This window comes from Schistocerca piceifrons, chromosome 3 (genome assembly GCF_021461385.2).
Source record: "Schistocerca piceifrons isolate TAMUIC-IGC-003096 chromosome 3, iqSchPice1.1, whole genome shotgun sequence".
NCBI classification, from domain to species: Eukaryota; Metazoa; Arthropoda; class Insecta; order Orthoptera; family Acrididae; genus Schistocerca; species Schistocerca piceifrons.
The window spans coordinates 76,226,573-76,370,751 of record NC_060140.1 but is presented as its reverse complement, the minus strand read 5'-3'; positions in this window follow the sequence as shown (position 1 = coordinate 76,370,751).

The following is a 144,179-nucleotide window of genomic DNA, read 5'->3' as shown; positions in this document are numbered from 1 at the left end:
GGTTTAGGAAGGGGTTCAAGGCTAGGACAAATGCACTTCGAGGGGATGCTGGGGGAATACTGACAGACCCCAGTGCTATATTAAGTAAATGGGGGGCGTATTTTGAGCATATATTAAATGTACACCAGGAAGCAGGAAATGAGCAGGCATACGAAATACATACAGCAGAACCCCAGGTACCTGAGCCAACGTTAAAGGAAGCAAGAGATGCAATCAACAAATTGAAAAACCATAAAGCACCAGGATCAGATTGCATGACTGCAGAATTAGTTAAAAAGGAGGGACAGAAATTGGTGGAAGTAGTTCACAAGGTGATAACTAAAGTATGGAACTCAGAGATGATACCTGAAGAGTGGCAGGAGTCGATTCTGATCCCAACTTTTAAGAAGGGCGACAAAATGGATTGTAGTAATTATAGAGGAATATCGCTATTACCAGTATGTTCCAAAATTTTCTCGAATTTTCTGCTAAGCAGGTTTACACCATATGCAGATGAAATTGTAGGGGATTAGCAAGCTGGCTTTCGGAGGAACAGATCAACTATAAAACAAATATTCACCCTGCGTTAAATTTTGGAAAAGAAATGGGAATACAATAAACCAGTTCATAATCTTTTCATAGATTTTACAAAAGCATATGATTCAGTATTGCAATCAAAATTGTACAGAATTCTTTTGGAACTTGGAATAAATACCAAAGAAGTATGTTAGACTTATAGAAGCGAGTTTGAGAAACATGAAAGGTAGAGTACGCGTGGGGAAATTGGGGTCAGAAGAATTCGTAATATAGAGCGGACTTAAGCAGGGAGATGCCATGTCTCCGCTATTTTTTTATTTAGTCCTAGAATATATTGTACGAATGGCAGCAGATAATTTAGAGGGTGTGGAGTTAAATGGAAATATTAAGATATTAGGGTACGTAGATGATCTAAACATCATTAGCGATAGGAAAGAATCTGTAACAGCAAATGCGAATGCGTTAATCAGGGCTAGTGAAGATGTAGGTCTAAGGATAAGTGAATACAAAACAAAATACCTGGTTACAACTAGAATGCCAACAGCAGTAGATCAGGAAATGTTAAGAGTTGGAGACATGCAGTTTGAAAAAGTGAACACATTGAAGTATCTAGGCATGGACATCACTTCGAGAAATGAGATTGAATCCGAACTGAAGGAGAGATTACGGGCGGGAAATGCGTGCTACTTCTGACTGAATAGATTACTTTCATCATGGATATTGTCTAGGAATTTAAAGATTAGAATATGCAAAACTATTATTCTACCAGATATGCTGTATGGGTGTGAGACTTGGTCTCTCACTGTGCAAAATGAAAAGCCGTTTCGAGTATTTGAAAACAAAATCTTGAGGAAAATTTTCGGAGCAAAAAGGGATGACATTAGCAGAGAGTGGCGAAAACTGCATAACGAAGAGGTTCACGAACTGTATTCAAGCCCTGACATAATCAGTATTATTAAATCACGTAGTGATAAATTTTTGGCTACACTGCGACGAGAGAAAATTATGCCTCTAACAGTTATAAACATTATCTATTCGACGTATGAAAAAACAGTGAAAACTTATAAATATTAATTATTTATATAATATTCTATGATATAATTGGACATATCGATGTGTATCATACAAAGACAATGATAATTGTAATTTCCTTTTATGATCTGCGTTTGTCTTCCTTTGTTTTTACCTTTTGTTGGTTGGCTTTTCTAAGTTGCGGACACATATCAAACTGAGGTCTGTTAAGAAATTGTAATTATTTGTTAATTATTACTTGAACATAGAGTTCATTATTATTATAAATATGAGTGAATAATTATTTGTAACTTTAATTCCTCTCAGTAAGTATTATCTGTGTTAATTATTTCTTTCCGCTGCAACGAGCGCAGCCATTGATGATAGGATTTGTATTGCGTTTTTGTCTGTGTTTTCCTTAGAAACAAATCAAATGTTTGCTTGATGAGGTCTAAATACTGCACAATATTAAAGTATAGTTCATAGCGTTTAATAAACATTTTAAATATTTACTTATTTGCTCTAACAATAGAAAGTCTCTATCAATTGTCTGCCGCCATCTTAACAATTATCACAGCGGCAAATTCAAATTACGCAACTCTGCAGACATAAATGCTGAACGTAATACAAATGTGTAAAAATAAATGTGCACCGGTGGTCCCGAACTCATTTTAATGAAAATAATTCGAATCAGATTGGTTCTTTAAAAACAGTGCTCATAGCACGATCGTCATAACAAACTTTTCTAGCTGATGTATGGAGCCGAAATTAATTACGCACGAGTTGCGAAGAATATTGTTTCAGGTAACATACGTCAGTGTTGTGCGAGGCTGATATTCTGTGGTTTTAATGATCATTTTGCTGAAGATAACTGTTTCCATCATAATCCATAGTTGTATAGAATCTGTTGTATGAACTGTGATTTAGTGACACTTACACAACTTACAGACAACACTTTAACACGATGTTAACTTGGAGTTCTTTAGCAACTTGATCAAATTTTTAGCCGGGAGAAAATGTATTTAGTAATTACTCAATGTAATAAAATAAGATAATCTTTTCCATTTACAAATTAGTTAAATACCAAACCACTGAATAACACAGCGAACGCCACACTGGCGCCCAACGTGGGGCCACCAATGCACATTTATTCATTTTAATAATTGAAATTGTGATCTATTACAGGTACGGGGTACCAAAACAAACTATTAATCATTGTTTATTTATTTGTTTAATGAGCATTGACATCTTCCAACTAAACTGCTGTACGAATCTGTATCTGCACTGGTGCCAGACACACGAGTAACTTCATATAAGCAGTGCAGTCCACCACCCTCAAACAGGTAGGAACAGATGTTCGTTTTCTTTAATTACATAGCAGCACCCTAACAACATTCGCTACGTGTTCAATTTTAAATTAAAATCAGTACCTCCAGCCATAAGTAATAATAATTGAATACTCTGGCTGTGGGAATAATTTTTTAAGTGTTATTTGTGCATATATGTTAGATATAAGATTATTTTGTGTCATTTGGTGCTTGTCAGTGATTTATATATTTGTTGTGCTATATTGGTGATAGAATGGTTAAACAAAAGAAAAATAAACCGAATGAGCATACTGATGCAGAGATGACATCAGAGTCTCAGGTAGAACAATCTACCCATATTTCTGTCGAATTATTAGAAAATTTAATTATGAATAATAATTTAGTAACTGATGTCCCGAGTGATAGTAAAACTGAGGAGCTGCCAAAACAAACTGACACTCCTGCATTCAACCGGTTAGTAATTAACGACAATATTTGTTCTGAGCAAGGGGCAGAAGTTAGCAATGCTCAAGCTATGTCGATACAGCATTTTTTGGAAAGTTTACTATTAAAGAGCAGGAGCGTGAAAGACAACGTCAGCAGGAAGAGGAAAAACGTAGACAGCAAAAGCTTATAGAAACACAGCAACAGGAGCTCAGGGACCAAGGAAAGGAAAAGAAATTTATGGAAAATATAAACAATATTTTTCTGGAAAGAGATAAAGAAATTGTCCGTAGGATAAATCAAGTGTTGGTCGATCGTGATAATGCTATTACTACCCATTTTAAGCAGGAGATCGATGCAGTAAGAACCACTATTGAACCGTTAACAAACATTCCAGTTCAGGTCAATAGTCTTCAAACTGAAGTAGATAGACTAGAGAACCAATTCAAAGGCTTGGCTACCGCTGTGGAAACTATCGAGGAGGACATTCCCTCGGAAATCCGAAAGCAAGTCCGAACAGAAGTAGCCAGGGTGCTGAGCTCTGAAAATCAAAACTTTGAAAATCTGACAGTATGCAGTAATGACAACACTGGTACTGACAGGGGAAAGATCGCAGATAATCTGACGGTGAATTTTAATGCACTAGAAGGAAGACCAAATTTTGGCAGTCATCCGATATTACCAGAGCAATATGTGACAAATTAGTTAAATACCAAACTAGTTAAATACCAAACCACTGAATAACCCAGCGAACGTCACAGTAGGCTGCAATGGGCGAGTCACGTAGCTCGAATGGATGAGGGCAGGGCAGCGCGCAGAGTAATGGTAGGGCACTTAGAGGGAAAACGTCCTGTGGGGAGACCGAGGCGTAGATGGGAGGACAATGTGAAGGCTGATTTGAGGAGCCTAGGTATTGAAGGTGAATGGAAGGAAATAGCCCAAGACAGGGACAGATGGCGAAAATACATTGCTGCGGTAATGGACTCTCGATCCGGTATGACCACTGAGTGTGTTTTCGATATCGTCCAGTTCCTGGTTCATGTGTTGTGCATTACAAAGAAGTTTATTGTGAAAATGTCGAGAGTTTACATTCCAAGGAAGAGACGGGTGGCGTTTTACTTCCTTCCACATGCGTATCCCTCAATAGCATGCAATCATTCGATTATTTCAGAAGTGTTAATAATCAACAGGGTAGTAAACAACTGCTAAACGAAAAGGCAGACGAAGCACTTCAGAGATATTCGGTTCGTGCCTTACTTGGATGGCGGGTGAAGTACGAGTATTTCGGCCGTAAGATCAGAGCTGATTCGGCTGTCTCGGAAGACAGACTTGTTATCTGCCTTACTTACTACCGGTTAAGGACTTAATTAGCAATCTCTGTTTATTTGGATATGTATTTGAGAACAAATAAAAATGGCTCTGAGCACTATGGGACTTAACGTCTGAGGTCATCAGTCCCCTAGAACTTAGAACTACTTAAACCTAACTAACCTAAGGACATCACACATATCCATGCCCGAGGCAGGATTCGAACCTGCGACCGTAGCGGTCGCGCGGTTCCAGACTGTAGCGCCTAGAACCGATCGACCACTCCGGCCGGCTAATTGAGAACAATTTGATAGTAATTACGCAAATGGTCAGTTCATTGTTTTGATTATTTTTTATGAAAGTGTAAAGATTGGAGATTATTTGTGACTCATAAAGTAGAATATAATTGTGCATTTTCATGTATTCTGCTAGTAAAAAAGCGAGTGGCATCCCGTATAAACAAACTAAGTTTAGATTTAATTATTTATACAGTATCAGTTCCTCGCTAAGAGTTTATTACACGACCTACATGCTTGTTTTCTGCGCAGGGGACAAAAACTATAGAAGACTGCAGGTTGGTGAACATTAGTTAGAACTTATTTATTCCACTCAGGGAGATTTAAGTAAATAGGAACCTCGGGTGTACTGCAGTTTTAGTACAAATGAAGATTAGTGACACGCCATCCGTGGTAATACAGAGGAGGCACAGGGAGAGAAATTTTCGAAGGAAGGGTTTATCTCTCTTTCTCACTCTGTCTCTCACCCTTTTTCCCAACGTGCCGTGTCGGTTCCTTAGAAAGCCCGAAAATGTGGGTTTTCCCATTTTTTCGTGCCAGCAACGAGCCGTTGATTCCAATACGGTTATGCACAGCATATGGTTGAAATTTTTAAGATATGTTCGTAAGATCGACACATCGAACTACCTTGAAAATTTTCTTAATACCATTATCCGTTTTTGCGATACCGAGATTCAACGTCACCCTACTTCTACACGCAAAACATGCACCTAAAATCCGCTATGAGGCGAAATCTAAACAGTAAATAAGGAAAGCAAATTGCCCAAATTTTAATTGGATACCCTAAAAACATTTTTCTACAAGTACCATCTTCTCGTTTTCAGAAATCTTTATTTGTTCCTGGGGGGAACCTTACAAAACTCAATGAGTGTTTCTTACCATTTTTTCGTACCGAAACCAAACCGCTGATTCCAGGACGGCTAAGTACGGAAAATGGCTTACATTTTTACGGCGTAGTCCCAAGACCGCGATCTCTGAGGAAGTTGAACATTTTATTGATATCTTTATACATTTTCCAGATACGGAGATCCAAAATTACCTTACATGTACACGTAAAATAGGCATGTAAAATCAGTGTGAGGCGAAATCAAAATAATAAATAACCGCGGCAAATTGCTCTAATTTTAACGTTATATTCTTGAGGCATTATCTAGAAATGCCATATACCTCTTTTCACAAATCTTTATCCGTTACCGAGAAACAGCCCCAAAACATGGATTTTGGGTACCAAACCAAGCCACAGAGTCCAAGACGGCTATGCACAGCAAATGGGTGTAATTTTTATATTCCTAAAATGTCAGTCTCGAATAGCTTTGAGAATTTTCTATGTGTCTTCATCCGTTTACGAGATACAGAGTTTCCAAGTTACCCTACATTTAGCCGCGCGGAGTGGCCGAGCGGTTCTAGGCGCTACAGTCTGGAACAGCGCGACCGCTACGGTCGCAGGTTCGAGTCCTGCCTCGGGCATGGATGTGTGTGATGTTCTTAGGTTAGTTAAGTTTAAGTAGCTCTAAGTTCTAGGGGTTTGATGACCTCAGATGTCAAGTCCCATAGTGCTGATAGCCATTTTGTAAGTAGGCTGTTTAGGTTCTTATACTGGTAACCCCACTGCCACGTAGCGCTCTATGTAAAAATCACTGGCTGTGCTGTGTGCAGTCTGTGGCTGGGTGGCATTGTTGGAATCTGCTATTGTAGTGTTGGGCAGTTGGCTGTTAACAGCGCATAGCGTTGCGCAGTTGGAGGTGAGCCGCCAGCAGTGGTGGATGTGGGGTGAGAGATGGCGGAGTTTTGAGAGCGGACGATCTGCACGTGTGTCCATCAGAAAGAGTAAATTTGTAATATTGGATATCATGGACTGATATAAATATTATGACTTTTGAGCACTATTAAGGTAAATACATTGTTTGTTCTCTATCAAAATCTTTCTTTTGCTGACTATGCCTATCAGTAGTTAGTGCCTTCAGTAGTTAGAATCTTTTATTTAGCTGGCAGTTGTGGCGCTCGCTGTATTGCAGTAGTTCGAGTAACAAAGATTTTTGTGACGTAAGTGATTTGTGAAACGTATAGGTTAATTTAGTCAGGGCCATTCTCCTGTAGGGATTATTGAAAGTCAGATTTCGTTCGCCATAAATATTGTGTCAGTTTAGTGTTGATCAGAATAAGTAAAGAGAGAAATGTCTGAGTACGTTCAGTTCTGCTCAGCTGTTTGAAAACCAAATAACGTAAGGGGTTTACCAGCACAGTCATCCATTAATTTTTCGAAGGGGGACGTTTCATATGGCGACCCTGCCAATTTCAATATGAACCATTTTGAACAGAGCCAGTGGGAGAGAAATAAAAAGGAAGTGCAAGTGGGTGAGAGGTGATAATGAGAGACGGAGTATATGATAGCAACAAAATGGAAGGGAGGGATAGTGACAGTGAGAAAAGATAGCAGCAATGGGAAGGAATGAACGAGATAGTAGCAGTGAGAGAGGGCTAGAGGGAGACAGTGGAAGTGAGAGGAGACAGTAGTGGTAACAGCACAGAACCAAAGACACTGTCGCTGTGGCACAGGAGACAGTCGCACAGACACACGAAGAGATAGTGACAATGAGATGGTTTGGATGAGAGAGTGAGAATGTGCAAGTGGGCGAGGGTGGTTGTGAGTGACTTACAGCGCTGGACTAGTGGTTTGAGCGAGTTACAGTTAAAGGAGCTTGTGTGAGACAAACGAATTGCATGTTGAAAAGAGCGTGAATATTTTCGCATGCCAGATGTTTGGAAATATTTTTGAAGATGGTGAGGAAGGTAGAATGAAGCAGTTGGAAACCCACTTTTGAGTACCTTTTAAACAGGCGCATATTCGCTTTTTTTGTGCTGTGACAGGAGCATTTTTCCGCTGGTCTCGTATTTGATTTGACCATTCTTTCTTCGAGCAACATGACCAGCCCACTACCAATTCAAGGTATACACATTTTACGTTATATCACTGACCTCCACATCTGATGTCTACTGGTTTTTTCAGTATTTATGTAGCCCATAGTTGATCTTTCCATTCCTCTTTGGTTTTCTGAGGGTTATCTACCAATGAAACCTTTTAGAGTCGTTGTCTTGCGCCATAAGTTATTACTGCAATTGGAAATTAGCGAAAAACTGTTTTCTGCAGCTGAGCCGACATTTTAGACTTGAAAACTGAAGACTTTCTTTCTTTCTTTCACTTGCCCCATTTCCCGCGGGTAGGCAGGGTCGGCATGTTTATCGGAATTGGCAGTGTTAGTTTAAGGAGTGGCCGGATGCCCTTCCTGCCGCCACCCTGTACCCCCCTGGGATGGAGTAAGTGTATCCCAACTGTCTGTGACTAGTGTAATCCATGGAATAGTGCGAAAGTGTTCAAACGTCTGCAAGCCGTGTAACTGAGGCGGGATGCGGGGACCAGCCCGGTATTCACCTAGGGGGATGTTGAAAACCGCCTGAAAACCACGTCCAGGCTGGCCGGCACACCGGCCGTCGTCGTTAATTCGCCGAGCGAGCCGGGGCCGGCGCCCCTACACAAGCCCAGGAAGCAGCGCAATAGCGTTCTCGGCTAACCTGGCGGGATACTTGAAAACTGAATACTATCTTCAGTAAACTTGGCAGCCAATTTAATACGGAGAATAGCCGTGGAATGATGAGAGGTACATTTCTTTTCCTTCGGTCTTATTCGCCACCGTGCAATCCAGATAGCAGCGAGTATTTTCGCGGCAGCCAGTGAAGAACGCGCCGGGCGGCCAGTGTGCGGCGCCGCCTGGAGCGGCTGCTATTAACGGCCGCCGCTCGAACATAACAAATGACTGTGGCAACAGGTTTGGATGTCGTGTCTGCCGTGTAATTCTCCAGCCACTGCCGGCCTGTAATGGCATATGCAAGGTTGACAGCGCCAGAACCAGTTTTTGTGTTGTCGTTACGCCTCGGATCCCGGCTTACTGTACGCCGTAATACGGCCTCTTAAGATAATTCCCGACAGTAAATCTCTGCATTGGCCGCTGCGTGAAGCAATTTGCAGCCGTCTGCCGAGAAGAATGCGCGTATTTGACATCGTGGCAGTGTGGACGCTGATGGCTTTAGGACAGCGTTAAAACACAACCTTCTCATGTCGTGACGGCGTTTCATGAAGTATTACGTAAGGAGTAGTAATAATCGACCAAAATGCTTTACCTGCGCCTGGTTCTTGCCAGAGAAACATGGTGTATGTCGTACGAACGCTGTAGCAACAGCACTAGACACGCTCATAAAATCATTTCCTTTGTAAGCTCACCGTGTAAGGTGGTCATGTCATTTTGGTTTTTGTGTGTTACCGATGTGCACGTCAGAGAGAGAGCAAGTTACATTACTGTTAAACAATCTTTGGTCTTGCTGCGCCACAGTCTTTGCCTCTGTGTAGTCTCATACTTTCTTAGTTGAAGTGTGGTAGGTGACGTATGTATTCTGTTGTGCTGTGTCAACTTGTGATTGTGTCTGTTAGATAAAGAAAGATTGATCGTAAAGGACAGCAAGGATGAATAAGTCGTATATATTATAAAACGAAGAAAATATAAATTTTGAATAATGTTATTATTTTTTGAAGAGAAGAAGTTCGAGGTAAGACTGCAACACTGCGGCGTAGTTTGTCAGAATAAATATTGTCAGCTTGTTAACCGGCTCAGAGCTAAGAGAAAGACCACCCCACTTTCCTGAGTCATGCATTAACATATTAATTCATTAATCCCTTTGATTGGCATAGAAATTCTCTGTTAATACTGTATCCATTTTAAATCATTGTTCACTTTGTTAAAAATAGTATTGTTCAGACCTGTGTTATGTGTGAAGTATAAGCGAAGTTTTACTCTGTCTCTCTGAATACATACTTCAGCCTGGACTACCATTTCGTACGAATAGTTACTCTCAACACCCCACTGATTAACGAAGGTTTATCATCGGGCATTACCACATTGCAACATATGGTATGCAAGAGTTTGAATATTGTTTGGAAAATTTGGTTTAGAAATAGAAATCTAACTTAGACGCTGCCTACTTGCTGTTTGCTGTTGTGCTTTCAAGAAATCTGCAACAATGTTATCAAGACAAATTTTGATTAGGGCCAAAGAACTGTTGCGCATTTAATATAAAGATAAGTTGTTTTCTGACCAATTACAGTTCAATTGAAATTAGGTTCTGTTAGTCAAAGTTTAGCATATGAGTTTAAGTTCTACAGCACTTTGTCGGTATATAGTTGTGGCAATACGTAGACTTTTATTGAGTAGGAGGTAAAGTAGGGCTAAATTCCATACAGAAACAAAATGTTGTGGAAAAGTTACAACCGGATAAAAAATTACTCCTTTCAGTGGCACGCACAAATGCATCGTTTAACCTTTAGAGACGATGCAGCAATCGAATTGCACTGTTCTACGTTAGCATAAGACAGTAGCGATCAGTGAGGCATTGATGTTTCGAGGGGACATCGTACTTAAAAATGTGTAAATGTAAGGGCGTGTCGGAGTCGCAAACAGGGAGACTTGTGTTTGACCGTGCCCAGGGCCATACGCTATATGAAGTTGCTGGATTTGTTGGTGTCACGCGGCGGATTGTTCAACATGTCTAGAAGCTACGAAACAAGATTCAAAATTGCAGTCAGTGAAAGAAGCCGACTGAGAAAGACCGGAGACGCGTTTCACGGCTTGCTAATGAAAATCGCTTCGAAACCCGACAGCAATTGCTGCAGGCAGTGAATGAAGGTCCATCCCAACCTGTTTGCGAGAGAACGTTGCACTGGAACTGCATGCAGTCAACATTTGGTCAATTGCACACACAGTCAAATGGTTCAAATGGTTCAAAAATGGCTCTGAGCACTATGGGACTATGGGACTATGGGAATACGTGTGGTCACCAGTGCCCTAGAACTTAGAACTCAAAAAATGGTTCGAATGGCTCTGAGCATTATGGGACTTAACTTCTGAGGTCATCAGTCCCCTAAGAACTATTTCAAACTGACTAACCTAAGCACATCACACACATCGATTCCCGAGGCAGGATTCGAACCTACGACCGTAGCGGTCGCGCGGTTCCCGACTGCAGCGCCTAGAACCGCTCGACCATAGCGGCCAGCGGCACACAGTCACGAATGACGGCGGCAGCAAAATTCATCGGTGTAGAAGAATATGTGACTCGTATTGGGAACACTCCACTACCCTAATTACATCTCGCCTGGCATGCAGAATCACCTGACCTGAGCCCTATAGAAAATCTGTGATCTCTGTTGGAGCACCGAGTAAAACGCTAACGTCAGCATCCTCGCAACTTGATGGAATTGCATGATCAAATCCTCAGCGAATAGCTTCATCTGGATGCGAAGAACCTGGACAACCATGTGGAATCACTTCTAACTGAATCCAGGTGGTCATCAAGCTCAGGGGCGCAATTATACGGCATTAAATGAGATTCGTCCTGATGTCTCTATCGCAGACCAATTTTTTGTCCGGTGAACATACGTTTACTAGACTATGGTGGCCACTTTCCTATGTATGAATACATCCCGTTAATGCGATATTCTGTTCTCCACGTTAGCCGATGGACAAGTCCTAGCGCAAGTAGCAGAACACAGGTATAATTTATCAAAAAGTTAAATTACATTATAAATCTCAATGTAGAGCGAAAGTAATGTTGGGAGAAATTAATAATATTTTCTAAGTAATAGCAGTTACGAATTCGAATAAGAAAATCTATGGCATTGTTGTCTGGGAGGCACCAAATCATTCTTCAGCCGGCTAGCCACAACCGGTTTCCCTCCTCGAAAATCCAGAACATTACAATCACTGATTTACACATGACGGTGACGCAGGTAGGTGACGCGGTGACTGATGTATATAAGCAGAGCAGAGGCGAACGGGGAATCATTCTAGCTTCGATAAGAGCTGAAAATAGGGAACTGGACTGTCAAACGACTTTTGCAAAGCGTAGGGTGTCAATGGCCCAGGAACCGAGAATCTCGGGAACGGCGAAGTTCGTTGCACGGTCGTCGGGTGTTGAAATGCGCATCATGCTTCCTGCAAAAGTCGTCATTACACGGACGGTGCATTCGAGTGTTGGCGTTTTGCATGCCGAGTATCTCACATGACCTGGAAGAAGCAAGTTAGGGTGTTTTTCTGAACTTGTATAACAATATCAAGCGTGGCTGATACTCTGAAAGTGCGTTTGGACGCTGGCGATGTCACATGGAGGCCATATCTTTGCAGTACGGGCGAGTAGAGAGCTTTCAGTCGAAGCCCATATTTGCTGGGATTTGGGCTGTATCCAACGTCCTATGAATATTTTTCAAAGCGCCATTAAATTGATGTTTCAAGAACTTATCGTTTATTACTACGATTTGTTGTGATAAAATAACGGCAAAAGGAATATTCGTGCTTAAAGAATTTTCGAATAGTGACTTGTGTGTTGTGAAAGTGTGTCCTTTAAGACAAAGGCACATTGAACAGCCATCAAAAGTTCATTGTTCTTCGTACGTTTCGCTGCAATTATAAGCCAGCTAGTAATGTTTCTGCAATTAGAACATTCTGCAGTTAGTAACATACAGACATCGTATGATGATACAGAAGTTCAGAGTAGTGTATAGAATAGAGACACAGAATTACGAAGTGATACAAGCTGTTCTGCAGACTTTTGTATTACTAGATTCAAATTCTCGCTTCACATTGTCTAATAGGTTGTGACACTTCCAATTTAATATACTCGTATGTTATATAACATATTCTATTTAACATACATTCTATAATATTTGATGGTACGTGAATGTGAGTGCTCTCTCTTTCCAGGAATGTGTTTGTTCGATTGCGTTTATCTACAAGAGGGCTTGCACTAATTGCAATCGGATATTTTACACTTTCTTGTCCGGGCTTGTGTTTCACGTGTTTTAAAGAATCTGCAACTGAATAGAAACAGCGATGAAAGACGAATTAATTTACGGTTTCACTCAAATGTGAGACTGATGGAATGATTTTTATTTTATGTGGCAGACTATTCTAAATTTCCATTACACTATTTGTAATGGAGCTCTTGTAAGTGTCCACCGCGGTAGCTTCACGGACAGCACGGCGGAATGCTAAGTGAAGGTGCTCAGGTTCGATTCCCGGGCATATCGAGGATTTTCTCCGCTCAGGGACTGTGTGTTGTGTTGTCCGTTCTTTCGTCATACTTGACACTGATATTAAGATGGTAGAATGGGCACAGATGGAAAACCAATAAACTGGACAGTAAAGTTTTTGCTGACGTGTACTACAGACAGAAGAACATGACTAGCATATGGACAATGGAGAAAATGAACGTTTTACCACAGGTAACATAGGAATCTTACGTCCTCCCATTTCGTAAACAAGCTGGGTGGTTTGACAGCCAGGTACAGCCGTCAACTGCCGCTGGAGCGGGCTGCGATCGTGTGTACCACGTTCAGATACGCATACCGTGTGGACTGTGCCGCATCGTTTCTGAGCGTTGAGCAGCACGGTGAATTCGGCTCGCTCAACGTTGGCCTTCGAATGCACGGTCCCTGTGAAGACAATTTGAGAAATGTTGACTGGAGGCCCATTGGACATATAGTAGCATGTTACAACTGACATAAATGCAATCACAAGTAGTAAGAGCGCTATAATCTTCGAACGCCATGCACTCCGCCTAGCATTTAGAATCCGCTTACCCTTCCCCATCCACATCCTCTACCATCGTATCAAATTTTCGTCCCTCCTATTCCATCTTGCACATCTCCGCAAACTCGACACTACCCACCCCTTATTTGCCCATCTGTACACTTGCTACTGGTACTCCGCCGCGCCTCTGTCACCACATTCCCTCAACGCTTCACCTCCACACCCTCCACTTCCTCTCTCGACCTAACATTAATCGCCTTCCCTTGCCTGACAATGAAGTGCGCCCTGATATGTACCTCTCCCACCACATCTAAACGCAACCAGGATGTGACATCAAACACGTTTCAGCCGCCTAATTTCCAAACGTTTATGTTGTTTGTTTAGCACTTTCGGCGATTTACTACGCCATCTTCGGGCCCCTGTCTACTGACAACAGTGGTAACAGTATGACATAGGGGGATGCTGCAAGTCTTATATACAGTGGTACTGTGGTGTCACCGCCAGACATCACACTTGTTAGGTGGTAGCCTTTAAATCGGCCGCAGTCCATTACTATACATCGGACCCGCGTGTCGCCACTGTCAGTGATTGCAGACCGAGCGCCACCACACTGCAGGTCTAGAGAGACGTCCTAGCACTCGCCCCAGTTGTACAGCAGACTTTGCTAGCGATGCTACACTGACAAAATACGCTCTCATTTGCCGAGACGATAGTTAGCATAGCCTTCAGCTACGTCATTTGCTACGACCTAGCAAGGCGCCATTACCAGTTTATATTGAGATTATTATTGATGTATCAACAAGAGCGATGTTCTCCAATTATGGATTAAAGTTAAGTATTACATCAACTACGTACTTTATTTGCTACTATTAATTCCCTTAACTGTTCCAGACCTCACTCCAGTTTGCGTGAGCTTAAACGCGTGCCTTTCGGCTACCCGTCACTGTGGATTAGCTGTCTGGCCAGTCCACAACAGGTAGTATCTAATAACATAACAATACCAAGCAGTACATGAACTTATATAAAGTTACAGATAAATTAAGGAATAAAATAAGAGAACACACAGCATTAACTTAAACTAGTGAGCAAAGCATATATGTCGTATGATGGTATAAAAGAAATTGCTGAACGGAAGTTATGCATAGAAAATTACGGTGTAAAGTTAATGCAATCCCCTTTAAACAACTGGAGTAAAACAACATGGTCATATACTGATGACAACAGATTGAAGGTAAAACATTTGCTTCTTCGACTCTTATAACTGCCATCTGGTTTCTGTGCAAATAGTGAGTAGCCTTTCGCTCTCTGTATTTTACCCCTGCCACCTTCAGAATCTGATAAAGCGTATTCCAGTCAACACTGTCAAAAGCTTTATCTAAGTCTACAAATACTAGGAAAGTAGGTTTGCCTTTCCTTAACTTATCTTCTAAGATAAATCGTAGGGTCAGTGTCGTCTCGCGTGTTCCAACATTTCTACGGGATCCAAACTGATCTTCCCCGATGTCGGCTTCTATCAGTTTTTCCATTCCTCTGTAAAGAATTCGTCTTAGTATTTTGCAACTGTGACTTATTAAACTGATGGTTCGGTAATTTTCACACCTGTCAATACCTGCTTCCTTTGGGATTGAAATTATTATTTTCTTCTTGATGTTCTTTCGCGTGTCTCATACATTTTGCTCACATGATAGTACAGTTTCTTCATGACTGGCTCTCCCAAGGTTATCAGTCGTTCTAATGTAATGTTCTCTACTCCCCGGGCCTTGTATCTCCCACTTAATCTTCATCTAAGTCCGCTTCCATTTCCCTAATATTGCCCTCAAGTACATCGCCCTTATGTAGACCCTCTACAATGTCGAATACTATGTACTATGTACTATGTAATGCAGAAATTGAAAATTAAAGGAAAACATGATTCCCTATGGGACGCGACCCCCATAACCCTTGCATTGCTATTCTGTTATCTTTCCGCTGCCAACTGCTGCATGAAAACTAGGCTAACATAAATCGTTGATGTAGCACCCGAATCCCACAAAATTTGCTATTTTTTTAAGGGTTTCGTACCTCAATCGGCAAAACCGGGACCGGTATAGGATTACTTTGTTGTCCGTCTGTCCATCTGTTTTCCTTTCGGTCCGACTGTTCAAAAGGCTTTTTCTCAGGAACGGGTAGACGTAAAAATTTGAAATATACGTCACATACTAAGGTCTATGGCTGTTTTCGGTATAATAACGTTAAAAATGTGTTTCATTTGACACTCGCATCATCAAAACCCACAGACTAGACTTGGAATCATGGAATTTGACATGACGAAAGATTTCACAATGCAAGCGAAGGGAAAAATCAGATAATAGCTCGTGATTATACGACACGAAAAAAAAGAAAACATTACTCCTGTCATTTGTCATCCGACTTCAAACTCGATGTTAAATCATTCCCGAACTGCTCGGAATCCCTCGTAGCGATGTCTTTCCAGTTACCATTGTCGACAACAGGCAAAAATCCTCGGTAACCGGAACGGAAGAGCTGTCCATGCAGGGCGATTTTCCACCACGTACAAACTCTGAGGATTGATCGACGAAGGGATTTGTAACAAAAAAGGTGTAATGAACTTGTGTCCGGAAATGCAAGGTTTCCATGCTAGAGATCATTTACTTGCTCATACTTTGCTACAGAGACTGCAGTCTAATACGCGCTGTACCTATGCAGGCATAGTTACAGTATGCATTGAAAATGGTTCCCATGTGCCTCAAAGCGTGCGTGTACGCGCTGTAGCATGTTCTGTCTTACAAGTTCACGTCAGCCAGGCTGCAACCGAACAGTGTCAAAGGCAGTATGAATACGCTGCTCCAGTGTCTCCACATCTGGAATGGGCTCTGCGTACACAATACTCTCGAGGTGACCCCATAACCAGAAATCGCACTGTTTGAAATCCGGTAAACGAGCAGGCCATGCAGTCAACCGGGGAAGACACGACTGAGATGCTTCCGGACGTTAATGGTGACGTGGTCTGGATCACCAACACGTAGCAGCCACATAACCCTTCGAATCATCATCAATGGCACTTCTTCCAGCAGTGGAGGAAAAGTCACACGCAAGAAACTCCGGATAGTTCTGGCCTGTTAGGCGACGTGGAAGGAAGAAAGTTCCCAAAATGTGGTCGTCAATAATCCCGGCCTACTCATTCCGCCTGCACCGCTGCTGATGATTCGCACCGTACCGTGGTGGTTCTGCATACTCTCCCACAGATGACTGTTACGAAAGTTAAAGACACTACTCCGCATTAATGTGGCCCCACCTGTGAATGAGATGGATGACACAAATCCCGGAATAGAGGTTGTCTGGTGAAGAAACCAGTGACAAAACTGCTCCCGATGTGGAAAGTCTGTTGCTAGTAAGCCCTGCACCCTCTGTAAGTGATAAGGGTAGTTAACAGTTGTCATGGATAAAGTTCCACACGGTCGTCTGGCCTACCCTTTACTGGCGGGCCAACTGTCTGGTACTGACACGGCCGTCGCCTTCCACAGTGTCAATCACATTTTCCTGCAAGGCTGGTGTCTCAACATTTTGGGGGCGTCCTTCGTGATTTCCTGCTTCCTGAAACGACCCTGTCACAGACAAACGGCGAAACACTTTTGCAAAACATTAAATATTGTGGTTGTTGCTGGCAGGGATAGGTCTCTTGATACAGCCTTGTTGACAGCCGCCCATTGCCATTTGCCTTTCTGTAAGTGAAGACCATGTCTGCAAGCACTCGATTCGAATACCGAACCATTCTGCACAATGCTGTATCACATCCACTACAAGGTGGGACAGCAAGAGAAGTGAAGCGGACACAACATTACCAATTATTGTGGCAGGAGAGGGCGCTAGAGCATGTATGAGGAACAGTACGACCCTCTAGGAGGAAACCATGCATACTGTAAGTGTGGCTGCATGGTGTAGCGTGTATTAGATCTCATTCTCTGTAACGAAGTATGATTTAATAAATGGTCTCTAGCATGGAAACCATGCACTTCCGGACATAAGTTCTTTGGACCATTTTTGTTCTATACCTCTTATCGATCAATCCCTAGAGTTTATACACAGTGAAAAAAAATTACCCTCTACATCACAATTATTCGTTTATTCCTGTTTCTCCATCTGTACTGCGAGTAGTTACTAGTGAAATACAATATGACTGATTTGATTGTGTTACCAAATTATATTATATGTAATTTATGAATGAAAGTGCGGATAATGCTGAGAAGCGTCAATATTATCTAACTCCCAGTTTAATACGTAATGTTTACAAATACTAACACGAAGTATTTAGTGAATAATGAAAAACCTGTTCGAAGCTGACCTCTGGGAAGATTATTTTGGGTTCCAGAGAAATGTAGGAACACACGAAGAGATACGTACCCATAAGATTTATATTAGAAAACAACCTTACGGTTATGTCATTTCTAGGTCCAGAAGAAAGTTTAGAAATGTTGACTGTACTAATTCCCGTGAAATTCTGATGACAGCATGGGTAAAATACAGGAAGCGAAAGGTTATTTGTAACTTTTGCATGAACATAACTGCAGTTATAAGAGTGTGTTGGTATTAAGGCAAGCGGTGGTGGAAAAGGGATTGAGACAGGGTTTAAGCCTATCCCAGATGTTATTCAATTTGTACATCGGGGAAGTAGCTAGGAAATCTAAAGGAAATTTTAGGGATGAAAGTAAAGTTCAGGGACCTAGTGAGAAGAAACAACAATTTTGAGGTTTGACACTGTAGTTCTGTCGGAGGCAGCAAAGGACTTCAGTCGGACGGAATAGTCAGTGTCTTGAAGGAAGGGTGTGAGATAAATATTAACAAAACCAAGACAAGGGTAATGTAATGTAGTCGAATTAAATAAGGCGTTGCTGGAGAAATTCAATTAAGAAAGGAGCCACTAAATGTTGCAGTTGAGTTTTGATATTTTGGCAGCAAAATAACTGGTGATGATCGAAGTAGAGAGTAGGCAACAGCCCCGGCCAAGATAGAGCAACAACAGGGAAGTAACTGATTTCGTGACATTTTACGAGTTCCTAACAGGGAGAGAATTATACTCGTATAGTTTCATCTGTGTGCTATGGTAGCTGAGTTTTCGAATTTTTGCTTGGTAATTTAATATTTAACAGACACAGTTATCGTGTTTTCTTTTGTGTCGGGAAGGAAAGCGATTTTATGACAATTTACAAGTTCCTGTGTAGGAGCATATTGTTCAGTCGCACCTGTGTGCTTTGGTAGTTTAGTTTTTGAATCGCTGCATGTTAAGCTAATACATTAGATACACAGTTCTTGCGTTTTCATTATTGTCTGAAGTAGAGTTTCGTAGCGCCTGTCGATAGTCGATTGTTTGTCTGTGTAATGTATTTTCCACTGTATGGACAGCGACTGTGCTGAGTTTGTGATGATTCATTCTCAGCTCCAGGCTGTAATGGCTTCGGTTACACAGCTTGAGGCTGTAGTGGATAGGCATCAGTGTTGCGGGCTGCCCTTGGGGTTCCAATGGAAGTCCAGCACGACCTACGAATCCGCTGATCAGTCTGCACTAGTTGCCATCCCAGTTAAGGCTCGCATTGAGGTTGACCCCTCACCTGTGGTTGAGTGGGAGATCACTTTTGGGCGTGCCAGGTGGCGAAAGACTTCCCAGGGGGCTGCAGGTAAGGCCTCCCTGGTTAGCCTGGCAAACAGGTTCCTAGTGCTATGTATGGCGGACATTGTCGCTCAGAGAGATGCAGTCGTTTGTCCAGTTTCAGAGGAAAACTACCAGCCTGCAAGATCCCTGCAGTCGTAGACTGTGGGATTATTGGTAACTGGGGACATCATTGTAGGAGAGCTATGGAGCCCCTTAGGGACATGGCTGCCAAGTAGGGGATGAAAACCAATGTACACTACATGTGCATACCGAGTGGAGTCATTCCACATGTGAAACGAGTAATTCCAGATGCCATGATGGGCACAGGGCATAGCTAACTGTCGGTGGTGGCTCACGTCGGTAGGAATAATGTGTGTCGCTTTGGATCAGAAGAGATTCTTTCTGGTTTCGAGCATCTATCAGAAATGTAAAGGCTGCCAGTCTTGCTTGCGTGATGAAAGCAGGGCTGACCGTTAGCGGCATAGTCGACAGGACCGATTGTGGACCTCTGGAAGAGAGCCGAGTGGAGGGTCTGAATCAGAGGTTCAGGCGGTTCTGCGGCCGTGCCGGCTGCAGATACCTCGCCTTCGCCGTACAGTGGTGGGGCTTCGGTTTCCGCTAAGCAGTTCAGGAGTGCATTACATGCAGGAGCGTCTACCCGGGTAGTGGAGGCTATGTGACGTGGACTGGGCGGTTGTTTTTAGGTTGGAGGGTCTCAGAGAAAAACAGAAAATTCTTCAATCTCATAAGGTGCAGGTCGAACACAGAAGAAACGTAGATCTGGGAACCATCGGTATAACAGTTGTAAATTATTGTAGCTGTGCTGGGAAAGAACCAGAGCTCTAATAGAAAGCACCGATGTTCAACTCATTATAGGTACTGAAAGGTGGCTGAAGCCGGAGGTAAGTTCAGACGAAATTTTTCCGAGGGACTAAAGGTGTTCGGCAATACTGTTGGCGATAGCATCTTTGTTGCTGTTAGAAGCAATTTCTCTTGTAGCAAAATTGAATTAGGTGATTCCAATGCGTTAGTATTTGTAGAGGTCATTCTTGGCAACTGGAATAAAACAGTAATTAGATGTTTTTCCGACGTCCCAACTCAGATGGTACAGTTGCTGAAAGGTTCAAAGAAAACTTGAGTCTAATTTCTAACACGTACTCAACTCATGCAAGTATATTTGGTCGTGACTTGAATTTACTCTCCATATGTTGGCGAAGACACACGTTTAAATTCGGAGGTACGCATCAAAGATCATCCGAAATTGTTCAAATGGTTCAAATGGCTCTGAGCACTATGGGCCTTAACTTCTGAGGTCATCAGTCCTCTAGAACTTAGTACTACTTAAACCTAACTAACCTAAGGACATCACAAATATCCATGCCCGAGGCAGGATTCGAACCTGCGACCGTAGCAGCAGCGCGGTTCCGGACTGAAGCGTCTAGAACCACTCGGCCACAACGGCCGGCCAGAAACATTCCAAAAGAATAATAGATAGTTGCAATTCACAAGTTGGGATGAACACAGATCCCGGAGAGAAACGTCCTAGATAAAGTTTGCTTTTAAAAACCAATATCCTAGAAGCTAAACACTGACTCAGAGATATGCTCCATTCCCACGGAACCCATCCAACCACTCGAATATGCAACGAAATATTTGGATGATCGTATTTGAAATCAATATTCAAGACACCAGCAAACTTAACTATCTTTCTCCTGAATTAGTTTCTCATCTTCTCGCTACATAAATCCAAACTTCGTAAATTGTCTACCATCTGCAAAACGACACCAATATTTGCAGAAGCAGCTGCAGCGCAGTGTCCGCCTGGTTCCGGTTTAATTTATTAACGCTCCCAGAAAGACTAAGCAATCAAACTAAAGTTTATTAAATGATATTATGTTTTATTTTTTATGCTCCATGGGAAATCATGACCTGTATTTATTACGTTTTCCCTTCACCCTAACTTATGTGTGCGTGAATGTGACTGAATGAGTGTTTTTACATCTGGTTTCGGGTTTCTTTTGTGGGTGACGCTGAGCTGGTTGTCGTCTGCTAGGAACACGTGATGTTTGCTCCTCGTTTGGAGGGTAGCACAGGATGACCAACTTAGGACCCCAGTACCTGGACAGAGAGGTTTACCACTATTGGTCTGAGGTTGGTTTGTCCGTCAGGTTGGTGGCGGAAGCCTACCCCTCTGGTAGCTTCTGTTGCACCGGTAGTTAGATGAAGCCCGGTAGAGAAAGGACACTTTGCAGCTAGTGGTTGGTGAGCATAGTTCGTAGCTGCTAGGGAAGGTTTCTGCTGATAGAAAGTAGGAAGAATTAGAACTTCCCTACGTTAAACTCATGAAATATTTAAGTACTTCAGCTTAACTGAAGCGTGTGTAGTTATGTATTCTCGGAATGTGGCGTAATTATTTTGTTAAAAAATCGGCGAAGATGGTGGGTGAAATTAAAAGTGTGGAAGTTGTTTTGTTCCTTTCGGACACCATGGTGTGGAATTTCTAGCAGTGAATATGTTTAGGAAAAGCTAGTCAGTGTAACTTCGGGTAAACGTGAGAATAATAGTGTTTTAGAGCGAGTGTGATTTTTTTGTTCTTCTTTTCTATGTTTTCGTGGAAGATGCTATTGTCTCTTTGTGTTCGTCTCGTACATCGTGTTTTGTAACCGATGATCCTTCTGGTCTACTACTGCATTGCAATAGGTTTTCCATATTACCAGTTTAATTGTTTCGTGTGTTATAATTTCAGCAAAATATCAGCCTTCCCTTCGTGCGCACAGAGTAAATGTTTGTAACGGTTTGTTTCTGAACGGACCACGAGTAAGTTGAAACGATTTTTTTTTTGGGGGGGGGGGGGGTTCTGCCTTGCCGAGTTAATTTTATTTCGTGGTGGCAAAATCATTCTGGTCTTGCACCATTAAAGTTTCTTACATTTGTGTTCGGTTTAATGTCTGATTTCTGAATTGCTTAATCAAGTTTACCACGTGATGAAGTTCGACCGTTCGTAAGCGGCATTCGCGGTTTCCATGTCGTATATCTACTCTATAAAACCTTGCGAATCGGATAAACTTCTTTCCAAGCTACTCCATGAGCATAATGGTGATAGGTGTATCTCTGAACTATTTCTGTCGTGGGTATGCAGATGGAATGATTGAATTATTGTGTTTCACTTCCCTCTTGTGTGTTTTTTCCTTTTTCATTGCGCTATCCTACAATTCTTGCGAATTATTTTGTCAATTCTCTTTGTTCAGGCACCAGTCATGTGTATTCATAGGATGTGCATCAAATTCAGTCACGAAATAAATGTGCTACGTAAAAGATAAATTCATCGTCCTTTCTTTATCTCTCTCACTGATGCCACTTTTCAAATTAATATTCTATTCCTTGATTTTGTTAAGTTAATCTGCCTGCTTGTGATAGACGGAAATGGGAGGCAAAATCAAAGTGAACGGTGTACTGTCTCAAAATTCAGAAACTGACATTTAATTAAACAAGCTCATTGACATACAATGCTGTTCGTCTTGTTAAATTCTTTAAAAAAATTTGCTTTCTTATAATTAAATTCTTAATTTAATTAAACTGATAATTTCCAGTTCGGTCTTTTCTTAATTGTTAGGAAGGGCTTGGGCTGGTGGCTACCCTCTAGTTTTTAAATTTATAATTGTCCTTGTGAGGTGGCTTAACCAGAAATTGCCCACAAGGGTTACATCTCCATTATTCTTGCTATGTAATGTATGTCGTGCTTTGGCTAGGATCCGTTTACAGTTCTACATACATACTTCACATACTTTATGTTACCCATACAGAAAGAAAAGTTCACCTTATCCTACACCCAGAAAGTATGTTTTCAAGCACAACACGAACTTATATTCCTAACGTTTCGGACATGTTACATAATACTACGTTGCAAGATTCTACCTCATCTCAAAATTCTCGGGATATTGTACGGCTTAAGGTATATGGCAAGGAGAGTTTGGATGAGACAATCTTTGTTATGCAAGGTAAGTAGTATATGGCGCAGTCACATTAACGTGACCACCACCTATGTTCGACGTCACCGGGCAATAACCTTTCACATGAGGCGGGTGGCAGCACTAGCAGTATGACGGGGGGGGGGGGGGGGGGGGTATATAAAGGAAGTCGGAAGGACGCGGGTAACAGTGTAGTCGTTGTAAGGACGAAACGCAACTGTTTACCTGACGTCCAAAGGGGCATGATCAAGTTGGAAGGTTTTCCGAAATGGCTGAATTTTGTAAACTGTTGGTTGAAGTATACTGTGCATGGCAAAATGGCGCTATCCAAAACCTGCGAAGAGATAACTGGTGCAGTACGGACATAGGAAAATACGCGTGCAACTGTTGAGCCACTGACTGCTCAGGAGAACAAAAGACTGGCAGCAATGTCTGCTACAGGACCGTTCAACAAGTGCTGCGGCGTGAGAGCCTCTGCAACAGGTGCCTGGTCCAAGCATCCGTGATGACTGCTGTTCACGGGTGCCTAATGCTGGAATTTGCGCGCCAGTACCGCAACAGTTCGTCCAGCGAGTCACGACAGGTAGCTTATGAGATGAAGCATGTTTTATGCTCCATCGGGAAAGTGGCCGTTTATGTGTACGGTGTGAAACGTCTGAAAGCAAATACCCTGTAACCTCGAGGGAACATTGCGGGCTTGGGAATGTTTCCGTGGCATGCCGTAGGTGATCTCGGGTTTCTGGGAGGAACAACAATAAATATAAGCATGCAACTATCCTTGGGGACCATGTCCTCCCGTGCATCAGTTTGTTTTTCCTCTGCGCGATGGCATCGGCCAGCAGGTCACAACGTGTCTCATAGCTGACGGTGTACCTGCGTGGTTCGAAGAGCGTCAGAATGGGTCTACCATACTCCCTGGATTAAAACCCGATCGAGAATCCATGATACCACCTCGATCGGACTTTTCGCTCCCTGGTGACTCAACTGAGAAACCTAGCGCGTCTGGCCACGACACTGCAGTCGACATCCCTGTCGGTATCTTGCGAAACCTCATTGATTCTCTTCCTTCACATTGCGCGCCGCAAACGGTAGTAATTCAGGGCTCTTGTCAGGTGGTCACATTGATGTATTTGGACGGTGTAAGTCGATCTACACAAACTACAGTGTTACAAAACATAGGTAAAATACATACACCAATTTCAATCTTTTTTCCAGGAATGTGAGTGCACTTGAATCGTAAACGCCAGGCAGGCACGATTCCCAAACGAAATACACCAATTGTGTATGTTCCAAAACCAAACACAAACTCGCTCCGTATCGGGGAATGTGGCGGCTAACACTAAGGCTGTTTCCACAGTGGCACCCACAAAGGTCGTCAGACGCCGCCGCCAAAGGTTGTCCGATAAAACTGGACGACAGCTTGATCTCTGGGCATCCGATCTCGGTCGTCTGGGTTTGAAGGGCTCGAGGAGGTTAGGTTAGGTTAGGTTAGAATCAATTTTATGTGTAGAGTAAGTAACATTTTAAACCACGACGCCTCTGTGCTTGGAGACGAGTGCCGCAAAGCGAATTTTATTATTTAAAAAATGCGTGTAAGTGAGCCATATCTGTCTCTAAAAGAATGCGGCGAGTTCTGAACACTCTGTCCTCAGTTACTGAAATCACCAGACACGTATTGGGAATAAACGAGACGAACGGAGAAACACCATCGGACAAAAGTTAAAAAATGGTTCAAATGGCTCTGGGCACTATGAGACTTAACTTCTAAGGTCATCAGTTCCCTAGAATTTAGAACTACGTAAACCTAACTAACGTAAGGACATCACACACACCCATGCCCGAGGCAGGATTCGAACCTGCGACCGTAGAGGTCGCGCGGTTCCAGAGTGTACCGCCTAGAACCGCTCGGCCACCCCGGTCGGCGACAAAAATTAAAAACGCTTTAATCTTGTGACGCCACTTTCCTTCTCTCAGCGGTGATTAGTGTCAGAAGGAACCAGTACCTTACAAACTAACAGGCCGTAATTGATATTTCTCATTTTTATACGGGTGTATCACGAAAATACGTAGTTTCAGAGACACACTGCACTAACGATCTCTCCAAAACAAGTTGTTCAGAATGTGGTTTATTATGCTAAAGCGACAGGACGTGCAACTTCAGTGTGTTAAGTTTTTGACAGTGAGATTATGACCACATAATGGTTAATTTACGTGCTGAAAGTACATGTTTCCATTATATGACGCATGGACAAAATATGTGTGTAAGTAAACAAATATTATCTAATTAATGAAAGGTAGATTTGTAGTTTCACAGCATCTCATTTTATTCTAAAATTGGTGAAAGCGAATGCAATAAAGACAGAAAATGCATATAATCAGATTATACTACACTTCACTACTCTCTAAACACTTACCCAGTGGATATGAGAAAGGAAATAACAATATTCCCGGAGGCTGTATTATTTCAGATGGATTGTTGCTTTTAATAAAGAAACTCAACCATATTACAGTGTCTTTTAGTGTAGTTACACAGCTACAGAATTCGGTATAGAAAAAATAAAAATTTTCGTGGTATTGTTATTCAGGCGCAAGAGTGAAAGTACTAGATTTCAGATTAGTATTTAGAGCACCGTAAATAACATTCAACATATCGCACAAAAACTTTGAAACTAGACTTTTCAGAATGTGGTGTAGGCTCAAATGGCTCGGAGCACTATGGGACTTAACATCTGACGTCATCAGTCCACTAGAGCTTAGAACTACTTAAACCTAACTAAACTAAGAACATCACACACGTCGTTGCCCGAGCCAGGATTCGAAACTGCGACCGTAGCAGTCGCGCGCTTCTGGACTGAAGCGCCTAGAACATCTCGGCCACCGCGGCCGGCTGGTGTAGGCCTAATTATCAGAATGGTGTAATCGACAGATATCACGTATCAAAGCGTCATTTCCAGCGTTACCTGAACCAGAACTGCATCTATAATGCGGGGAATCGGATCTTTTAATAGACCTCGAACTCTGTGCTGCTGAATTTATTTAACGGTGTGCAGGCATACGTCAGTTAACCTTCAATTACTGTCATTCAGTATACGAGCGAAAGACAAAAATAAAGTTTAGTTAACATACTCTGAACACCTAAAACACTGAAATGTTGGGACACACAGGTACAGCACATTTGCAAACAATTCCACGTAATAGAATCACCAACCTACTGCCATAAAAACAACGCCAGTAAGCAGTAATAACAATTTGTAGAGATCTGATGTCCACGTATCATAACCCAGAAAGTTCCACTACAGTAACTTTAAGCGAAAGATGAAGCCATCCTTGTCACTTGAACATATTATTTTCCAGATTACAAACCACACCTGAAATTTCTGATAGTGATTTTGACCACTTGTGGTTTCCAATAAACCTGCGATTTCAGACCATAGATTCCGACGTGTACCTCGGTTACGATATTTTTTATGCTCAGGCTACCACAAACCCTGCCTTTGACTGAACTTACCAGTTTCTCACAGTTCATGTTTCGTCTCGTGTCGGCCAGTATGACCGAAAAAAACAAACTGATATGAATTTCACCGATTGTCGTCCGAAATACACTACCGGCCATTAAAATGGCTGCACCACGAAGATGACGTGCTACAGACGTGAAATTTAACCGACGGGGGAAGATGCTGTGATATGCAAATGAATAGCTTTTCAGAGTATTCACACAAGGTTGGCGCCGGTGGCGGCACCTACAACGTGCTGACATGAGGAAAGTTTCCAACCGATTTCTCATACACAAACAGCAGTTGACCGGCGTTGCCTGGTGAAACGTTGTTGTGATGCCTCGTGTAAGGAGGAGAATTGCGTACCATCACGTTGCCGACTTTGATAAAAGTCGGATTGTAGCCCATCGCGATTGCGGTTTATGTATGGCGACATTGCTGCTCGCGTTGGTCGAGATCCAATGACTGTTAGCAGAAAATGGAATCGGTGGGTTCAGGAGGGAATACGGAACGGCGTGCTGGATCCCAACGGCCTCGTATCACTAGCAGTCGAGATGACAGGCATCTCATCCGCATGGCTGTAACGGATCGCGCAGCCACTTCTCGATCCCTGAGTCAACAGATGGGGACGTTTGTAAGTCAACAACCATCTGCACGAACAGTTCGACAAAGTTTGCAGCAGCATGGACTATCAGCTCGGAGACCATGGCTGCGGTTACCCTTGACGCTGCATCACAGACAGGAGCCCCTACGATGGTGTACTCAACGACGAACCTGGGTGCACGAATGGCAAAACGTCATTTTTTCGGATGGATCCAGGTTCTGTTTACAGCATCATGACGGTCGCATCCGTGTTTGGCGACACTGCGGTGAACGCACATTGGAAGCGCGTATTCGTCATCGCCATACTGGCGTATCACCCACCCGGCTTCGGTGGTATGGGGTGCCATTGGTTACACGTCTGGGTCACCTCTTGTCCGCATAGACGGCACTTTGAACAGTGGACGTTACATTTCAGATGTGTTACGACCCGCGACTCTACCCTTCATTCGATCCCTGCGAAACTTTATATTTCAACAGGATAATGCACGAACGCATATTGCCGGTCCTTTACGGGCGTTTCTGGATACAGAAAATGTTCGACTGCTGCCCTGGCCAGCACATTCTCCAGATCTCTCACCAATTGAAAACGTCTGGTTAGTGGTGGCCGAGCACCTGGCTCGTCACAATACGTCAGTCACTAGCCTTGATGAACTGTGGTATCGTGTTGAAGCTGCATGGGCAGTTGTACCTGTACACGCCATCCAAGCTTTGTTTGACTCAATGCCCAGGCGTATCAAGACCGTTATCACGGCCAGAGGTGGTTGTCCTGGGTACTGATTTCTCAGGATCTATGCACCCAAACTGCGTAAAAATGTAATCGCATGTCAGTTCTAGAATAATATATTTGTCCAATGAATACCTGTTTATCATCTGCATTTCTTCTTGGTGTAGCAATTTTTGTGGCCGGTAGTGTATGTACTATGACTATGAGGTCGGCCCCGTTGTGACCGCGCACGTAGTGGGGTACATGATTTGAAACGACCGACCGTCTTTGGCCGACGTCGGTCGTGGGTGAAGTCCGCCGATTTCAGTGCCACTGTGGCTGCGACATACGGCGTGGCAAAGCAGGGGCCGCTAAATGATGTTCCACAGTCTCCGTGTGTATTCCCCACCTCTTTGACCCAGATCGGTATGTCTTCCCGGCTCCAGTCAAATCACGAGCACGGCGACCTGCGCTCCAGTGCACCAGACGGCGGATAGTCGCCCTCCTCTATCCGACCAGTGCTTACACTCCGGTACCGTTGGGTCCACGGCCGGTATGCGTGTGGCTGCCGGCGCGCCGGAGTGGAAACGGGCTTCCCGTTGCGGCGGGGGGCGGAAGGCAGCGATGGGAAAGACAAATACCGGCGGCGCGAGGCGAGGCGCGCAGCAACAGGTGTAGTGAGGTGAGGTGAGGTGAGTGGCTGGAGTGTCGCAGCCGCGGCAGCAGCAGGTGCGCTGTGGGAAAGCGAGCCACGGCCGGTTTTTTGTGGCGGGTCTTGCGCCTCCCGCTGCACTCCCGCAGTCTGCAAGAGCGGTCGCGCCGCCGGCGGCGCGGTTACCGCCTGCCACGTCATGTAGTCCCACTCTGGTCGCCCGTCGCTACAAGCCTTTAATGGCTGTTATACACGACACGCGAACGCTTGCCGTCGACAGGTATGTGCGAAACAGCCAACAGGACAAGCTGGACACCGTGGATGACGCAGTGACGACTTAGTTTGGAACATATTCTGTGTTCGAACGTAATGAATTATCTCCAACCAACGGTTTATTGACTAATAGCACGGATTGGGGAGCAATCGTTGTTTTGAAACACAACTAGCTCTCTATTCTTACGAAGTAATGAGAGCTGTCAGAAGTGGTTGTCAAATTGATTTCGTTCTTTTAGATTTCCAGAAGGCTTTCGACGCCTTTACTCACAAGCGCCTTCTAATCAAATTGCCTACCTATGGAATATCGTCTCTGTTGTGCGACTGGATTCGTAAGTTCCTGTCAGGTAGCTCGTAGTAACTAACGTAAACTCATCGGGTAAAACAGAAGCAATATGTGGCGTTCCCCCAAGGAAGTGTTAGAGGCGCTCTGCTGTTCTACACCAACTATACAGGAGACAGTCTGAGCAGCCCCCAAGACTGTTTGCAGATGATGCTGTCATTTAGCGTCTTGTAAAGTTATCGGATCTGCAAAATGATACAGGCAAAATATCTGTACGGTGCAAAAACTGGCAATTCACTCCAGATAATGAAAAGTGTGAAAATACTCACATGAATACTAAAAGAAATCCGCTAAATTTCGGTTACACAATAAATCACTGAAATCCAAAGGCTGTAAATTCAACTAAATACTTAGGTAATACAATTACCAATAACGTCAATTCGAACGAGCACGTAGATAATGTTGTGGGTAAAGCAAACCAAGGACTGCGATTTATTGACATAGAAAATGTAACAGATCGACGAAAGAGACTGCGTACACCACGCTTGTCGGCCCTGTTCTGGACTATTGCTGCGTGATGTGGGATCCGCATCAGATGCGTTTGACGAAGGACACTGAAAAAATTCAAAGAACGGCAGCTCATTTTGTATAATCGCGAAACAGGGGAGAGAGTGCAACGGACATGATGTGTGAGTTAGGATAGGAGTCATTAAAACAGTGGCGCTTTTCGTTGCGGCAGGATCTTCTCGTGAAATTTCAATCACCAACCTACTCCTCCGAATGCGAAAATGTTGGCTCCCACCTACACAGCGAGAAATGATCATGATGATATAATAAGAGAACTCAGAGCTCGCACAGGAAGATTTAAATGCTCGTTTCTCTCGCGCACTATTAGAGAGTGAAACCATAGAGAAATAGCTTGGAGGTGGTTCGATGAACCCTCTACCATGCACTTAATTGTGAACTGCAGAGTAATCATGTAGATGTACGTGTAGTAGATAATTATTCCGCCAAGATCACTTAATAACGACAAAGTTGGTATCACCGGTTTCGGCCACTGATAGCCATCGTCAGATGTGATTAATCAGCTGACAGCCCTGACATGCTGTGTAGTGGCGGTTGGCATCTGGTGGAGAGTAGCTGCTACTGTATGTGAGACTAGGCAGCCACGCGGAGTTTTTTTTTTTTTTTTTTTTAAACTTACGGGTCCAAACTGCTTAGGTCAACGGCGCTTAGGCTTACACACTACTTAATCTAACTTAAACGTACTGACGCTATGGACAACACACACCCACGCCCGAGGAAGGACTCAAACCTCTGACGGGTAGAGCTGCGCGGACCGTGACAAAACGCCTTAGACAGCGCCGCTACACCACACGGCTCACGCCGAGTCTACCGCGCGATTCTGAGAACTACTACGAAGCCAGCGCGACCACCACGACTTCAATACGTTATCAAGCTACCCACTGCAGGACACTGTTGCCCTTACATCAGTCCATTTTATTGTAACTTTTTTTCAACCTTTTCAGGAAGAACTGGTTGCTCTTATTTCATCATTAATATAACTACTGTATCATGGCCTTCTTGAAGAATATCTCTTGCTGTATGTATTTCATTAACGACACATGTTTCCAAAAATGTACTTTATTGTGGTCAATCCATATCCTCTGGGTAATGCAGGAGTAGGTTTAATCACGAATAAAAAAAAATAGGAGCGCGGGTAAGTTACTATGAAGAGCATAGTGAACGCATTGATGTAGCTAAGATAGACACGAAAGTCACGCCTAGCACAGTAGTACAACTAGTTCCTAAGATGATGAAAAGATTGAAGAAATGTATGATGCCATAAAATAAATTATTCAGATAGTTAAGGGAGACAAACATTTAAAGTCATGGGGGACTGGAATTCAACAGTACGAAAAGGAAGAAGTACTAGGTGAATAAGGATTCGGGGTAAGAAATGAAAGAAGATATCGCCTGGTAGAATTTTGCCAGAGCACTAGTAGCCAGAGCCAACACTTGGTTTCAGAAAGAAGGTTGTATACGTGGAAGAGGTCTCGAGACACTGAAAGGTTTCAGATAGATTATGTAATGGTTTGACAGAGATTGAGGACCAAAGTTTTAAATTGCAAGGCATTTCCAGGGGCAGATGAACTGCAAAACGACAGGAACTTAAGAAGGTGGGACCTGGACAAACTGAAAGAACCAGAGGTTATAGAGAGTTTCAGAGAGAGCTTAGGGAACGAGTGACAAGAACAGGGGAAGAAATACAATAGAAGAGTAAGTAGCTTTGAGAGACGAAATAGTGAAGGCAGCACAGGATCAAGTAGGTTAAAAGACGAGGTCTACTAGAAATCCTCGAGTAACAGAAGAAATATTTAAATTAATTGATGGAAGGAGAATAAACATAACTGCAGCAAATGAAGCAGGCGAAAAGGAATACAAATATCTCAAAAATGAGATCGTCAGGAAGTGCAAAATGGCTAAGCAGGGATGGCTAGAGGACGTAGACGCATATATCACTACGGGTAAGATAGATACAGCTACAGGAAAATTAAAGTGACCTTTGGAGACAAGAGAACCACTTGTATGAATATCAAGCGCTCAAATGGAAAACCAGTTATAAGCAAAGAAGGGTACGCAGAAACGTGGAAGAGATTCTATACAAGGGCGATGTCCTTGAGGGCAATATCATGGAAATGGAAGAGGACGTAGATGAAGATTTAATAGGGGAAATGATACTGCCTGAGGAATTTGACAGAGCACTGAAAGACCTAAGTCGAAACAAGACCTGGGAGTGGACAACATTCCATTAGAACTGCTGAGCCAGCAATGACAAAACTCTTTCATCTGGTGAGCAAGATGTATGAGACAAGCGAAATACCCAAAGACTTCAAGAAGAATATAATAATTCCAATCCCAAAAAAAGCAGGTGTTGACAGGTGTGAAAATTATCGAACTATCAGTTTAATAAATCATGGCTACCAAATATTAACAAAAATTATTTGCAGACGAATGGAATAAGTGGTAGAAGCTGGCCTTGGGGAAAATCAGTTTGTATTCCGTAGAAATGTTGGAACACACGAGGCAATGTTGACCCTACGATTTACCTTACAAGAAAGATTCAGGAAAGGCAAACCCACGTTTCTGGCATTTGTAGACTCAGAGAAAGCTATTGATAATTTTGACTGGAATTCTCTCGTTCGAAGTCTGAAGGTTGCAGGTGTGAAATGCAGGGAACGAAAGGCTCTTTAGAAATTGTATAGAGATAAGATGGCAGTTATAAGAGTCAAGGGCACGAAACGGAAGCAGTGGTTGAGAAGTGAGTGAGTCAGGGTTTTAACCTACCCCCGATTTATTCAATCTGTATATTGAGCAAGCAATAAAGGAAACAATAGAAAATGTGGAGTAGACATTAAAATCCATGGAGAAGAAACAAAAACTTTTTAAGCTTGTCGACGACACTTTAATTCTGTCAGAGGCAGCAAAGGACCTGGAGGAGCTGCTGAACGGAATGGACAGTGTCCTGAAAGGAAGATGTGAGATGAACATCAACGAGGATAATGGAATGCAGTCGAAACAAATCAGATGTTGCTGAGGGAATTAAATTAGGAAATAAGACACTTAAAGCAGTGAATGAGTTTTGCTGCCTGGGAAGCAAAATAACTGATGATGGTCGAAGGAGAGATATATAAAATGTGGATTGGTTATGGCAAGGAAAGCTTTGCTGAAGAAGAGAAATTTGTTAACATCGAGTATAGATTTATCAGGAAGTCCTTTTCGAAAGTATTTGTATGCAGTGTAGCCATGTATGTAAGTGTAAAATGGACGATAAATAGTTTAGACAAGAAGAGAACAGAAGCTTTCTAAATGTGGTGCTACAGAAGAATGCTGAAGGTTAGATCGGTGGATCACGTACCTAATGAGGAGGTACTGAATGGAATTTGGGATGAGAGTAATAAGTGGTACAACTTGACTAGAAGAAGGGATCGCTCTGAGGCATCAAGGGATCACCAATTTAGTACTGAAGAGGAGAGTGGAGAGTAAAACCCGTAAAGGGAGAGCAAGAGATAAATACACTAAGGAGATTCAGATGGATGTAAGTTGCAGTAGTTATTCGGAGATGAAGAAGGCCGCACAGTATAGAGTACCACGGAGAGCTGCATCAAACCAGTCTCTGGAATGAAGACCACAACAACATCAGTGTATTTAAGGTAGTACTTCATAAACAATGCACACAGTAAACGTCAGATTGTGCTGTTATCTGCCTCACTTCGCCTATAGACTCAGTTTTCCCTCCTCCACCATTCTTCGCAACCCACTCTTCCATAGTCCCCCTAGAAACATAACAGTCTGTATTTTAATTTAATCTATTTTAAAACCTGGGGACATGATTTATATACTCATTTCACTAAGATTTTAAGCTCATCTTGATGTTCTCCAGTATTTGCGATTTAAAATTGGGTTGCTTTGAGGATCAGCCTTATGTATACACAATTTGTTTATTTTTTTATGTACCCAGACATGTTTCGACACCTAATTTCATGTTGTACTTTACAGAAATATAAATTCGACCCACAAAAGATGACACCTAGGTGTCGAAACATGTCTGGATAAATACAAAAATAAACAAATTGTGTTTGCGTAAGGCTGATTCTCAAAACAACCCAACATGATTTATAATTTTAAAGTTTCTTATATATTTAAATTCGTGCCTCCAATTGTCAAGCTGTTATCTGTCAAAAGCGCAAGACTCATTTTTGATATCGAAATATGGAAATCTCAGTGCAGGGCAACAGAGCTACGTGAAAATTTATTTTTGAACGGAAATATATGGATTTCACGCTACACGATACGAAATCCACGCTAGCTGGCAAATCAAATCATTCGTCTGCGATAACGCAATCCGTTTTCAATGAAATTTACATACCCCATCCGACTGTAAAACAAAATGACAGAGTCTAAAACACTCTGACCTGATAGTGACATTATTTTTTTTAAAAAAAAAAAAAACGCTCTGCAATCACTGTGCGTCACAGTGGACATAAACTTTGATGGTAATTAAATTTATTGGCCTCGTTGTGTGCAAGAAACGCTTGTCTGCTCTTCAACTTGTTGCTATTAGGAATAATGATGTGACAGAAATCAAATTTCATTTGCCGTACTTGCGATGTGCAGTGTGAGAGGGTGTCTTACCAATTTTCATAAATGCTTCTCAGTGCACATCTCGTAATGTGCAATGCGAATGTGCAAATAGGATCATAAGAGTGAGTTAAAATGGGAAACTCATGTTAACGACAAATAAATCACAAGAAAGACTCAAAGTTTAACTGTGCTTCATTATGCCATAACAACAATACACCAACTTCTCACAAAGTTCTCACACGTAGACAAGTTAGCAAAATATTTCTTAATAACTCTCCTGTGTACAACTGCCTCTCTTAACACTTGTTTTATAAGACAAGACTATACGTTTCATTAGAAAATTTCTACACCAAACTTCAACCATACGCAATGTTCTAACAATGAGAAGCTACAGTTACAAATATAAAAAAACTGGATGACCTTAAATGTTGGCGTCAATCGACCATTAACACGTTCTATTTGCTCAATATCTTCCCTAAAAACATGTTATTACAAAATCTTTTTTAAATAATGCAGCCTCCACTACATAGCAGGCTTTCGTACTTTTTAAACCAACTGCAGTGCCAGGCTGCCCAACACACTCTGCTATTGCTACTCTCTGACTTACTCTGACAAAGCAAAGATAGCTTCTCTGACTAACATCTCTGGCCTCAAGCACAGTCTTCCATAGCAGAATATCGTTACATAGATATTACAGAGATCGATTACATTCCTCAGATTCGATACTTCATTCACGTTTGTGGCCAAAACTCCCTAAAAAACGTCATGGCAAACACAACAGCCCCTTTTCAAATTCATCGATATATTTTATCCGAGTTCATAATATTCAGAGTGTATAACTGGAATTGTTACATTACATCATGACGAAGCTTTTAGTGATTTTATCACATCTAAACAAGGCGCACAATTGCCGAAGCAAATCTTAATGTCATAAATTGTTATGTGAGTGCAGCATATCGCGACCACTATTGCATCACATCATAGGTCACAAAAATCTACTTAAGGTCGAGTATGAGTGAAAGCAGCGTGTCAAAATATTATTGACAAAATACGACGCAGGAGCTAACTTTGACTTCAGTGACATAATCAATGACTTTGCTTTATTCGAAACAAGGAAATGGAAAGTAAATGCGTAATAAAAGCACAGTTCCTGGAAAGAGATATTTGCTCAGTACTCAGTTACAGCCCTTTATTTTCTACTTTTAATTAATAATTTATGCACTGTTCATAATTTAGGAGAAACAACTAAAATATGTTCTTTATAATTCAATGTACTAAAACTAATGTACGGTAGCTGCCATAACATACATTTTGTTCTGCTTTCAGTTTTTTTAGAAAGTTGATGCAATATGAAATTCATTTACTCCAGTGTCACATTTCATTTGTTGTAAGCAATATTTTTCAAGAATACTGTTCATTTAACCAATATTCTTCAATAATGTTTCATGTTCATTAAACCTACTTATAAAATTTGCTATCTCTGTGAAGAAAGAAATTTCGGGAACACGATCCTGCAATTTTTTATGGAAGGGTAGGGGTGTAGTGCACACAGTCACCTTGGAACGGCTATGGTCCCATTGTAACACGAATTAGGGTTTCTTCCCGTTGAATTTCAGAACGGACCGCTGGAAGAGTGACTTCTTAAATGTTTCTGTGTAAGTTCTAAGTAGTCTGCTCTTACCTTCGCAGACCCTATATTAGAGATACTTAGATGACTGCATTGTATTCCCAGATACACCCCTTGACACTTGGTAATGAAAGTTAGAAAGCCGGATTTCGCGGTATAGTTGACGTACGTCTACAACCGTTTACCAGTTCAGCATTTCTGTGACGCTTTAGTGGGAGAAACAAATCTCTGACCAATCAATTCGAGCTCGGAAGAGCAGAAGTTTGATTTCTTCTCCTGTGTATTCTGTGGTCACAAGTAAAGATGCGCGGCTCTCTCATTTAAAAGAACGGACGCGAATGCTGTAGTTTCAGACTGTGAGATCATTCGGCAGATGGCCAAATGGCATACCGTCGGGATATCAGTTCAGTGAATGGAATTTCTGGGGTTGCTCGCCGGAAACCTAATGTATTAAGAACCCCGCTGAATTATTATAACGCACAACAAACGTGTGATCGTTCGTGTTGACGTGATAGTTCTAGACTGAGCAACAAAATTAAAGGATAACATTTTTCGAAACCCCTTAATGGTCCACAATTTGCGACGCAGGTATTTCAAACTGGGTTCAAAGGTGCTACAACTCTCCTCTGTAACGGTGCGAGGTGCCGGGGCTAACAGTGTATTTAACACTAAATTCTTCTCGAATCTTCATATGGAAATGATGCTCTAAGCCCCCCTTTTGCTGTTGCACATGGATTAAGAAGAAACACGAAGTGACTGTAATCGACCCTGCAAGTGGAGTAGAAAAGAGTTTGGCACGTGCAATAATCTAATTGATAGAAATTTCTTAGGTAAAGGAAAGTTTCATTAACGTAGTGAGAAATGAAAGGGTTGCTCTACCGATTAACAGAATTAAAGTTCTGTACAAAATAACAACTTGATTTATTATGACTAAACTCAAAATAATAAACAAAACACATGAAACATTAACAATACATCAAATTGTATACTCAAATAAATGCTGTGAAGGTGAAGTTGTCCATAAACGCCGGCCATGGTAGCCGAGCGGTTCTAGGCGCTTCAGTCTGGAACCGCGCGACCGCTATGGTCGCAGGTCCGAATCCTGCCTCGGGCATGGATGTGTGCGATGTTAGGTTTAAGTAGTTCTAAGTTCTAAGGGACTGATGACCTCAGCAGTTAAGTCCCATAGTGCTCAGAGCCATTTGAACCATTTTTTTGTCCATAAACTAGATTGTGACATTTATGACCAAGTGGTATGTGGAGCCAATTCCTTGCAACACAAATCTTAAGAGAAAGACAGAGCAAAGAAAAGACGAACAGGCGCGCTCTGCTGAGCTCTGATTATCACCTAGGAAAATCCCTGTCTGCCGGTGCTGCAGACATACATTACCAAGCTGTCTTCTTAGCTGCAAGGACACGATCTGGCATACCGGAGGCGATGGCTGGTTGCTTCGATGTCCCGTCGTAGTGATGATTATGTCGCAAGTATAGCCCGAAACAAATTTTCCTGGTCTGGTTGTTCCAGGCTACAGACTTCCTAGCAACACAAATGCGCCTCTGAGGGAGACGAAGAAGGCTCGCTACACAATCACCGACGGTACAGTGAGTGATTTTAACAAGCGAAGTCACGCAGTAACTCCGATACAGTCAACTTTAGCCAAAACTGCTCGAGACGGACAACATAGGTCGCTCGAACGCAGAACGCTCAATTGCCAACTGTACTCGGAAAGTTAAGTTGAAGTCGAAACTCCAGCAACTGTGTCAAACAGTTACAATCAAATAAAAGTATATTAGACAGCCAACGGAAGGCAGGCTGTCAAGAGCAGCGAGAGCTCAGTCTTGTAACCTACTCCGACCGAACAGCGAGAGCCGACCCTCTTAAGAGCACCCGTACAAGCAGAACACAGAACATTCCCACCGCCACGACAGTGGCCGTGATTAAACGTTCCAATCAGCAACTCGAAAACCGTCGGAAAATTCCACTCTATTGCCGAAGCACTACTAGTCCGCCAATGGAGATTCTTGGCGCCAATTTCTGCACCGATTTTGCTACGTCACGGAGCTATGCCCTGAGCAAGCCAATCACAGTTACGATTTTGCAGAAAACGCTGGAATTTGCCCACCAAGACTGCCTGGGAACACAAGTCATTCCCACGCCTCGCTGGTAGCCCGCCAGAAAGTGTTTTCACTAAGTTTCTGCGAAGTAACGGAATCTCTAGCCCAGCCGCCCCTTCTGGCCCCTCTGGGCGTGTCACTCCCGCTCTTATGCCAATGTCGGCGTTTGGAAAGCATCCACTCGACTCCCTCACACCCGTTGGCTTAACCCTTTCAAGCTCAGCACAACTCGCCTGTTACCGGACCACCAGGGTGACGAGAGACGCTGCGTGGGAAGTCCGCGTGTGAAGGAATAGCCACTTTTCACCACATGCAATTAGAGAGGATAATCGAATTACTCAGACTGAGATAGAAATAAGACAGGGAGCTCCTGCCACCTCTCAACGGTACAAAACCATGGCGTCCTGCGACATCAATCTTGAGCTCGGCCGCGCTTCAAAACAGCACGCTATGGACACAAGCGAAAACAATATTGCAGGTCAGAATTTCATTTAAGGTGTAAGGTGGGTTGATGACGTAACATACATCAACTTTCGCCACAATTCTGCCCAGCGCCACCGTAGACGCATCACATGATAGGAATATCGTCACAGCCACTTTTACCCCCATTTCACCTCTTATTCGACACAAGTTCGCTGTACGTGAGAACCACGGGGTTTTCTTATGGTTAGACGAGGGAAACGTTTCAGACGTGGCACGTTTATCACCACCTAAAGGCCTTTGGATGTGGCATACAGGGCGCCAATGAAACCACTTCTTCCCTAGGGATGCTGATTCGCACTTAATGCGCGGTCGAAAACGGCTTTTCGCAGTGTTACCAGCAACAGGACGACGTTTTGGGCAAAATTTACATGTTGGCACTCCAAGCGCGATTCAACCCTTCTCCAAGGATATTGTGGCCCTGCAACTCCACTGAACGTGATAACAACCATTTGGAGTGTCGTGTGATCACAATGTTTCGTCTGGCGTGCAGGGCGGAACCACTACGGACTGTTCAAAACCACTCCACGAAACTTGAACGTCATCTGAAGCACCAGATAGTGTTTATGCTTTTCCAGTCCACCTACGGCGTGTTCACCGGCAGTGGGGGAAAGGGGGGGGGGAGGGGAAGAATCCGATGGAAAATGTGCTTGAACAAAAGGATCACTTTAAGAATCCCAGTACGGGAACAACCTGCGTTCCACCTGCCCATCTTTATTGGGCAGTTTTACATAAGCCGAAACATTATAACCACTTCGCACTGCGTCATTGGATGCCACGTGGTGGGGCTGTGGGCAGGTGACGCGGTAACAGAAGTATGTGAGCGGAGTAGACACAGACGGGCGAAGATATGGGCTGCAGATGGACAAGTATACTGAGATAAGCGACGTTGGCAACGGGTAGGTTATTATTACGCAGAACCTGTGAACTACTATCTCGAAAACGGGGAAGCTGGTCGAAAGTTTAGGTGCTGCTGTCATGAGCATCTACGGAAAGAGCTAGAAGGACAGTGAAACTACCACTAGGTGCTAAACAGTTGGAGCCCCACGACTCTTCACAAACGTGGCGTTTGCAGGTTTGTCTGCTCTGTAGAGTAGAACAGATGGTGATCTGTGGTATCTCTGCTGTAAGAGTACAATGCTGGTGCACGCACAAGTTTCAAAGCACACAGTTCATCGTTCATTGTTGAAAATGGAGCTCCGCAGCAGACCACCCCTTCGTGTTCACATGTGGACCGAACAGCATCGTCAGTTACGATTGTAGTGGGAAAGGGACCATCGGGATTCGACCGCTGAGCAACGGAAAATTTCAGCTGTTTGGATGAATCACATTTTGCCGTCATCGAGGTGAACAACGGCTCGAAACGTGCAGCGCACCACGGACGCAGGCTGCTGGGAGCAGTATTGTGCCATGGAAGACATTTTCCGGCGCTTGCATGGGATCTGTGATATTAACCGAGGACAGACTGAGAGCTCGAAAGCACCTGCATCCATTCATGCTTAACATGTTCCCGGACGGTGATCTCATTTTTCAGCGGTATAATTGTTCGTATCTCGGAACCAGAACCGTGGTACAGCGGTTTAAGGAACATTATAGTGAAATGTTTTTTATTCCAGTCTTTGATCACAATATGAATTTTTTAGACGATGACCGGTTTCTTTCCGTAATGACCATCCTCAGACCTTTTTTACGGAATGAAACCGGTCATCATCTAAAGAATTAATATTGTGATCAATGACTGGAAAAAAAAACATTTGACAGTATTGGATGACTGTTTGTATACGCGACCATATCGCAGAAGGTGAGACATTATAGTGAACTCAGATTGATACCTCGGCGACAATATTCGCCTGACTTAAATTCTACGGAAGCCATCTGAGTCGCTGTCGGATGCCATCACCACATACGAAGATCAGATGCCCGTTGTTTACACAAAACACTTGAGCTGTGCGTAGACTTCTGATGCCGCATACCTCCACAAAGCTACCAGAAAACTTCGGATCAGTGACTATTTCGTTCCTATGACGGACAAACGAGCTACTAATCATGTGGTGGTTATGTTTTAGCTCTTCAGTGTTAATATCCACCTGTACAGAGACAGCCAGTCATGATTCTTAGGCACCCGTGTGACAGGCGACCCTTTCGACACTCCTTAGATTTCCTACTCGTCCAACTGGCGTAAATTCAACTACGTAGCACCACACAGATTAGGGGTCTCGGAATGGTTACCTGTCACACCAGTGCCTGGCTGGCCTTCATACAGTACATTTAAAAAAACACTCAAATCGTTTCATGAGTGGCACCGACGTTGTTGCCGAACGGGTGAGCGGAGGATGTGGTTTTAGGTTTTAGAGTGACCCTTCGATGTTTATTCACGCATGTGTCGGTATCACATTCCCACTTGCCCCCTACCTTTGTGAAATGTTAACATGCCACAGAAGGGGGAGGGGGCTGCAAAACGCAGGGACTGAAAAAGCCAAAACATGTTTTTCTCTGCTTCAGACCACGTTCAAATTTCATCGAATGATTTTTACCGGTCTCCACCGTGTACACTGGGGCAAACCTGCGGTCGAGCTACACAACAAAGTTGTGTGATCACGTTGAGTGGGACGGAGGCCCACGATGTTCTTAGAGACGGGTTGAATCATCAGGGACGGCGGAGGGGTTTGGTTGTGGCCGGGAATGTCGAAGGTTGTCAGTAACGTCGACCCGTTGCTCATAGCAGCGTGAACTGTCGTTTCCTAAGCGCGTTGCGTGGGAGTCAACGACAAGAGGGTAGGGGCTTTATGCCACCTCCTGAGTCCTCCTCGTGTCGACGCTGAGCGACGGTGTGTCTGAAATGTTTTCCTCGGGAACTCATAAGAAAACTGCGAGATTTCGAAGCTGGACGTCGCGGTTCTGACCCCCGCCGAAAGGCACCGAAAAAATGGGTCAAAAGTTGATACGAAAACGTATGACGACCTTCCCATCGTCTAATATGTCCACGGTGGCGCTGGGCAGAAATGTGGCGAAATCTGGTGCCAATGTGCTTGAACCGTGAATTTACTTTCAAAATCTTTTCTTAATGAATTTACTTTATTTACTAGCGATTTATCAAGAACATTAACACATTTGATTACACTATGTGAGCGTGGAAGTAGTTGCCAGTGGGTAACTGATGAAAACAAATTTCTTTCAACAAATGGAAATTTTATTCCTAAAAACCCTTTCCTTCTTTTTTTTTAAAAAAAAAACCGATCTAAAAATTAAAATCAGAAAACACCTTCTAACAAAAATTTTTAACAACTCATACAAACACATAAACTATGCACCCCGTAGGAGGGATGGAAATGGTACAAAACACTCACATTTAAAAAAATTACTTGCCACCTAAAGTGCAACTTGTTTTTAAAAGAAAACTCTTACAGTGGAAGGGTGGCAACTTTATATACAAAAATGACGATTTAATTAAAAACCCATGAAATGGAGTCTTACATAAAATGTACAAACATGCTCCACATTACGCATATAGCGGCTCTCAAGATGATAGGCAAAATAAAAACATATTTCAGGAATTCGGCCTTTACACCTAAGCAACAAAATTCGTTAACACCGAATCCGACAAACATGACAGAGGCAGCTATTAACGTTTGGAAGATCGACAGACAGACAGACAAACACTAACTGCCTAACAAGTGCGGACGAGAGACAGACGAGCAAGCTGGCGACGAGAGACTGACCACGAGCACAAGTAGAATTTAACAAGTAAGTGAAACAACATATCACGAATCACTTAACTTTTAATAAACTGCGATGTTTGGCGAAGACCTGGCGCAGCACGCCAAAACGATCTCCCGAACCGTCCGCTGCCAGCCGCTTCAACGGACGCAGGAAGGCGCGCCGATCTCCCGTCTCACGGCGTCGCAGCTCGCACCGGCCAGACCGGTGTCGTGGGTTGACTCCTGTTGCTCTCGTGTCGGCCGCGAAGGCACTACCACTCGCTATACGGCGCGGCCCACTGGACTGACGCGGCGACTTCACGTGCGCCGACACTCCAGGCGGACAAGTCATCTTGTGTCCCAGTGCGCGACCGACCAACCGATCGATCCAGCCGCCAATGAGCATCGCCTGAACAAACTCGAGCAGACTGGCGGCCTAACACATACTGGCACTCCGGACGAGAGACACTGCCTCCCCCATACTGACCCGGCTGACCAACTGACCAGACTCGCCGAGACTGACAGACTGACCAACTGGCGAGTTTTTTTTTCTTTTTTTTTTTTTCATTATTGATTTTCAATTCCCCCCGAAGGGGGCGGGCCGGCAGCAGCTTACTACGCTGCTCTACTGCCGACAGACTTGTATTAAATAAAGGAAGAAGAAAGAAACAAGAAAAAACAGGCGATAAAATGGCGATTTAAAGAGTAAAATGGCGTAAAATGGCGGAAAGTTAAAACAGAAAGCAAAAGGAGTTGGCAACATAGATAAAAGACACAGGAATCAGACAAGTAACATAGTAGACACACAATTAAAAAACATGGCGACAGTCTTGCTTCTGTTCGCAAGTGATAAAAAGCACACCCAGCGACAGTATGATGGCTGTTCGCTACACTTCCCAAAAGACACAACACGGAGCACGCACTGGAAAAACACACTGTAAAGCACTGCACGAAAAGGCGGCACAAAGATGGCACTCCCGATCCAAGGCAGATGGCGGGGGGGGGGGGGGGGGACCTGGAGTAGGGGGGAAAACAAGGAGGGAGGAAAAAACGAAAAGGGGAGGGGTAACCAAGGAGGGAGAGGACTAATAAAGGGGGAGAAGGGCAGACGCGAGAGGGAATGAGAGGAGGCAGAGGAGGGAAATGTAAAAGGATGCAGGGGAGAGAAGGGGGGCAAAGAGAGGGGAGGTGGAGAAGAAAGAGGATGGAAGGGGGGGAGAGGGAGCCTGGGAAAAGGACAGAGGAAAGGAGGGGGAGTGAGGATCAGAGTTGATAGGAGGGATAAATGGAGGGAGAGAGGGCATCATCCGGGAGGGGGAGTTGATGGAAGCCACCTTGGGAAAGTAGATGTAGGGTGTAGAGATGGAGGGTAGGGGGGACGCAACGGTGAAGACGTGGCATGGGGCGGGGATGGGAGAGGAGAGGAGCAACCAGGGGGTGAGGGGGTTCAAGACGGCGGGAGGTGTAGAGGATGCGGATATGTTCGAGGAATAGGAGCAGATGGGGGACAACTGGCGAGCTCATAGCGCCCTTTAAATGGACGTGAAGAGGCAACCTTTCCCCTTTTCCACCAGAGGGAGACACCAAAGCTGCGACTGTCACAGCGGCGCCACCGCCAGAAACGGAAGGCGGCTACTTCACACTACGCGCTACGCGCTGCGGCGCGCTCCTCAAAACAGCAATTTTTACCACGGCTCAGTGCCGCCATTAATCCATCTTACACCCAAAATGAAATTTTAAACTGTGACCTTTTTTTCGCACGTGTTGACACCTCGCTGTTTGAAGCGTCGCCGAAACCGAGTGTGACGTCGCAGGGAGCCACGCTTTTGCACATATACAGAGGAACATCTGCAAGGGAGAACAAGTGGCGCTGAGAAATATGAGGGAGGACAAGTTAACTGTGGTTCTGCCGCTCGACAATGGGAACGCTACGTTCCTTGTCTCAAGTGTGGCCTCCAATAAGAAAATTTTCTATCTTTTCATTGACGTTGCATACAGATGGATAGATGGCGAGCTCACGAATAAAATCGAGACGAAAATCATAACTCTTCTCAGCGAGATGGGTGTGCCATTTAACAGCATTCAGGATCTTGGAACACCAGCAGCAGTACCACCACAACTGTATGGCATTCCTAAGGTGCATAAGGAAAGAAATCCTCTAAGACCCATAGTTAGCAATATTGGTGCACCTACATACCAGATGGTAAAATACCTGAAAGGCAAACTCGCGAATATGTGAAGAAGTGCTAGCACCACATTTCGAATTCTGCTGATTTTGTGTAACACCTCAGTCAACAATGGTTGCAGGGTGCAGACATTATGGTCAGTTTGGGTGTAATCTCCTTCTTTACGAGAATTCTACTTCCACACGTTTGTCTTGTGGCCCCGTGGAGTGGAAAAGCTTCAGCAGTTGCCGGAGCATTTAAACTGTATAGATCTTATAATTAAATTTTCCCCGAGATATTTGTGTCTCATCTTTATCTACGATAATGATGGAAGCTGAAGAAATGAATTAAAATTTTGTGCCACAGCCCGGATTTGAACCCAGGCCTACTTGCCTACTAAGCAGGAATGCTAACCAATTTTTTTTCCTCGAACTCAGGAACTTTACCTTCGGTTGGCAAATGCTCTACCGACCCTTTTTTTATTATTTATTTATTTAATAAGAACTCTACCAACTTTTTATTTAATTTTTAACAAATTTTTTATTTTCTACTTTCCTTTTTGGCCGAAAAATTGAATTAAACTCTATGTAATTCCAAGATATGAAAAAAGTTTTGTGTGCTTGGTGGTAAAAATTATCTCTGCACTTACTCTACCTCTCGTACATGGCAACGGAGCAATAAAGTAAAAACAAATGTATCACCAAGGAATCGAACCTGGGGCGCCTAACGAGTTTATTTATTTAATAAATATAGGAGCACAGTCAGCGGCAGGGTGGAGGAGGCATGGCGGGCAGGGATCAAATTCCGCGGAATGGCCGTGATGTCCACTACACCACTGCACCACTTACATTGCTGCATGGACTACCCAAGTCCAGTACCTTCCCCAATAAGGCGAAGACATGAAGCTTGTATTGGAGAGGGCATTGGAATTAGCCAGTCCATGCAGGACTGTTAGCCATAGTACTATGATGGTGTAATAGTTAGCCTTACCGCATAGTAAGCAAAAAGACTGGGGTTTAAATCCCAGTTGTAGTACGAAATGTAATTCATTTCCTCTGCTTCTATCATTGTCTTTTAAACTCTATTTACCGTAACGCAAAATTCGCAACGGAACTTGAAAAATAGGGTCAATTATTTTTTTCTCAACATATTGGTTAAGAGAAGAACGAACGGATGCATGGATCACAGTGTATATATAAAAAGAACCACACACTCTCACGTCTGTCCTCACACCTCGGGTCATAACCATTCATCACCAAGAAATTCGGTCTTATAGACTGTAATAGATAAAGCACAAAAGCTTTAAGACAGGGATAGCCTCGTCGAAATACACCTACGAATAGTGTTCCAAAGGAGTTCGTAGGTAAATCATCAGTCTGAGCGGGCAATTCAGTCAAATCAAAAAGGCCCTGGGAAAGAAATTCAGATTGAGGTCGAGGGAAAGAAGTCAGAAATAGCTAAAGTATCTTATGCTGGCCCAAAACCGAGAAACAGTGGAAGGTCCTTACGGAAATATCTCATCCAGTGTATTTCGCTCTCTTCAACTAAGATAAAAAGTATCTCGATGCATGTCTCCGTAAGCAGCGTGTGTGCCGAATTTTATTCGAATGTGGCACGTCTTGCGTGATGCAGACTATCAGAAAAGTCCAGGACAGGTGTAAGGAACATCACCGACGCAGCCGACGAAAACAGTCGAGCAAATCAGCTATCGCCGGCACTGCTTAAATTACAGTCATGAAACGAAATACCATTAGACCAGTATCGTGGCGAAATCTTCAAACTTCTGCGACAGCGTAATTAAGGTATGTATCGAAATAAAGATGTACGAAAACCTAGCAAACTGGGACGGAGGTTTTAGTTTAAAAAATGTTTGTGGTCTGAGATTGAATTTATTAACGCTGAGAGAATTTGTATTTCACGCATTATCAGTGCGAGCTCTGAAAAATAAAAGTGCATCATACGGTGTAGGGAGTGTTTGGAATCGACTCGGTTGTAAATAGTGGTGCAAGATCGAGAATAGTTGACAGTCTGCTTGGAGTCCAGCCAGCGAGTGCACGCTGCAGCTGGAGGAGAACCCTGGATCGTCCTCGAAATATTGGCATAAAATGGAAACAATAACTCGGCAGAACTCCCGGAAGCACACTACTAAACATTTTCATTGACTGATACATGAATTTATGGTCAAACATTATGTTTTGTGATAACTAAGCGGAACATTTTTTTTTACCTTGTTTCATGAAACTGTAATATTTTTACACGACCAAGGTTTCGAGTTTTAACGTAATTTCTCAGTACATAATTGTTTTCATTTATGACAACAAAGCAAATATTAACATACGTCAGTTTCTTAATTGCTTCTCGACTGCAACAAAAGCAATTATTTCTTTCGACTATTTTGATACAGTTGAATTTTAACACATAATTTCTTAATTGCCCTGGTGTTGTAACCCTGTTTAGGTACTGTAGTCGCCTCGGTTTTTTTTCTTTCTGGCGGTTGGAAGAAGGGATTTTTTTCGGCCTGAAGAAGATGTGAAGGATTTTCTGTAATCCTTGAGTGCGAGTTGGAGCTGACTGGAGTGACTGAGAGGGTGAGAAAGTTTCCATGTTGGCCCTTAGTGGAAGGTTTCTTAATACACTACTGGCCATTAAAATTGCTACACAAAGAAGAAATGGAGATGATAAACGGGTATTAATTGGACAAATATATTATACTAGAACTGACTTGTGATTACATTTTCACGCAATTTGGGTGCATAGGTCCTGAGAAATCAGTACCCAGAACAAACACCTGCGGCCGTAATAACGGCCTTGATACGCTTGGGCATTGACTCAAACAGAGCTTGGATGGCGTATACAAGTACAGCTGCCCATGCAGCTTCAACACTATACCACAGTTCATCAAGAGTAGTGACTGGCGTATTGTGACGAGTCAGTTGCTCGGCCACCATTGACCAGATGTTTTCAATTGGTGAGAGATCTGGAGAATGTGCTGGCCAGGGCAGCAGTCGAACATTTTCTGTATCCAGAAAGGCCCGTACGTCCAGAAACATGCGGTCGTGCATTATCCTGCTGGAATGTAGGGTTTCGCAGGGACCGAATGAAGGGTAGAGCCATGGGTCGTAACACATCTGAAATGTAACGTCCACTGTTCAAAGTGCCGTCAATGCGAACAAGAGGTGACCGAGACGTGTAACCAGTGGTACACCATACCATCACACCAGATGATACACCAGTATGGGGACGACGTATACACACGCTTCCGATGTGCGTTGACCGTGATTTTGGCAAACACGGATGAGACCATCTTGACGCTGTAAACAGAACCTTGATTCATCCGAAAAAATGACGTTTTGTCATTCGTGCACGCAGGTTCGTCGTTCAGTACACCATCAGAGGTGCTCCTGTTTGTGATGCAGCATCAAGGGTAACCGCAGCCATGGTCTCCGAGCTGTTAGTCCATGCTGCTCCAAACGTCTCGTTCAGTACACCATCACAGGTGCTCCTGTCTGTGATGCAGCATCAAGGGTAACCGCACCCACGAGCTGATAGTCCATGCTGCTCCAAACGTCGTCGAACTGTTCGTGCAGATGGTTGTTATCTTGCAAACGTACCCATCCGTTGACTCAGGGATCGAGACGTCGCTGCACGATCCGTTACAGCAATGCGGATAAGATGCCTGTCATCTCGACTGCTAGTGATACGAGGCCCTTGGGATCCAGCACGGCGTTCCGTGTTACCCTCCTGAGGCCGCCGATTCCATATTCTGCTGACAGTCATTGGATCTCGACCAACGCGAGCAGCAATGTCGCGATACGATAAGCCGCAATCGCGATAGGCTACAATCCGACCATTATCAAAGTCGGAAACGTGATGGTACGCATTTCTCCTCCTTACACGACGCATCACAACAACGTTTCACCAGGCAACGCTGGTCAACTGCTGTTTGTGTATGATAAATCGGTTGGAAACTTTGCTCATGTCAGCACGTTGTGGGGTCGCCACCGGCGCCAACGTTATGTGAATGCTTTGAAAAGCTAATCATTTGCATATCACAGCATCTTCTTCCTGTGCGTTAATGAATGAATGAATACCGAGCGAGGTGGCGCAGTGGTTAGACAGTGGACTCGCATTCGGGAGGACGACGGTTCAATCCCTCGTCCGGCCATCCTGATTTAGGTTTTCCGTGATTTCCCTAAATCACTCCAGGCAAATGCCGGGATGGTTCCTCTGAAAGGGCACGGCCGACTTCCTTCCACATCCTTCCCTAGAACCGATGAGACCGATGACCACGCTGTCTGGTCTCCTTCCCCAAACAACCAACCAACCAACCAATGGATGAATGTCGTGTGACGAGGGCCTCCCGTCTGGTAGACTGTTCGCCAGGTGCAAGTCTTTCGATTTGACGCCACTTCGGCGACTTGCGCGTCGATGGGGATGAAATGATGATGATTAGTACAACACAACACCCAGTCCCTGAGCGGAGAAAATCTCCGACCCAGCCGGGGATCGAACCCGGGCCCTTAGGATTGACAGTCTGTCGCGCTGACCACGCAGCTACCGGGGACGGCCTGAGCGTTATATTTCCCGTCTGTAGCACGTCATCTTCGTGGTGTAGCAATTTTAATGGCCATTAGTGTAATTTACCGTACCAGTACATATGTCAGCGTTGTTATTTCTTCTGCATTCGCTGTTGTAAGATGTTCGTCTGGAGACGTGGATTTTAGTGCCATGAAACCGGTAATGATCCAACAATAAAGCACTAAATACTGCTGAAGCAGTTATTAATGCCCCAGATGACAAATTCGCAGAGTCTTTCCACTCAATTTAACCCGCTCCGTCGTTGCTCGCCACAATCGTCGCCAGGTGATGAAATTAACGTGGGTTGTGTTTCGCTCTGTGACCGTTGCGGTATATCCTGAAACTTGACCCGTGATTGGCGGCTTCGAGTTCGCTCCAGCACTGCAGTCTTTGACTCTGTTAGCACTCTTCTCGATCTTTGAACAGATGCAGGGTAATTATTCCCCGCAGGCAGGGGGCGGTGAGGCTGCAGCGTATATGAGCAAGGCACCTCAGCGAGCGGGAAGTTACGATGAGCCAGAAGCGTGTAGCGAGATTGCACAAGCACACAGCTGCAGCCTAGGCTACGTTTATGCTGCATCCTCGCTGCTGGAACCTCGCACCTCGCAGCACGCTGCTAGTGCATCTTAGCTCGCCGGAAGCCCTGTCACATTTACGCTGCAGCCTCGCTGCTCACCGGGAGTAATTATCCTGCAGCTGTTCACATAGCTCACGGAGGCTTACTCCGGTACTAAACTATCATATATCTTTGACAAAGAAATGTGATCAAATATTCGTCAAATTTCTTTGACAAAGATCTTTGACGTGACACTGAAAAGGGGTGTTACACAGTTGTCAGATTTTTTGTCAAATTTCAAGATGGCGGACAACAACAGCTCGTTCAAAAATGGTTCAAATGGCTCTGAGCACTATGGGACTCAACTGCTGTGGTCATAAGTCCCCTAGAACTTAGAACTACTTAAACCTAACTAATCTAAGGACATCACACACATCCATGCCCGAGGCAGGATTCGAACCTGCGACCGTAGCAAACAGCTCGTTATAATGCGCTGCAGTTGCTTGTACCGTAGTTGCACTGTGTGAGCATTTGGAAGAAAAAGCGGCGGAGAAAAGCAAAGATACTTGGGTGCAGCTATGGGTATTACGTCGAGATAGTAAAATAATTCGGCAAAATTTGTTACGAGAGCTGCAAGTGGACAACGTCGAGTCGAATATAAATTACTTACGAATGGATGAGAGTGTATTTCATTATTTGCTTAGTAAAGCAGCTTCTCCTATTACAAAACAGAATACTCACTTGACAAATGCAATGCGACACTGCGATTTCTTGATACACGAGAGAGCTACTCTAGTTTACAACACAGTGATCGCTTGCCACAGCACACGTTAACCTAAATAACTCGAGAAGGGTGTGATGCGGTTTAAAATGGCTCTGAGCACTATGGGACTCAACTGCTGAGGTCATTAGTCCCTTAGAACTTAGAACTAGTTGAACCTAACTAACCTAAGGACATCACAAACATCCATGTCCGAGGCAGGATTCGAACCTGCGACCGTAGCGGTCTTGTGGTTCCAGACTGCAGCGCCTTTAACCGCACGGCCACTTCGGCCGTCGTGACGCGGTTTATAAAGCACTGAATGGGGAACATACGAAGGTAAATAAATGTCTGTTGCACTATATGGTCAATAACAGTTTTATTTTTATTTTTGAGTAATTTGATTAATAGAATTAGTATTCCAACAACCTCAAAGTTAATAAAAAGTACGAAACACATGACGCGCTTTTCGGCTTGAGCCATACAGAGTTGAAAAATAGACAAAGCGGAATGAAATACTAGGAAATATATATTTTTTTATTTTCGATTGTGACCACAGCCTTCATTCCGGCTTGCTAAAAGGCTGCCTGGATGTTTCCAGATGTAGAGATGGATGGCTGTAGCTGTTGTTGTGGATATGAAGTTGGCTGTAGCGTATTCCACCTGTTCATCACCACATTAATAGCGCGCATTGTGCCCCTTGGTTACCCTCCCTCCTCCCCCACCGCAGTCGAAGCAAGGTAGATTCGAAAGAACGCACTAAACTTGAAGCCATGTTTACAAACGCACTACAGACACGTCAAATAGCTGTAGCGATGTTAGCGTTCCAAGCGGTTACATTTCACATTATAGTGAACAGAAGGCGAGGCTCTAGACTGGATCATATTTCTTTGGCGAAAAGGCGAGATTTGACAAAATTCCATATTACACTGCCAAATTTCTTTCACATAGATATTTGACATATCATCTTTGAAAAAGAAATGTGACAGTGTAATATCAGCCTCAGCATAGTCAAACGTGGCGCTTCTGAGTTTCTCGCTGTTTTCATTTCTGCTACTTCTCATTACTATCGTCTTTTTTCGATTTACTCTCAATCCATATTGTTCATTCCATTCAGCAGATCATGTAATTCTTCTTCACTTTCACTCAGGACACCAATGTCATCAGCGAAACGTATCATTGATATTCTTTCACCTTGAATTTTAATTCCACTCTTGAAACTTTCATTTATTTCTATCATTGTTTCTTAAATGTATAGATTGAACAGTAGGGGCGAAAGACTACGTCCCTGTCTTACACTCTTTTCAATGCGAGTACTTCGTCCTTGGTCCACTCTCATTATTCCTTCTAGGCTCTTGTAGACATTGTATATTACCCGTCTCTCTCTATAGCTTAGCCCTATTTTTGCCAGAATTTCCAACATCTTACACCATTCTACATTGTCGAACGGTTTTTCCAGCTCGACAAATCCTATGAACGTGTCTTGATTTTTCTTTAGCCTTGCTTCCATTATCAACTGCAATGTCAGAGGTCTCTCTGGTGCCTTTACCTTATTTGAAGCCAAACTGATCGTCACCTAGCACACCCTCCATTTTCCTCTCCGTTATTCAGTAAACTATTCTTGTTAGCAACTTGGATGCGTGAGCTGCTAAGCTGATTGTACGGTAATTCTCGCACTTGTCAGCACTTACCGTCTTGTGGATGAAGCTTTTCCGAAAGTCAGGTGGTATGTCGCCAGACTCATACGTTCTACACATCAACTTTATTAGTCATTTTGTTGTCACTTCCCCCCAATGATTTTAGAAATTCTGATGGAATGTTATCTATCCCTTCTGCCTTATTTCATCTTAAGTCCTCCAAAGCTCTCTTAAATTCTGATTCTAATACTGGATCCCCTATATCTTCTAAATCGACTCCTGTTTCTTCTTCTGTCACATCAAATAAATCAAATAAATCTTCCGCCACATAGAGGCTTTCAATGCAGTCTTTCCACCTATCCGCTCTCTTCTTTACATTTAGCAGTGGCATTCCTGTTGCACTCTTAATGTTACTGCCTTGCTTTTAATGTCACCGAAGGTTCTTTGGATTTCTCTGTATGATGAGTCTGTCCTTCCGATAATCATTTCTTTTTCGATTTCTTCACATTGTTCATGCAGCCATTTCGTCTTTCCTCCCCTGGAGTTCCTGTTTATTTCATTCCTCGGGTACTTGTATATCTGTATTACTGAGTTTCCCGGAACATGTTTGTACTTCCTCCTTTCATCAATCAACTGAAGTATTTCTTCTCTTACCCATGGTTTCTTAGCAGTTACCTTCTTTTTACCTATGTTTTTCATTCCAACATCTGTGATGGCCCTTTTTAGAGATGTCCATTCGTCTTCAATTATAATGCATACTGAGCTATTCCTCATTGCTGTATCTATATCCTTAGAGAACTTCAAGCATAGTTCGCCATTCCTTAATAGTTCCGTATCCTTCTTCTTTGCGTATTGATTCTTCCTGACTTATGTCTTTAAAAATTCTGCCTACTCTTCATCACCACCATATTGTGATCTGAGCCTATATCTGCTCCTGGGCACACCTTACAATCCAGTATCTGATTTCGGAATATCTATCTGACCATGATGTAATCTAACAGAAATCTTAACATTTCACCCTGCCTTTTTCAAGTATACCTCCTCCTCTTGTCAGTCATGAACAGATCATTCGCTATTAGTAGCTGAAAATTATCACAGAATTCATTTAGTCTTTCTCCTCTCTCATTCCTTGTCCCTAAGCCCATATTCTCCTGTGAGCTTTTCTTCTACTCCTTCCCCTACAACAGCATTCCATTCTCCCATGACTGTTAGATTTTATCTCTCTTTACGTACTGTATTACCATTTTAGTGACCTCATATACTTTCCCTATCTCTTCATCTACAGCTTGCGACGTCGGTATGTATACCTGAACTATCGTTGTCCATTCTGGCTTGCTGTCGATTCTGATAAGATCAACCTGTGCTGTCGATTCTGATAAGAACAACCCTATCACTGAACTGTTCACAGTAACTCATTCTGTGCCCTGCCTTCCTAGACTGCGCACACTGACGTCCTGTAAGAACAAGACAGAGAGAGTATGGTGTTTTTTGTTTCAAGGGGATACCAAAATAACAAAGATAATAATAATACTTATGTTGCAGATAACAGTTTTTCTTTATAATTGCATTTTCCCTTGACTTTCAGTAGAGTTGCAGATAACAGTTTTTCCTTATAATTGCATTTTCCCTTAACTTTCAGTAGAGTTTCTTTTACATATGACAAATATAATTGCTCAATATCGTGGAAAAATATTTAATAATTCATAGTTATCATAATCTGGGCCATGGGATGTCATATGATATTACCCTATACTCATCTGACTAGCAATCCTTGTCTTCTTTTTATTTCACTTCACTGACCCCTACTATACCTGGACTGAGGCTTTGCATTTCCCTTTTCAGATTTTCTAGTTTCCCTGCCACGTTCAAGCTTCTGACATGTCACGCCCCGACTTGTAGAACGTTATCCTTTCGTTAGTTATTCAATCTTTTTCTCATGGTCACCTCCCCATTGGCATCCCCTCCCGGTGATCCGAAAGGGGGACTGTTCCGGAATCTTTTGCCAACTGAGAGATCATCATGACACTTTTCAGTTACAGGCCACATGTCCTGTGAACAAACGCTACGTGTCTTTAATGCAGTAGTTTCCATCGCCTTTTGCATCCTCATGCCGTTTATCCTTGCTGATTCTTCCGCCTTCAGGGTCAGATTCCCACTCTTACTACAAGAGAGTGCCCTGAGCCTCTGTCCGTTACTCCGCCCTCGTTGACAAAGTCATTGGCAGAATGAGGGTGACTTCTTCTGGCAGAAGTCTTCCGCCGCCAGTGCTGATTATTAATCAAAATTTCAGCGAAGGCGGGGCTTGAACTCGCGACTGAGGACGTTTTACTAATCGAAGACGCTATCCCTAGACCACGGGTCCTCTCCACCGACCTATCATCAATATAAACCGCTCCAGGCGATAGCAGCGACTCGTGGCGAGAAATGATTGCTGGACAGACCCACGCACGGTGCATGTAGTATCAGTGAGAGTGCTGTCCGGTGTGGAATGAGTTTGACCGAGGGCAGATTGTGATGGACTGGAGACTTGCCAAGAGCATTTCGGAAACTGCACGACTTGTCGGGTGTTCGAGGAGTGCTGTGTCTTCATCATGTGGCGAAACCAAGGTGAAACCGCGTCCAGACGTCACGGGGCTAGGTGGCCACCATATGTCGGATGTCGTAGGCTGGGCAGAGTTGTAAAATAGGACAGGCGGCGAACTGCGGTGAAACTAACATCAGATTTTATCGCTAGGCAGAGTACAAATGTGTCTGAACACACTGTCCTCCGAATACTCCTAACGATGGGCTTCTGCTGCCAACGACCCATGCATGTCCATTAATTTATCAAAATCTTATTGCTTTTTAAAAGATTCAGGTTTCAAGTAATTGTAATAAGGAAACCTTTATCAGTTAATATAAGCAATTTTGCGCAAAGATATACGAAAAGACAGTTCCTTACTAAGTTCAAATGGCTCTGAGCGCTATGGGAATTAATGTCTGAGGTCACCAGTCCCCTAGAACTTGGAACTACTTAATCCTAACTAACCTAAGGACATCAGACACATCCATGCCCGAGGTAGGATTCAAACTTGCGACCGTAGCGGTCGCGCGATTGCAGACTGAAGCGCCTAGAACCGCTCGGTCACTGCGGCCGGCGGCCAAGGAGTATCGTACACTGGTTGCAGAACAGGTAAATCCCTTCATGAAGATCATATTTCCTGACAGCTGTGGCATTTTGCAAGAAGATTATGCGCCAAGCGCCACGAGTGTGATGGAGTGGTTCGAGGATAACAGTGGCGAGCTCAAATTGATGTGCTGGCTCCACAACTCACCAAATCTGAACCCGATCGAATACATCTGGGATCTGATTGAAAGAGGCGTCAGAGCTTATGGCCCCTGCCCGGGATTTACTGACATTAGGTGACTTGTGTGTACAGAAGTGTGACCATCTCCCTCCAGCAACCTACCACAGGCCTCGTTACTTCCATGCCACCATGCGTCGTCGCTCTTACACGTGCCAGAGGTGGACAAACTGCCTATTAGGAAGGTGGTCATAATGTTATGGCTGATCATTGTATACCAGTCCAGCAGTCGGACGCCAGAACCTTTGCTGAAAATACTTCGGGGCTTTTAATTATTCACTTTTGAGTTGCGAAGTTCAACCGTGTCTCGTTGGCCAAAGCAGGCTTGCCATGTCCTACATTTATTTGGTTGTGTAGAGGGTAGACAATAAATCCTGATCCTCCAGTAAACTTTTCCGATTGAATCCATGGAGCAGTACGTCGCTTAATTCGTCCCATGTGCTGCACATTGCCAGCAGTGCGTGGATTCAGATCGCGCTCGCGAGGGAGATTTTGCGCTGCACTTCGGAAGCTTCGAAAGAGAACGAAAGGAAAGTTTCCAAATTTCTACTGTACGAACATAAGACATTCATTAAGATACCATTTACTCTAACTGTAACCAAACGAACACTAGAACAGAGGTATGTGCACAAGAATGAGTACTTTTGTGATTACCTATTTGTGAATGAAAACAATGATGTTCCACTCCGACGTAGAAGCTGTAACATTATCTAACAGTGTGTGGAATCGGACAGTGATGATGTGCTGATGCAGACATCTGTTTGTAATTTTTATTATATCCAATTGAGCCAAATTTTCATCCGTTCCCTCTATGCGCAGGACTTCTCTATTTCATATCTGTGTTTCTCGTTTGAGCAACGTTCAGCAATGGCAGAATCTCGCCTCTTTAATCTCTACCATACGTGGCGTTCTCGGAACCAACTACAGATTGGTCGCCCTGCCAGTAGTTTACAGCAGGGCTGGCATTCTTGGCAGATGATCTCATAAACGCCAATTTTCATGTCAGAGAGTTTATCCTTTAAACTGAAGAAACATTTACAGTGTCTGACAAGAAAAGTGAAGAACCCTCAAGAGGAGGAAGGAATGAAATGAAGCTTCACGATTTGAAAGGTTGTTCTTGGTATTATATTCAGTCCGAAGACTAACATGAGGCAGCTCTCCACGCTACAGTACCCCTGCAAGCCTCTTCATCTCCGAATAACCACTGAAACCTATATCTCTTAGAACCTGCTTACTCATTCGTCGTTTGATCTCCCTCCTTACAATTCCCTGACCCCGTCCCTCCGTTACATTTCCATACAAGGCTACGCTCTAAACGAAAGCCACTAAGAAACACTTTCTACACTTAAATTTGTGCTCGATGTTAACAAATTACACTTCTTCAGAAACACATTCCTTGCCGTTGATAGTCCACTCTTTATATCCTCTCTGCTTCAGCCTTCGCATTTATTTTATTGCGTTAATAACAAAGCTCATCTACTACCTCTAGTGTCTCGATACCTAATATAATTCCCTCAGCGTCACCCCCTTTAATTCGAGTACATTCCATAACCTTCCTTTTGCTTTTGTTGGTGTTCAACTTATATCCTACTTTCAAGACACTGTCCTTTCCGTTCAGCTACTCTTCCAAGTTCTATGCAGTCTCTGACAGAATTACAAAGTTAACGGCACACCTCAAAGTTTTATTTTTTCTCACTGAATTTTAATCCGTTCCTCAAATTTATTTATTGAATTATTTTTTCCTTTACTGCTTCACCAATATACAGGTTGAATAACATCTGGGATAGCCTACAAACCCTCTCGCACTATTTTCGTACGAATGCTTCTCCTTCATATCCTTTGACTTTTATAACTGCTGTCTGCTTTCTGTACAAGTTTTATACAACCATTTGTTTCCAATACTTTACTACCTTCAGAGTTGCGAAGAATGTATTCCAGCCATCATTGTCGAAAACTTTCTCTGTATAAACGTAGGTTTTTATAAACGTAGGTCTTCTAAGATAATTTATAGGTTCAGTATTGCCTCGCGTGTTTCTACACTACAGGCCTTTAAAATTGATACATCAGGAAGAAATGCAGATGTTAAAAGGGTATTCATTGGGCAAATATATTATACTAGAACTGACATGTGATAACATTTTCACGCAGTTTGGGTGCATAGATCCTGAGAAATCAGTACCCAGAACAACTACCTGTGGCCGTAATAACGGCCTTGATACGCCTGGGCATTGAGTCAAACAGAGCTTGAATAGCGTGTACAGACACAGCTGCCCATGCAGCTTCAACACGATACCACAGTTCATCAAGGGTAGTGACAGGCGTATTGTGACGAGCCAGTTGCTTGGCCACCATTGACCAGACGGTTTCAATTGATGAGAGATCTGGAGAATGTGCTGGCCAGGGCAGCAGTCGAAAGTTTCTGTATCCAGAAAGGCCTGTACAGGACCTGTAACATGCGGTCGTGCATTATCCTGCTGAAATGTAGGGTTTCGCAGGGATCGAATGAAGGGTAGAGCCACGGGTCGTATCACATTTGAAATGTAACGTCCACTGTTCAAAGTGCCTTCAATGCGAACCAGAGGTGACCGAGACATGTAACCAGTGGCACCCCATACCATCACGCCGGGTGCTACGCCAGTATGGCGATGACGTATACACGCTTACAATGTGCGTTCACCACGATGTCGCCAAACACGAATGCGATCATCATGATGCTTTAAACAGAACCTGGATTCATCCGAAAAAATGACGTTTTGCCATTCGTGCACCCAGGTTCGTCGTTGAGTACACCATCGCAGGCGCTCCTGTCTGTGATACAGCGTCAAGGGTAACCGCAGCCATGGTCTCCGGGCTGATAGTCCATGCTGCTGCACACGTCGTCGAACTTTTCGTGCAGATGGTTGTTGTCTTGCAAACATCTCCATCTGTTGACTCAGGGATCGAGACCTGGCTGCACGATCCGTTACAGCCATGCGGATAAGATGCCTGTCGACTGCCTGTCGACGAGGCCGTTGGGATCCAGCACGGCGTTCCGTATTATCCTCCTGAACCCACCGATTCCATATTCTGCTGAAGTCATTGGATCTCGACCAACGCGAGCAGCAATGTCGCGATACGATAAACCGCAATCGCGATATGCTACAATCCGCCCTTTGTCAAAGTCGGAAACGTGATGGTACGCATTTGTCCTCCTTACACGAGGGATCACAACAACGTTTCACCAGGCAACGCCGGTCAGCTGCTGTTTGTGTATGAGAAATCGGTTGGAAACTGTCCTCATGTGAACACGTTGTAGGTGTCTCCACCGGCGCCAACCTTGTGTGAACGCTCTGAAAAGCCAATCATTTGCATATCACAGCATCGTCTTCCAGTCGGTTAAGTTTCGCGTCTGTAGCACGTCATCGTGGTGTAGCAATTTTAATGGCCAGTAATGTACATTTCTCCGGAATCAAAACTCAGAGGTTATGTGATGTTTTTTCACTACTTACCAACTGGAGTCATTGCTACAGGGAACAAAGGAGCACGAGCACACTTACCAGTATAACGTAGTGCCCCTTCTGGCCTGGATGCATGCTCTGGTTCGATTAGAACGGATGTCATGAAGCCGTTCTGTCCGCTACTGACGCAGACTGGCCCACAGCTTATTGTAATTGTTCTTTAATTCCCTGGATATTGGTACTAGAACGAAGTTGAAGATCGATCTCGTTCCGCACCGCTTCTGTCGGGGCAGATCTGGGGATTATGCTGGCTACAGGGGTACCATAGCAATATGCTAGATGTGCCATGTGTGTACTGTTGAAAAATGGCACCACAGTACTGTTAGATGAGAGGTGACACACGACGGCAGAGACTGTCCGTGCCATATTGTTGCGCGGTAAGAGTTTCCTCAACCAGTACCTGCCCTGACGTGAAGTCATCGCTCATGGGTTCGCACATGTGGCACCAAGAGTAACGGAGCAGTGCCTGTCCAGAACATTGGGAGGATGTGACCTCTTCCTAGACGACCGCCATATCCGCCGACGATGGTCATCCAGTGTAGCGCACAACCATGATTCGTCTTTAAACACAGTACGACTCCATTCACCAACGGTCAAATCTTCCTGCTCACTGCACCACTCCAAAAGCAACCGTTTGTGTTGTGTTAACGGCGCGTTACGCATGGGACGGTAGTTTCCTAGTCCGACTCCTGCTAGTCACCGACCAACGGAATGATGCAGGGAGTTATTTGTTCTTCCAAGGCATATGCAGATGTGAGGGGATTATGACGTGCTAGGTGCACACTATCTCGCTTGGTGGTATTATACCGCGATGGTCAGACGTGGTTGGCTTGAACACTGACGATTACGATTGCCCACAAGTTCCCATTTTGTCCAAAATCGAGCCACTGACACACATGAAAGTCCCACAAATCTGGCTCTGAGCACTATGGGACTTAACTTCTGAAGTCATCAGTCCCCTAGAACTTAGAACTACTTATACCTAACTAACCTAAGGACATCACACACATCCACGCCTGCGGCAGGATTCGAACCTGCGACCGTAGCGGTCGCGCGGTTCCAGACTGTAGCGCCTAGAACCGCTCGGCTACTCCGGCCGGCACAAATCTGGATATCGCACTTTTCGATGAGCTGGCCAAATGGAGACGCAGAACGAAGTAGCCTTGGTAAAACTGTTCACAAGAGTACGCGGTAACTCTGTTCCCTTCACAGTGGTTACTCAGCATCTGACGCTGTTTACGCCCCTTATATACCCCGGCAGACCTGGTGTAAGGTGAGCATGCCATTTTGATTTTCGTAGATTATCAATGTGCGCGTCAGAGAGAGGGAGCAAGTTACGTTAATGGTAAGCAATCTTTGGTCTTACTATGGGACAATCTTTGCGTCTACGCAGTCTGATACATAGCTGAAGTGTGGTAGGTGATGGACGTATTAACTAGTACTCTGTTGACTTGTGATTGTATCTGTTAGACGAAGAAAGTTTTATAATAAAGGACACCAAGGATGAATATGATGTATATATTGAAAGGTGAAAAGAGTATGAATTTTGAATACTGTTACTTTTTGGAAGAGAAGAACTTGGGGGTAAGACTAAACCACTCCACAGCTGGTTTGTCGCAATGATTATTGTCAGCTAGGTAGGTTTGTTCACTTGCTCAGAGCTGAGAGGAAGACCACCCCACTTCCCTGAGCCCTGCATTAACAAGTCAACTGATTAAGCTGTTTGGTTCTTATAGAAATTCTCTGATGACATTGTACTCTTTTCAAATCATTGCTCATTATTTTAAGCAGAGTAGTGTGCAGAACAGTGTTATGACTGAAGATCACGCGAAGTGTTACTCTGTCTTCTTGAATACATACTTCGTTCTAAAATCGTTGTCTTGGAATATCACGCCCATTCCACTGTTTAAAGAAGGCTTATCACTGCACGTTATCACACTGCACCATATGGTATGCAACAATTTGAATACCGTTTGGAAAATTTTATTAAATAATAGAAATCCAGCTTAGCCGCTGCCTACTTGCTGTTTGATGCTCTGTGTTCGAGAAACCTGTAACAATGACAGCATTGTTACAGGTTTCACGACGAGAGGTAGGAGAAAATTTGAATCTGGTCCAGACAATTATTTTACCTCAGTTGCACATTTAATACAACGAAAAGTTTATTTAGCCCAGTTACATTTCAATTGAAATTAGGTTCTGTTTAGTGAAAGGTTAGGATACGAGTTTAAGTTACATAATAGTTTGTGAGTACATAGTTTTGGTAATACGTAGACTTTTTAAGGTTGGAAGGTAAATTCGGGTTAAATGTCAAACAAAAACACACAGTGGAGAACTTACACTGGTAATAGCGTTGGACACGAAAAAAACTCAGTGTAATGTGCTGGCTTTTCTACCTGTAATGGAGATTTGCTATTCTTAATCATTTATATACTCACCAATGGTGTTTACGTGTACAAAATAACGTTGACATCCCGACATGTCTCCTGGGTGGTTAACTTCTTTCGGTACTGTACCTAATATCCATAGGACAAAGAGAAACAAGAGAAGACCTTCACCTCTAAAATGGTACTTAACATATCACAGACTTTATCTATAAAAGGCGACTTGCACCATTACCTTTTTGATCTGTCTATGTTGTACACTGGATACAGTAGTAACTTGGCTTGGTTCTTCAGCTTTTTTTTTTTAAATCGAGAATGTTATCAATAACGCTGGTTTTAAGTTCGTTATTTATATCTACCGTTTTTATTGAATTAGATTCCAAGCAATAGCTTCCTGGACAATGGGGATGGAAAGGAGGCGGTGGATCATTTGATGGGATGGTTCAAAATGGTTCAAATGGCTCTGAGCACTATGGGACTCAACTGCTGAGGTCATTAGTCCCCTAGAACTTAGAGCTAGTTAAACCTAACTAACCTAAGGACAGCACAAACATCCATGCCCGAGGCAGGATTCGAACCAGCGACCGTAGCGGTCTTGCGGTTCCAGACTGCAGCGCCTTTAACCGCACGGCCACTTCGGCCGGTATTTGATGGGATGCTACATGTTTATAATCTGTTGGGTGTACAGAGGAAGCTGAGATGAATATGTCAGCAAACGAGCCCTTCTGGTAAACTTTAAATTTATGGCTACTATTTTGTGTCTTTTAGTTGATATCTAGGAAATTAATTGTGGACTCTCCAGACTGCATATTAATCTATATGTTATCGTGTCCCTGGCTCATGTACACCAAGAACTTATAGAGCTGTCTAGGGGAAATTTTTCACGTACAAAGAATGCTGTCAGCGTATCTGTACCAATGCCCTACATGTTTTGCTAGTGTTTCGCTTTTAAGAAACTCGGTCTTCCACTTGTCCGTCACCATTTCTGCCACAAGGGGTAACTGATTCCTTCTAATAGTATCCTTCAATGCAAAATTAAGTTTGATTTAAACACTATCCTACAGTACTCACTACGCTCAGTTATTCTTCTCGTTTAATGCTATGTGGGTACAATTAATCTATGCAATCTTTCACAGGAAGGCTTGAGAACAGGCTGTGTACATCAGAAGAGATCAATTTTGCATTTGTTGAAATCTTGACATCCGTTAACTTGTTACTAAATCCAAACTGTTGTTAATGCTATGTTTCTTTCTGAGGTTCACCTCTTTTCTCATGAAAGACACAAACTACACACCTGTCAGCTGGCCTTAGCCTAAATTCTCGCTCTGGAGTGTAAAGACAATTTCACGTAGTGTTACTTCTCTATTTCACAAAAATCTAAGTGAAAGATACGGGACTGATAGAATCTGGAGAGAGTTACAGTTTGTAGATTTGGTTTTTAACGGCGTGGTTAACGTCTGTGAATTCTGAATTACTGTCGGATGCTGAATCTGAGAATTTAACTTTTTTGTGTTGTTCTGGACTTACAAGGTATACATGGCATCGTGAGCCGTGAAACTGAGAACAAATTATTTTAAAATGTGGAGTGTACCTGTCCTACCTGACATGAACGTCTTTCATATGTGAAAATCTCCATTTGCGTGCAATCGATTTGTGGAGGTTAACAAACCTAACGGCTTCAGAAGCGCATGTCGCTGAAGAAGTAATACTGTCTAAGAGACATTTAACGGCCAGAAAATTCACAAGACCCATCATGAGATGCTATTTGGCAAAAAGCTACACATTGGCCAGAAATGTTGCATCTTACGACCTGCTGCACTAATAGAGCTATACTCCACGAAGGAGGAATTGCTCTGTCTTCATACTCCTTCCTTTATTACTGAAGCACAAACGTGGATTTTCAGTGAAGTGACTGGAGCACAATGGAATGGAACAGTACGCAATTTGAAACGGGCAACATGTGCACGCGCTACATCGGTGTACCCACACTACAGCAGCCCAGCTCCAAAGGACGCAGTGACCACATTATCCACATCTTGCCAAGAACTTCAGGCGAATCACTTGTAAGTCCGCTAGCGCTGAGCTTTCTTGAAACTTAGATGGTCTTGACCGATAGCATGGATCTTTTGAACTACTAAGTCGAATTTGGAAACCTTGCTCGTGAGCTTTACGCAATCCACATTATAGTTAATAGCCTTTACACCCACAATTGAGCATTTACCAGTAACAGTATCCATTTCTTAAGTGTTTCCTGAGGAAATTAAATGTCATATTGTTGACCATATCGTCGTACGTCGACTAAAGTCAATGAAGCAACGATGCTACATTTTTAAAATTTAATTACTGCTTGTGTGGCAGCAGATGTCAGCTTTCAGGAACGTACGGCGATGGTGTATGATCACCTCCTCATCTTACTGTTCTACCTAAATTTCTATATTTCTACAGGGCTATTACAAATGATTGAAGCGATTTCATAAATTCACTGTAGCTCCATTCATTGACATATGGTCACGACACACTACAGACATGTAGAAAAACTCATAAAGTTATGTTCGGCTGAAGCCGCACTTCAGGTTTCTGCCGCCAGAGCGCTCGAGAGCGCAGTGAGACAAAATGGCGACAGGAGCTGAGAAAGCGTATGTCGTGCTTGAAATGCACTCACATCAGTCAGTCATAACAGTGCAACGTCACTTCAGGACGAAGTTCAACAAAGATCCACCAACTGCTAACTCCATTCGGCGATGGTATGCGCAGTTTAAAGCTTCTGGATGCTTCTGTAAGGGGAAATCAACGGGTCGGCCTGCAGTGAGCGAAGAAACGGTTGAACGCGTGCGGGCAAGTTTCACGCGTAGCCCGCGGAAGTCGACGAATAAAGCAAGCAGGGAGCTAAACGTACCACGGCCGACGGTTTGGAAAATCTTACGGAAAAGGCTAAAGCAGAAGTCTTACCGTTTACAATTGCTACAAGCCCTGACACCCGATGACAAAGTCAAACGCTTTGAATTTTCGGCGCGGTTGCAACACCTCATGGAAGAGGATGCGTTCAGTGCGAAACTTGTTTTCAGTGATGAAGCAACATTTTTTCTAAATGGTGAAGTGAACAGACACAATGTGCGAATCTGGGCGGTAGAGAATCCTCACGCATTCGTGCAGCAAATTCGCAATTCACCAAAAGTTAACGTGTTTTGTGCAATCACACGGTTTAAAGTTCTTCTGCGAAAAAAATGTTCAGGACACGTGTATGTGGACATGCTGGAAAATTGGCTCATGCCACAACTGGATACCGACAGCGCCGACTTCATCTTTCAACAGGATGGTGCTCCATCGCACTTCCATCATGATGTTCGGCATTTCTTAAACAGGTGATTGGAAAACCGATGGATCGGTCATTGTGGAGATCATGATCAGCAATTCATGTCATGGCCTCCACGCTCTCCCGACTTAACCCAATGCGATTTCTTTCTGTGGGGTTATGTGAAAGATTCAGTGTTTAAACCTCCTCTACCAAGAAACGTGCCAGAACTGCGAGCTCGCATCAACGATGCTTTCGAACTTATTGATGGGGACATGCTGCGCTGAGTGTGGGAGGAACTTGATTATCGGCTTGATGTCTGCCGAATTGCTAAAGGGGCACATATCGAACATTTGTGAATGCCTAAAAAAAGTTTTTGAATTTTTGTATGTGTGTGCAAAGCATTGTGAAAATATCTCAAATAATAAAGTTATTGTAGAGCTGTGAAATCGCTTCAATCATTTGTAATAACCCTGTACATTTCACAAAACAATTGAATCACTTAAGATATCAAAATCAGATTTGTCGCTAGTTAAAAACAGGTGCCTTCAGGGAAAGAAATTTAATGGTAGTATGGATATAACAAAGGCGTTTGCAGTTTGTAAGTGTGACAGAATGAAGCGTTTTCCTTAAAAAATGCGCGGAAAAGGTATTGTTAATTTGACTTGCGGTAAAACAGAAGTATTTTGAAAATTAAATCGGCAGACAAAGAACTAAACGAATAACTATGCGAAAGGTTAAAAAGGTAAGCAGTATACGAGTAGAAAACACTTCCAAGAAAGAGGGGAGGAGTTAATGAAAGATTGTGAGATAAATTATCATCACGATTCAGCGTACTGGGCATACCTAGGTACAGCTAAACGAGTTTCATTACAGCTTTTTTTCAAAAATCGACTGCCATTTTTGTCTATAAAAGCGTTCCTCCTTCCGCACAGGTAAACATGTTTCAACTAGAAAGTAGAAACCTCGCCATGAGGCTGGCATTCGAGCGAACTCCAGTTACATTTTCAAGCAGTATTCCATTTACTAGTGACCGCATAACGTTCATGCAGTTCACACAATCGTTTCCTTTACTTTTGTTGCTCATGCTGTTAAACGCACGTGCCAAAACATTATTTTAACCCTCCCCCCTGCCCCACCACGAGATGGACGACGCCTGTGGTCACGTGATCCGATAAGGAAAGTATGGATGTAACGGGCACAAGTGAAGATAGTTGTATTGCTAACTCAGGGAGCTGTACTGAACAACAGCGCATGCTGAAAACATCAGGTAGTAAGTTATGTGACGTGTTTGCGGGAAGACTGTCAGACACATAAAAAAAACAACAAACAGACTGAAGTTAATGTTCCACATATAAAAATGTATTGGACTTATACCCGTTACACCATGTACAAGAGAAACAGAGGTGAATGAGGAATCATACTACCGGAGCTACAGGCTGCAAATTGGGAAATTCACTGACATAATCTACTTCGACAAATTACTGACGGTTAAGGTCCGTTCTAGGCGCTTCAGTCTCGAACCTCGTGACCGCTACGGTCGCAGGTTCGAATCCTGCCTCGGGCATGGATGTGTGTGATGTCCTTAGGTTAGTTAGGTTTAATTAGTTCTAAGTTCTAGGGGACTGATGACCTCAGATGTTAAGTCCCATGGTGCTCAGAGCCATTTGAACCATTTGGTTAAGATCCAGAGCCTCAGGAGCAACACTTGGGAAATAGCGAAGCTGGTCACTTTTTGGAGTGATATTGTCGTGAGCATCTCTGGTAAGTGTTTTAAGGACTGTGAAATCACGAGTACGCAGTGTGGTGTCACCGCCAGACACCACACTTGCTAGGTGGTAGCCTTTAAATCGGCCGCGGTCCGTTAGTATACGTCGGACCCGCGTGTCGCCACTGTCAGTGATTGCAGACCGAGCGCCGCCACACGGCAGGTCTAGAGAGACGTCCTAGCACTCGCCCCAGTTGTACAGCCGACTTTGCTAGCGATAGTTCACTGACAAATTACGCTCTTATTTGCCGAGACGATAGTTAGCATAGCCTTCAGCTACGTCATTTGCTACGACCTAGCAAGGCGCCATTATCAATTGCTATTTATCTTGTGATGCATGTACCGTCAGACCGATGTTCACCAATTATGGATTAAAGTTAAGTATTCCAGAAGCTACGTATTATTTTTGCTACTATAAAGACCTTTAACTGTTCCAGACCTCACGCCAGCCTGCGTGAGATTAAACGCGTGCGTTTCGGCTATCTCATAGTGGCTTGGCTGTCTTGCCAAGTCACAACACGCAGCATGGTGTTTGACTTCATCATGGGAGGTGCAAGTGTTTGACGTCATCATAGAAGGGGAGGTCGAGGGCTCGCACGCTGTGTAAAGCAGTACAGCAGACCATCTATGGCAGATCTGACGTAATGATGCAATGCTGGTGCAAGCTGAAGCGTCTCGGAGCACAGCGTTCAGTGAACACCGTTGAACAAATGGCTCCGTATTGGGCGACACCTGGGTGTTTCCCGTGCTGAACCAATGGCATCGTCTGTTACGGTTGCAGTGGGCAGTGGTTCATCCACACTGGACTGTGGATCAACGAAAACGTGACATCTATTTGGGATGACTTATGTTTCTTGTTCCACAAGATGGACAGTCGTGTCCAGATGTGGCATCATCCAGACGAACAGTTGCTCGAAATATGCACTGCCCCACAAACTAACGTGGGGCCAGTGTTATGTTTTCGAGGACATTCACCTATGCTTCCACGATACATGTGGCAGTAATCGAAGGCGCCATGACAGATGTGGATTGCGTGGACATAACTGCAGATCACCAGTATCTTCTCACACCTGATGTCTTCCATGAGGGCAATGACATCTTTCATCAAGATAACTGTCCGTGTCACAAAGGTAGAATCGTTCTGCGGTAGTTTGAGGAGCTTGATAGTGTAATCTCCATTATGTCGTGGCTTCCAAATTTGCTTTCTCTCGACCCTATGGAACACACCGGTGACGCTATCAGGCGCCAGTTCCTCGCCCACAAATCACAGCCACGAAATTTACTGGAAATGCGTGACCTGTATGAAGACATCTGGTGCCGCGTGGCTCTGCAAACCTTCCACGGACTTCTCGAATCCATATTACGTAGACTCGATGCTGTATTGCATTCCGAAGGTGGACCAAAACATTGTTATCAGGTGACGAGAATGTTTTGGCCTACCATTATGCGACGTGTTGATGCTGTCAATGGAAAACTTTCGCCGCGCTCTTACAAGCTCATTGTTGTTTTTAGTTATAAGTAAACAGTTCCAAAAGTGTCTGTCGACTTTTCGGAGCAACGCTGAATTCACAGACTTTCCTGTTTTCCTACATTATTGTCATTACTATACAGAGATTTCTCGATTACTTTAATAATGCATTAAAAGAAAAATAATCGGAGTACCAAGAAGGAGTTGTGCGACATAGACGAAAGTTGGTGGGCATGTTTCTACGTATGACAGATGATGCCTATTCAGATTTCGTGCCGGTAGCTTTAGAGTGGTATTAGTTGCGTCGCTATGAGGATGAACGCGTTGAGTTTATGTTAATCAAGGAACGACAAAGACGCAACAGGTGCCACCAGAGTGACACAACGCACTGTTACAAATTGGTTACTTCAAGGACAGAAGCACTGTAGCGTGCATTTCGCTAACCCCAGATCACCGCCATCTTCGCCTCCAGTGGTGTCAAGCGATAGCTTATTCGAGGGCAGGCTGGAGGTCTGTTGTGTTTACAGACGAAAGCTGATTCTGTCTCGGTGCCAGTCATGGCAGTTTGTAGGTTAGAAGGAAGCCAGCGGAGGACCTGCAACCAACTTGTCCACGTGCTAGGCACACTGCACCTACACCTGGAATCATGGTCGAGGGTGCTACTTCGTATGACTGCAAGAATTGTGATTATCCTGCGCGCCCTGAATCCAAATTTGTATCTTAGTCTGGTGATTTGACCTGTTGTGCTGCCATTCATGAACAGCATTTCAGGGTTTGCTTTCCAACATACCCTGTTGTAACTCAACATGCTGTACAGATTGTCGACATGTTGTCTTGGCCTACCTGAACACCTGATATATGTCAAGTCGAGCACATACGGAACATCACCGGAAGGCAACTCTAGCGTCATTTACAAACTGCCTTAAACGTCACTGTATTGCCGACCAAGTGCAACAGGAATGGAACTCTATCACACAAATTTACATCTGACACCTGTGCAAGACAATGCCTGCTTGTTTAAATACTTGCATGCAACATTGTGGTGGCGAAGAGTTCTCGGGCTTCCAGCCGGGTGGCGGAACCGCCACCCGGCTGGAAGCCCGAGAACTCTTCGCCAGCTGTATACGCCGGGAAAGCATACATTCACATTTAACACTATGGTGGTTACACTGATTATTAACGTAGCAGCATTTCACATTTGCAATGGCTTATCTCGCGCTTACATTAATTTGTGATTCTGCAATGTTAATCTCTTAAATATGTTACCGAGACTGGCCGAGCGGTTCTAGGCGCTTCAGTCTGGAACCGCGCGACCGCTATGGTCGCAGGTTCGAATCCTGCCTCGGGAATGGATGTTTGTGATGTCCTTACGTTAGTTAGGTTGAAGTAGTTCTAAGTTCTAGAGGACTGATGACCTCAAATGTTAAGTCCCATAGTGCTCAGAGCCATATGAACCATTTTGTTGCCTAGACAAAGTATTCCCGAAATTTCAATACTCTTCATTAATTACTTTTCGATGTCGTGTTTCCTTTTCCGTCAGTATAGTAACATGTAACTCGGTTTGATTCTTGCAAAGAAGAAAACAGCAACCAGCCACTTTTAACAATGCAGTTTACTCGCACAAACAGTTCAGTTACAGGGTCATTATCATGTGGCTGTTAACGTTAACGCTAGATTACTATAACCCCGTAAAATATAAGACAGCAGATCGTATGTCGTACGGTTCCCGACATTCTGGATACTTGAGCGATACGTAGTCTTGATTAGCTTCACAGCAGACATAGTAGTTAACAGTGGCTGCATTTCATGCTGGAAACATCGCCCAGACTGTGCTAGTTCTGCAAGTTTCACAGGACAGCTTCTGTGAAGTTTGGAAGGTAGGAGACGAGGTACTGGCGGAAGTAAAGCTGAGAGGACGGGTCCTGAATCGTGCATGTGTAGCTGAGATGGAGCCGGCGCGGTACCTCAGCATGTTCGGTCAGAGGGTTTAGCTCCCGTCTGTAATTTAAAAAAAACTTAATGAACGGATTAACGAAAAACCTGAACGGGTGTCAACGGACGTCCGCCACGAACAAATTCAACGAACAGTCTAGAACAAAATGAGATAGAAAAAGGTAGAGCACTTCTCCGCGAAAGGCAATGGTCACGAGTTCGAGCCTCGGTCCGGCATAAGGTTTTAATCTGAAAGGAAGTTGCAGTGGGTGCATCATTTATTGTCCGCCTCTAGCGGTTTGCTGACACTGGTGCTCTTGTAAAAATTACAAATGTTTACTAATGATGCGCCTGTTTCTTAAGAGTCAGCCTATTTGTCGTATCGTGTGGCATTTTTTGGAGAAATATCATGCAGTGGACTATAGAAGAGTGATAGTTGATATCACATTGATCCCCTTCAGTGCCCACCTCGTTTTTTGGTACCGAATACTGCAGAGTTTGGTTTTGACACTGATATAATGGACGAGTTGCTGGAACGAGCTGACGAAGAGACATAGAATGGATGTTTTAGTGGAAAAGAAGAAAATATTGTGCACACAGATGACAGTGATGTAGACCCAGACTCTGAAAAAGTAAATGAGGAAAGCAAGGAATCAAAAGGAGATCTCTGGGTGACCTTGGAAGACCGAGCCCGGTTTTGCTTGGATTGTAATAATAACGCCTAAAGCAGAAGACTCTCTACTCATACCCTTGGAGCTATAACAAATGATGACTAGTGCATAACATAAATTATGACTTCTTTTCCAATAAACTTTTGAGCGGTAAAATTGCCATTATAGGATATAAAACAGAACATTTTGCAGTTACTTTTTACGTAACATACCATTCGAGATCTAATAACGGTAGTAAACCAGTCCGTAGTTTATAAATTATGACTTCGCTTGATTAAAATTTACGATGGTGTAGTAATGACGTGACATTTTCGCTCCTTTAGTGCTCTAGGATTAAGATATATGTTTGTTCTTGTTAACATTAATTTTCACATTTTATTCCCCCTTGTGCTGAAATTTCATTGGAATAGCGCTGCCCAACAACCAAGAAATGATGTGAGAAACGGCCTATTTAACTGTAGTTGTACCTAATAACGATTGGAAACGACGTAAACGAGTCATTAAAGTAGTTGTCTGAGTTGTCACGCAATAATGGCGAATTAGAAAAGACACAAACAAAAAGGTTTTGTTGGAGAAACAAAAGTGGAAAGCTAGTCAGGCATGGCAGACGATGAGGTCAGATGGTCGTTGCTAACAACTAAATAACACACTTCCCAGAACATACGGCACCAGAACGAAAGCTACACCGCAGATGCGATTCGGTTGCCTGGTGGTCACGTGTTATAAGGGGAGAAGGCGAGGAGAATGTCGTTTTTCCAAAACGAGTGATGATTGCCAGTTTCGTCATTCCTTAATAGAGTCTTAAAGAGCCTTGCAAACGCTATTTCACGGCTCTGATTTCTGACCTCTTTACGGCGAAAACAAGTTTCCCTCGCCATGACGAATGGAGAGAGTGGGGCACGAGATTCCCTCTGCAACGGGGGCAATAGTTACGGCAGTAAAAACGCAAGGGGCTCCGGCGCTGTCGGCGACTGTGGGCGGTGAATGAACAGCTGCCGGGCGCGCCGGGTTCAGGGACGGCGCAGAGGTAGCGCTGAGGACGTGCGGGAGGGCTCGAAACGTCACCACTGTCATCAAACAACGTCACTTGTATCAGAGTTACCACACGGTGGGAGCTACTACACATACTATTTTCTGTCTATGTGCAATTGAATAAAACCATTTATCTTTAGATCACACGCATTTTGCATGGCCTGAAATCTCTCTCAAATATATTACAAAAATGTAAGTATGTATCGTTGTATGTTCCACATCCCCTCCTTCAACTAACTTTCGTGCACATATCGCTTACTATCTGGAAAGAACCTCGCTCACCCGTCCACCCCACCTGCCCCCCCTCCATATAGAAAATTTAGCACTTACTACATTTTCGCTGTTTAGGCAGCAAAACAGCTGCATCAAGCATGATGTTTTTTAGCCGAGCGGTCTAAGGCTGCTGGACTATGCGGCTGGTCCCGGCAGATGTTCCAGTCCTCCTTCGGGCATGAGTGTGTGTCTTTGTCCTTAGGGTAATTTAGGTTAAGTAGTGTGTAAGCTTAGGGACTGATGACCTTAGCAGTTACGTCCCATAAGATTTCATACACATTTTTTTTGAACAAACATGGTTTTAATTGATTACTTGTTTACTAATAACTCTATGTTCAATTAGTTTTGCAGACACTGTGCACAAATATCATCGAATGTACTTGCAAAGTTATGTCATTTTACGAGATATATTTCAGGAGATGTGACGTCATAAACACCTAGATGTCTGAAAAACTACTTTCTGTAAAACAGAGTGCAAATTATCCACACCTAGATAAAGAGAGCACTTCGCCACTTCCAGCAAATCTAAATATAATTTAAAACCTTTCCTAAACTTTTCCTTGTTTACATGCTTAACGTCAAATATTTAACACAGTAGATCATGCGCAAAAAAAACGGAAGTTTGAAGCTGTTTTGCACAGGAGAGCTCGATTCTTGACAGAATCGGGGTGACTGATTGCTTACTATCTCGCAAGAAGCACAGTAGGCTTAAGAATCACCTATATCCCACAGGGGTAGGCATGAAAAGGGATCGGCATTGAATCGTAACTCAGGAGCGCATGGAGCAATTTCAACTGGATTTGTTAGACACATTATTTAGTATCTGCATCAAAATACTGTGGGAGTAGGAGACACCACTACTATTATGGGTTGGGACGTAGTTGAGGAGGAGTCACGTAAAAATGTTCAAAAACGGCCTATGGCATTTCTTTACTATTTTTGTTAACTTGGAATACCTTTAAAAGCATGAAATGGAATTATTCTCTTATTTGTACCGTTCAGTGTGTCTTCTAGGTAGCGAGAATGAGCACTGCAGCGAGCCAACGATTTTGTCAACATCTTTCAGGAACTAAGATCAAGCCACATGTCTTACTGCCGGAGATAAATTTAACATCCTTCTTGGCGTCATTTGATGTAAAGTAGCAGAAAATCAAACGTATACGTGTCCAATTTTTGCCACATACGCACATGTTCGACATCTCCTAAGCCCCTCAATCAGTTTCAGTCTAACTTAGTACAAATGTTATTTACTATCTGGATGTGAGTGGTGGTGATAACAAGGTGATGGACGGAGAAGGGGGGCTGCGGAGGAGGAGATGGACAGAGAGAGAGAGGGAGATGATGATGATCATGATGATGCTTGGTTTGTGAGGCGCTGAACAGCGCGGTATTCAGCGCCTGTACAAAGTCCCAATTTTTACAAATCCAGTTTTTTCACATTCCAGTCTAGCCCTGTCACGAATGATAATGATGACGATGAAACGATGAGGACAATTCACACAGTCCCTCGGCAGAGAAAAATCCCCAACTCGGCCGGATATCAAACCCGGGACCCCATGATCCAGAGGCAGCAACGCTATCCAGGTGAGAAGAGAGACAGACAGAGAGGGGCAGGGGAGACGGATAGAGAGAGGTGGAGTAGGAGGTGGAAATATGGAGGGGGAGGAAGAGATTGATAGAGCGAGGGGGGAGTAGTAGACCGAAAGATATACTCGGATAGAGCGAGGATTGGGAGGAGTAGATGGACAGACAGAGATGATGGACAGAGGGAAAGGGTGGACGAAGAGTGGGAAGGGGGAGATGGACAGCGAAGGGGGAACAGCAAATGAACAGGGAGAGGGAGACCGAGACAGAGATGTCAGTACAGGGAAAGAGAGAGAGGAGGAGGTGGATAGAGAGAGGAGGAAGAAGAGACAGAAGAGAGAGGAGACGGCCAGAGAGCGGAGGGTGGAGCGAACGAACTAATAGAAGATTGGAACTAATAAATACACGGACGGAGGGGTTTCTCAGGTAATATATACGTATGTTGGTGTACATTGCATTACATTACAAACTACATTGACGGAAAAAAATCGAAACACGAAAAAACTATTAATGTAGACTAATGAAATTTTGGTAATACATTTCTGTAGGTAACACAAGAAAATTATTAACACTGCAAGGTCACAGGTTAATGCAAGTGCGAGATAAGCCACTGCAAATGTTAAATGTTGCTACGTTAATAACCGGTGTAACCGCCAGAGTGTCGAGTACAAGCATGCTGATGAGTATGTATTGTGTTTTACATGTGCCGGATGTCAGGTTGTGGAATGGGGCCAGTTACGCTGGGTCGGTCAATACGGGGACAGTTAATGTTCGATGCGGATGACGCTGGTGTTATCTTCCGATGACGTTCCATATGTGCTCGACGGGAAACAGATCTAGTGATCGAACACGCCAAGGTAACAAGTCGACAATCTGTAGAGTATGTTGAGTTACAACAGAGGTATGTGCGGGAGTGTTATCCTGTTGGAAATCACCTCCTGCATGCCGTTTATCAATAGAAGCATCACAGGAAGAATCATCAGACTGACGTACGAATTTTCAGTGAGGATGTGTGGGATAACCAGGAGAGTATACCCGAAGTCATACGAAATTGCTCCCTGGACCATAATTTCGAGAGTAGGTATAGTGTGCTAGCGTGCAGACTGTTAGGTTGTAGGCCCTCGTCTCACCTCTTTCTAAACAACGCACGGCTGTTACTGGTGCCGAGGCAGAGGCGGCTTTCATCAGAAAACACAATAGACCTCCATCCAGCCCTTTAGCTCTCGCTTGACATCACAAAAGGCGGTGGATTTAGGTCTGTGGAATGGACGCTACAGGGCGTTTGGATCGGAGCTGTCCTTGAAATAACCGATTTGTAACAGTTCGTTGGTGCAGTTTGGTGCTAACTGCTGCTCAAATTGCTGCTTCAGATGCACTGCGATGGGACAGAGTCATACACGGTTGTCTTCCCTCTCGGTAGGGGCCGTCCGTGGTCTTCTTGTGAGAGCACATTCTCATGGCCACTGCTACCAGCAGTCATTTGCAATGCCTACATTCCTGCCAAGTCTTTCTGCACTGTCGCAGAGTGAACACCCAGTGTCTTGTAGCCTTATTACCAACCTCGTTCAAAATCAGCGACGTGTTGATAATGACGTCTTTGTCGCGTTAAAGACATTCTTGGCTACAATCGTTTTTCCACGTCCAGTCTCAAAGGTAAGTGACTCTCAAGACCGTTTCACAATGTATTTCTACATCTGCATATACACTCCGCTAGCAACCAAGCGGTGTGTGGCGGAGGGCACAATTCGCGCCTACGTCATATTTCCCCCTCTCTGTTCCACTCGCGGATCGCACAAGGGAAAAACGACTGTCTGAACGCCTCAGTACAGGCTCTTATTCCCTTATTTTTGAATGATGATCATTACGCGATTTGAAAGTTGGTGGTAATAATATATGCTCTACATCCTCAGCTAAGATCGGATTTCGGAATTTAGCGAGTAGCCCCTTCCGTTTTGCGCGTCGTCTATCTGCAGGTGTATCCCACTTCAGACTTTCTATGAGATTTGTAACGCTCTCGCGATGGTTAAATGTACCAGGCACGAATCTTGCCGCTCTTCTTTGGACCTTCTCAGTCTCTTAAATCAGACCCAACTGGTAAGGGTCCCATACAGACCAACCAAAGTATTGTAAGCTATTTCCTTTGTGGGAGGACTGCATCGCTTCAGGATTCTGCCAATAAACCGAAATCTAGAGTTCGCCTTACCCGTTACCTGTGTAATATGATCATTCCATTTGAGATCATTTCGAATAGTCACACCCAGATACTTGACGGATGTTACCGCTTCCAAAGACTGATCATTTATTTTGTACTCATACATTAATGGGGATTTTCGCCTTGTTATACGAAATAACTTACACTTACTAATATTGAGAGATAACTGCCAGTCATTACACCACGCATTTATTTTCTGCAAATCCTCATTGATTTGTTCACAACTTTAGTGTGATACTACTTTCCTATAGACTACAACATCATCCGGAAACAGTCTAAGGCCGCTGTCAATACCATCAACTAGATCGTTTGTGTAAATCGTAAAAGGCAGAGGACCTATTACGCTGCCCTGGGGCACATCTGAAGTTACTCTTGTTTCTGTTGAAGTTACCCCGTTCACGATGACATACTGCTCCCTGTCTGTCCAACCGCATACGTCATTGGATAGTCCGTAAGCGCGCACTTTTTGTAGGAAGCGACAGTGCGGAACTGAGTCGAACGCCTTTCAAAAGTCGAGAAATATGGCAGCAACCTGGGAGCCGGTATCTAGAGCCTGTTCTATATCATTTACAAAGAGGGCCAGCTGTGTCTCGCACGACCGCTGTTTCCTAAAACCGTGCTGGTTTCTGCAGATGAGCTTCTCAGAGTCTAGGAAGGTCATTATGTCTGAACACAAAATATGTTCCATGATTCTACAACAAATCGAGGTCAGTGAAATTGGCCTTTTTATAGATTGCTATGACCTAGGCCTACTTCCAGTCCCGTAGAACTTTCCGTCGTTCCAATGATCTCTGATAGATGACTGATAAGAGTGGAGCTATATTTGTAGCATAGTCACCATAAAATCTTACGGGGATACCGTCTGGGCCTGATGCCAATCTGGCGTCTAAGGATCTTAACTGTTTTACAATCCAAGATACACTAAACACTATGTCAGCAGTCCTTTCGTTTGTTCGATAATTGAATGGGGGAATGGTGCTACAGTCCTCTATCGTAAACGAGTTTTTGAAAGCTAGGTTTAGAATTTCGACCTTCTCTTTATCATCATCAGTTATATTACCTGTACATTTAAGGCGAACGTGATTTGCATCCTCTTGGTGTCGCTAGTAGCGACACTCTTACGCGACTGGCGCGAAATGTGTACAGCCATCATCTTTCAGATGTAGAAACACACACAACAACTTTAATTTACGTCACACGTGTCCTTCTGGGTTTGCGACTTCTTTTCCATCAGTGTATATTCTGTGATTTCAGACTTGAAACAGTGCTTATTTCGGAACGTAATGAGGTGGACTTCTGTGAGCTTGGAATGTAGTAGAAAGGCACTGGCAGAAGTCGAGCCAGGAGATGGATCATGTCTCGCACATGGATAGCTCATTCTGTAAGACCATTTTAGGCAAAACTGTGGTCTGCTTCGAGTCACACTCTGGCACACAGTTTCAATCTGGCAGTTAGTTTCACTACAACGCACATTCCCCTGTACAGTGAAGATTCATTTTGGAAAGAGTGGATGTACTTTTCGAAAAGGTGGAGAGGTATATCGTGCCAAAGATACTAAATCCGCTATCAATCTATCGCTTGAGCCTTGTCCCGCAGTTACGCAGGGTGAGCCCTCGTTAATCGGATTTGGCATGTTAATGCTTAAAGGGTGATCGGGTGCCCTTCCTGCCGACACCCCATACCCCCCAGGACGGAATTAGTGTACCCCAACTGTCTGCGTCGAGTGTAATCCATGGAATAAAGCGAAAGTGTTCAGATGTCTGCGAGCCGCGTAAGTGAAGCGGAACATGGGGACCAACCGGGTATTTACCTAGTGGGATATGGAAAAGCGCCTAAAAACTACATCCAGGCTGGTCGGCACATCGGCCCTCGTCGTTAATCCACCGGGCGGATTCGATCCGGGGCGGCGCGCCTACTCGAGTCCAGGAAGTAGCGCATTAGCGCTCTTTTTTTTTTTTTTTTTTTTTTTTTTTTGTAATCTTTATTATGGAACAAACGGAGAGTACATATATATATACACAAAGCAAAAGTTCTTCAAGGTACCAGTTAAACATATACAAAGGAGTGTTAGGTAAACAAATTATTAGAATAACGTGAAATACAACAAATTAGAACATATCCTGTTTTCCTTTTTTTTGTTTTTTTTTGTTTTTGTTTTGTTTAAAAATTTGTATTGAACAAACTAAAGGTACATATATATTCACTATGCAAGAGTTCTTCAAGGTACCATTTAAAAATATACAAATGACTGTTAGTTAAACAAAAAAAATATTAAAAAAGAAAAACATTAAATACAACAAAATATAACATATTCTGTCTTCTTCCTTTTTGTAAGAAAAAAAAAAATTAAAAAAAAAATAAATAAAATTGTGTTTGTTTTTGGTCGATGCATGAGAACGTGGATAAGGGTGTTGCATCATGTGACAGGTAGGCATGGTACACCCCAACTTTGAGGGGGGTCAAGAAAGACGCTGCGGAGATAACCGGCAAAAGTTTGTCGGTAAGATGGTTTTCGGGTGAGGGTGCTATGCGCGGTCACAACTTTGTACCAGAAGTCAAGGACTGTATGCGGACCACTCCGAAAGAGATATTCTAAAGCCTGTCCTCGAAACCAGATTAGGGTATGGTGCTTAGCAAGAGGGTAGTGAAATGTCTGGGGCAACAACAGGAAATCCGGGGTTACCGTCGTTGGCGGGGCACGGAGGTAAAAGCCCACGATTCGTTGGATGAGGAGCCATACGTTTTGTTTCAGGGGGCACGTAAGACGGTGCTCGTCGGTGTCTTCCAGCTGACAGTCAGGGCAGAGTGGGGAGGTGGCCAGTCCTATGCGGTAAAGTCGACTATTAGTCGGGAATTTCCCATAGACTAAAACATACCAGAGTGCAGACACAGACGACGGTAAAAAGGGTGCATGCACACACCCCCAAACCGTGCGCCAGTTAATGTCAGGATGCTGTAGCACCATGGGGTCGCAAGGGTTGGACAGCATAAACAAACGATAATAATCTTTTGTACGGGGAGGACGGGTGACTGGAAGATCGGCCCGAACGTAGCTGAGTTCTATGAAACAATTGGCGACGTAGTACAATAATGGAGAAATAGGTGCCACATTGATCGGTGGATCGAGAGAAGCTGGTCGGAGGATATCTAAGAGACAGCGTGTTAAAGACGGGACCGGCCCCTGCCAGTGCCGCAACAGAGTGTGGACAAAGAGTGCAGAAGAGCGTGCCCGCACGTTGATGAGTCCGAGGCCACCTTTTGCAGGAGGCAGTGTTAGAGTGTTGTAGCGGACTTTGAAAAGTGCCCCTGCTGACACGAAATATCCAAAGGCTGATTGGATGCGGCGGCCAAGGAGTAACGGCAGTGGGAGGATCTGGGCGACGTGTACCAGTTTAGGGGCGACATAGATGTTTACATAGGATACACGTTGGAGTTGGTTTAAGTTACGGTGCACTTGACCGCGGACATGGTGCCGAATCGACTGCAAAAGCCGCCGGTAAGCAGGGCCACTGTGCGGTGTGTGGAGCTCGTAAATTCGATACCCAAGTAACGAAGGGTGGCACTAACTGGGAGTGGGGTCGGCACCATAGCCGGGAGGCCGCACCCAATGTGCATCATAGTCGATTTACGGACATTAAGAATGCTACCAGAAAGACGTCCATACTGCTGGATCCATTGGATGGCGTCAATGAGTTCCGTGGAGGAGCAGGTGAGAAAGAGGAGATCGTCCGCATAAGCCCTACAGTGAAAGGTGTGGTCACGCAAAGTGAGGCCCTGCAGTCTAGAGGTAAGTCCAGTGATGAGGGGCTCAAGTGCAATGGCATACAGTAAAGTAGACATAGGGCATCCTTGACGCACAGAGCGGCGTATAGGAATCGGTCCTACAAGCCTCCCATTGACTTGTACCATCGAGACCGCGGGAAGGAGTAACCGGCGAATGGCATCGACAAAAAGCAATGGGAACCCCATACGTGTCGCCACCATGAGGAGGAAAGGGTGTCGAACGCGATCAAAGGCACTCGTGAAATCGACGGATACCAGTGCTGCACGAAGGCGACAAACCGACGCCAGTGCAATGGGGTCACGGCATTCTCCCAGGGCTGTTTGTAAGGTGGCCCCACAACCACGTGCAGTCTGCTCAGGAGAAAGGACCGTAGGTAAGACGGTGCGTATGTGCGCTGCTAAGAGGCGTGCATAGATTTTATAGTCTGCATTCAGTAGTGTAAGGGGGCGATATGCAGAGACATGAGACCCTCCCTTCGGTTTAGGCACAGGTAGAAGAATGCCAGTGACGAATTCAGGTGGAATTGGGAAGGACGGAGTAAAGAGTTCCTGAATCATTTCCGTCCAGCGAGGAAGCATTAACGTGGTGAACGCCCGGTAAAACTCCACTGGGAGACCATCTGGTCCGGGTGATTTGTTCTTGGCCTCTTTGTTGATCGCTTCTACCACCTCTTCTGCGGTGATTGCAGACATCATGGACGTTGACTCCGCTACGGTGAGGGTCCGTTCAGGGGAAGGACGGAGATCATCAGGAATGGGCGTCGCCATCGCTTCATCATCATAAAATTGGCGATAATGTTCAGCAAAGGCGGACACGACCGCCGCCTGTGTTGTGTGGTGAACACCATCGGAGGTCGTGATGTTGGGGACGAAAAGCCGACGTCGACGACTATGGTCGGATGTGGCATGGATTGTGGATGGGGTTTCGTCGTGGAGGAGGTCTTGTCGTCGGGAACGCACCACGACACCATGCAGTCGTGCACGTTGAAGAGAGAGGAGACGAGCTTTAGTACGTTGTCGTTCCCTGTGGGTGTCAGGTGATGGAGGGAGCGCATCGAGCTCACGGAGGACGGCGTAGTGAAAATTTGTGGTGTCTCGATGCCATGCTGCTGCTTCCTTGCCACATTGTATGAAGGCCTTTCTGATCGCAGGTTTGGCACATTGGAGCCACCAATGGAACGTGGATGTGTACTGCGGAAGGCGTCTTTCGCAAGACGCCCATGTAGCGGCAATACATTGTCGGCAGTGTGGATCATTAAGGAGGGAGGTATTAAGCTTCCAGCAACCTCTGCTGCGCCACACTGATTGAGGTGGCAGAGCCAGGGAGCAAATGACGGCGCAATGGTCCGAAAATGCAAGGGGCCATCGTTCAGCTTGGGCGACTTCATTGCCGAGGTGAGCAGAGACATAAAACCGGTCCAGTCTGCTCGCAGAATGTGCTGTATAATGGGTAAAACCGGGGGTATTGCCATGAATTTTCTCCCAAACGTCCACTAGATGAAAATCTTCGATTAAGGTGAGCAGCGCCGGGCATGGCGAATAACCAGGTACTTGGTCCTGCGGATGGAGGACACAGTTGAAATCGCCTCCCATGATAAGGCGATCATAGCGTCCAGAAAACAGGGGCGCCACGTCATGTCCGAAGAAAGTGGACCGCTGCCGACGGTTCGTGGAGCCAGACGGAGCGTAGATATTGATGACGCGCGTGTCGAAGATGGTAACAGCCATGCCTCTTCCACAGGGAAGGATTGTCGTGTCCGTGAGTGGGATTCCTTCGCGTATGTAGAAAGCCACTCCACGCCCTGATTCATCACATGTGGACGTGTATGAGTCGTAGCCGTAGACTGGTGGTAGTGTGGCAACGCGTACTTCCTGAAGAAGGGCGACGTCGACGTCAGAGGCCCGAAGCATGTCACATAGGAGTTGCAGCTTGGGTGCAGTGCCGATCATGTTGATGTTCAGTGTGGCAAACCGGTATGTTTGTTTCAGTGGTGGTGGACGCGCATCTACCATCACCAAGGGAAGTAAGAGGAGGGCACCGACAGGAAGTCCCGTCCCATCAGCGGCAATGCCTCGCTTTTGATGTTAACAGGCAGCCTCGTCCGGCGGAGGTAACTCATCCGGAGGAGGGGGCGTACCTTCCTCAATGTCGTCGGCCCATGCTCCTGTGCCGTGGGTCTGTCCAATGTCCATGGGAATTGCGTCGTGGTGAGAGAGATCTGGAGTTGTCGGCGGGGAGACAGGCGTCTCAACCGGCGCACCGATCGTTACATTGTGCGTGGCGACCTCCATAATGGTCCCGTCCTGCGAAACGTCTTGTTCATCGTGAAAGTTGTCCGCCGACCTCTGCGTGGAAATGTCGGCTGCTTGGGTGTCGTCTTCGTCGTCGCGGGTGGCAACGCTCTGAGAGCCCGTGGGGGAACGGCGACGGCGTTTGCGCCTACGTGGCGAGCGTTGTTTGCGCACGTGTTCCTCAGTGTCGGACGACGGCAAGGAGGAGCGTCGACCTGGTTCGAAGGCGTCGGTGGGTACAATGAGATTGTCAAACAGGTGTTGTGAAGATGTACTGGTCTCCTCAGCGTCCGTTGCGGGAGCCTGTTCGGCGGCAAGATTGTCAGGTGGGACGTCTGTACCGTCCGTTGGTGACTGGGACGGTGGGACGTGCCGACCAGAAGGACTGGGCGACGGACTGGACGAAACTGTAGACGTGGCAAGAGCCGCTGCGTAAGTGACCGGTAGGGCGGTCATCGTGGGTGTGACGGACGCTTCCGACAACGGGAGCTGCGCGACACGTCGTTGAATGCATTCAGACCGTAGGTGACCTTCTTTCCCGCAACCGGAACAGGTCCGAGGTTGGCCGTCGTACATTATAATGGCACGGCAGCCTCCGATACGTAGATAGGAAGGTACGTGTTTCTGCAACTCGATGCGGACCTGTCTAACACCGTTTAAAACTGGATAGGTCTGAAATTGGACCCATCGTTCGGCAACATGTTCCAGAACGTTGCCATAGGGACGGAGCGCCTCGATGACGACGTCTGCAGGTAGTTCGAACGGCAGTTCGAAGATCCTTATCGTCCGTGTGCCGAGACCTGCGTGATCGACGGTAACGGGTCCGACGTTGCCATCGGAATGACAGAAGCGCAGTCCACGTTTTGCCTCTTGAAGCACCTTGTCGCACGCCGCATCGTTGATCATTTTGACGTAGACGGTACAGCTAACTATGGACAAGTGGATGCCAATTAGATCCGTTGGTGGTATTTTAACTTCATCGCGTATAAATCGTTCTACCTCCAGGGCCTTGGGTCGGGCGAAGTCGGAACAAAAGTTGAAACGTAATGTCTTCTTCCGATAGTTGTGCGTCATGGTGGTCTAGAAGGAAAACGGCACTTACAGCGGCCGAAGTAAACACAAACACACCGTGCGCGCCTCGCCCGCAGCGCTCTGGCGCGTGACCGCCTCGCAGCACTGCCGGCGGCAGACTGAGTCACACTCTGGCACACAGTTTCAATCTGGCAGTTAGTTTCACTACAACGCACATTCCCCTGTACAGTGAAGATTCATTTTGGAAAGAGTGGATGTACTTTTCGAAAAGGTGGAGAGGTATATCGTGCCAAAGATACTAAATCCGCTATCAATCTATCGCTTGAGCCTTGTCCCGCAGTTACGCAGGGTGAGCCCTCGTTAATCGGATTTGGCATGTTAATGCTTAAAGGGTGATCGGGTGCCCTTCCTGCCGACACCCCATACCCCCCAGGACGGAATTAGTGTACCCCAACTGTCTGCGTCGAGTGTAATCCATGGAATAAAGCGAAAGTGTTCAGATGTCTGCGAGCCGTGTAAGTGAAGCGGAACATGGGGACCAACCGGGTATTTACCTAGTGGGATATGGAAAAGCGCCTAAAAACTACATCCAGGCTGGTCGGCACATCGGCCCTCGTCGTTAATCCACCGGGCGGATTCGATCCGGGGCGGCGCGCCTACTCGAGTCCAGGAAGTAGCGCATTAGCGCTCTCGGCTACCCTGGCTGGTTATACTAAATCCGCTATAACCCAAACAAAACTCTTCGGAAGAATACCAGAAAAAGAAAACGACAAAGTACATCGATACCTAAAATAAGATACATGACAAATTTCATACGTGCCGCCAAATCGTTGAAAACAATTTCTGGAAAAAATTAACGAAGCTCAAAAATAGAAACAACTCTGAAAAATCATGGTTACCAGGACACATTGCAGGGATCACACGCAGTGTCTCCGCCGTAGCAAGCTTCGACGCTGACGGCACAGCAGACCTCGCCGTCGCTCAGTAGCCCCTAACTGCCATGCGTTTGTGAGTGATAAGAGAGCGCGTAATAAATGTGTCTGCTTCCGTTGTTTCCTCCACAAGCGTGTAATGATACAATAATGAGTCTTTCTGTCTGCTTGTGTGCAGGCTATACACAATAGCATTATCCGAAAATGAGGATTAAGTGCAACGTTATGCCACAGTTACCAGTACTTCTACAGGTCCTGAGTCTGCCAAGCGAGTGGATTCATTCTTATTTATCAAGTAACATGAGCTCTAGTACTCACAATCTAGTTACAAATTATCCTCCTGTATGAATAATACGCAACGGAAACACGCATCTGACTATCAGTAATTTACAGAACTCTGACTGTTCACTACGCACTGGCAATACCACATTTTCTTTCCTTTTTATTTAACGGCTTTTATCAACACGTGGCCATCGCACTGACTATGAGTGGCGCACACATTATAAATTCTGGATATCATGACAACATACAGTTCGAAGGAAAAGGCCACCAATCTTTTTCTTTTCACCATCTTATTTATTCCGATAAATTCTATAACCTAAACACACAAATTCTATAATCTACAACAATAACACACGAGAAATTCCGCCCAGTGGGCATGGCTTAACTTTGGTGATTCTCTACCTTATGGTCTCGTAATTATTTAACGCTACACTGCACTTTCTAGATAGGATGGTGGATCTTTTATTATTTCTCACACTTCGACTCTCACAATCATCATCACGAAACTTTCCTCCAGACCGAGCAGTACAAAAGGAACATGCATAACCCACTAATCTTTTGAAACTACCTCGCTACTCTCCCATGCAAACCACACATACCCAAATTACATGACATACACCACACTACTATATGAAATACTACACAGGGAATAGTCACAACATTATCACTTTCAGCTTTCCCACTTCAATTAATATTTATCCCAGTTTCACACGACACTGCCCCACTTCGTAATTCTACTTTCCTACTATGAACTCTGGAGATATATGCACGTCTTCCTGTGCAATGCAAGCCAAGTGCCGTTGCTGGATAGACGGCCGACTCACCTTGCTTCTCTCTCAGATTTTGAATCTAGCGTCACACGGAATCATATCACGCAAAGTAATATTAAGAACGTATTCATCACACACGCGAGTCCTCACCTGATACCATGGACGAGTACTTCTCTTTATCTTTTGTCTCACACACAGTTTGAGACTCACACAGTACTCACCACGTGGAAGTACTCGTCTCTAATTTCAAGTCCTGCACACGCCATTTCTTAAATATTTCAACTTATGGTACACACACTATTTCTTAAATATTTCAACTTATTGTACACACGCTAGTAATTCAGCTTAACTTAAGCACATGGAAGTATTTCAACTTATTGCTACACGTGGTTTCATTGTGACCGTTGGTCACTTCCGAAGATTACTACAATCCCATTAATATTACCTGCCTGACATTTAATTCTCCCCACAAAAGTTCCTGAAATAGAGAAATTATTATTTCAAACTACTCTTAAATATTCCACATGCGTACCATGTCTCCACTCTTTCGTCTTTACGGAGCACAACTAAGACAGGTCTTAACAGCACAAGATCCAGCGGCAGAGTGCTGAAACATGGCCATTCTTCAGGTCCTCTCGCACCTCTGCTGAAGTGGTGGAGCACCTTGCTACCGTATTGGTCAGCCACATTTCAGGCGCTCAAAGCTCATGTAGATTTCATCTCTTTGGTCCCACCAAAGGTGGCCAAAGGATCGTCTCAAAGATGATCATATATTCACATTCACTATCTGCGGTTAGCAGACGACCATACATTCATTCATTTCACAGATCTCACCAAACTGGATGTAGGGATTTACTTTGTGGGAGTGCACATGTGATCAATTAAATAAATAAATTGTCATTCTTTCCCACCCTGGTATCTGGCTTCGCTGTATTAATTGAAATTGAGTTATTTTACAAAAAAAAATGTGTTGATCTGACAAAAATAATAAAGTATGTTGTACCTATTTTCAATATCGGGCGGTACTGTACCCTTTCACACTAACCTCTGAAGACACTTGTGAGTGCAGTGCCTGCTCCCTCCGGCGCCCTACCAAGGCCTCATTTGGACTCGCATTCGGAAGGACGACGGTTCAATCCCGTCTCCAGCCATCCTGATTTAGGTTTTCCGTGATTTCCCTAAATCGTTTCAGGCAAATGCCGGGATGGTTCCTTTGAAACGGCACGGCCGATTTCCTTCCCAATCCTTCCCTAACCCGAGCTTGCGCTCCGTCTCTATTGACCTCGTTGTCGACGGGACGTTAAACACTAACCACCACCACCACCACCAAGGCCTCATTGCTTCCATGCCACGACACGTCGCCGTTGTTATCATTGCGACAGGTGGACGTACTGTCTATTACGTAGGTGGTCATAATGTTCAGGCTGAATAGTGTATATTCAACAGCGTTCACTAAGGTACCTCAACAAAATAAACCTGTTTTTAGTTTCAACAGTTGATCTTGTAAGTAGGCTGTTCAGGTTTTTTTTGTTGGTAACGCCACGTAGCGCTCTGTATGAAAATCACTGACAGTGCTGTGAGTAGTCTGTGGTTGGCTGGACTCATTGTTGGAATACTGCCTTGTGTAGTGTTGGGCAGTTGGATGATAACAGCGCGTAGCGTTGTGCAGTTGGAGGTGAGCCGCCAGCAATGGTGGATGTGGGAAGAGAGATGCGAGAGTTTTGAGCGGACGATCTGGACGTGTGTCCGTCAGAAAAAGGAAATTTGTTTAATTGGGTGTCACAAATTACTTTTGAACGCTATTAAGGTAAATACATTGTTTTTCTCTATCAAAATCTTTCATTTGCTAACTACGCCTATCAGTAGTTAGTGCCTTCAGTAGTTAGAATCTTTTATTTAGCTGGCAAAAACATTGTGTATCAGTTTAGTGATGATAAGAATAAGTAAAGAGAGAAGTGTATGAGTACGTTCAGTTTACCAGCACACTAACTCCTAATTTTTGTAAGGGGACGTTAAAATCTGCAATTAGAAAGGACGGATAGGGCCATTATTCCAGCAGACGGACTAAAGCAGCAGTTCATTAACCTAATGTAAAATTAGTAAATGCTGTTTCGAAACACCGAGAGTCTCTAGAAAACGCGTCGGTACTGGTAAAATTTGTTGCAACAATATTTCTAAAAACGTCATATTTGTGGCTAAATATATATTTTAATTGAAGAAACTTTTTGTTTGGGAAATAGGTGTCCTAAAAGAACTAACTTGTCAACTGTCTTTTTATATTTTATAGGCGGCTGATGAAATTGTTCAAATGGCTCTGAGCACTGTGGGACTTAACATCTGAGGTCATCAGTCCCCTAGAACTTAGAAATACTTAAACCTAAAGACATCACATACATCCATGCCCGAGGCAGGATTCGAAGCTGCGACCGTAGCGGTTCCAGACTGAAGCGGCTAGAACCGCTAGGACACTGCGGCCGGCTGTAGGTGCCTAAGATGTCTTGTAATTATTTTGCAAATGTGCCAGTCTCCCCTGTGCCCTGTGTTTCCAATACTGAGTGGTAGTCTGCTTTATCGGATGGTCAACATGTTTTGAATATTTATTCGTACAGAGAGAGAGATAGAGGCGGGGGGGGGGGGGGGGGGGAGGAGAGACAGCAGTCCCGTATTTACGTAACATCGAATACTTCTATTGACGTGTTAAGGTAGTTCCAGAAGTTTTTAAAAACGTGAGGGAGGAAAAAAAAGCTACAGATACTGGAGGAGACAAACGTGTCACATAGTTACACTACAGTTTGTAACTCAACGCTTATAACCACTAAAACACCATAACTAGCGGAAGTTTGTCTTTTTGAGTGTTAGGACCTTATGCAACAAATCGTACCAAGGCCTTTTAATACCTTTAGTGGCCATTGCCCTGAGACGGCATACTTTCATAACAAGCAAGTTACAATACGAAATTATCGAATCGAGCATGCTATATATGACGGTAATATCTGTTCCCGAAAGAACAGTTACATTTGATGACCATGCAGTTTTTGCTAGAATGAAATGATAATTAAATGGACACCCTAGCTGCAACCAGGTGTTGATATACTTCACTGGGGACACGTTGAAAATTTGTGCCCCGACTGGGACTCGAACGGGGGATCTCCTGCTTACATGACAGACGCTCTATCCACCTTTTTTTTTTTTTTTTTTACCGATCGTTGTGTTTGATCGTTGCGGACGTCACAAGACATCCTGTTTAAGTTCAAGTTCGGTGGTTGATCCTTCCACCCAGAGAATAATGCGAATGCAAGAACTTATCCCTTGCACGCTCCCCGTGAGACGCACATTCCCAACATGTTCAAATGGTTGAAATGGCTCTGAGCACTATGGGACTTAACATCAGTGGTCATCAGTCCCCTAGAACTTAGAACTACTTAAACGTACCTAACCTAAGGACATCACACACATCCATGCCAGAGGCAGGATTCGAACCTGCGACCGTAGCGGTCACGCGGTTCCAGACTGAAGCGCCTAGAACCGCACGGCCACAACGGCCGGCTCCCGACATGTCCACACCACTACATTAATAGTGCGCCTAATAGATGTCTGCCCATCATACTCATTACTCGTGGCAGATTAATCTACCAAGTCCCGTACGAGTTCCCAATGAAGTATATCAACGCATAGTTGCAGCTAGGGTGTCCATTTAATTATCATTTCAATTCAGCATGCTGTTTGCGAAGCACCCAGCATCGAAAGTTAACCCATTACTGGCCAGTACTCTATCGGATCATTTTTTGCAAACTTTTATGCATAAATGCGTTACATTGAGTGATTAATTGGTTAAAAAGTTGTTTTGAAAGTTTTCAGTTTATTAGAACAAAAACTACAGTCCGTCCCATTTTTGGGACATTGGCCAAATGCGCTACCCAAATTCACAACCTTATTCTCCATGCATAATAATGTAAGGAAAGACACAAACAATAAATAAACAATGTTTTAATATTATTGAATGTCTATTCAGTATGAAATGAAGCAAAACACTTGTCGTGTACACCAACATTGCACCTATCACTTTTTTTGGCAGTAAGCACATCTCTTCTGTGTTTTACTTGACACAATGAAATGATTTCCTGGATCTAGTCGTACATCTGTGCTCACCCGTCCTCCCATCAATTTGCTTCCTTGTGGTCCTCTGCGTTTTGGTACTGATCCTGTTTTCTTTGATAGGTAAAACATCACTATTCTCTGTCGGACATCCAAAAGTGAGAGCTTCTCTCTAAAGTACCGTCTACATCTTGTACAACACACTCATTGTTCAATACATTTTTGTCAATGTCTTCCTCATCTGTTATTACATCTGCATCGGATGGTATAATCACCGATTCTACGTCATCATCTTCATCATCACTCTCTTGATGGTTTGCTAGTTCTGCTAGAATTTCTTCAAGTGTAAGTCCACACGGCATGTTTTTAACCGTTGGAATCTTAAAATTCGAATAGAACATGAAAAAAGCAGATATAAAGAACGTAAAATGCAATTCTTCTCTGTATAATACGTTTATACAAGAATAGAACACATCAACAATAAATGATAGTGTAACATGCCATTGTCCCATTATTGGGACGCATAAAATATATCGATATTGCACTTACTTGAAAAAATCTGAAGTATACTTAATCTTACATGGACATCCATATGTTCATAACAAACACGCCCAGGCAACTAAAGCACAGCTCATTGTCGTCCAGGATCTACTAGCAGACATACAGTGCTGCCAAGTGCGAGAACAAAAAATCGGCAACTTTATAATTTTCCTGGCGTGAAGTACTTAGAAAAAAGTTATTTGTTTTACATTTACAGGCATTATAGCAGTTAGTTGAACCTACAGATGCAACAATAAAGGCTAAAAGCTCCATTGCTTACGTAGAAATAAGTAAAATATACGTCCCAAAAAAGGGACAGTGGCCAGTAATGGGTTAACCAAATTCGATAGCAGCTCCTGCGGTCTTCGATAAGTGAGTGTGACGCCAAAATGGCGTAACGATTGCACAAAGTCTTGCGAACCGTAGGTTACCCCAGAAGATGACGGTTGAAGTGATTACAAGGTAAACTTATGAGAGCGAGCCACTGCAGCTGACGGCTTGCAAGCGTGTCGGCACGCACCGCAAGAACGCGGCTGAACGTCTTCTGCAGCAGGAGCAGAGGAGCGGCCGGCGCGGCGAAGCGGAGATGATTGATGAGCGCATAATGCGGTCGCTTCTCGGGCCGCGGCTTAATGGCGGCGATGCTCGCCCGACAGGTTTGCGGCGTTTAGTCGCGCCATTACGCACGTCAGTCAGAACGGCTCGCGGCGGAGCGTGTTGTGCGAGGCCAGGGGGCGCCGCGCACCATTGTTCCGGGCGGCGGCAAGTGGCTGCCGCCGTGGTGGGGGCAGGCGCACGCACTAAACAGTTGACGCGACGGCGCAGGCCGTGGCGGCGGTGGGGGGCGGCGGGGGGCGGCCTGCCTGCGCATCTGCGCGCTCTGGGGGCCCGCCACGGCGCCGCCCGCCCCCGGCACGCGTCCGGCCCGCCCCCGGCTGTGGGCTGCGGCGTGAACGGCGCGCCGCCGCCGGCAGCCACGCCGTCAGCGGAAGGCGCTGCCCCCCAGGCGCTCCGAGGCGGGCAGTTGGTTCGTTATTGTCCGCCTCCGTCATTAAACAGGCCGCCCGGCACAGCCAGATCGGCTTTTTTTCTCTCTCTCCTTCTCTCTCGCTCTTTGCGTGACGGCCATTTGGAGACCAGCGCCGGGTAATTGTTTCTGCTGCACTGGCGCGTGGACCATATGTTTCCATTTCTCCGTGCTTTCCGGAATTTTAGAGGGAAACAGCGAGCACCATTCGATTCTCAATTACTGCGTCCGAAACTGTCCATTTACTAATCCGTATTTTCGTGTGACTGACAGACAGCTGACTGACAACGCGTGAAAGCAGAAAGGTCAGTCGGTGCGAGCAGCTGGGACCTTTCCGTCCGACCAGGTTTCATAATGTCGCCGATACGTGCCCCGTCATCGTCGCGACGGAGCGACTGAATTGGCACAGTGGTTATGACAGGGTACTCGCGAAGAGTGGCGCTCGGGCCTGTGTCCAGCTGCTGTTACTGACGAAGATCGATGACCGAAAAAAATCTTCCTGTAATCTTCTTTATCGTTTCATGCGGCTGGTGAAAAAGTAAGGGAAAAAAGTTTGTTTCGTAAACAACTCACCTTACTTCTCGATATGGGCTCCTTCGATGGATGTACGCTTGTTCTAACGATCCCCCCTGTTGTTTGGGGGTCGTCAACTACTCGCCACGTGCTTTGCCCGACCTCTTGGCTGTCACGTCAGGTGCCTACGTGGCTTGTGAAGCTTAGAAGCCGTGGTGCACGAGATGAGCGCGTGGGACCGTACGTCTTCTTATCGGCCGTTGAAACCACTGGCAGCGGTTGGCTCTGACGAGCATGTGGAAGTGCAACGTGTTCCATGCGCTGTGGTGGAGTGTGAGAAGTTGAGTACGGTCTTTATGTAACAGAGTTATATATATTTGAAGTTCTAGTGAAGTGTGTGAGTTTCTTCACCAGTGGTTTTGTTGTGGTCTTCCCACCACAGTTTTCGTTTGCCTGTCCGCGGGAATGTGGTAATTGCTTCTTGGTCGGGCCGTTTCATTCACACCTCGAATGGGTGATTTTCGGTCGGTGTCGCGTGTCTCTGTGGTTCGCCCTTTCTACATCTCCTGGTTTTGAATAACTCAGGGAGGTGGTGGCTTGTAATGGAAGTTTTGGGGCTGATCTGCTGGTGGCCTGTAGACCACGAATAACTATTCCGCCTATTGTGATCTGGGCCCCTTTACACACGTCACTCCCTCACCGAGCTAAGGAAAATTTTTTTGGGAACTGCATTTAATGTGAAGGTTTGTGTACTGGCTTATTCACATCTATCTTGTAACAACTGACAGGTGTAATATAAGTTATTTAACTGGCGAGAGACAACTAGTTTATTTTAGTACAAACTAGCTACTTAAAAGAGTTTTTTAAAGTGTTGTCATATATATATATATATATATATATATATATATATATATATATATATCAAATTAAAATCTTGTTAATATTGTACCCTGCAATATCCTTTACATAGTGAAAATTTGCCAGCTATTTAAAGGAGTTTTTTTTTTAATTGTTATTTTATATATGTTGAGAGATGTCATGAGCCCCCTCTCATATTTCTATCTTACGATTTTCCTCTCTAATTGCATGCAGTGAAAAGTCGCTATTCCTTCACACACGGACTTCCCACGCAGCGTCTCTCGTCACCTGGGTGGTCCGGTGACAGGCGAGCTCTGCTGATCTGGAAAGGGTTAAGCCGACGGGAGTGAGGAAGTCGAGTGAATGCTTTGCAGACGCCGACATTGTCAAAAGACACGCCCGGAGGGGTCTGAAGTAGCGGCTGGGCTAGAGGTTCCATTACTTCGCAGAAACTTAGCAAAAACACTTTCTGGCGGGCTACCAGGGAGGCGTGGGAATGAATTGTGTACCCAGGCAGTTGTGGCGGGAAAATTCCCGCGATTTCTGCAAAATAGTAACTGTGATTGGCTTTCTCAGGGCATAACTCCGTGACGTAGCAAAATCAGCGCAGAAATTGGCACCAAGAATCTCCATTGGTGGAATGGTAGTGCTCCGGCAATAGAGTGGAATTTTCCGCCGGTTTTCGAGTTGCTGATTGGATCGTTTAACCATGGCCACTGTCGTGGGGGCGGGAATGTTGTGTGTTCGGCCTGTATGGGTGCTCTAGGTAGTCGGCTCTCGCCTTTCGGTCAAGGACGTCGAAGCAACCAGCCATCGCCTCCGGTACGCCAGATCGTGTTCTTGCAGTTAAGAAGACAGGGATTTTTCTATGTGATAATCAGAGCTCAGCAGAGCGCGCCTGTTCATCTTTTTCTAACTTTGTTCTGTCTTGGGTAGCAGCAATTAATGTTGGGTTGGCTATGTGTTTACTCTTAAGATTTGAGTTGCAAGGAATTGGCTCCACATACCACTTCGTCATAATCCTCACAATCGAGTTTAGGGACAACGTCACATTTACAGCGTTTGTTTGAGTATAGAAATTTGAGCCAATTTTTCATGTGTTTTTGTTTATTATTTTGTGTTTAGTCTTAATAAATCATATTGTTATTTTGGACAGAACTTTCATTCTGTTAATCGGTAGAGCAACCCTATCATTCCTCACTATGTTAATGAAACCTTCGTTTATTTAACCTATTTATCAAATTAAATTATTGCAGGTGCCAAACTCTCTTCTACTCCACTGGCAGGGTTGATTAGTCAGTTCGCGTATTTTTTTTAATCCTTGTTCAACAGCAGAAGTCGGAGTTAGAATAGGGGGGCTTAGAGCATCATTTACATATGTAGATTCTAGAAGAATTTAGTGTTAAATACACTGCTAGCCCCAGCACCTCGCAATGTCAAGTTAAAATTTTACTATTGGGAAGTTGTTAACGTCATACCTGGGAATCTCCTTTTCATAAAGAAAAATTTGTCAGCTATTCGAAATTGTTTTTGAAATTGTATTTAAATGCCCGATTTAAAAATTTGTTACTGAGAAAGCCTGTTAAAATATACGGATAACCTTAGCAGTGTCTGTTATTTCACCAGCACCTCCTGGCCCCTACTTCCACGATAACATTTTTGGAAGAACATGTGTACTTGAGTTGTAGTTTGTGAACCGCCCTAATTGACGGTTCACCAATCTTGGTCTATTTTTAGCCGACGCAAGTTTCAAACGATCCAACAGCGAACCGTAGTAGGGTCGAGTTATGGTTCTGTCCCTTTGCAAGTAATCTATGGGGAATCCCGGGAATTACTGCTGTCACCTTACTAGCCGACAAAATAGTGTGTACCTTCTTCGGCTCACATTCACGAGCCTTTCCCCTTATTTTGACTGCCGTTTTGTCTCTGGCGTGCAATGGTGGATCCAGGTTTCACTAACAGTCACAAATCGGCGAGAACAGTCTTGAAAACTGTGATTGAACATCTCCGGACATTATGTTGAAATGCAGTGCCGAATGCGCTTTCGTTCAACTAGAAGCAATCGCGGCTTCCACCTCACACACAGAGTCTTCATAGCCAATTCTCCATACGGGATAGTATGCACGCGCTCAGTTGAGATGCCTACAGTCGGGAGAATTTTTATTCGACGATCTTGCATTACAATATCATAGAGTTTGTCAGTCGCTTCCTTTGTGGTGACGGCCGGAGAGCGCTCCGTCTTCGTTGCTTCTCCGACCACATTTAAAATTATTAATCCAAAATTAAATGGTCTTCAATGACGGTGTAGTGTCAGCGTGAACTTCATCCGATTCTATCTTGATCTGTGTGGCAGTCCAACCCTTCAAACTAAAATGTTTAATAACAGTACGAAACTCGGTTTTCTCCATTTTCTGTCTCAGTCGACGCACTGATCAATCATTCGCTTGTCAACAGTGTCTTGTATCCAGTACATTGTTGAAATTTTTCATACGATACTTGGAATAATCAACCTGACCAGCCATGAAGGCGAAACAGAAATGTTCCATTATTCATGGAAATATATCAGACTTATCAAACCACACTTTTAAAGCCTGCTCCGTGTGGCTGCCCGTTTGCTTAAAAATGAAGCTTGAATCTGTTTAAACGTATCTTCATTGTGCCTACTTCCATGAACGCGCAAGTTCTGCTGTATAATATCCAGAATAAGAAATACTTTATTAATTGCAACAAAACTCATGTTTGTTCGTCAGGCTCGACTGTAGCTATGAAGCTGCAAAAAATGGTTCAAATGGCTCTGAGCATTATGGGACTTAACTTCTGAGGTCATCAGTCCCCTAGAACTTAGAACCACTTAAACCTAACTAAACTAAGGACTTCACACACATCCATGCCCGAGGCAGGATTCGAACCTGCGACCGTAGCGGTCGCGCGGTTCCAGACTGTGGCGCCTAGAACCGCTCGGCCACTTCGCCCGGCTATCAAACTGCACATGTGGACTTGCGGTTCATAACGCACTACATGAGCCACCATTACTGAGTGACAAATTGATACAAGTTCAGAATGACCATAATGTGCCTTCACTACTGCCACTAGAAAAGACAAGTTCTTAGACGCTTGTTGACACAGTTCTGATAGCGTTGGAGAACAGGCAACGTCGCGAAAACAAAGAAGAAGATCTTAAGAGACTCCACCACTTCCAAACATCTTATACAGTCGAATTAATCGAGGAACTTGAAGGTTTTGTATACCACAAAAAGCAATCAGTGACAAACCAGATAGTGAATCAGTTAATTCATTAAATGTAATTGCTGCATGTGATAACTGTAATTATTTTCGGAAATATATACGATTCATCATTAGCAAAAATTGTAATCGACAATTTAGCAGTCAGTAGTAGTAAAAATACATTTTATAATTTGCAACCTTTTCATATTCTGTCACTAAGAAATGAATTTCCTTTAACTGTCCTTTGATTTTTTACTGAATTTTTTACTGGCTCTTTAAATTGTACTAAGGTGTACTATTCTGTGAAGAATTTACGAGTTTTCTCAGTATATTCACTTTCTTTCATGCCAACTGTGTGGTTTTTATCTGATTTTATGCTTAGTGCCTCATAGTCTCTTTGTTTACAGTGCCTATTGTGTTTTAATTATTTTGTATGTGTCAGTGGTTGTCTTCATACTTCACCACTTCCTTTTCAAGGAGTTTCTTTAATGTTGAAACTGTTGTTACAGTTTGGATATGTATATAAAACCTAAACTCTAACAACAGCATACAACACTGCAACAACTCTGACTCTGAGCAAACTCTTTGTGAAACCATAATATCATAATATCTTTGCACCATGTTTCGTAAACTAAGAAACCATAATATCATAATATCTTTGCACCATGTTTCGTAAACTAAATCTTTGCACCATGTTTCGTAAACTAAAAGTGATGATTTGTCTGTGTGTGATGTTCTGTATAACTGAGGCGGGACAATACCCGTAAGTAGTGGAAAAGAATACTATTTCTAAGAACCGTGTTTGCAAGCACTCAAAGATTCATTTTGTCCAATTTTTCGATAGTTGTCTAACTTCAAAAAAACACAAGAGAGGGATATAATCATACAAGCAAACATCACCAAAAATATGCACATAAAAATATGCACAAACGAGAATAAATTCTCGAAACGTGTCGTGACAAGCATCAAAAAAATAAGTAATTGGTGTAGTTTTCATTCCTGAAACATCTAATACGATAAAAGAAATTAAGTTATTAGTGCCAAGCCAGACATTGGAAGGAGTATATACATTCACAAAATGTAAATGAAAGTTTTTCAAAACTATTGCACTCATAAATTTCAACAAAGGGTGTAGGCAGCTAGGTTTGATTCCTAACTGGGATGCATGAGTCATTCTACGGAGATTGTGAAGCGGAAAACCGAAGCTATGGTTAAATACAGAAATAAAACTTTTATACAAGAAGAAAGACATTCTAAACAGACAACTTTTGAACAAACATCCACAAGTAACAAACAGCATGGACCATAATATATGGATCTTTGTATATGAGAAAGTTCAAGCGATAGTTTGTAAGGAGTACATTAAGATCTATAACACACACACTAAGAAACTCTACAATCTGAAATCTAAACAATATCAGAATAGTAAAAAAGGGAACATCGTTAAAAACACATATGCATTCTATGGCAGAGTAGCAAACAACACAGGCAGAGTATTTAATGAAAGAGAGTGAAACCTGTTAAACAAAGTTTAAAATATAATGCGAAAGAAAACCTGTCAGACAACTCACTGAAACAGCTCATAGAGACAACAGCGCATGCAACAGACATCGTAAAACTAAACAACAACGAAAGATCAGCCATAAGTCACAAATTAAACAAACTACTTGAAAAGAAAATAGTGAAGTATGAAGATAACCATTGACAAGTACAAAATAATTAAAAAAAATAGGCAGTATAAACAAAAAAGAGAATATCAGGCACTAACCTTAAAATCAGATAAAAGCCACACAACTGTTATTATGAAATAAGTGAGTACACTGAGAAAGCTAACAAATTCTTCTCAGAAAACAACACACTACAACTTAAAGAGCGAATAAAAAATTCAATAACAAAATTAAAGGACAAATAAAGAAGACACATTCTGACGGAATATGAAAAGACATACATCACGTCGATGTCGTGTTAGGCCTGTAGTTGACAGTATGAACAGTCCTTTACATAAACTGTCTCACAAGCTCAATCAGTTCCTAAAATGTATTTCGCGTATGAAACATATACTGTAAAAAAGAGTACCATACTATTCACTGAAATAAAATGAAAAAACATTCCAGATGCTGACCATTTTATATCACTACACATCACAAACCTATATTCCAACATCCCAATTAAAGAAGCCATTGCAGTAATATAGAACAACTTACTGAAGCACAATAAGTGTTCACAAGCTGAAATTATTGAATTTATAGAGTTATTGGAAATAACCCTCAACTACAATTACTTTGCATTCAGTGGTAACATCTATCAACAATGAGACAGACTTGCCCATGTGCTCATCCATATCTGGCAAAACAGCAGTCGTTTTCATTAACCACCAAGAACAGAACATATTCAGCAACCAGGAATTCTGCTTAAAAAACGTAGTATATTACAAAAACTATGTAGTTCATATCTTAATTTTACTCAAAGGTGACACCAAAGACACAAAAAAATCATAAATTTGTTTAATAATGTGCACAAGAATATAAATTTTACAGCTGAATAAGAAAAATCAACAGTATTAATTTTCTAGATTTGTGCATAGAAAACAAAAACAACAGGCACAATTTCAAGATATATGGAAAAAAGAAAACCACCTGCAACACAGTGCTCATCACATCATGTCACCCAGATGTACGCAAGAAAGCGGCATGCAAAGAGATATACACAAAGCAAACAAAATCCCAGTGAACAAAAAGGACAGGGAGACATCATTAAGCAAGTTGCATCGGCCAATGACTTCCTCTGCTCGATGATAGTATGCTGAGACATAACAAGAAAGAGAGAAAGTCCTGACCCTTTAGATGGAACCAATAATACTATCAAATATATGGCTACAATACCTTACACAGGTAGCATTTCTCAAAAAATAGCAGACATACTTAAATCACTTTCTCCACAAACAACAAACTGGAACAGAGACTAGTCCACATCTTAATGATGAAAAAGATAAATTCTCAGACTCAGAAAAAATAACACGCAAAACTTCCTCAGTCTGCTACATGGGACGAAGTGGAAGAAATTTTCGAATCAGACACACTGAATCCAATAACTGTTACACACATAACCAGTTTATGAAATCAGCATTGGCAACACACATAAAAAGCATTGGACACCCACTGGAAAACATAGGAAAAGATTCTAAGGTATTCCACCACTTCCAAAATCTCATTCAATGGTTTTAATGAAGGAGATTAAAATTATTGTACAGCGCAAAAAGCAATAAACTATTGAATGTCAGTTTAGTTTTGATCAGAACAGGTAGAGAGAGAAATGTCTGAGTACATTCAGTTTTGCTCAGCTGTTTGAAAATCAAATAAGGTAGAGGTTTTCCAGCAGTATCATTTACAATTTTGCGAATGGGATGTTTCACAGTTTGGATTATATATATATATATATATATATATATATATATATATGCTTCCCACAAAAATTTTACAAATTGTTTTGGGCAATGGCCACTACATATTCGTTAAAAATTTTTTGTATTAATGCTAATAAATACAAATGCAGACACTTATCGAGACAATGTTGGTTAAGCAAAAATTGTCCACTGTCCATAAAGACAGTCCTGATCATTCATCACAGTAGTAATTACATTGCACAAAGTCTGATCAGTAAAAGAAAATTCACACAGAAGTTATGGATTTCCATGCAGTCGTGAAGAAGTAGTGTTGTCCTTCCATCGGAAAGACACTGCTGACTCTCGACATGCAGACAGGTAATGGGCCACAACAGAGCAAACCCACAGCAGAGTCAGTCGAAGTTTTGAAGAATATTGATAGGTAGATCATCACAGAGCAGAACCACTGTAGTCCTGGTAGAGATCATGTTATTGGTGGGAAACCAAAGGTACAGACCCACTGTAGTGCTGAAAGATTCTAACTACTGAAAGCACTAACTACTGCTAGGCATAGTTAGCAAATGAAAGATTTTGATAGAGAACAAACAATGAATTTACCTTAATAGTGTTCAAAAGTCCTAATATATATACATATATATATATATATATCAATTCATGACATCCAGTCTTACAAATTTCCTTTTCCTGAAAGACATACATCCAGATCGTCTGCTCTCAATATTCTGCCATCTCTCTCCCCACATCCACCAATGCTGGCGGCTCACCTCCAACTGTGCAACGCTACACGCTGTTCACATCCAAATGCCCAACACTACAATAGTGAATATTCCAAAAATGCCAACTAGCCGCAGATTGCACACAGCACAATCAGAGATTTTTATACAGAGTGCTACGTGGCGTTACCAACATAAAAGCCTAAGCAGCCTACTTACATAGCCCCCATGCTCCCCACAAAAATTTTACAAATTGTTTTGGGCGATAACCAATACATTTGTTAATTTTTTTATATTTACGCTAACAAATATATCAAATGCACACAATCATTGATACACTGTTGGTCAAAAGCAAAAACTGTCCACCGTCCATTAAGACAGTCCTTTCTGGCACAATTTTACTGTTAAGTAATGACAGAGATTGTATTACAACATGACACACAGTTTAGCGCTACAGTACACGTACTTGAGTGATTAATTTTGTAGTTAAGGGGATACGGAATCGGATTTTGGGTTAAAAAATCGAATTTTTTTTTATTGGCGTATTATATTCTGCCATGTTTCCTCTTTAAAATGACGTATCATACATAGCTCTACTACAATTATAACTATTTTATTTTTATATATTTGTGAGATCGGGTATTGCGCTTTAGTTATACACGTCTCTCGTGGCTGACCATGAACTTTTTGGCAGTACCTTTAAAGTGACATGAATTCAAATATCCCGGTTTCCAGCGACTATTTATACACTAGTTGCCCGAAAATATTTCTCTCTGGTTTCCTCAAGTTACTCTTTGACTTTGTGGCGGGACTGTTTTGTAAACAGTGTGATATAAGAAAGTAGTTGTTGTTGAGTTATTTCGTATTTAGTGCTTCATTTTTCGCAGTGAAAATGCCTAGAGCTAAAGCAAAAGTATTTAAAAAGCGTGTGAACTGGCAAAAGAAAAGAAATAATGATTCATTAGCAAAGCAAAGCAGTTCATCATCATCACTGTTGGAAAATGTGAATCCACTTATTACTGATTTGCCGAACGAACTTACACCAAATGAAAACAGTGCTTCTCATAAAAAACTAAGAGATTTGGAAGAGAAATATAATTTACTTCATAGAGGGAATGAAGTTTTTGAACTCATTGATACGAATATATTGTGTGAAGCTCTTGAAAACAGTTTGTGCTGCAAAAAATGTCATGGAAACGTTTCTCTGAAAGTAGAATCCCATGTTGGCCTGGCTGCCCAGTTTAATTTAATATGCAGTGTTTGTAAATACAGCTGTAAGTTTCCAAGTTCGGTTTCAATAACTGTAAATAATGGATACAAGAAAACTGAACTTTATAGTGTAAATATTAGGTTAGTTTATGGATTGCGAGCAATTGGTAAGGGCAAAGCAGCTGGTGATATGCTATGTGGTGTTCTAAATCTTCCAAGTGCACCTTCAAAGTTTGAAGCTTACAATTATGTACTAGGATCTGCAGTTGAAGATGTAGCACAGAAGTCAATGCAGGTTGCTGTGGAAGAAGCAGTGGAAGAAAATGACGGCAGTCGTGACCTCACAGTGGCGTTTGATGGCACGTGGCAGAAAAGGGGCCACACCTCCAACAATGGTGTTGTAACAGCAACTAGTGTTGATACTGGCAAGGTTATTGATGTTGCAATAATGTCTAAATACTGTAGGTGCACAGGCAGGCTGAAAAATGAACACAGTGATGACTGTATTGCTAATTATTATGGTAGTAGTGGTGGCATGGAGGTTGCTGGGGTGAAGAAAATTTTTCATCGCTCTTCACAGTGGTATAATGTTCGCTATGTCAAATATCTGGGAGATGGTGACTCTAAAGCATTCAAAGAAGTTTTGGAAAGCAAACCATATGGGAACAGTGTAAATATAAGCAAACTTGAATGTATAGGACATGTGCAGAAGAGAATGGGTGCCAGGCTGAGAAGGTTAAAATCAGTTATGAAAGGGAAAAAACTAGATGATGGGAAAACCTTGGATGGCAGAGGAAGATTGACTGATTCCATAATAGACCACATTCAGAACTGCTATGGCCTTGCAATCAGGCAAAATACAGGCAATCTTGAAGAAATGAGGAGAGCTATATGGGCTTTATATTTCCACACCGCATCCACGGATGAGCATCCACAACATGGTTTGTGCCCCAAAGGTGAAAACAGCTGGTGTAAATACAATAGGGGACTAACAACAGGAGAGAAATACATTCACCACCACAGTCTACCATCAGCCATCATGGCAGAAATAAAGCCCATTTTCAGAGATCTGGCTGACAGAAGTCTTCTGATGAAATGTCTTCACGGAAAAACGCAGAACCCCAACGAGTGCTTGAATAGTGTGATATGGCATCGTCTCCCAAAAACAGTGTTTGTCGGAATTAATACACTACATTTTGGTGTGTATGATGCTGTGGCAACCTTCAATCTTGGAAATATAACTAAATGCCAGGTCCTTCAAAAGTTGGGTATGTGTGTTGGTTCCCGTACGGTACGTGCTATGGTCTTTTTAGATCAGCACAGACTAAGGCATGCTGATAATATAATCAAGACATTAGTGAAAAAAGCAAGACAGGTGCAGAGGGGTGCCAAAAGAAGACTTGAAGATGATTATGAAGACTGTGAAGGGAGTATTAGCTACGGATCAGGAATGTTTTAATCTTCTTTCTCCGTTTCCCGTAAGTTTACTTTTTACTTCATCTAGGAACATTATCTCAGGTACTGGTCAACCTAGAAGTCTGAAATTTTTATGACGTAGTGACATAGGTCCCTATTACATACTGAAACAACGATTTTTTAATTACTTGATTTACAAAAGACTTAGGGGTGATAGTCTAGTAAAAAGCGATGGAAAAAATTTACTTAAAAATAAATGTACAATATCTCTGTAAGAAAATACTTTGACAATAAACTGTTGTTTCAGTATTGTTGTAACATATGAATGCACATACAGTAAAATTTTTACCTCTCTGTCTCCAGTAGTTTGTGAGAAAATGTCCCCTATAGTAGGCATATATTAACATTGCGGGGATAGGTGATTCCGTATCCCCTTAAAACATTTATTTTTAATGATTTTTGAATTAAATAGGTACAAAGAAGGTTTTCGGTGATACATTTCATTCCATTGCTGTAATCTGTAACACCTGAGGGTATAATTACATTAATCCTCAGAGGGTACATGTCTACTTTGTGTACTAAGCGTGTGGCAAGCTCTAGGAGCCCTAGACAATATGGTATTTGCTTATACAACTTTACACATAGGTACCATAATTCTCTAACACAAAACTACATACCTATCTGATTATTTAACAGAGAAAGAAACTGCCCAAAACAAATTGTAAATTTGTGGTGAGCATGGGGGCTATGTAAGTAGGCTGTTTAGGTTTTTATGTTGGTAATGCCACGTAGCACTCTGTATGAAAGTCACTGACTTTGCTGTGTGCAGTCTGTGGCTGATTAGCATTGCTGGAGTATTCACTAGTGCAGTGTTGGGCAGTTGGATGTGAACAGCACATAGCGTTGGGCAGTTGGAGGTGAACCACCAGCAGTGGTGGATGTGGGGAGAGAGATGACAGAGTTTTAAGAGCAGACAATCTGGACGGGTGTCTGTCAGAAAAAGGAAATTTGTAAGAATGGATGTCATGAACATATATATATATATATATATATATATATATATATATATATATATATATATATATATATATATATGACGACGTTTGAACATTATTAAGGTAAATACGTTGTGTTTGTTCTCTATCAAAACCTTTCATTTGCTAACTGTGCCTATCAGTAGTTAGTGTCTTCCATAGTTAGAATCTTTTATTTAGCTGGCAGTATTGGCACTCACTGTATTACAGTAGTTAAAGTAACAAAGATTTTTGTGTGATGAGTGATTCATGAAATGTATAGGTTATTGTATTGAAGGTCTTCCACAGACTATTGTTTCCGACAATGGCCCACAATTCATGTCTGCAGAATTTCAGTCATTCTGCAAGGCCAATGGTATTCAACATCTGACATCCGCGCCGTTTTCGCCTCAGTCAAACGGTGCCGCTGAACGATTGGTCCAGACTTTCAAGTCACAGATGTTGAAGTTGAAAGAGTCGCATTCTCGGGAGGACGCGTTATTGCTCTTTTTGTCCTCGTATCGCTCTCAGCCCCGAGATGGTAGCTCGCCGGCTGAGTTGCTCCACGGTCGTCCTCATCGAACCTTGATGTCTTTGCTGCATCCGCCGCATCAGGTTCCTGTGCAGCGGCAGCCACCTGCTTTTGCTCCAGGCGACGTTGTATACTATCGCATCTATCGAGGTTCACAGCGTTGGCTCGGAGGGCGCATTTTTCGCTGCCTCGGGCGCGCTATGTATCTGGTTTTGGGGGCCTCTGGTGAGGTGCGTCGGCATCTGAATCAGCTGTGCCTCTGTCGTCGCACGGGTTCTGCCGCTCCCCGTCTGCTTTCAGCGACGGTGCCGTCCGGTCAGCGCCCTGGGGACCCATCTACTGGCTCGCCTCATCCCCAGGTGTTACCGACGATGCCTTCCATTTTGACCCATGGCGACGCGCCGCCGTCGCCGCCGCCGCCGGTCCTCCCGCCGGCGCCGCCCGCAGTGGACGCGTCGCTGCAGCCGCCGGGCGCCTCCCTGGGTCACGCGCCGCCGATCGCTTCCCGTGACCAGCTGATCTCAGACATGGAACTCTTGCCCGCTCCGGACCAGATGTCGTCTTCGCCCGTCGGGTACCCCGACGCGATGGAGGTCGACCCTTCGGCCCCTCCTGTCTCTCTACGGGCGCATACACCGCATGTTGGCGTGCACCCTGGACTAGGTTTTCAGGCGTTTCCTAGCTCTCCTCGGACCGAATGGCCGGGTGCGGGTGGCACAGTCTCGCCTGTTGTTAGGCTCCCCACCTCGTCGCATACGTCAACATGGGGTCCTCCCCACGGCGGGCGGAAGCCTTACAACACAACCGTTCGCCGATTTGCGGGGGAGGAATGTGGTGTCACCGCCAGACACCACACTTGCTAGGTGGTAGCCTTTAAATCGGCCGCGGTCCATTAGTATACGTCGGACCCGCGTGTCGCCACTGTCAGTGATTGCAGACCGAGCGCCACCACACGGCAGGTCTAGAGAGACGTACTAGACTCGCCCCAGTTGTACAGCCGACTTTGCCAGAGATGGATCACTGACAACTACGATCTCATTTGCCGAGACGATAGTTAGCATAGCCTTCAGCTACGTCATTTGCTACGACCTAGCAAGGCGCCATAGCATTTGATATTGAGATTATAACATGTACCGTCAAGAGCGATGTACACCAATTGTGGATTAAAGTTAAGTATTATATCAACTACGTACTTTATTTGCTACTATTAATTCCCTTAACTATTCCAGACCTCACGCCAATCTGCGTGAGCTTAAAAGCGTGCCTTTCGGCCTCCTCTAGCAACAGTGTTGGCTCTTCTGCCAACACTTCAGCTTCCCCATTATAACTTGTAGCTTGCAGTTCTGATACACTGACGGGCGCAGGCAAGCTCGAATGGCCACTAAGTGCGACTATGAGAGATGGATACCGTGCATATTAATCACGTGGCCAACATATCCAAGTTCAGTGAGGAAGACTGATGCCGGCAAGACTCAGCACAATCAGGAGTACCTCCGAAGATGTCCAACGTAACCTTGGACGAAACGTCACGGATTGAAGAGTTCCATGGACCACGGCCATACAACCCGGTAAAATTCTCAGCATTTGAAACATCCGGTAGTGAAAGCCTTCATTGTATGAAGAAGGAACACTTAGAATGGTTGCACATCAGTCTCACTTTGGACAAAATTCAAACAATGCCTCTAAATTTGTGACTGTTCTGACGGAGTACGACCAGACACATCTTTTTCATCTAAATATTTAGAAGAAGAAGGTACTTGCGACGTTAGTTGCTCAAGATACCTTTGGGAAATGTCTGTGCGCAACCGAATGTCAACCGCTGATTGTGGAATAATCCCTTTTATGTGTTGATCACAAAAATCTTCTTTGACTCTTCATTGTAAAGCAGTTGGAGGTAGGCCTCCTGGAGATCAGTTTTTGAAAAGAAATGACCATGATCTAATTTTTCCATCAAATCCTCAGAGCAGGACGCCGGAAAACAACAGCTTGTGAGTTGACTGTTGATTTAAAGTCTGTGCAGAAATTCCCCGACGATTTACTAAGGACCACCAAGGGTGACGCCCATTGGCTAGCCGACACTTGTCTGATGACATCACTGTCCTGCAACCGCTGCAGCACTGCAAGAACCCCGTCCCGTAATGCATAAGGGACGGGACGAGCTCAAAAAAAACTTGGGCTGCACATTGTCTCGCAGCGTCCCACGGGCCTTGAACACTAGGGAATTGCCTCATCTACCACTCAACAAGACTCGCGAGAACACAACACATGAAATAACAATGTTTTAGTAGTACAGAGGCTGGTAAACTATACATTCCAAGTGCTGGAATAGGTTTTCCCTTGTATGCTGACAATGAATTACGTTGTTGCTGAAACTGTCCGCTACTTATCCATTCATACGTAGAACGGTTGAGCAGTGTAGCAGTAGCACCAGTATCCAACTGGAAATTAACACACTTGTTAAACACACACTCTGAATGTTGTGGCTTGGCAAGACAGCCAAGCCACTATGAGGAAGCCGAAAGGCACGCGTTTAAGCTCACGCAGGCTGGCGTGAGGTCTGGAACAGGACAAGGTAATTAATATAGCCAATAACGTACGTAGCTGCTGGAATACTTAACTTTAATCCACATTGGTGAACATCGCTCGTGACGGTACATGTTTTACAGCATCAATAGTGACTGGTAATGGCGCCTTGCTAGGTCGTAGCAAATGACGTAGCTGAAGGCTATGCTAACTATCGTCTCGGCAAATGAGAGCGTAATTTGTCAGTGAACCATCGCTAGCAAAGTCGGCTGTACAACTGGGGCGAGTGCTAGGAAGTCTCTCTAGACCTGCCGTGTGGCGGCGCTCGGTCTGCAATCACTGATAGTGGCGACACGCGGGTCCGACGTATACTAACGGACCGCGGCCGATTTAAAGGCTACCACCTAGCAAGTGTGGTGTCTGGCGGTGACACCACACTGAACATACAGCTTATTGGATTGCCGATTGATAAGTTCTCAGTTTTCGTCCTGGTTCAAAAATGGTTCAAATGGTTCTGAGCACAATGGGACTTAACTGCTACGGTCATCAGTCCCCTAGAACTTAGAACTACTTAAACCTAACTAACCTAAGGACAGCACACAACACCCAGCCATCACGAGGCAGAGAAAATCCCTGACCCCGCCGGGAATCGAACCCGGGAACCCGGGCGTGGGAAGCGAGAACGCTACCGCACGACCTTTCGTCCTGGCAATCTGACGAGACAATAATAGGAGTGGGGGACGTTGGGCTACAGACACTACATACACCTCTTTGGAATCACTGTCTGACATGGTCAAGATAAATGGGACACCCTGTATAGTGAGTGAATTGCCATATCTGAGGTGTTTGCTGCCGTCTTGGCTTTTTGCCAAGGGAACGGAGAGAGAGGGGGGGGGGGGGGGGGGACAAATGTCTGCTGCAGTGTAGTGTGGTTGCATTTACGCAAACTTACGTTGAGGGATAAGGGCTAGCTGTGCACACCGTGAACCATGCATGTTGTTCATCAAATCATCATGTATTTGGCCCGTAAGGAAAATAGGTCACGGCAGTTGGCATGCGCGAAAGCTCCTTAAAACGCGAACAACTGAGAGTGTGCTAGCCACCTTGGTGCCAAGTATCAGGGTGTCTAGAGGAATAGCAGTGTAGAATATCGCGGTAGATTTATACTGTGTTCATCGTAAAAATAAACCTGATGTTAACATTACACCATGCATTCTTCCGCATTATCTTGAATCTCATTGGATTCCGTTTCACGAGGAGTGGAAGCCAAGCTGTTTGCAGTACAGTCAAGTACGATCATAAGAATACGTTTTACGTTGTGTTTCACGCGCATCGACTGAGCGATAATGAGGGACAACGACTTTACCGGTGCATTTATCTTGGGCAGCACTGGCCAGCTAGCTAGTCCAAGAAACCTGCAATGATACGAGCAGTTGCAGTTTAGACGTAAAGAGAGACGAGCAGAGAAACAATGCAGCTTCGAATTCCATTTAATTTTTAGAGAGAATTAAATAATATTCGGCAAAACTCCACCACTACGGCGCGCTTCTTATGTGAGCAGCCGGAAAGCATAAAATGTTCTCGTTCTCGCATAACATAGCGGTCTAGTTACAAACAAGAGTGATGAAAATTCCTAACAAAACAGAGGGTAATTTTTCTGAGTGAGCTATATATGACGCAAAAGCATACTGCGGGGATTTCACCGTACTGTTGAATGCTCAAGCCACTGAAGGTACTAATTACAGTCAGTCGTCTGGTGATCTCTTTGCTCCTTTCTTATCCGAATCAGAGAAATACATTTCAGTTCTGGAACTGTCGTCTGATACGTTGATAGCCGGCCGCGGTGGCCGAGCGGTTCTAGGCGCTTCAGTCCGGAACCGCGCGACTGCTACGGTTGCAGGTTCGAATCCTGCATCGGGCATGGACGTGTGTGATGTCCTTAGGTTAGTTAGGGTTAAACATTTCTAAGTTTTAGAAGACTGATGACCTCAGATGTTAAGTCCCATAGTGCTCAGAGCCATTCTGAGCGTTACTTCTCGCGACAAATCCTTTAACTTGGCTGCAGGTCAGTTCTGTTAGGTTCATGTTGTGATGGTACAATGGCAAATGTATGTTCAAATGTGTGTGAATTCCTAGGGGACCACACTGCTAAGGTCATCGGTCCCTAGACTTATACACTACTTAAACTAACTTAACGCTAAGGACAACACTCACACCCATGCCCAAGGGAGGACTCGAACCTCCGGTGGGAGGGGCCGCACGATTAGTGACGTGGCGCCTCGCAAATGTAAAAATGCAGCATTTGTATGGTGTGCTCGATGCTGCGAAAATGATTGTTTTTTATGTTTCTACGTGACTTGTCACCCTGGTTCGTGTGAGACTACATCTGTGGAATAAAACAATGGACATAGTAAAAATAAAGAGTATTCGTTTTTTCAATTTTTTTCCTAAAAAGTTAAATTGATATCTTTTCTTAATTTAAGCAACCCTTATCAACAATATTTCATAACATATCGATAAATCATAATTTATATTTGAAATAAAAGCAGGAATTTCGCGTGCAATATGTAATAAGAAACAAGAAGACATGCATTATTAATAAAAAATGATGATGAATTTTACAGTTACGAGATGTAGGTATTTAAAATTGAACGAAAAAAAGGATGAGCAAGGTGAGATTTCAGCCAGTGATCCATGAACCGCATCAGATTATCATTCTATTACGGAATCGATTCCGCTATACAGTCGGTATGTACTTGTACCTCAACCCTAGCAAATACAGTCCCTCAGAAAACTACAAAGCTGATTTTTTCTGTAAATTTGTGAAAACATTAAGAACAGCCTATTTCTCGGCACCTTTTAAGCGTGTTCCACGAGCGTGTTTCACTACATAGTAAGAAGCAGTCGTAGGCTTATTCATACTGCGTATTAACAGCGTGACAATCAGAGAACAACAGTACATTGTGACTGTGCATGATTCTTTAATTAAAAACTACATAGCTAAAGCGTGATCGAGAAAAACGTTGATCGCTGTTAACACATTGGAATATCTTAAAGTTTCATTTAACGTAACTTAATAATAAGATATCTAATATATACGTGGGACATAATTCAAAGATCTTAACGACAACAGTGTGCGTGTGGTACAACTTCTGGGCAATCATCGCGTTTGTGTTTGCTTGCATCAAGTTTCAAAATGGTTCAAATGGCTCTAAGCACTATGGGACTTTACATCTGACGTCATCAGTCCCCTAGACTCACAAGGGGAGGCCACGACGTTTGGAACGCGGATTTACTGCAGACTTCGTACACTCTCAGTACTTCATGAGGACAACAAAATGTGTAAGCAGTAGCGCGTACTTATCAAGCGTTATTGAGAAAATCGCAAGATAATTTCGGTCGTCAAATATATATACCTGTGCGTGGACATTTTTACCACGAAGCGGCGGGAGCTGAGTGGTAGCCGGCACGATAATTCAGCGTGTTGGGTCAGAGGTTTACCTACCCCCTGTAATAAAAAACTGACTCAATGGATCAACGAACATTCGGAACGGGTGCCATAGGACGTCCGCCACGAACAAATTCAACGAACAATACAGAACAAAATGAGATTTTTTTAAAAAAAGGTTAGCGTTCAAGCCCCGTAATTGGTAGATCGAGTTCCGTTCGTCATTTTTTTTTATTTTTAACACATTTTCTTTGCTATTTACATTAAAATTGATATAATGGGAAAAATACATGTAATCGGATGAACTTTTGTTAAATTTTTATTGTTATTTGGCAGTCTACAAATATTTATTAACACAAATAATATAATATTCATAACTATCGACTAGTAGACGACCAAATGCATAAAGTGATACTGAAAACGTATGCTTGACCGGTCCTCAAAATTGTTCGTATTTAATCGAAAGAGAACGAAAAATTGCTTCTCTTGAAGACGCTATTAAAATACACTAGATACTGCATGACCAATTATCAGCGCCGATTTGTAAGGAAATACTGCGTTATGCATGGTTTGTTTCCAAATCATCGGCTGAAAGAGAGGTTTTTGAAAACGTTAACGAACTTTGTTTTTCCTCGGAAAACCTCACAAGACCTTGCGTATGCGGAAACATAGCGTTTACTTAATGCAGCAGGTGCCGTTTAACTTTATGTTTTCCACGTTTTTACGAAAAATACCATCCTGCAACTTGTCCTCGTAATGTCGAAAGCGACGATTAATTGTACACCTTCCGACAGCCGTCTGTGCCGGTCAAAACATGGAGCAAACAAATAGTTTCGGGCTCCTTCCAGGTATAAGGAATTTCTGAAATCACGGAGAAGCATACATTTTCAGTATCACTCTATGAGTTTGGTCGTTTACTAGTCGATAGTTATGAATATTATATTATTTGTGATAATAAAAACTTGTTGACTGCCAAATAACATTGTAAATTTAATAAAAGCTCATCCGATTACATGTATTTTTCCTTTGCATTAATTGTAATATAAATAGTAAAGAAAATGGCTGTGTTGAAAATAAAAAAATGACGAACGGGACTCGACCCAGCGATCCACCGGCTTGAACGCTAACCACTCGGCTGCCGCCGCTTCATGGCAAAAATGGCCACGCATAGGTATATACTGGACGACCGAAATTATCTTGCGATTTTCTCAATAACGCTTGATAAGTACGCGCTACTGCTTACACATTTTGTTGCCCTCTTGGAGTACTAAGAGTGTACGAAGTCTGCAGTAAATCCGCGTTCCAAACGTCGTGGCCTCCCCTTGTTAGAACTACTTAAACCTGGCTAACCTAAGGACATCACACACATCCATGCCCGAGGCAGGATTCGAACCTGCCGACCGTAGCAACAGCGCGGTTCCGGACTGAAGCACCTAGAACCACTCGGCCACAGAACATCGGGTTGATTCTTATAATGAACACAGTATAGAGTCGATTTCTGATTACCGTAGCTACATTGTGTTTAAATGCATTCAAAGAAAAATAACCAATAAACTTGCAAGGTATGAAAAGTTCCGGTGTTAACGTGCTCTTGTGCTCTTATATAACAGCTGTCACTGCCTACCTCTCCTAAACCTACACTCTATGCCTCGGACGGCGTTCTGCAACTGTCAGCTGCGCCCACGGCAGGTCAGCGAGCGGCATACAGAAACCGCTTGCTAACGCGGTACGCCTATGTATGCCCTCGGTACTGTCGAATGGAACTAGGAGTTCTTTTTAGCAAAACAGCTAACTATGACTCTAAACCTGGCGAGATAAAACGCACCGAAAAATTATGCCAGTCAAAGAAATATTCGAACATGAAGTGTCGGAACCAAGCGCAATTCGAGAGTGGAATGTAACTGTGGCTGGCCGCGTTGCCTCGGAGAACGGCGCCGTCACCTTCCTCGTAACGAACAGCAGGGTAGACAGCAGACGCTACTCCCAATCGAAACCTTCGTATCAGTTTTTAACCTCCACCCAGTGTGATTTCGACAGAGGCACCAATGAGACACTCTTACAAAAAAGCTGACGCTTAACTACAATTTTTCACCACTCATCCTCACACACGCCGACGGAAGTACGTTGTCCCCATAAGAACGCAATCTGAGACCAGAAAAGGAAGGAAGATTGGGTTTAACGTCCCGTCGACATCTAGGTCATTAGAGACTTAGTACACTCCTGGAAATGGAAAAAAGAACACATTGACACCGGTGTGTCAGACCCACCATACTTGCTCCGGACACTGCGAGAGGGCTGTACAAGCAATGATCACACGCACGGCACAGTGGACACACCAGGAACCGCGGTGTTGGCCGTCGAATGGCGCTAGCTGCGCAGCATTTGTGCACCGCCGCCGTCAGTGTCTGCCAGTTTGCCGTGGCATACGGAGCTACATCGCAGTCTTTAACACTGGTAGCATGCCGCGACAGCGTGGACGTGAACCGTATGTGCACTTGACGGACTTTGAGCGAGAGCGTATAGTGGGCATGCGGGAGGCCGGGTGGACGTACCGCCGAATTGCTCAACACGTGGGGCGTGAGGTCTCCACAGTACATCGATGTTGTCGCCAGTGGTCGGCGGAAGGTGCACGTGCCCGTCGACCTGGCACCGGACAGCAGCGACGCACGGATGCACGCCAAGACCGTAGGATCCTACGCAGTGCCGTAGGGGACCGCACCGCCACTTCCCAGCAAATTAGGGACACTGTTGCTCCTGGGGTATCGGCGAGGACCATTCGCAACCGTCTCCATGAAGCTGGGCTACGGTCCCGCACACCGTTAGGCCGTCTTCCGCTCACGCCCCAACATCGTGCAGCCCGCCTCCAGTGGTGTCGCGACAGGCGTGAATGGAGGGACGAATGGAGACGTGTCGTCTTCAGCGATGAGAGTCGCTTCTGCCTTGGTGCCAATGATGGTCGTATGCGTGTTTGGCGCCGTGCAGGTGAGCGCCACAATCAGGACTGCATACGACCGAGGCACACAGGGCCAACACCCGGCATCATGGTGTGGGGAGCGATCTCCTACACTGGCCGTACACCACTGGTGATCGTCGAGGGGACACTGAATAGTGCACGGTACATCCAAACCGTCATCGAACCCATCGATCTACCATTCCTAGACCGGCAAGGGAACTTGCTGTTCCAACAGGACAATGCACGTCCGCATGTATCCCGTGCCACCCAACGTGCTCTAGAAGGTGTAAGTCAACTACCCTGGCCAGCAAGATCTCCGGATCTGTCCCCCATTGAGCATGTTTGGGACTGGATGAAGCGTCGTCTCACGCGGTCTGCACGTCCACCACGAACGCTGGTCCAACTGAGGCGCCAGGTGGAAATGGCATGGCAAGCCGTTCCACAGGACTACATCCAGCATCTCTACGATCGTCTCCATGGGAGAATAGCAGCCTGCATTGCTGCGAAAGGTGGATATACACTGTACTAGTGCCGACATTGTGCATGCTCTGTTGCCTGTGTCTATGTGCCTGTGGTTCTGTCAGTGTGATCATGTGATGTATCTGACCCCAGGAATGTGTCAATAAAGTTTCCCCTTCCTGGGACAATGAATTCACGGTGTTCTTATTTCAATTTCCAGGAGTGTAGTTTCCCCGGATTATGTCAAGGATGGGCAAGGAAATAGGCCGTGCCCTTCCAAAGGAACCATCCCGGCATTTGCCTGGGTCGATGTAGGGAAATCACGGAAAACCTAAATCTGAGTAGCCGGACACGGATTTAAACCATCGTCCTCCCGAATGCGAGTTCATTGTGTTAACCACTGCGCCACATTACTCGGTCTCTAAAAACAGAATACTTATCCCCAACTGGCGTCTTGTTCCTACGACGCTGGAAAAGTTTTTTCATGCTTGTGCTCTCTGTTTGCTGCATTCTTCTGTCATTAAATGTTGAGCGAGACGTCGTTCGTTGGCGTCCCAAGTTAGGAGCCCTGCCTGATCGCGGTCAGAACTGCATCGCACTCCCCCTATCCTCTAAACGCCGGCGCCTAAGAGAGACCAGACAGTGCCACATGGCTGATAGCGCATACTCGCCGGATGTCTTCTTCTCCATCGTGGATACCAGCTGGCCTCTCACGTCCCTCGCTGTCCACTATGCATGATGGCCTAACGACACATTCTTTGCCCACTTCAGTCCAAGAGAAAAAGCAGTACTTCTGCCCGGAATGTCAATTCCCAAGGCGTCATGAGACACAGTTAATTCTAAATGTTAAAGAAATGGGTAATGAAAAATCAAACTTAAAAGGGGTTCACCACCCTGCTGGAGCAAATGTAATCTCGATGCATTGCTCACTTGCTAGAAATACCTTTGCCCCTGTCAAAAGAGAGCTGCAATAGAGTCGCAGGTGAGAGCAGTCTCTGCCGTAGTTGCAGTCGCTCGCTGCTACACTGTAGTTGTAGTCTGTCGCTGGTACAGTGCAGTTTATAGTTAGTAGTTGTTAAAGTCACAGTGCAGAACAAATTATAAAATTTTATTATATGGAAGTGAATAATAATTATGATCAGCCGCAGTGCTAAATGATACCATGGAATCAGATGAGGATGAACAAATGAATAATTGTTAATATAATGAAAAATCAACAGTGCAATTAAGTCAACCACCTATTGTAAGGTAAATTTTATTATTTTTATTGGCATACGCTTAGTTAAGTCACTTTTCTGAGATGTTAATATGAATTTTTTTCAATTTCTTCTTTTTTGATCCGTCAGCACCTGTTGACCCAGATTTATAATACATTCGATTTTCCCGTGTAGTGGGTTGTAGACCTTTATGTGGGAATCGGAGGGTCAAGTAAGAACCAGGACAGATGCACATTCTAATCACTCGTACGCTGGTGCACGCAGGATCTCATCAATTCAAATCTAAATCTAATTCGCCAAAACCTAGAGCGCGCTGGAGAGATCTAGCGTGGTGCATTCAGGTGAACTGTAGGAGGTGACAAGCAGCATGTATAAGGGCATAAAAATACAAAAACCATCAACCCGGGAAAAAATTCCCATAAATGTGAGTTACATCTCATATTCTCTGGAATAAGTACAAGGGACAAATAGTTTTTCATGATAATTCTATTTGTAGTTGGACCATGCGGCTGGTTGATGGCCAAAGTTCAGTCTGTCTTTGATAAATTCAGGAAATTGGGAATGATTCAGAATTACAAATGTGTGTGCATACTCATTAAATTCAGGGAATTGAGATCTAATGTTTCAACATGGCCACGGATGATAACTTTGTGTGGTGTCACCGCCATACACCACACTTGCTAGGTGGTAGCCTTTAAATCAGCCGCAGTCCGTTAGTATACGTCGGACCCGCGTGTCGCCATTATCAGTGATTGCAGACCGAGCGCCGCCACACGGCAGGTCTAGAGAGACTTCCTAGCACTCGCCCCAGTTGTACAACCGACTTTGCTAGCGATGGTTCACTGACAAAATACGCTCTCATTTGCCGAGACGATAGTTTAGCATAGCCTTCAGCTACGTCATTTGCTACGACCTAGCAAGGCGCCATTACCAGTTACTATTGATATTGTGAATCATGTACCGTCAAGAGCGACGTTCATCATTAATGGATTAAAGTTAAGTATTCCACAGCTACGTCCGTCTTTCTAAATTCTAATTTCCTTGTCCTCCGTGAGCTAAACGCGTGCATTTCGGCCTCCTCTAGTAACACGGTGTTGGCTCTCCTGCCAACCACAACACTTTGAATCGAGGGCGACATGGACGCCTGATGGCCACAATGCAGCTATCTTCGATAAATTAAGAAATTGCGAAATAATCAAAAATTATACATGTGTATGGGTACACTTTAAACTCAAGAGAATGATATCAGACATTTTAATGTAGCCAAAGATTTATAATCTTGAACTGAAGACCAAATGGTTGGCTGATGACCAGAATACAGAAGGAAAAATCCCACAAGTACACTCCGATACACAAATAGTAAGAACTTAGAAACACACTGGAAGTAACATCCCGTATTTTACACTATTAGAAGGAGCAAGAAGTTACAAGTTTAACTGTCTTCCTCTTAGGACACTGCAAGACAGAGCAATACCCACTGCATAAAACGCGAGAATTTACCCCAAGAAAAATGTATAATATACAAAATCTGTGAAACCTTCCCAGTATATTTCTAAAGAGCATACCAAACCGAACTGTTCTAACCGAACACTTTATCCATGATGCTAGAACAGTGATTGCAGAAGTGTGTCCGTCACTTACCAAGTCCTGACAGAGAGTCCCCTATATTCCTCGTCTGGGAGCGTGCCCATCCCAAGTGGGTAGTAGACGAAAAGACCCATTGACAAACAGGCGCCTGTAACTCACAACATGGGATATTTGCTCTCTGTGACTAAGCAGCGTCTCTGCTTTTCGCACAAACTGCCTAACGGTTAGGGTGGCACTGCGACCGACTGTAAAAAAAAAAAAAAAAAAAAAAAAAAAAAAAAAAAAAAAAAAAAAAAAAAAAAAAAAAAAATGGCCTTATACTGGAGTGGGTTTCAAATTACGTGAGAAGGAAAACAGACTGCATAAGGAAAAGAAATAAATAAACGCGGGCACTGTGTCGTTTCGCCAGAGGCTAAGTGTTGGCATGGTAGCGAATTATAAACAATGGAATTAGTCGTTCTCATTGTGGTGTCATAAGCACACCACAGACACCGACAGCTTACTGCAGAGGCGGCGTATAGTCCAGCGATTGCCGCACCAAGGAGCCGCACCAGTGGCGCCACCAGAGAAGTGATACTCGTAGGCGTCACAGCAGAGCGGACAGATCCAAGAAGGCTCGACTACCGAGAAGACCGCCGTCTACTTGTGTACTTCACGCCGCCGCGTGTGCTTCTAGCGATGTCCCGTCTTCAGTGAACATTCTAGTGGGAGAAGAACTTTTTAATATCCGACCTCAGATTCTGGAATAGTAGTTGAACTTCAGGATCTACTCCCTGGACGATTTTTACAAAGCTGAGTATTCGTCAATAAATGTGTGTGTTCTTGTCACTCGTCACTATTAGTGTCCGCCCCGATAGCAGAGTGGCAGCGCGACGGAGTGCCGTCTTACGGGCCCGGTTTCGATTCCCGGCTGGGTCAGGGATTTTTCTCCGTTCAGGGACTGGGTGTCGTGCTGTCTTCATCATTATTTCTTCCCCATCCGGAGCGCAGGTCGCCCAATGTGACGTCGAATGTAATGAGACCAGCACCAAGGCGGCCGGACGTGCCCCGCAAGGGGCCTCCAGGCCAATGACGCCAAACGTTCATTTCCATTTTCCCATCATTATCAGTGTTCTCCTCTTTCTCCTCTCACGCTGTTTCCCTTAGCGCTCTATAAATGGTTGAGGATGGTGGCGAATAAAGTCACTTTCTGTGGTTGTATCAAAAGTACGAGGCAATAGTCGGCACGTCTGCACAATTTGCACTTAATATGCATGAAAGCAGTCTTACCGAGCCTTTCAGCAGCACCAAACGTAGGTCTTGACCTGAGGAAGAAATGTGCATGCAACATGGTGTTTACATGCAAACTGGTGACAAGTGAAATAATAACAAGTACAGAGGACTTGCAAGATACAACTAATTTATTACTGATCAACAGTTTAACCCAAAGGGTACAGTATTTACCAAAAATTTTCTACAAGTGTCTCTTATTCACAAGTCAGAAAAATACATTACACAATACCTTTCTAATTGAATTAGGTGCTAACAAGAACTTCTTACTTTACTAGCTGAAAGCAATTCAATAATAAAAGGTAAAATCAGTTTCTTTTGAACAGTATACACAAGTCAGAAAACTACATTACACAAAACCTTTCTGACTGAATTGTTTGCAAACAAGAACTTATAACTTCTATACTAACTGTAAGCACTTCAATAATAAAAGGTAAAAATCAGTTTCATTTAACAAAGGGCACTTGAATAATAAAGGTGCAATAAGTTTATTTTAAATAGGTCACCTGGGCAAGCGCAATAGGTCAATTCACACAATTTCCATTTTCCTCAACCCATCAAGTATTTCTCTTTAACATGTACATAGCTTCAACTCCCGCTGCACGTAAGGCATAATTCAGAACACTAGTCTCCTTCCTCTATGGTTTTGAAGGTAAATATATAAGCAGTATAGAAAACGGAACAGACGCCTTGGCGTCCCAATGCAGAGGAAACTTAACTTACTGCAATATCCCCACTCACTGCAACCTGAAGAACTCAGTGGCCGCCGTATCGGTTGCCATTTTCCCCTCGGCCAAAAGAACCTCCCGTTCCCTCTGGTACTGGTCGGCCAAGACGTGGATAGGTGCCCACTGCAGTGCTGCAATAGAAAAGCAAAAATACACAGCCACAGCCAAAAGAAACAATGTTAACAGCCCCAGAATATAGTAAGATAAAATTCTGCAAAGATAGATGACATCAAGACAAAGGCAAATTAAAAATGGTTAAGAGCATTAACTGTAGACCTCAAACTTCAAAATATGTAAAACTGCCACAGCACAAACAGACTAGTTTTAAAAGGCTAGCGATAAGACAAAGCATAATATTAGTACACCAGTACGTCGCAGTTCCAATACAATATTGGCACTCATAAGAAAAGGTAGAAGCTAGTGATAACACGGGTATGCCCGAGTGCAAAACTAGAAAGCTTGAATGTCTACTTCTTCAATAGACAGCTGTGTGGTACATAGTTCAACTCCACTAGCCAAAATGAATAACGCATTGCTCAGCGTCCTGTGTAGAAGACCATAGCCCAGTCACGCCTCAAGAACTTGGAATAACAGGCCCGCTTCCGCACTCCGATCCACATACTCCGGTCAAGTCCAGCTAACTCCACGCAAACACTCTCTGAGCAGCGACACGTACCGGCCGTTCCGAAGCCAAAACCCAGTCTGCGCGCCAGCCCACCAGCACCACCACCGGCCAACGAGGCAAGTTAAGCAACGCCAGAGGGAAACAATCGATCCGGGTGAATCGAACGGAGAAAGCGACTGGCGCCAGCGCCTCCCCACGCATCAGTGCATTTGAAACACAGAATTGTTGGTAGTGACTCATGGACTGTGGGAAAACCGGAAAAGAAAAGAATCGTGGGTTTTGAGTTACGGTGCCAGAGAAGGACGATAAAAGTCAAATGGACTGGTAAGATAAGAAATGGGGACATTCTGCACAGAAATGGTGAAGAAACGAGCTTGTGGATAACTGAGAATAAAAAGGAAGATGGTGATTGTACATTTTTTAACATAACCGGAAATAATCTCCACCATTTCAGAAGGGATGTAGAGGTTAGAAACAGTAGGGGAAGTCTGGGATCACAGTACATCTATCAGATGATTGAGGTGATAGAGCGCAGTTGTTATACCAAGATAAAAAAGTTGTCCACAATACAGGAATTAGTGGCGGGCCAGCCAGAAAACTGATATCTAAAGAAAGTATATCACCATACCGGCTTGAGTACCCTCTTTGAAATTATAAAATTTGCATGGATAAAACATTGAGTGTCAATGGTTGATTACAACTGGTGCAGCAGCCAGACTTCAGTAACAAGAGTCGACGAAGATCAAAGGGTAGTAACAGTTGAGACGAAAGGAGCTGTTTGCACCTCGACAGTTAAGAAGCGTATCGTAAAAGTAGTTGAGACTTGGAACACACGAGACAAAATTCATCAGTCGCTCCTTGGCAAAACAACTTCACAATCATCAATGAAAGACACCAGACTGTGGTTGTTCTACGGTATTAATTTACTTCGTTGACTGGTTTTCAACTTATCGTTTTCTAAAAGGATGCGACACTGGTGGGCAACACTGAAAACGATAGTATAGCAGACGAGATGCAAACGCAGAATAAACATCAGCTCTGACAGTGTAATGATAGCATAATTAGAAATATGAAGCTGAAGAGTAAACAAACGTAAAGGGAACAACCACCGGCCGCTGTGGCTGAGCGTTTCTAGGCTCTTCAGTCTGGAACCTCGCTGCTGCCATGGTCGCAGGTTCGAATCCTGCCTCGGGCATGGATGTGTATGATGTCCTTAGGTTAGTTAGGTTTAAGTAGTTCAAAGTTTAGGGGACTGATGAGCACAGATGTTAAGTCCCATAGTGCTCAGAGCCATTTGAACCATTTTTGAACAATCTAAAAAACGTAAGTGTAGGCTTCCGCGGCCGTTGTCTTCTTCAATAAAATTCTTCAGGGTATCAGACCGCATCGTCATAATTTAAAATGCGCCAACGTTTGGGCCAGCGTTGCAGCTAGCCTTCACCAGGGCCTTACGTTAACGTAAGGCCCTGATGAAGGCTAGCTGTACGTTAACGTAAGGCTCTGATGAAGGCTAGCTGCAAGGCCCTGATGAAGGCTAGCTGCAATGCTGGCCGAAACGTTGGCGCATTTTAAATTATGACGATGCGGTCTGATACCCTGAAGAATTTTATTGAAGAATCTAAAAAACAATATCATCGAGAAAAATGTGTGTGTGTGTGGGGGGGGGGGGTTGGTGTGTGTGTGTGTGTGTGTGTGTGTGTGTGTGTGTGTGTGTGTGTGTGCGGGAAATGAGAAGTGGTAGTTAGTAACTGTGGTCATCATTCAATACATGTTTAGCAAAGGTGGAGTCATAATTCTGCAACCCCCAGCTGCGTTCTTGTTCAGCTAACCTAACTGCAATGTCTCTGCGTGGCTGGCCAACAGAAAAGTTACCAGAATGAAGAAGAATTGGATTGACGTTGCAGATTTCTGACTCTACATTTGCTAAGTATGTACTACGTGAGGTCACACCTACCTGATACAGTCCCATGCTTTCCCCAACAAAGACGAAAAACTTAATTTGGGCCGGCCGGTGTGGCCGTGCGGTTCTAGGCGCTTCAGTCTGGAACCGTGAGACCGCTACGGTCGCAGGTTCGAATCCTGCCTCGGGCATGGATGTGCGTGATGTCCTTAGGTTAGTTAGGTTTAAGTAGTTCTAAGTTCTAGGGGACTGATGACCTCAGATGTTAAGTCCCATAGTGCTCAGAGCCATTTGAACCATTTGAACTTAATTTGGAAGCACCGTAAATCAGTAAACATTCAACACACAGCCCTGATTTAACATTAAATGACTAAACACAACTCAATACCTCGCCTCGCATAAACCTCACTTACGCTTCACATGTTTTCATTTCTTCCCACGCTCTGTGTTCCATTCCATTCAACCTCTTTTTCTTGTATTTATTTGTGTTTAATTACGCACACGCCCTGCATTGTTGAGCAAAAAGCATCGAAAGGATGTCTCTACTGGAAAATGCGCTCTCGCCGCCGAATGTTTTAAAGAACCAGCGTTCTACGTCATACCACTATCGATAATAGTATTGTAAAATAAGATGAATAGAGGCAATTTTCAACTTTAAACGAAAAAAACTGATAGTTCTGAAAAGAAATATGAATGTCTAAATATAACATGGTTGTAGGTTTTGTACCTAACTTTATATTTAATTTTGGCACCTAGCTCCTGCTTTACAAAATTTACCTAGTTCAGAAAAGTTTTACTCAATACATAAACTAAAAATATTACATGGATTCTGACTTTGTATTCTGATTTACAAATAAACAATGTTACATCTCTCATTAATTTACTGTAAAATTAGATTGATGAACTTGATATCTTAATTAATAGATGAAGTCTGTGACATCATTTTTAAAAATCATTTCTTTGAATCTACAAATCGTACTCGCAGGGAGTAATGAAGAGCTTTCATAGAACTACTTCTTAACTAACGCTTCTGTTTATCAAGTTTTCGGCACTCTATACAGCATACATACATAATCTCGACCTGAGAATTTCATCGCGAAATTCCACGAAATTGATGGGATGCTGGTCAGCGATCTACCCGTTGTTCCAACATGCCCCACAGACTTTCTATGGTGTTCGAGTGATTTTACAGGCTAATCGAGATATAATAGCGTATGGGAGTGTTTGGAAAACGAGTCACATATTCTTCCATCCTGATAAAACTGGCTTTTGTCGTCTTTATCTACCTGTGTGAGCATTGGCCTCTTGGGAGATGACAGAATCAAAATGTTCATTACACGCAGTTCCTGTCACAATGTTCTGTCTCTTAGCAGGCTGGAACGGACCTACATTCACTGCCTGCAGCAATTCCTGTCGGGTTTGGAAGCGATTTTGATTCTCAAGCCGTGAAAGACGTCTCTGGTCCCTCTCAATCAGGATCTATTGCCGGCCACAATTCTGACCTGTTGTTTCGTAGCCACGAGTGTTATGCCACTGCTTGCAGACTCGTTGAAAAGCCCGCTACGAAACGCCAACTCATCCAGCAACTTCCGACACCGTATGGGCATGGGAATGGCCAAACACAATTGCTTCTTTTTGCTGCTCTGTCACGTCCTTAGCATTTACCCATGTTTCCATACGATTGCGCTAGAAAAGTAAGTGACTGCAAGCATCAGTTACGTGCTGTTTTTCCTACTTGCGGTTTGGTCTGTACTGCACATTCAGACAAATAGGAACGTAGTACTGATTTTCTGTCAACAGAGATATTCTAAGACAGAAAAAACGACACACCACAAAAGATTATCCAAATGGAATAGAAATTGGTAGATGTGATATACATAGACAAACATATGATTACCATTTCAGAAAAGCTGGATGATATCTTCAAGAGCAAGAGCTGAGAAACTCAATATCACGTTGGTCCACCTCTGGCCTTTATACAAGCATTTATTCGGCTTGGAATTGATTGACAGAGTTGTCGGATGTCCTCAAGAGGGATGCCGTGCAATTCCTGTCCCTTTGGCGCTTTAGATCGTCAAAATTCCGAGCTGGTTGGATGGTCCTTCCCACAATAATCCAAACGTACGCAACTGGGGAGGGATCAGTCGAGCTCGCTGGCTAAGGTAGGGCATGACAAACACGGAGACAAGCAATATAAATTCTCGTCGCGTGTGGGCGGGCAATACCTTGCTGAAATGTAAGCCCAGGATTGCTTGTCAGGAAGGCAACATAACGGGGCGTGCTGTAAGGATGCCACGGATAACAACCAAAGGGGTCATTCTTTGAAACGAATTGGCACCCTATAGTACCACTCTTGGTTGTTGGACGTATGGTGGACGACAGTCAGGTAGGAAGTATCAAGGATAAAATTGTCTCTACGAGTGAAAGTATCTAACCCAAAATTGTTTCCTTTTTAATTAGTGAAAGAATCAAGGATAAAACTGTTCCAAATTACTTATTCAACAAACCAGCATCTGACTGCGTCTTCAAACTTGTTTCTTGCACTCCTCCATTTTTGCCAGTAATGAAACATGTATTTGACTCAGCAATCAAGTTTAAGAGAATAATTGCCCTTGTACAATGGCATTAAGATGGTACTGAAAAATTTACTTTTGGTCCTGATGTTTACTTAATGAAATTATATCTTGACTTGAATAATGCCAGTTGTGCAATGGCATAAAATTATTTATTTGAAATAACTTTAGTTATACCAAAATCGATTTCATACCATGAACTGCATGCATATATTGCATAGAGGCCTCATTTTCTTTACATTGTTTCATTTGGTGGGTAACTTTACTTTACTACTCATTTTCCTATTCAATACAAGCAAAGAATGTGGATTACGATTCAGGCTGTTAGATTTAAACACAATGTTGATCTCTCTCTCTCTCTCTCTCTCTCTCTCTCTCTCTCTCTCTCTCTCTCTCTCTCTCTATTCTTCATGTATATATAGTTAAAATTTTAACTCATACACAAATACTACCATTTACAACATTTTTGTAGCACGAATCACTCTTACAAAAATTTTTACAAAAGCCTTAGTGCGTCAAACCATGTACATAAAAATCCTAACTCTGAACATTATCTAACAAAAATCATTTTGAAATCATTATACAGCTTATCCCATTAACGCGCTAAAGTTTGTTTCAGTGTAAACTGCGCAGTGCGAATCCTACCTTAAAGCTGTCACCACATGTCTGCTTCCTCTGGGCACCTAGCTGGGACTCCCGAGTTTCTTACAGCGAGCGCCTGGCTCTCTTAACCATAAAAGATCCTTCTACTCAAAGATATTATACTCATTCCGTGTTGCGGTTGCCAACTATCGACTTTTCGTGGATCTACCATGATCAGACCTTAGAACATACCTTTCAAGGTTGGTGTCCCACTCCTGCCTGGGGCGTCTCCAGACAGGTCTTCACTGGACAAGGGGTTCAATTAGGAGCGGTACGCATCACTGAAGACAACTGTTTTCCAGTCAGTGAGACTCCATTCGAAATGTGCCCAACACCACTGCAAACGGACTTGTTCGTGTACAGAGGACAATGGTGGTCAGCACAAGGAATGCGTGTGCTCAGCCCCATTTTTGTGAGTCGCCTAGTTATGATCCTCGTAGTCACGGAAGAACTATTTGCACATCGCATCGACGATAATGATGGAGCCAGAGCCCTGAGTGGCTCTCTCACAACTGCTCGGTCATCTCGTTCTGTCGCCTCTCTAGGTCGATCGCTTCCTTCTTGACACTGTGGTGGTTGTAAGTTCCTATGAGACCGAACTGCTGAGGCCATCAGTCCCTAGGTTTACACACTACTTAATCTAACTTCAACTAACTTACGCTAAGTACAACACACACGCACACACACACAACATCGAATAGTGGCATTACTCCTATTCAAATGTCGAGCGATTCGCCGATTACTCCAAAGGTCTTCCTTGAGCCCAACTGCACGTTGTCTCTCAAATGTTGACACCTGCGGATACTCTTCACGCGCATGCTGTCAGGCACAATTACTGTATAACTGAGTACTCGGAATGAAACTGAACAGGAATGAAATCTGCAAAGCATTTGTGCCTTTGTGTCCTTGTTTTTACATGTACCTTGGCACCTGCACTGTGAAACTGCGCTACAACATCACACATTCATCCACTAGCCGCTAAAGTTTACAATTTTAAATTTTGAATTTTCGATTGATAGCTGTATGAATATCATCAATATCAGTTTGTGCCCAATTTGCATAACATCTTCGTGGTGCATCGTTGTTTCTTTTTTTCTTTATACGTCGTATGTTGAGCTGCTGCTGAGAAGGTGTCCTTTATCACGATTTTTCTGTCAAAATTACTGAAAAGAATTTCGATACGTATAAAGATTGTACATTATATTGGTTGTGCAAAAGAAAAGTTTCTTCAGTTTTTCGAAAATCAAATGGCTCTGAGCACTATGGGCCTGAACATCTGAGGTCATTAGTTCCCTAGAACTTAGAACTACTTAAACCTAACTAACCTAAGGACATCACACACATCGATGCCCGAGGCAGGATTCGAACCTGCGACCGTAGTAGTCGCGCGGTTCAAGACTGAAGCGCCTAGAATCGCTCGGCCACACTGGCCGGCTTCAGTTTCTCAGTATCAATAGGAACCTGCATCCAGTATTACCATTCTCTTTGATGATAAGTGAGGGTGTTACTGTAAATTGGACAATTTGCAATTATGGCTGGAAATGAAGAAAAGGTGGTTAAGGAAAATAGTAACAGCCGCAGATAGTAGAAGGCAAGAGATACACAATTAACAGCATATCTAGTAAGATGTGCATGGGCCTCTTCCCGTTATAATTACCTTCGTAGCGTAAACCATCAAACTACGTTGAAACTATAGTGGTGAGGCTACTATCGCATTTCTTCTCCACAGAATGCTTATGTAGCTTTGCTAAGCTGCAAATACATTTTCTTATCTAACTCGATTTTACTACCCTTGTAGACTTCAGTGAATGAATGCTTCAAGACGGTCAACGAAATGAACGCTTTTCATTGTTCGCTGTTATATGAATGAAATTTAAGTAAAGTGACGTTGCCTTCTTAGTATGTGTTTTCATGAAACAGTCGATATGTCTTAAAACTCGCGCAAAGTTAGAAAATAAAATTTAAAAAAGCTGCACTAAGCGGCCTGAAAGAGAATCCGATTTGTGAGAGTGAAGTTCCAATCTTCTTTTACCAGAGTCACCGGTGAGTCACATAGTACTTTGCAATAGAAAGGAGGTTAACGAGCAGTTTAAATGGGTACAGACCGCAACACATGTGCGTTTGCCGCCCTGCGCGCGTGTAGTTAACCACACACACTCGTTAAGCGGCGACTAGTGCTGCGAATGGAAACGAACGTAATCCAGAGGAGCCACACACTAAGTACCACAACGTCTGAACTGTTATTCCACACTAATCGCGATTCAGCAGTTTCGTCAGCATCGCAAGCAGTTGTTAGCCAATTAAGCGGTAATGCATGCATTTCATGTGTGCCATTACTGTCACGACCACTAAAACCGCTAAGAAGAGAAGCGTACAGCTACTGAACATTTGTCTGCCATTAAATTAGATCCATTCTCACAACCGATGAAGTTCCTGTTTAATATGGTGGCAAGACAAGGTCTCATCCACATTTCTTTCGCGACCGAGATAGAGTTATAACGAATATCTCCACTGGAGGAAAGGTGTTAGTGGATGTGTTGTACCATTGGCTTCCTCCGACTTGTTATATTGTGTCAAGTGTGTGTGTGTTGTAGATGTCTATTGGGAGTGCTTATGCAGTCTTCTTCTTCTTATACCTCTTGGCCGTAATGGAATATTATTTAGGTATTGGCATTGTTAGTGGTAGAGTTTGGTCAGATGCTATTCCTGGCGTCATAACTCCCCCCTCGCAACCCTCTCAACCACCTTCGCATGGGGAGGAAATTGTGTACGCCGTCAATCTCTGTCTAATGTTAACTCATATTCAGTTGTGGAAACGTTCTTTGGTGGGTGCCAGCCCGGTATTCATCTAGTCGGATGTGAGAAACCGCCTAAAATCCTCACGCAGGCTGGTCGGCAAACCAGTCCCCGTCGTTAATCCACCGGACGAATTCTATCCGAGATCAGAAGAGGTTGCTTTAACGCTCTCTGCCATCCGGGAGCTTCATCCGACAATAGTTGGAATCGCCTCTTCGATGAGAGAGTGAGTGCTGTCTTGGACCCTGCCGACGTTGATGCAGCTGCCAGAGAGTGTAGTTTGGTGAAGATAACTCTGAGCCCTCTGGCCCAGATTTTTGGACGCGAAGAGTGAGAGAGACAGACGAGGATAGAAATGGATAGATGGAGAGAGAGAGAGAAATATCGGAGCGATATAGAGCACTCTGTTAAGGAGATTCAGCATACACTTAATGGCCTAAAATATAAGTATGTTTTTAGACTTAATTAACATTTCCAAATGATTTAATTAATATATTTAAAGAACATTTGTTACAGCACAGGGGCCTCACATACCATTAATCTCATTCTTTTATCTGTGACTTAGCTTTGTCTTTAATACATATTATGAATGAAAATCCTTATATTTATCAGTGTGTCGTCTGAAACAGTCGTTGGCATCTGTAACTATGTGCAACTGTTCTTAGCTCTAGGAAATGGTTACTGCTTAATGACTGCCAGAAATTAATTATGGCAGAATTATTTTTATGTGAGAAAAGGTTATCTGAGTTCATTTTTAACAATGATATTGTTTTTAAACTAATCAGCTCCATCTCTGTTTCATTGCATTTTGTTCACTGACCGAAAATTGGTTGAAAACTAATGAAAACGACTTTCAAATGACCATCACAATTTTTTCACTACATTTGGTGCTGTTACCCGCAGAACTTTCACTCTGTTCTTTCAGCTATGGAAATTGACACAAATTTTCATTTTATAACTAACAGACGATCAGTTTTAATATAATTCTAAATTGACAGATGCTTTTGACCTCTAGTTTTAAATTTAGGCTTTGAGATGGCAGATAACTTAAAGAAAAATGCCAGATCAAATTGTTCATTGTCACTGATTTGGTATTTTTAGTAGAAGTTCGTTGCCATCTCAGCGCCTATATTTAAAACTAGATGATCAGAGTTATAAAGTATATCAAAATAATTCTGTCATAATTAATTTCTGGCATTCATTACGCAGTGGCCATTTCCTAGAGCTAAGAACATTTGCACATACTTATAGAGGCCTACATCTGTTTGAGACGACATACAGATGAACTCAAATCTTTTCACCCACAGCCGGCCGAAGTGGCCGTGCGGTTAAAGGCGCTGCAGTCTGGAACCGCAAGACCGCTACGGTCGCAGGTTCGCATCCTGCCTCGGGCATGGATGTTTGTGATGTCCTTAGGTTAGTTAGGTTTAACTAGTTCTAAGTTCTAGGGGACTAATGACCTCAGCAGTTGAGTCCCATAGTGCTCAGAGCCATTTGAACCATTTTTTTCACCCACAACATTTATTAAACACAGAGCAGCGTCACTGATAAAAGAAAGAGATTAATGGTATGTAAGGTTCCTGTTCTGTAAAAGATGTTCTTTAAATATATTAATTAAATCATTTAGAAATGTTGAAACTTCCTGGCAGATTAAAAATGTGTGCCCGACCGAGACTCGAACTCGGGACCTTTGCCTTTCGCGGGCAAGTGCTCTACCAACTGAGCTACCGAAGCACGACTCACGACCGGTACTCACAGCTTTACTTCTGCCAGTACCTCGTCTCCTACCTTCCAAACTTTACAGAAGCTCTTCTGCGAACCTTGCAGAACTAGCACTCCTGAAAGAAAGGATATTGCGGAGACATGGCTTAGCCACAGCCTGGGGGATGTTTCCAGAATGAGATTTTCACTCTGCAGCGGAGTGTGCGCTGATATGAAACTTCCTGGCAGATTAAAACTGTGTGCCCGACCGAGACTCGAACTCGGGACCTTTGCCTTTCGCGGGCAAGTGCTCTACCAACTGAGCTACCGAAGCACGACTCACGACCGGTACTCACAGCTTTACTTCTGCCAGTACCTCGTCCCCTACCTTCCAAACTTTACAGAAGCTCTTCTGCGAACCTTGCAGAACTAGCACTCCCGAAAGAAAGGATATTGCGGAGACATGGCTTAGCCACAGCCTGGGGGATGTTTCCAGAATGAGATTTTCACTCTGCAGCGGAGTGTGCGCTGATATGAAACTTCCTGGCAGATTAAAACTGTGTGCCCGACCGAGACTCGAACTCGGGACCTTTGCCTTTCGCGGGCAAGTGCTCTACCAACTGAGCTACCGAAGCACGACTCACGACCGGTACTCACAGCTTTACTTCTGCCAGTACCTCGTCTTCGATTCTCGGTCGGGCACACAGTTTTAATCTGCCAGGAAGTTTCATATCAGCGCACACTCCGCTGCAGAGTGAAAATCTCATTCTGGAAACATCCCCCAGGCTGTGGCTAAGCCATGTCTCCGCAATATCCTTTCTTTCAGGAGTGCTAGTTCTGCAAGGTTCGCAGAAGAGCTTCTGTAAAGTTTGGAAGGTAGGAGACGAGGTACTGGCAGAAGTAAAGCTGTGAGTACCGGTCGTGAGTCGTGCTTCGGTAGCTCAGTTGGTAGAGCACTTGCCCGCGAAAGGCAAAGGTCCCGAGTTCGAGTCTCGGTCGGGCACACAGTTTTAATCTGCCAGGAAGTTTCATATCAGCGCACACTCCGCTGCAGAGTGAAAATCTCATTCGGGATTTAGAAATGTTAATGAAGCCGGCAAATATACTCATATTTGAGGCTGTTAAGTGTAAGCTGAATCTACTTCTATAGAGCAGAGAAAACAGACCACTTCATGTTTCAACCTCTCAGTGCTCCAACTCGGTCCGATCTCTCTCTCCCTCTATCTCTCTCCCTCTATCTTCTTCTCTCTTTCTCTATCTGTCTATCTATGTGTCTGTCTCTCTATCTGATTCTGTCGCTGTCTCTTTCTCTCACTCCTTGCATCCGAAAATCTAGCCCAGAATTATCTTCAGCAATCGACACTCTCCAGCATGTGCAGCACCGTAGGCGGCGTCCACGACGGCAAATGGTTCAAATGGCTCTGAGCACTATCGGACTTAACATCTGAGGCCATCAGTTCCCAAGACTTACAACTACTTAAACCTAACTAACCTTATGACATCACACACATCCATGCCCGAGGCAGGATTCGAACCTGCGACAGCAGCAGCAGCGCGGTTACGGACTGGAGCCCACGACAGCACTTACCATCTCCTCAAAGAGACGATTTTCGACTATTATTGAATGTTGCTCCCATAAGCATCTGTCTTTTGAAGTGGTGTAAGTTAATTGATTTAATTGCGTGAGTCTAAGCCAATCCCTGTTTTCCTACCGTGACACTGAGCGTATGAAGACACATGAGGTGCTTGAACTGATAACGTATTTGAACTCCTTTTTACACGGGAACCCACACACTCGGCACCCTCTTCCCTCAAACGCAGGGAAAGCCTGCCACTATACCTTCACTGGAACACACAAGCAACGACTGCCAGCGATTTTATCATACGAATGAAGTCAGATCGTATCAAATAAAGAAACCAGATAATAAGGATCACCTTCCCTATGAACATTAAGCAGCATGACACCGTATCAAAAGTGAGAGTGCCCTGCAATCTCTCAAGCTCTGTCCCGCAAATGTGACATAATGGTCAGCCATGTGAAGATGGCACCTGACTTGCAAGAAATATACGTTTTTTTCTTTCAGAGTTCTTGAAACGTATGCCATAGTTCTGCAGTTCCCAGTACAAAATCTATCTCTTCGGAATTCCGAGAAGAAAACACTAGTAATTAAGAAAATTTTAATTTTCTATAAAAATTAATTGCCACATTTGGAAAAAAAGTTAATAAGCACAATTCTGAATAACGCCCCCAGAGGTCTACAAGAAATCCTAATGACATTTTTTGTGCAGATAATAGTTTAAAACGACAGTAATGAGGGACCTATTTTTACAGTCATGTAAAGCTGGCAGCCGATTTTTTCGGATTTTTTTCAGGTATGCTATAGTTTTAGAGTTCTCTTCAAAAATTTTTAATAGTTCCGTACCGACACCGAAAACTAGTGCTTCGCGATCCCACCATGCTGAAGTGCTTCCAATCTTAGGAGATCGCGTTAAATAGTCAGTCATCTGTGTTCAGTGCACTCTGAAAAAGCCCACTAAGCTGAATAACAACATTGTTGGATATACTGTCTGTCAGTTATGCAGACTCCGTTTTTCCGGTTTTCACAAACATATTTCAGCACTTCTGTGCCATCATCAGTGGGTTTTTGTTCTATTTAATCTTTTAATGTGAACATTTTACTAAATGATTACAAAATTACGTAAATATTTAGTGCAAACAACACCAAAGAATGTGAAGATTATGTGGTTAAAGCAAGAAATTAGGAAATTATGTGTTAAAAGCAGTCGCTCAACACTAAACTTTACCAAACACATTTAGAATTTGCCAAAAAATGTGAAATAGCAGCTCACTTTGACGAAATAACAGAGAGAGAAACTGCATATATACAGAAGTAATGCAAGAAAAACAGAGGAAACGAAACAGAAAACTCAACAGACTAATTAACAGCACAAGCACAAACACTGAAAACAAGCACAACCAACAATATACATTCCATGACAGAATCTTTAAATTAACTTACATAAATCTTACCAAACAAGAAAAAAGCCTACTGCAAAAAGGACCAAAGTACAACAGTAACACAAACATATCACACAAAAAATAGCAAATCTAAACACATTATAAAGGAACAAGAAAGTATGAGCGCACGAAATTTTAATACAAACTTGACAAGAGAATTAGCACCTGCAGAAATAACGCAGATAATCAGAACACACAAATCCACCATTATCTCTAATAACAGAACATCGGAGGAAATCACAACCAACAAGCTAAAACAAAGATTAAATCATAATACTGCCATAGTAACAAGAGCAGACAAAGGAAATATTACTGTAATTGTGGATGAAAAGGAGTACATAGATAAAACACTAGATTTTGTGAAAGACAACAACATCAGTAAATTGGCCAGTGAGTCAACAGCAAGTTACCAGGAAAACATTCAACAGACACTGAAAAACATCAAAAATACATTGTCACAAGTCCAGATAAACAGGATGACACAGAAAAATCCAAAACCATCCACTCTAAATTCCGCACCAAAGGTTCACAAGGATAATACCCCATTATGGCCCGTCATCAACTTCCGAAATGCTCCATCCTACCACCTAACACAACAGACACACGCATTACTAAAAAAATATACATTTTTGATAACAACAGGAACCTGGACAACTCTAAGAAATTAATCGATAGAATCAAGAACATATACCAGATACAAAAACCCTTATATCATTTGATGTCACATCAATGTACACTTGCATTCCAATAAATAAAACAATCAACATCATCTCACAAAGATCAAAACAAAAAGGGAAACACAAGAGACACACACGTTAATCAAGTAACAACCATACTCAAGACATCACAAAATTATTTTGTCTCCAACAACGAACTTTGTTCTCAACGTGAAGGACTGCCAATGGGATCACCAATTAGTGGCCTCCTAGCTAACATATTTATGAACAACCTGGCGAACATGTTCTTCAGACATATAATAAAACCAAAAAATTACAAAGTTAGATACTGCTACCGTTACGTTGACAACATAATATGCCTGATTGATGAACCACACACACACATAGAACAGCTACACAGTGAAATAATCAACTCACACCCAAAAATTAACTTCACATTAGAAACAGAAACAAACAACACGCTACAATTTTCAGATCTCACGATAGAAAAAACAAACACACACGACTTCATAATATTCAGGAACCCGACAGCCGTAAGCACAATCATTGACAACCTGTCGAACCACCCATTGACACATAAGCAAGCAAACTTCAGATTCATGCTCCATAGATTGAACAGAAACCCATAAGCAAACAGAACTAAACATATTAAAACAAATAATAGTAGAAAATGATTATGATACCCATATGGTAGACAAATTAAACAAAAAAATATGTAAACAGTACAGAAATGAACATACCACCCACACACAAGTCCACACCCAACACAGAACAACACAAAACACAAACAATGACCATATGCAAGACACAACAGAGCAACAACATACTCGTACGCACAAAACGAAATGGCACATACTCACCTGCAATACAAAGTTGTTCACATAATACGCAACATATTAAAGAAACAGGTGTCCCAACTAGGATACAGGGCAGAGAGCACAACATAGAGAAACGACAGAACACAAGAAACACCTACAGATAAATTTAACAGATCAGGAATATATGAACTCACATGCAACACTTGCCAGTCAGTGTACAGAGGACAGATATGCAGAAACTTCAAACCCAGGCATTCAGGACATCTCAGAGCCCTAAAAAGTAACAGCTCCCATAGCACATTTGCTGACCACATAATAGCACCCATCACCACCCAACAACAATAGAAACACACTTAAGAATATTAAAACCCAGCCACAGCATGTACAGCCAACTGACCATTGAGGAAAACTTCCACGTACAGAAGGCAATAGCGGAAGAAAAACACGTCATAAATGAATACATAACACTCTGAAGGGCACACTATTTAACGCATTAAAGAAAATTTACAGAAAAGACAACACAAACAGCTAAAATGTCTACCCACACACTCTACTATATATATACGTAAAAAACAACACAAACAGATAGGAAGCGTACAGAACACACACACACACACACACACACACACACACACACACAATGATAAAATGTAAACAAAATCCAAATTTGGCCCCAACCTACCTGGTAAACAAATCATCACTGACTGCGCTGGGACACCCAGCGGCCACGCTGTGTTTTGGTGAAGTATGAAGTGCTTTTTTACGACCAAATGTCTGAAAATATGTGTTATATTTACGTCTGCTTCACAATACCTCATTAGGATGCAGAGAAAAGAGGGCTTGTCACACAATAACGTAAGCAAAAACGAATATATGCTCGAAATATCGCGACAAACAACAAATCCCAACAAAATTTCTCATCAACAACGTTTGCGTGCAGATGACAAGCTACCAGTACGCAAGTGGTCCTGCAAAACCATGCAAACAAAAACTGTAGTTGTTTGAACTAAATATTTCCGTAATTTTGTAATCATTTAGTAAAATGTTCACACTACAGATTAAATACAACAGAAACACACTGATGATGCTACAGAGGTCCTGAAACATGTTTGGGAACTTTGAAATACCGGTATTTTGCATAACTGGTGGACATTACATCCAATAATTTTAACTGCAAACATGAAAAATACAAGAGCTGCAAACCTAACGATAGATAACAACATGTTTTGTACCCGCCGCGGTCGTTGCCACCAGTTCTCAGTAAGGCTCTCTGACGTCACGTCACATGTTCTTGAGTTGCCCAATAAACTCCCTGCATTTCGCAGGACGTGCAAAATCAGCCATGAAAACAGCCGTCACAAACGAACAAATTATCGCCCAGACGCTAGGCGCCGGTGTATCGGGCCTCCCGTGGCCTCAGACCTCAGATTTCTAGAACCACTGAGAACAATACTAGCACCTGGAGTCGGCCAAGTGAAGCCCAGACAGCAAACATCAACAAAACGTTTAACGTTGGCTTCCAGAAAGTCGCGCTCGTCACCGCTTCATGCCTCAATACAATGGCGAAGATCCGTAACAGGTCGGCCGCGCTAAGAAACTGCTACACTGTATTGTCCACTCCCCCTTGCACCGCAGGAAAGCTGGTCTGGCCCAACCTCACATTTTGCTGTCACCCTCAATGCAGGTGGCCCTTGTCCAGCCACAGCTTACCCACCCAAGAAGAACAGGTGAGCACACATTGTCACAAAACCAGTTGAAATATCAACGAATAACAATCAGAATCCTCATTACTGGTTTCATTTACAGCAGCGACATTTCTCTGCCCAACCCCACTGAGACACATTAATAAAATGATATTAAAAAAGTTAAAAAAAATGAGAGTAGACAGGTCACAAGAGACTTGTAACCTCTCAACCATTCAGTGCATATTCCCGAACACGATGCTCCGCATTAGACAACCCGTACGTGTTTCCGTTTTGAACCAATGACATTGTCAGTAACGATACCAGTGGATGCTGAACCATCGAGTCTGGGCTGTGGATCGATGGAAATGTGTCAGGAAGAATCATCAATACGCAAAGAAGTGGGATACGGAAGTACTAAGGAATGACGAGATACGCTTGAAGATCGCTAACGCTATAGATACAGCAATAAGGAATAGTGCAGTAGGCAGTACAGTTGAAGAGGAATGGACATCTCTAAAAAGGGCCATCACAGAAGTTGGGAAAGAAAACATAGGTACAAAGAAGGTAGCTGCGAAGAAACCATGGGTAACAGAAGAAATACTTCAGTTCCAGAATGAGATTTTCACTCTGCAGCGGAGTTTGCGCTGATATGAAACTTCCTGGCAGATTAAAACTGTGTGCCCGACCGAGACTCGAACTCGTGACCTTTGCCTTTCGCGGGCAAGTGCTCTACCATCTTTTTTTTTTTTTTTTTTTTTACCATCTGAGCTACCGAAGCAGGACTCACGCCCGGTACTCACAGCTTCACTTCTGCCAGTATCTCGTCTCCTACCTTCCAAACTTTACAGAAGCTCTCCTGTGAACCTTGCAGAACTAGCACTCCTGAAAGAAAGGATATAGCGGAGACATGGCTTAGCCACAGCCTGGGGGATGTTTCCAGAATGAGATCCCCCAGGCTGTGGCTAAGCCATGTCTCCGCTATATCCTTTCTTTCGGGAGTGCTAGTTCTGCAAGGTTCGCAGGAGAGCTTCTGTAAAGTTTGGAAGGTAGGAGACGAGATACTGGCAGAAGTAAAGCTGTGAGTACCGGGCGTGAGTCGTGCTTCGGTAGCTCAGCTGATAGAGCACTTGCCCGCGAAAGGCAAAGGTCCCTAGTTCGAGTCTCGGTCGGGCACACAGTTTTAATCTGCCAGGAAGTTTCAATACTTCAGTTGCTTGATGAAAGGAGGAAGTACAAACGTGTTCTGGGAAAATCAGAAATACAGAAATACAAGTCGCTGAGGAAAGAAATAAACAGGAACTGCAGGGAAGCTAAGACGAAATGGCTGCAGGAAAAATGTGAAGACATCGAAAAAGATATGATTGTCGGAAGGACAGACTCATCATACAGGAAAGTCAAAACAACCTTTGGTGACATTAAAAGCAACGGTGGTAACATTAAGAGTGCAACGGGAATTCCACTGTTAAATGCAGAGGAGAGAGCAGATAGGTGGAAAGAATGCATTGAAAGCCTCTATGAGAGTGAATATTTGTCTGATGTGATAGGAGAAGAAACAGGAGTTGATTTAGAAGAGATAGGGGATCCCGTATTAGAATCGGAATTTAAAAGAGCTTTGGAGGACTTACGGTCAAATTAAGGCAGAAGGGATAGATAACATTCCATCAAAATTTCTAAAATCATTGGGGGAAGTGGCAACATAACCACTATTCACGTTGGTGTGTAGAATATATGAGTCTGGCGACATACCATCTGACTTTCGGAAAAGCATCATCCACACAATTCCGAAGACGGCAAGAGCTGACAAGTGCGAGAATTACCGCACAATCAGCTTAACAGCTCATGCATCGAAGCTGCTTACAAGAATAATATAGAGAAGAATGGAAAAGAAAATTGAGAATGCGCTAGGTGACGATCAGTTTGGCTTTAGGAAAAGTAAAGGGACGAGAGAGGCAATTCTGACGTTACGGCTAATAATGAAAGCAAGGCTAAAGAAAAATCAAGACACTTTCATAAGATTTGTCGACATGGAAAAAGCGTTCGATGGTATAAAATGGTGCAAGCTGACCTAGATTCTGAAAAAAGTAGGGGTAAGCTATAGGGAGAGACGGGTCATATACAATATGTACAAAAACCAAGAGGGAATAATAAGAGTGGACGATCAAGAACAAAGTGCTCGTATTAAGAAGGGTGTAAGACAAGGCTGTAGCCTTTCGCCCCTGCTCTTCAATCTGTACATCGAGTAAGCAATGATGGAAATAAAAGAAAGGTTCAGGAGTGGAATTGAAATACAAGGTGAAAGGTTATCAATGATACGATTCGCTGATGACATTGCTATCCTGAGTGAAAGTGAAGAAGAATTAAATGATCTGCTGAACGGAATGAACAGTCTAATGAGTACACAGTATGGTTTGAGAGTAAATCGGAGAAAGACGAACGTAATGAGAAGTAGTAGAAACGAGAACAGCGAGAAACTTAACATCAGGATTGATGGTCACAAAGTCAATGAAGTTAAGGAATTCTGCTACCTAGGCAGTAAAATAACCAATGACGGACGGAGCAAAGAGGACATCAAAAGCAGACTCGCTATGGCAAAAAAGGCATTTCTGGCCAAGAGAAGTCTACTTATATCAAATACCGGCCTTAATTTGAGGAAGAAATTTCTGAGGATGTACGTCTGGAGTACAGCATTGTATGGTAGTGAAACATGACTGTGGGAAAACCGGAACAGAAGAGAATCGAAGCATTTGAGATGTGGTGCTATAGACGAATGTTGAAAATTAGGTGGACTGATAAGGTAAGGAAGGAGGAGGCTCTACGCAGAATCGGAGACGAAAGGAATATGTGGAAAACACTGATAAGGAGAAGGGACAGGATGCTAGGACATCTGCTAAGACATGAGGGAATGACTTCCATGGTACTAGAGGGAGCTGTAGAGGGCGAAATCTGTAGAGGAGGCAGAGATTGGAATACGTCAAGCAAATAATTGAGGACGTAGGTTGCAAGTGCTACTCTGAGATGAAGAGGTTAGCACAGGAAAGGAATTCGTGGCGGCCCGCATCAAACCAGTCAGTAGACTGTCAAAGGCACCCTGAGAGCTGTGGCCTATGTTAATATAACTGTGGACCACCTGTATCCCTTCAGGCATGATGTTTTCCCCTGACGGTGTTGGCAACTTCTAGCAGAATAACTGATCCTGTCAAGATAAAAATTTTAAATTAGTGGTAAGGTCTAATGCAACCAAACTGCTGAGGTCGTCGGTCCCTAAGCTTACGCACTACTTAATCTAACTTAAAGTAACTTACGCTAAGGAGGACTCGAACCTCTGACGGGGGGAGCCGCGTGGACCGTGACAAAACGCCCTAGACCGCGCGGCTACCCCGCACGGTTGTCAAGATCAGAAACGTGCTACAATAAGTTGAGGAACATGATCGTGAACCCACGTCGTTGTCTTAACCACCAAATTTGCCTGCTCTGTACCTAATTGAACACACTCCATGCTCATGAACCAATGGCCAATAATTTACGGAAATTGCGTGGTTTTTACACAGACATCTGGTGCTACACGGCTCCAGGAAGAAAACTAGGACTTGTCGAATTCATGTAACGCGGAATGGCTGCTCGAGTGTGTTTCAAAGACTACGAAGCACATGATCATAATGTACTGGATAATCAATGCCTTGTTTATCCGCCGGCCGCTGTGGCCGAGCGGTTCTAGGTGCTTCAGTCTGGAACCGCGCGATCGCTACGGTCGCAGGTTCGAATCCTGCCTCGGGCATGTATGTGTGTGATGTCCTTAGGTTAGTTAGGTTTAAGTAGTTCTAACTCTAGGGGACTAATGACCTCAGATGTCAAGTGCCATAGTGCTTAGAGCCATTTGATTTGAACCTTGTTTTTCAAAGTTTCTCGGTAGGGATGCAGACACAGAGCCCGAAGTTCTCACAATATCTATGAATCCCAGCTAATTGATATCTCATTCTCATCGTATTTCAGTTAGTGTATGTTCTACAAATGTTCCATAATACTACACACACTTGTGAAACATGCTTATTCCTGTGCAGGGTTTAAATCTACTGTGTTTCTATGCGACTGATAATACATTTTACGTATAAATTTTACTTTATGGAGGCTAATACGCCCATCTGTTTTTACTTACTGCGTCACTCCTTTCCTGTGTACCTGTACAGTGTACTACATAGACATTGGAAAAATAATTTCGCATATCCCTTCTTCACCAGCTTCAGTCACTTCTCTTGAAAGCCCAACATTTTTAGGAATCTCCACTTTCTTCATAACTCCTCGCGCTGTATAAGCTGAGTAAGGCATTTTTAGCCGAATGTCATTGTTTACATTCTCAATCTGCTCTCTTTCCACACAAAATTATCGAATACTTGTACGGTTTCTACTTTCTGTTAGTCACTGTAATTCTTTGATCTTGCAGCATACGCCCAACATAATTTTATGTTTGTTTCTCCATACTGTTATTGTTTTCCGTCATTTCTCTAATAAAATTTACAACAAAATGGTTCAATTGGCTCTGAGCACTATGGGACTTAACTGCTGTGGTCATCAGTCCCCTAGAACTTAGAACTGCTTAAACCTAACTAACCTAAGGACATCACACACACCCATGCCCGAGGCAGGATTCGAACCTGCGACCGTAGCGGTCACGCGGTTCCAGACTGAAGCGCCTTTAACCGCACGGCCACACCGGCCGGCAAATTTACAACAAATTTTCTCAACAGTTCTCAGTGACATCTCCTGATGGCTTTGTTTAATTCATCACATTCTCTCATACTCCAGACTTTCATCTTCTCGTGGATCCTTATTTGACAACTATCGAGACACACATATGTATCAGGAGTGTGCCCCACTGCACCAAACACTAAATGAATACATACTTCCTGATCTCGATTCCCAAAAATACAGATCCACATCTGATACAGAGATCAGAAGACGTGTACATCAAGGATCCACTCCACCAATCCTCTAAAATCCCAGGAAGTTCTTATAGGTGAAACCATCTGGCCCTCTCGTAATGCAGTCTTCCACATTACAGTCCACCACTGTCCAAATCACATAATTCAAATGTTGTCAGTCCTCAGATTGATTTGATGCAGATCTCTATACTTGTCTATCCTGTGTCTGTTCCTTCATCTCTGTATAATTAATGCAACCTACATTCATTTGAACCTTCTTACCCTATTCAAGCCTTGGCTTCTCTCAATAGTTTTTACTCTCACACTTCATCACGTAATTCACGATCCCTAAATGTCACAGGATCTGTCCTGTGAGCAGACCCTTCCTTTTATGCAGGATAAACCATGAATTTATTTCCTCCCCCGTCCCCAGTTGTACGCCACACTATTTTAATAATTAATTTATATTAGCCATTCTATGCATATAATTTTCAGCATTCTCCTGTAGTATAATGTTTCCAAAGCTTCCAGTCTCTTCTTAACTGAACCATTCATTGTCCACGTTAAACTTTGGCACAAAGCTAGACTCCAGAAAAACGCCTTCAGAAAAGGTTTCCTAACACTTAAATTTATCTTTGATGTTAACAAATGTCTCTTTTCCAGAAAGTAACTACTTACTATTTCTAGTCTGCATGTTATACGTGCTCTGAATCCCCCATCGTCAGTTATTTTACTCGTCCAAGTACCAAGAAACTTTTAGTGTCTCATTTCACTTCTTAATCTAATTCTCTGAGCACCACCTAATATAATTTGACTGTGGCCTATTACCTATTGCCTACTTCTGCTGGTGTTCGTCATATGACCTCTTATCAAGTCGTTATCCACCCATTTCAACTTGTCTTCCGTCGTCTCTGATACTCTCGCTCGATAATAAACCTCAATGTTTTCATTTATTTTCCCATAACTTTAATTCCCTTTCAGACTTATCCTTCGTTTCCTTTACAGCTTGCTCGACATGCATTCTGAATAAAAGCTGCTACAGGCTACAAGCTAGTCTCACTCCTGTCTCAACTACTACTTACCTTTCATGTCGTTTGGCTCTTACAACTGGAGTCTGGTTTCTGTACAAGTTTTAGATAATCTTTGGCTCCCAGCATTATGTCTCCGCTACCTTGAGAATTTCAAAGAGTGTATTCCAGTCAACACTCCCAATATCTTCAAATCTGTAAATGCTATAAATGCATGTGTGCCTTTCCTCGTCTGTGGGATTGTCGTTACTTCAGATGCCTTGTTTCGACCTAGGTGTTACAGTGGTCTACCAAATTCTCCTTGCAATATCATATCTCCCATCTCTTATGCACCTTCGTTTTCTTCCCATTCTTCTTCTACAATAACGTCTTCAAGTTTGTTTCCCTTGTATATACCTATATATTCCCTCCACATTCCTGCCTTCCGTTCTTTGCTTCGATTTGACTTGGCATCTGAGCCCGTAATTTTCACAGACATGGTTCTCTTTCTGCAAAGGTCTCTTTAATTTTCCTGTTGACGGAACCAATCTTTATGAGAGTCACGCATATTTCTGCAGTTTTCCATTTCTCCTCTACCTGTTACATCTGTGCCATTCTCTACATTATACGCACATCTCTCTGTCTCTCTCTATCTCTCTTTTTTTTTTTTTAGGCTTCTGAATGCCGGTGTTTCTTTTCGTCTACGTTCATGTAACCTTCATTTTCCATAATCCTGAGCTTAATGCTTAATTTAATCTGATATACTTGTCAATTCTTACTCGAATTATCATAATGTATAATTCTAATTTACTAACTGACCATGTCTCTCTTTTGTTTTATATCCATTTTTGAGTTGTATCTTACTGATCTTTGCAATTGTTACGTGGATTCTAATAATGTACATTTCTAATTTACTAACTGACGGGTCTTTCTTTTGTTTTATATCCATTTTTATGTTGTGTCTCACTGGTCTATGGTCACTTACACTCTGGCGTTATTTATGACGTTCACAAACATTTTTGATAAAAAACAGAATTTTTTTTGTTCCTTTTGATATTTGGCGTGGCCTTTTAATATTTATTTTCTTATGAAAAATGCTTAAGAAGTTACATACTGTTCTTCTTGGCCAAAATCACTAATGCGCAACTGCAACTTGTGGCGTCACACAGGAAGATTACTCCGAGAAGTATTCTGCTGTTACTTACGACTGTCGGGACATTAAGTATGTTGGTGCATAGTCACGAATGATTTAGTTGAACATCTTTGGTTTATTTTTGAAACATCCATGTTATTCTGCCTTGGGGTCTACCTATATCTGTAATACTGTTTTCATTTCCTTGCTTACAGTGAAGTCTATAACTAAATTTCATCCCTGCTCGTTTTTCTATAATTGATCGCTCGCCATGATTTTAAAACTATTTGGTGCCGTTTCTTGTCGCCATTTTGGATAGCCTTGCTGCCATGATTAGAAAAAACATTATGACCACACCCCACCGCGGTAATGAATCGTTGGTGGAGTTCCGGGTACTTGGACCAGTAAGGGAAGTATATAAGCGGAGCAGAGACGAATGATGAATCGCTTTAGCGACGATACGGACCGCAGATGGGGAAATCCACTGACAGCATCGTCTTTAACAGAGGGCGGATTGTTGAGGACCTGAGACTGGGAAAGAGGATCTCGGGAACGGTGAAGCTGGTCCGCTGTTGCCGTGCTGCTGTCGTGAGCATCTGTGGAAAGTGATTGAAGGATGGCTAAATCACTAGTCGGCGACAACGTGTTGGACGTCCGTACTTCATCATACAACGTGACTAGCTTGCTCTCTCCGTAGTGAAGAACAGGGCGCTCAAAATGGTTTAAGTGGCTCTGAGCACTATGGGACTTAACATCCGAGGTCATTAGCCCCCTAGAACTTAGAACTACTGAAACCTAACTAACGTAAGGACATTACACACATCCATGCCCGAGGCAGGATTTGAACCTGCGACCTTAGTGGTCGCGCGGTTCCAGACTGAAGGTCCTAGAACCGCTCGGCCACAGCGGCCTGCAGGACAGGGTGCAATGTGTTTTACATCTGACGACAGAGTACAACGTTGGTGCTTGCGTAAGTGTTCTGGAGCACACCACTCAGCGCGCATTGTTTAACATGTGGTGCCGCTGCAGGCGCATCCTATGTGATCCCGTGTTGATACAAAGAAATTGCTAGTAACGATTGCAGTGGGCACGGGGCGACCGAAATTGGACCGCGAATTTATGGCAACGTGTCACCTGCTGGGATTAATCACATTTTGTGTCAAATCGTGTTGGCTGTCACATCCAGATACGCCATTCTTTGGCGGGAGGCAACGTGTATCGCATGAAATACCGCCATAATTTCATTTGAAAAGAAAATGGATTTCCTACCTTCATATCGCTAATTAATGAGGTTGCGAAAGCTAACTATTCACTGTTTTATGGACCTGTAGTGAGAATTCGTACAAAGTGTTAACACACGACTGAAGACCATAAAAGCCAAGATCGTACAAAATAATTTTTTTTTTTTCAGGACAACCGATTGCAACAGTCTAAGATGTCGTCTGTAAAAAAATGCAAAACATAGAGTTGATATGAAAATTTTAGTTTGGTGCTGTAAAAAAAAGAAGTGGACCTGTACGTTTACATACTTGAAACATTTTTTGTTTTAAGACTCGTTCATTTTACGCTGAACCACATGTACAAGATTTTTTATCCCGCCTGGTAGGCGCACGTAGGTCCGCTTCTGTAAACTGATGGGTAGGGCGAATGTAGGAAGTGAGTAGGAGCAGAAAAAGGTGAAATCCTTCGATACTGCAATTAAGTGGTTTTACTATAGTCAAAATTAGGATTACGTTAGGCTTACGTAACTTTGGCTGAGATGAGCTCGTAGGTGCGTAGGCGTACATCAATCAATGCTAACAGTTTTAATCTGCAAGGAAGTTTCATATCAGCGCAGACTCCACTGCAGAGTGAAAATTTCATTCTAGAAACATCCTCCAGGCTGTGGCTAAGCCATATCTCCGCTATATCCTTTCTTTCAGGAGTGCTAGTTCTGCAAGGTTCGCAGGAGAGCTTCTGTAAAGTTTGGAAGTTAGACGAGGTACTGGCAGAAGTGAAGCTGTGAGGACGTGGTGTGAGTCGTGCTTGGGTAGCTCAGTTGGTAGAGCACTTGCCCGCGAAAGGCAAAGGTCCCGAGTTCGAGTCTCGGTCCGGCACACAGTTTTAATCTGCCAGGAAGTTTCACATGACCAGTATCTTTAACGTATTAAGATTTATCCAAAGTGCGATAGATGCCTCACCCTATGCTGGTATTCGAGGAAGCGAAGTTGCTCCGTTTCCGGATCGGCAGTAGTCACAAAACACCTGCGTTTTGTTTTAATAGACATGATGTTTAATTGGCAACAGACGCACCCCATCGGACTACGTCGTTGCCTTGGATGAAATGAGCCATCGCTTGTAATCACCTGACGTCTCAACTAACACATTCCAGCGCCGGGTTACGCAACGCGTCGCCAGCGAGCAGTGCGGCGCATTATCTCGGCGCCAGCGGCCGCCCCACTGCGGCGCGCTATTAACGTCCCGGCCGGTCGCCGGCGCCTCCTGCACTGTAATAGGTCGCGCGCACCTCCGCGCCGCCGGCGGTTCTTGCCGGCCAGCGCGCATAATTGCGGTGAGCGGAGCGCGTAATGAAGTCACCGAGAGTCTAAAGTGCGATGCGTGAAACCGTTCCGAGCAGATCGGCTTCTTTCACTTTCGCTGTCATGACGACTCTGACGATGAAACGCACGTGGCAAGAAACTTGGTGAACTCCTCCTTTTGTCTGTCCCTATTATTGTTGCTGGCCCAATAACATTTGTATCAAGCGCTGCCTGGAGCCTTATACAGATCCGAGAACAGCGTCACACCATTCGTGCTTATACAGGGTGGTCCATTCATAGTGACCGGGCCTAATATCTCATGAAATAAGCATCAAACGAAAAAGCTAAAAAGAACGAAACTCGTCTAGCTTGAAGGGGGAAACCAGATGACGCCACTAGATGGCGTTGCCATACGTCAAACTGATATCAACTGCGTTTTTTTAAATAGGAACCCCAATTTTTTATTACATATTCGTTTAGTTCGTTTTTGTATTTATTTGCTGCGCTTAGCTTTAAATAGTTTTTCTGGGAAAACCTAGCGTAGTTTTCGCGTCTCGTATTTCAGTGAGTGTTTCTTGATTATCAGAGTAGCTCATCAGAAGATTATCTTGGGAATTTGTCACCGTATAGAGTAGGGTAAACATAGTCATGTGTAGGGACTGTGGTTGTTGTGAGCGGACGCAAGGAGAATTGGCCACTCTTCGGGGGCAGGTGGAGGCTTTGTCTGTTAGGCTCATCGAGCTCGAGGCGCAGGCGTCGGCTCGTAGTGGCGTTGGGGCAACTGTGGTGAGACCTATGCCTACTTCGGTGGCCTTGGAATCACATGGAACCCCTGATGTCGCTGCGTCTTCCGGCAGTGAGCATCTTACCGGTCAGCCATCACTCCAGGGTGAATGGCGGACAGTGGTGGGCTCGCGCGTGCCTGGCCGAAAGGCAAAGGTGGGATCTGGCCGCGTGGCAGCTGCCTTACCCCTTTCCAACAGGTACGGGGTGC